Genomic DNA, 144179 nt, shown 5'->3' with positions numbered 1-144179 from the left:
CATCCCATAATTCCATTATCCCTCAAAATCCATTTATCACTCTTAATCCATCTCATGATTCTCTTCCTAATCAAGATCAAGACATTTGATGTACTATGCACATTATTGATTCCCCTCCATCTCATGAGTTAGCAACCATTGATCATCCACTATGATTCCTCCATGTCAAGATCAAATCATTCCAGCTCATGGTTCCATTCCCTCTACTCCATTCTATGATTCTATTCCATCTCATGATCCAATCATTCCTTCCATTCCACCACATGATCCTCTTATAAGTCAAGATCAAAGCACCCCTTCATTTTCATTTCATGATTCCAATCCATCTCAAGATCCTATTATCCCTCATGATCCTAATCCTCCACATGACCCTATTACACCCATCTAATCCACTCATGAACTCCATATACATGGACTCACATCTTGCATTGAAAATGATAAGTATCCCATTAAAGCAATATTGTCTCAAGATGTTGGTACACCTTCCACTCCTTCCAAATCCAAAATTCTTGCATCCAAGTGTAAATGTTCCCATCATCCATATTCCAAGTCCATTTTGGGACCTTATATCCATAATCTAGTTCTTTTCTCATTTCCATCTATTTTGGATCCTTATGTTCCAAAGCCAAACCCTTCATCCGTTCCATACATTTTGTGTCCTTACATACATCCATCTACCATATCAAAATTTTCCACTCAATCTCCTCATGCTCCTAGTAAAGATCAACAAAGGCACACATCCTCGAATTCCTTCCAATGTTCACCCTCCATAATTTCATCCATAAGCTCTCCATCCCATTTTCCCTCATGTTGTCATACCATGGCCAATGGAAGAAAATTGGATGCCAAAGATAAAGTGAATAAAGCCAAAAATATGCAAAAATCCAAGGATCAACATGTCTCCTCTAAAAGACATGTTCAAGAAAGAAAAAATGTGATCCAAAAGAAAGAAAAAATCAGAAGGCCACAAGGGATGAAAATAAAAAGTGAAAAAATTATGTGGATTCCAAATCTAATTAATGAAGCCATGAATCTCAAAGAAAGATTCAAAATGGCATCCAATTTCAATAATCCAAAGGCTTCCTTCATCCATAAATCCTTAAAACTTCCATTTACCAACTCTATTTTGGGTTCTTATGTCCCAAAATGCACCATCCTAAATCCATCATCTCCTTCATCCATTATGGGTCCCTATATCCCAAAATTTAAACTTTCTCCTACATATCCTCTGAAGTTTCCTCTTGTCCATCACCCTTTAAGGTGTATGCCAATGACGATCTTTCCACCTCCTTCATCCACTCATTCATATGTCTTCCAACCTAGTATCCATCAACCATGTCTTCCTCACAACCACTCCAACCCCTTAGTCCAATTTTTTTGTAAGTCCTTGACCTTCATTTACCAATCCACTTCATCATTCTTTTCACTATCCTACCAACATCTATGAGAAAATAGTAAAAAAATTCCTTGAAAATAACAAAGAACAAGAAATAAATATCAAGGGATACCATCCATGTATCTAGGTGCTTGAGTCCTCCCTTTATATCTAGTGTTTTCCAATTCCACTTATCTATCTATTCAATTTTCCTCTTTCACTTGCACTCTACATTGGGGGCAATCTCCATCCATACCACACTACATTATATATCTGCTATATTCCTATCTACTATTCATCATCCTTGTCCATATTTGATCTTTACTATCATTTTCCTTACATCCATCCATGCTCACTTTCCATATCCCTTTCTCATTATCCACACACTATCCTACACACTCCCACTATCCATTCACATATTTGATCTTGACATCCTATCAATATCTTGCATCCCATAGTCCTTGGCATTTTCCTTTCCTCTATTCTCCATCCATACTCCTAGATACTTCCATCCTTCTTTCATGTGTCCTTGGTCTTGGTTATCCCATCCATTTTATCCATTTCATGTATTGCATTTCATCTATACTCTCCATATCATTATCCCTATTTCATACCCTCTCTCCCATATCCCTTGTTCATTCCACTTTTAGGCCTATGCTCATGATCCATACTAGAGACACACCAAAAAAATGTTCATACATGATTTGGAAATACACATACCTCCATTTCTACCATGAGTATCTTGTACACACCATCTATCCATTTCCATGCATCCTTTCCCACCATATTTCCTTCCATTTTCCTATCCTTGGTATGGGCCATTTTAACTCCTTTGAAACATGGTCCTTGGCTCCCCATTTTCCAATACCATATCCTTTGGTCCCCCATATTCTTTCACCATTCTATCCCCACCCTTCTCATCCATTTACCATTCCTTGGATCTCCCTTGTTAGTGGTCCCAATCTAGTCCTTTTCATCAATTCATTTATACTTTAATCATATTCCCTTCTTCCAATCATTTCCTACAAATCAATTTCCATCCTATCTAAGTATCTTTTTTTCTTCTAACTCAATCCTATCAACATCATTCATCTCATTCAATAACGTTCTTCCTTCATCCATCATCTTGTCCAAATTCTTCTATTCATCATCTAATCTCATGCCGCTATGCTTCAACCCGTCAAACTGAGCTTATTAGAACAATGATTGCAAACAAACTTACACAAATTCACACAAATACTAAATGATTTGAGAACCTTGTTCCTTTCACACAATTGTGAGTGAACAATCACAAACATTTCAATTAAATTCAATCAAACAATATATTTTCCCCTTACAGGATGCATCCTTCCTATACAGGCTTTATAGATTCACCATTTGAATAACATTCATGGCAAGAACTATGAACTGAATGACTACTTGGTCATAAGGTATTTTTGTTGATTTTATCTTTGTGTTAGTGATAGCCTCCCCAAGTGTACCTCGATCTTCAATATCTTGGTATCATTTGAACAACTTAACTTGGTTACATGAATCATTTTGTGATATAATATGTTTTTATGATTCTTTAGTATATCTATGTCAGTTTCTAAGTTATGGTTCTGCATTGCTCACTGGGGGAAATAGGTTAGCACACTTTCCACCAAGATCCCTAATAAGACTTTGGGTATGCTCAAACCTCTCTAGTGCATATATGTTATTTGTTCTCTCATGACTATGAAACCTATATCTATGTTCCTAAAGTCTCTATCGTGTTTGAGTCTAGTCAAGGCAAAGGAACCTTGTCATCTATGATACTATAGTATTTGGTGCATAACTCCTCTTGCAATATCAAACTAGGGTGTACTCTCCCATATGAACACAATTGAATCCCATGCATTCATGTAGTTAGGATGCATTTAGATTAATCATTATCCAATTCACCCTGCTTCATTTTGATCTTACCAACAAGTCATGCAAGGCCTTCTTTTAAGCCTTTTTCCTTCCCTTTTCCTTTCTATGTTTATTTTCGAGAAAATGGGGCAAAAAATATTCCTCTTTCATGCCATTTCCTCAACAGGGCACCATCCTCCCTTGTCGTCTCTACAACACGACTCTTGTGACTCCTCTCATTGCTTGGACAGCTTGTATTTTCTTTTTTTTGATGCAACATCATCCCGACACTACATCAAAGGGGCAAAATGTAGACACTTAAAATTGTCCTAAACACTATATTAATTAATTTAATATTTCCCTTGGTAGTATAATTGATTATTTATTAATTAATTATATTTTTCATAGTCTTCTACTTATTTAATTGAATTTATTTAATGCATAATACTCCATTAATCCCCTTTTAAATAAATTCTAATTTATTTAATTTCTTCCACTTTATTAAAATTCTACAATCCTATTATTAAGTTAAATCTTATTTAATTTAATTCTAATCCCACCCAAAATCTTGTCTAGCACCCATCACTCTCATCCTTCTAAGCCTATCCAGTAGTTAATCCTACTTAATTATCCTAAACATACTCCTAAGCATCTTTTAGTCCCTAAGTATTTGCTCACACATGTGTGAGCAACTCAAAATCCAAGAAAGCCTCCCTTTTATTATTTTATCCAAAAAATCTCTTACACTCTTACACACTTGTCCCCCTTTTCTTTCTCCAAGGTTGCTCACACATGTGTGAGCAAACCTTGAGCCATCTCTATCACAAAAAGGCTTTTGTTGACCTTTGCATGACTTGTCCCCTTAGCCCATGTTTCTCCCTTGTGGCACCTATGTGGATGCCACATCAATCCCACCTCCCCAAGGCCTCTCTCAAGCCTATAAATAGAGCCCTTGTCTCAAGATTTTAAATCTCTTCCATTTGCATTGTTATCATGCTAGTTTAAGTTTAGAGATTTCTAGAGATTATTGCTAACCCTTTAGTAGATGTTAGATTTCTTGCATTTATTCTTTCATTTTCATTTAGTCTTGCATCATTAGATTTGTTTGTTGCATTCACCTTCACATCCTTCAATACTTTTAAGCATGGTTGCTTCCATAGTCATTGTTTGAAGTGTTTTCCACTCATTTTTAGCATAGGTTCATTACTTCATCTTTATATTGCCATTATCATGGGATTCATCTATAGTTGTGTTTAAGGAGAGCACATCCACATCCCTCACTATTAAGCACACGAACAAGGACTCTTGTGGATGCCCTTATTGAGTTGCTTTGAGGTTCCATGAGGACTTTTCTTTTTGGTTGCACTTAGTTTTAAAACTCAAGTAGAATTAGTGGTTTTCCAATCTCATTTGAATCTTTGATATGCACATGCTACTAATGTTTTCTTGTTTATGCAAACATTAACTCATCTAAGTCAATCAAGTTTAGCATACACACTTGTCTACACACATATTATATATTTAAGTATATACATCTATGTAGTGTATGCTATGTTTATAGACATATTTATATTTCTTCAAAATGTGTTATGGCTTTTGTAGAACTAAAAGCATATGATTTTAGTTCTACATAACCCAAATGAGTTATGAAGAATTAGGAAAGCTATTATTTCTCTTATTGAGCATGGTCAAGTTTTTTAAAAGTCAGGAAGCTGATTTTACTATGGTTGAGTAAGAGGTTTGGACAATGACCCAAGCTAGGAGCCTTTTTCCTCTCCATTTTTCTCCCTTTACATGTCTTTTGTTCTTTGAAGTTGATATCGCAACTTCCTTGTCATCAATTTTACACATCATCAAGTTTGTAACCATAAAATTACCACCATAATCCCACACATATTCTCATATTTCTAACCATATAAGTTTTTTTACTATTTTTGGACAATATTCACATAGTATACTTAATTTTCTTTACCAATGTCTTCACATTTGTAAGATACATATGTCTACAATTTTATTAATAAGTTTTGATTTAGTTGAGAAAATTCAAATAAAATCACATGGTATTGTTCTATACTTGATTCTATGCACTTTTAAAAAAAGTTTGTATTTTCAATTATTTTGATGCAAATTATGCCTAGCGCTCAAACAAACACCTAATTTTCAAGATGTGTCTACTTCAAAAAATATAATATAAAATAATCGACAAAAAAATATTAAAAGTTACACAACTTATAGTTCTCACTTTTACTTGTCATTCTACCAAAGGGTTTCAAAAAATATTAAATATAACCACATCTTTTGTAAAATGCATTGAAGACACTATGTTGTATTTTTTTTTTTTCAAAAAATGAAGAACATGTTTCCATGCATAGCGAAACCTCTTAATCTTATCCTTAAAAAAAACATTAATGGTTTAGAAATTAGACTCAAAGTACTACAATTTTTTTTTTGTACTACTCTTAATTTTGAGTGCATGACCCTTAGATTTCTCTTCGAAGTTCAGGTTTAATTGATTTTGAGAAAAAGGTTGCCACTTATACCTCCCATTTTGAGCACCATCTTGGTGCAGTTACCCCATACACATTAAAATAATCCAATCTACCTTGATTATCCCTCCAAAATAAAATTAATTTAATGTTATTTATTATTTGATTGATTTTTTAAAAATTGATAATTTACTAACCAAATATTTAAATAAAAGTTTCACAAATATTAAAAATTTCAAAAATTTCATTTCATTTTAAACTTAATTAAAAATATGATTTAGACTCAATTTAGCTAACCAATTAATTAGTTTAGTTGATTGTTAATCAATTTAATTAACTTATCAATTAAGTTAGTTAACTAGCTAATCAATCTAGCTAACTAATCAATAAATGTATCCAAATTATTAATCAACATGAGCCAACTAGCTAATGATTTCCACCTTTATGCATCTACTCCACTATTAGTGAGAGTTGAAAATTCATTTAAGATCAATTCTCAATCCTCCATCCCTCTCAACAAGGCAAATTACAAAATAAATTTTTGAGGTATAACCCTCAAAATGCAAAGTCATATTGTCAAAAGATGAAGCCTTCATGAATGAAAATCCATAATGATGTTGTGAGAACTTACATTCCACATCTTTTATCACTAAATTTCGAGTGCAACCATACATAATTGGGGGCACCAAGGAGTTTCAATGAGAGATTCTTGTTTAAGTCTTTTATTATTTATTTTTTCTCATATGCTCTAACTAAGGTAGTAATTAGATATAAGAATTAAAAATTTGGATCTTTTGTTCTATTTCTCACTTATTAAACATTATATCTCTTGCTTATCGATTGACAAGCTTAAGGAGCTCTATAATGAATGGTTCATAAGGTACACCACTTACTGAAGGTTTCATGAATGGGTTTACAATCTAAATGAGTTTAACCTTGGAGGAAACTTTGTGGTTAAGTGTGCTTGACTTGGAGTAGTATTGAGATGGGTGTATTGAGATGAGTGACATCCTAAAAAGTCCAGGTGCTTCATCTCTATGAGCATCACCTAGATGCAATGAGTACTAAGTGTTTCATTCATTCTCATGAGAGAAGGGTACTTGTGAACCACTTCTCATGAAACATGGTTCAATGAGTTTGACTAAAGAATTACAGAGTTGAATCTCAATAGCGATATCAATCTTAACTTATTTTTTCTTATTCTCCTACTTATAGGTAGTGGTATTGATTTTGACATTATGCATTTCCTCTGACATAGTAAGTGCACACACACTCTTTGAATGAGGATTTGAGAGATTTATGGAGATGCACATCACTTTTTATTCCTTGCAAATGCTATTTTTGATAGTCTTGTGCTCCTTGGTGATTGTGATAACCTATCATGCAATTATGATAGAAAGTAGTAGATTATTTATTTGGCAAGTCTTAATAGTTATGATGTCATTGGGGCTTCTCTTAATATTCCTCCTAAAGAGAAATCCATTGATTCATAGGTTTATAAAAATTTTAATCCGAGATTAAAGAGTTCATCTAAACTTTATCTTCAAATCACTATCTTGAGGTCGAAGACTTTTATATTCTAACATTGGTAGAATCATCGCAGGGTGTTCACATTTGACTATTTTGTGTGAATACATTACCATGGGGTGAATAATAAAGTTGGATGACATATATGATCATACAATGTGCATCACCTATTGCTTCGAGGGAATCTTTGTAGAAAACACATCATAATAGTCATGATTTGGTATACTGGGATGTGTATTTGATAAATATTGTAGGTTTGTTTTATAAGACCCATCTTGTAGACTTGAATAATGCACTTGATATATTGATCTCCATCGGATGCCAACTTGGTCATTGCTATTGTTACACTATATTTTTCTTTAGTTCTTTTTATTCATTCATCCCCACCGAGTTGTAGCTTGTCACCTTCTTCAAGTTTAGGCTTGCACCTAATTTGATTATGGCATCTTTTCATATGAACATGACAACTTATGAACAAAGTTGAAAGATAATGTCATACATCATGATATGTCTTCTCAAAGACTCTTATTTGGAATGGAAAGACATCCTACATCTATACTGACTTTGTTTCTCCCCAAAGGAAGGAATATTGTTTGGTGTTCACTAGGTCTTCATCGTTGTCCTCTGTTAAGCATCTACCATTATTATAGGAGGTTGTACATTATGGGTGAGAATATTAATTGTATTTTGTTGATAGTTGTATTTGGGGGTTCATCTAATGCCCTTTTACTTCTACATGCTTGTTTGCATCTTTTCTCTCTTTTGGAGAGGTTTTCTTTCTACGGGTTTTCTCTCCTTTATTACATTTTGTAAGAGATTTGTTTGGGGTAGCTGACATAATAACCTAACTAATTCCACGTTAGGTCTTATTTATACTTACATATTTAAGCTTAGTTTAAACATTTTTGTTTTTGTTTAATGTGATAGGATTAATATACTTGTTGAAAAAATTAGCTTGTCATAGGGTTTCACATTTTATAATATATATCAATGGGTTCCATCATTGTACATCACTAATGTATCGTATCATTTGTATGCATCTAATTAGTCCTTTGGGTTCATAACATTTACATTGCTTCTCTCTTGTGTGGAAGTTGTTTTATCTAGAGATAATCTTTCGCTTCTTTGGCTTTATCATCAACTCTTACAAGCTACTTCCTACTTGACCCTAAATGAGACCTTTCCAAGGATCTAAAGAAGATTACATACAAATTGGTCAAATGAAGCACACTCAACATGTTCTCAATCTGATCTTTTCCAATACATGTTATTATTGCCAACTCTTTTGAGTATAAAACTTGAACTTGGCTCCTCCCTATTTGAAGCCCACCACTTGACCAAGTATTGACAATCCACCACCTCAAAAAAAGAGAGGATCAACTCTACTATGTTTTGTTGCAATGCAAAGCAAAGTTAGTGCACACAAATAACATGTCAATATGCTAATAAACATAAACCCTAGACCATTTAACATTTTGAAGTTGTGTAAGTTGTTACACCTTCAAACTATGGTTTTGCAAGAAAAACTCTCTTGTTTAATTGCTAGTTTAACACAAATCAACTTTCAAACTTATTTGAATTTCTTAAAAAAAATAAAAAACTATTAAAATTACTAATTTGATTATTAAGTCAAAATGTTTTCTGCCATTAGCTTGGTCAAAGTTGATTTCTATGTAAATTCCAGGGAATTATATTACATAAGAAGAGTGACACCGATGCTGAGCTAATTTTACTTTAACTTAAGCCAACATTGTTTGATCTCTTGCGATCGTATGCTAACAAAAACATCAGTTCAATATATAAGCCAACATTGTTTTATCTCTTGCGATCGCATTCTTACAAAAACATCAGTTCAATATATAAGCCAACATTGGTCGTGGCATCATTCATTCGTACAAAATCATCAGTTTAATAGACTGCTCACGACGAAAACTATGAACCAAACTATACAATTGATCACGTTTAACTCGTCCACCCGAAATTACTAACTACATTTGATGTGACCACTCAATGGGAGGACTAAGCACTTACATAGTTTCTTCCATTGTGTCATCGTCTTCTACTTCCTCAATTCTCAATTGCTCGAGAGCCTGAGACACACCAGATTCGACTGCATTACTTGAAGTTAATTCAGGGATTGGATTTATTAGTCCCCCATTCCTCTCCACATGAAAGGATAAACTTGGATGCCCAGGCATTTCATCTATGAATACAGTACAGTTTTCATCAATTTCTCCACTGATGAGCATTCGAGACAATTGGGTCACAACTTCCTTTTCCAGCCAGCGTCTTAAGGATCTAGCACCATAAACCTACAAAATGTAAAATAGAGATTCAGTAAACAGAAACTAAATCTCAAGAGACATCATTGTACAGTCATATCATAGATATCATAGGTATTCGTATTGTAGAAAAAATTAAAATTCCTGAAATTTGCAACTGATTTGCTTCTTGCTTATATTTTGTTTTGTTATATCGTTAATTAATTCAACTTGAAAGTGTAACCGATCACCGCTCCAATAACATAAATAGCTGCTGCATATCGTGAGCAAAATATTATACAAATGTAGTCTCATAGGTACCCGAATTGTATAAATATAAATCCAGCAATTTGCAACTGATTTCCTTCTTTCTTATATTTTGCTATATCGTTAATTAATAATACTTGAAAGTGTAACGGATCACCGGTCTATCTATGCTGAGCAAAATATAATAGGGCGAATTCTATAATAAATGGTTCATAAGAAATATTAAAACACAGTTTATTTCAGAAGAAATTTTATGATTAAGCATGTCTTTCAAAAAGGTCTAATGTTTCACCTATGTGAATGGAGTGTTTCATTCATTATCATAAAAAAAGTCCCTAAACCACTATTCATGGAACATAGGTCAATGATTTTGAATCAAAACTACATAATTAGATCTTGATAGCAATATCACAATTTAAGTTACTGAGAAAAATATCTCCTAGATATCAATCAAGAGGTAAAAGAGTTTTATTATAAATGGTTTGTAGAGCACAATGCTTGCTGAAGGCTTTACAAATGGGATTTCAAGTAAAGTGGGCTTAGTCTCAGAAGAAAGTCTATGATTAAACATGCTTGAATTATAGTACTAGGATGGATGACCTCACAGATCACCTAGATGCAATAAGTATCAAGTGCCTCATTCATTCTCATAAGAAATAAGTTCTTATGAATCATTACTTATAAAGTATGAGTCAATGAGTTTGACTTAAAAACTACTGAATGCAATCTCACAGTGACATTAAGAGTTAAATCAGCCAAGAAAACACTGACAATCTATATTGATATCAATTCTTGTGTTTGTTTAGATTAATAAAAGGAAGCATTTTGAAAAGGCCCTGCCCCTTAAATAAAACGTATTTTCATGTTTGTTGTTTGAAAGTTGAAACAAAATCGATTAGTTTACTTTTTTTCGTAAAAGAGAAAAATTGATTGTAATTTTAAATATTTTTAGATCTTCTTATTTCAGCTATATTTTAGGTTCTCTTAGCATTCCATCACTTATCTTCCAATATTTGTGCAAGCAAGTTAATATGTTTGAATCAGTATTCTTCTAGTGTGATGTCCATATATACTTTAGGACCAGAAACCTTCTAATACAGAGCTCAGATTTCTTACCCACTAAACACTTTGTAGCATAATTCTCAGTATTGATATGGAAGGGTCAATGGAGGCTACCGTTGATAAAAGGTATTTAGATAATTATACTTTTGGACCAGAACCCTTCTAATATAAGGCTCAAATTTCAGTCTGATGTTAAAATCCTTCTTACCATTGAACGGTAGATTTTGACAAGCAACGAGGCATGTAATACAAATGTATAGAAACAAGAAAAAGACTCTGAAAGTAGACATACAGGATCGTAGGCCTTCTCAAGGACAAGGTCTAAAGCTGCATCATTGACTGCCAGAGCAATTCCCCTCTCTGCAAGGCGTACAGCTACATCTTTCATCTGCAATCTAGTGACTTTCCTAAACTCCTCTTTTGTAAGAGGATCAAAAATAATTATCTCATCCAGTCTGTTTAATATCTCTGGCCTGAAGTGTTTTCTGACCTGCAATAAAGGTAAAAGATAATTCAACACCGCAACTCCTTTTTTTAGGATCACAGATATCTCCATGATAACTAGATCAGGATGACTGAGTAGAAGAAACCATAAAAAGCCATAACTCAACTACACTTACTTGTTGCATTACTCTCTTTTCAGCAACTTGCATGGATAGGCGTCCAGAGAGTCCTGCAAGCAAGTACTCTGCTCCGAGGTTTGATGTCAAGATAATGACTGTGTTAGAGAAGTTAACTGTCCAACCATGCCCATCTGTCAATCGACCATCATCAAGCATCTGAAGCAAGGTGTTGAATATAGATACATGCGCCTTCTCAACCTCATCAAATAGAACAACACTATATGGCCGTCTTCTAACTGCTTCAGTTAGTTGTCCACCTTCTTCATAACCAACATATCTGGAATCCGAATTAATGATTAAAATTCAGCTGAAATATTAGCTACTTTTAGTCAGTATATTAATATAAATAAAGAAAAATACTTGGAATAAGATCAATTTGAAAGAAGCGTGCTCCGTGATACACTATAGATACCCAGGTGGAGCCCCAATGAGCCTGGAAACTGAATGCTGCTCCGTGTATTCAGACATATCAATCCGGACTAGGAGGTTTTCATCATCAAATAGTTGTTCTGCAAGAGCCTTTGCAAGCTCTGTTTTTCCAACTCCAGTGGGTCCCAAGAATAGAAAAGATCCAGTTGGTTGCTGTGGTCTCCCGAGTCCTGCCCTTGATCTCAGCACAGCATCTGCAACTGCCTTAATCGCTTTCTCTTGCCCAACAACTCTTTTATGCAAACTCTTGGCAAGGTCTAATAGCCGCTCCTTATCATTTTGGCCAAGTCTGGTAACAGGAATGCCAGTCCATCGACTCACCACCTGCATGCATCAGTAATTTATATTAATAGCCCTGCAATTGTGCAGTAAAGGTACTGTCACTAAAATTTACTTTCAGTTTTCTTCATAGCCTACATTTACAAGTGCTAAAAGTATCAATAGAATAAGTATAAAGAATAATTCAGAACATCCACATTAGACACACCTCTGCAATTTGATCAGGTCCTACAACTTCTGTTAACATTAAATTTCCTTGAACATTAGTTTCATGTCGAGCAATTGCTATATCTATCTCTTGAAGAATCCCATATCTTAGATCGGCAACTCTTGCCAGATCCATCCTAAGCTGTGCCTCCTGGAGAGTATACAGCAATTCTTCACGCTTCTGCTTCAACCGACGAATTCCATCTACTCTCTCTTTTTCTTTCTGGTATTTCATTTTAAGAGGGTGCAGCTTATCTCTCAAATCATTAAGTTCATTTTGAACCTGTGGAATTGGAAAAATAAGAACAGTACGTTATCCTACAGAAATCCCCTTGCATAACACAGTAATCTTCTCTTTCTATGTGTGTATACAATGCTCATGCAAGATAGCAAAACAATCTTTTTGAAAGAAAGGTAGATCTCCATACTAACCTCCACGAGCCAAGCCTTGCTTGCTGTGTCTTTCTCCTTTTCAAGAGCATGGAGCTCAATTTCTAATTGAATTCGTTTCCTTTCAAGTGCATCAATTTCTTCAGGTTGACTATCCAATTGTACTCTCACATTTGCACATGCCTCATCAATCAGATCAATTGCTTTGTCAGGAAGATTCCGGTCTGTCCAGAGTCCAAACAGGCAAACAATAATTAATCAATTTCACAAAGCCCACAAAATGCTTGCATTCTACTCAATGAAAAATTAGTGTCTCAAGCTTCATCAAACTTCTTATACTTTAAAATCAAGCAATTAATTATACACAATCATTCGATTAAAATCAAAATTCTGTCCATTTATGATCAAATCTCGTATCTAAAGAGTTGCCACACAATGCCATCTTTAACTATCACCACTTAAATCATATGAATATCTATTTGAAGAACTTACCAGTTATATAACGACTGGATAACTGGGCAGCAACCACTAACGCTCTGTCCATGATCCTCACACCATGGTGACCTTCGTATTTTTCTTTCAGACCACGCAAAATGCTTATTGTATCGGCCACACTTGGTTCAGCCACGTACACCTGCCAAAGACAGTTGATGAGATAATCTACTCACAAGGTGATCTGTGATCCTACAGTGATGCAGACCTGAAAATAAAATGCACCAATAAAATTAATCAAGGGCCAACTTTCTGAAATCGGCGCTCGAATGCAGCATCTTTCTCTACGTATTTTCGATACTCTTCTAGTGTAGTTGCTCCCACACACCTCAGATGGCCGCGGGCAAGCATTGGTTTCAATAAATTAGCAGCATCCATTGAACCCTCGGCACATCCTGGGAAAAAACCCCTTTGTCAAATTGAAGACAACCAATTATAATGATACCTATTTAGATTTAATCAAATGGAGAAAGAAAACAATAAAAAAAAACACTCACCAGCACCAAGAACCAAATGTATTTCATCAATAAACAGAATGACTCTTCCTTGGGATTCATCCACCTCCTTCAAAACAGATTTAAGTCTTTCTTCAAACTCACCCCTGTACTTTGTTCCAGCAACTAGGGCTCCCATATCCAATTCTATCAATCTGAATTCCAGCAAATTACTGCAACATTCCAAAGAAATTTTATGAATGTCAAAGTGCAAATTCATGAAGTCCCAAAACAACTGCAAAAACTGCAATTTAATGCCAGTCCCTGCCCTAATACTTCTTAAATAGTCCCAAGTCCATCAAAATTTTATTATATGTTAGCTTACAAAGGCAAAACTAATTTACAAGGACACGTGTCATCTTTAACCAGAATGCACAAGAAATCATGCTGACCAGATATCTAGAGCTTAGAATAGTTTGTGCAAGTTGCTTCAGTGTTATTAATTTCTGCTTGTAGTAATATATAAGGGGGCACAGTGTTGCATCATTTGAACTGTCAATTGCTAATTTAGAAAGAGGTGTGCCATGTAGAACAAGGTAACGTATAGATTGCAACCAAAGGAAAAATCGAATGTAAAGTTTGAACAATAATATGACTGACATAAAAAGGATTACAAAAGCGTTCTGCAAGTACTAACCTATGCTTACTACTATCTATCCTACAGGGAGCCCTAGGGTATATATAATTTTTTTCAAAAAGACTGGCATAAACTTCAAATGTTCCTCTCTTAGCAAGCTTTTTCTTTACTTTAGAATTGCTAAGAATAAGAACCTGTTTAGCAGAAAACAACTTGCCTTGGCACATCTCCTCTAACAATCCTTTGAGCCAGTCCCTCCACCACAGCAGTCTTTCCAACACCAGCCTCTCCAATTAGCACTGGATTGTTCTTCGTCCTCCGACACAGAATTCTGATGATTCTCTTGGTCTCTTCATCTCTGCCAATAACTGGGTCAAGCTTACCAGCTAGTTCCACCAGGTCGCGCCCATAGATCTTCAGAGCCTGGAAGTCTGTATGACCAAAGGTAGTCTCCAACTTCTTTCCCTCTACCCTCAGCTTCTCAATTTCAGATTTAACACCCGAAGCACTCACGCCCGCTTCTTCAAAGCTGTCTACAATCTGTGAATCCTCCAATAATCCTAGTATAAGATGATCTACAGCCAAATGAGAATCTCCTTTCTTCTTTTGTCTCGATTGTGCGCGCCTGATGCATTTGATTAAAGCAGTGCTGGGGGGATTTTCTTGTGGAGCAGGGTTTTGAGATGGCAATTTTTTCAGAAACCTGCGCATGACGCTGCCAACGATTTCCACTGATTGATCTCCGATAGCAGCGCACAAAATCGCTTGTTTAAGTAGCCCAGAAGCATCCTCTATAAGAGCAACGGCCAAGTGAATGGGATTGAATTGTGCATGACCAGATTCTCGCGCAAGCTGTAAACCTAATGCTAGAGCTTCGTTAGTCTTTTTTGTAAACTTTTCCTGATTCATTTTCGCTTTAGACACTACTCCTCTGTTCTTTGTTCTCCTACAAACAGCAATTGTTAAACTCAGAATTCAGGACACCTTTATTTCTTGCAATCCATAATTATCTCAGAATACTTTAAGATAGAGAACTAGAACATAATGCCGGCAGATGTGAAATATTTTTACAAAATGCAAGCTGAAAACTGCTAGACATTCTACATGCATCTGAGGGATTTGAAGTTTCCACCATGATTGTAACAGGAATGCCGAGAAGATTTACACATTTGTTTTACAAAAGTACCCAGAATTTGTTTGGGATGTAAACACTTTGCTTCAACAAAATTTTCTCAGACAAACTCTCCGGTTTCTATTTTCTTCAACAATTCATACAATGTGCTGAAATAAATCGAAAACGAAGAGAAGGGTAAATATTCCATAGAAGAATGAGGGAAGAAAAGAAGAATAAAGTGAAAGGCAACAAACGTTCCTTCCTCTGTAATACTTCGCTTGCTATCGAAGACAGAATTGCCGCGAAAACAGAAATTCGGTAGATGTTATATATATATATTTTTTTCCGAAAATAGAGGGATAAAAATTTATTAAAATGGAAAGGATTACAACAAGGAGCTCTGTTCTAAGTAACAAGTTCATCAAATTCTTTTAACAATTTAAGGAGAAGCTCTGCCTATCCATAATATTCCAGCGTGATGAAACATGACCAGAAGCTTATTTGGCCAAACAATCAGCAGCTCCGTTCCATTCGCGAGGAATGTAAGTAAACCTAATGAACTCAAGAGAGGTACAAAAGAGAAGAGTCCGATTAACAATAGTAGCCAGCTGCCAACGAACATCGTCACACTCTTGCAAGGCAAGCAAGTTCACCACCACTAGGTAGTCAGATTCACATATAATCTTGCACCATCCCCGCAAATAGCATTGTTCCACATCATATAAACAAATAATATAAGTGGAGAATTTTAAAAGTTGTGTTAAGTGCTGACATAAAGATAAAGGGAAGTTGTATAGTGGGATAATTTTAAAGATCAACGAAATGGAAGTTGAATTACGGGACATATAAGATGGAGGATAAAAAGAAGTGCAATATTTCATTAAATTGTTTAGTCGATATTTTTTCCAAAATATTTATATTTTTTCCAAAATGTTGAGGGGTTGAATTGAGTAGGATGATTTAATCATATTTATGGTATAGGACAATTTTAAAAGTTAGTTTAGCAATTTTTTTTTCCCAATATGGTGAAGTTCTAATTTTGATGGATATTGCAACATTGAAAAGCATTGCATAGTTGTTTAGGAAACACCTTTATTATCAAAGCTAATGTTCATTTTTTAAAAATATAGTCTAATGCCAATAGTAATAAGTAGGGTGTTTTGGGTGTGGTATGATGATGATTTATTCACATAAATATAGAAAGTTGTTCAGGCGAATATCTTTTTCAAATATAGTGAAAGTTTCAATTTTGATGGATAGTCCAACATCAAGGGTAATAATGATAATATTTTGGGTGTGACATGGTACATGTCTATTGGACACACTTTAAATATGTTTGCATCATTTTTAAATATCTACATTTTACCAAAAATCTATTTGTTGGGGAGGTGGGTGTTCATTTGAAAGCTGAAGAGAACAAGGATGTATATCATTTGAAATGGTGAATTGTGTATTGATGCTAAAGAAGTCAAAATGAGGACATAATAATGTTAATTAGTTTTTGATAGTATTTGGAATCTATAACTTGTTAGAAGCACACAAAAATGTAGGACACGATAGGTTTTCATGTAGACACTACTACACTGAGGCCATTTCTCGACCATTATTGGTCGAAATTTTGACCTACATTTCGACCAAACTTCGACCAACGCATTGGTCGAAATTTTTTTGGTCGAAAGTTTGACCAACATTTTGGTTGGTCAAAATTTTGACCAATACGTTGGTCGAAAAACCTCTATAACCACAGTGCAAGTTTTGCCTAGGATTGGTCAAAATTTTGACCATTGAAGATTTCCATTTTGACCAATATAAGTAGAAATTTCGACCAACGATGGTAGAAAGTTGAAATGTCCCTTTCTCTGATTTTATATGTTATTTCACGCCTCTAATCAGATTTTCAAGATCAAACAACTAATATCACAAAGATCCACCAAATTTCTCAAGAAACCCCAAATCGGGTATGCTAGAAATAGTGCCAAAAGCTTCACAGCTTCACCTATTATTAATAAATCTGAAAGTAGACATTTTTACAGAAATTTGAGCAGCATAATACCCTATAAAATGACATTTCCAGATCTGTATAACATGCACACAATAGCTCCCAAACGGAGGACAAAAATAATGCTCATCGGGCTCCTGAAAATAGCACAATATAGCCCAAAATCACCACAAAAACTTAATAATCTATCACAGAATTATAATCATATCCAAATACATATATTTAGCTGTATTTTAATATTTAAAAATTTGATATACAACAACAACCCAAACTGATATGAAATACTCAACTGGAAACACCAAACTCTTACAAAATATACACCCGAAAACCCACAAATCTACACTGTTCAGCACAAAGGCAAACTCTGCATGAGCATGCACATGGAATGGCTTCAAACTCCCGTCCTTAGCCTTCCTGGAAACCTGCAAACTCTCGTTCTTGGGTCTCCCTAGAAACCTGCAAACTCCCGTTCTTAGGTCTCCTTCTCCACAGGTTTGGCAGCCTCTGAAGAATAACAAAGAAATGAGCAAAAATCAAGTTCTGGAATCAGCCCAAAATGCCTCCAAACCCCTTAAAAGAGGGCATAACCCTAACTCATGTCCAAGAGGGGTTAATAAAACATATTTTAATAATAATTTTCATTTATTAGCCCATTAGCTTCCAAAGATTATCCCCTTTTTCCGAAACTTCACCTTTTTGGGCCTGCCTGCCTTAGAAAAGATTATTAATTATTTGAAAAGGGGACATGACAAGTCCTCCCCATCCAAATATTGCTTGTCCTCAAGCAATGGCTGAATAATAAACCAATCAATCCACCTGGATCCCAAATGTAGTCATGAACTATACTATTGTCAATTAACACAAGCTCCTGCAATATCCTCTGCAATATAACCAAGAGGAATCCATAATCAAACTGACAATTACTGCTCAACCAAACTCCAAAGTCACAACTTCCATAGTCAGAAACCCATGAGACACAAACTCTTAGAACATCAAAACCCAAGTAAAGTGGAAAAATCAAACTACCAACACAGTAAATACCATCAACGCATTCCACTGGCCTATACAGAATGTACAATCCAACTCTGCAACAATGGTGAATGCTCCCGAATGAAACTGTACCAAGTATGGAGAATCCACACACTATACAACTCTTGCAGTCAACACAACTCTGTAGATCACCGATCACTATCTCATAACCATAACTCTCATGCACCCCTGATGGTGAAAAGCCATCACAAGATAAACAACAAGAATTGGAACCCAAACCAAATTTTCCTGCCATCAACTCCTCGACACAAGGATCAAATGCTAACTGATGTACATACCTTGCAATATAATGTTGATAAAAAAAACCAACCTCAGACAACAGCTCACCATGAACAAGTGATACAACCCACTATGACTGATCACCAGCTAAGTCAGGAGATGTCATAGCCAAAGGAGTAGAATCAATAACAACACCCACTGAAGCATCAGTTCGAAACACCTACTCTAAGTCATGTATTATCAAGCTGTCAACTGCAAAACCTATCGCCATGTCATGCCCATCACAACTCTCATCCCGAGGCGTTAAACTATCCCATAACTGATGATAAGAACTAGGAACCAAAGTACATCTCTGTATCATCATCTCATCAACATGGTCATCAAAGGTAAATTGATGAGCATACCTCACAATGTAATGCTGATAGAATGCGCCAATCTCAGTCAGTGGCTCAGACTGCAATCTAGATGTAACTAACTGCAATCGATTACTAACCAAGTTGGAACTGACTACTACCTCTAAAGACATCGCCAAGGGAGTAGTATTACTAGCAGGAACCATGCCAACTATTAGCTCACCAACATCACACATGATCTTTGATACAACATCTCTAATCTTCGTACCATTAGTGCTAGAGGTCACCACCATGTCAGGCATACCACAACAATCTGCTGCAGCACCCAACTCAACTAAACCTGACTCTAGTGGGGATGAACCCGATATGCCAATGTTAGTATCAAGGATGGATGCATCCCCATCTCCACTATCTTTGACAATCTCAACCATGGACATCCTCGGATCATCAGACACCACAGCTTGTGACTGTATAGAATCTAGTAAAGACTATAGTTGCTCTAACTCCATGGTCACCTTAGCCAAATGAAACTGTGACTCCTTGAAAGCCAGCTGTGTACTCTCAAGAATCTCAGAAGTCACCTCAAGCTGCTTAGTAAGCTCACTCACCTCATCTTCCTTGGCCAACAATGCACCATATGATGTACTGCCCCACTCCATAAGATAATGTCTGTCGGCTACCAACTGTATATAATCCTATCTCAAAATCTGGATAGCCTCCCATAAAGAGTGGAACTCTGTCAAGGAAAGATAACTGCCTCCCTTCTCATCACTAGTAGGAGAACTCCATCCATAAACTGCTAACAATTGACGAGTAGCATCAAAATGTTGGCAAGCGATAGTAATGTCTCGCTCACTAACTCTCAACTGATTAGATACATGATGGCACTAGCTTGACTGTCTCCTACAAACCTCCTCTGATGCACTATCTAAAGCAGTATCCTCAAACTTACTAGTCTCTAGATTATTACCATCCATATCCTGTGAATCAACTCTAAAGCTCATATCAACAAATGGAGTATCAAAAACTGTAGCACTACTGTCCAACTCCTTTGTACCCAAAGAAACTAAGTCTTCAAAACTGCCCACTGCATCCTCCTGGATGTCATCAATGCCAATATGATCCTAGGACTCATCTGTACACACTGCCAAATATGAAAGATCATCAACACATTCCAGCAAGTATGGTCGACTGGATATATGAACAAATCCCAACACTGGTGTATAAAAACTAATACCAACATCGGACAAGCTGCTAGCACAAGAAAAGACAACACCGTGCAATCTACTAATCAAATCCATGATAGCACCCAAACAAACACTACTACCAAAAAGTGTTAAAGATCTCCTGTCAACTGAATCCCAAATGCCAATATAACAATCTCGAGTCCATATCTGTAAACTAGAATCAGCTGGTAACTCAAGAAAAATCCTCACTTGAGTTATATGACCAATACCAACTAACTCCACATACCTGTCATGATGATATAATGAAGTCACAATACTGTCTTCACTCACCTTCAGCTGGCGGGATAAATCATGTGAAGTACTACTAGCCTCAACCTCATGTGACAAAGCATGTAACTGTGCTTGGTACTCTCTCTCAGAAAAGTCATGAATGCTCAATGTCTGCTCATCTCTACCAGGTATCTCACCATCATGCACAACAACATCCTCATAATCATCATCCTTGAGGTCAAATCTATCTATCACTCTTTGACTAAAATCATCAAATGTAGTTACTTTATCATGACCTTGAGTAGTCATTCCATGATACCACCAATCATACGCTGCATCTTCCAAGTGTAGACTTGCAATTTGAACAGCATCACTCTCCTTCATGGGGTTAAGTGTGAAGAAGGTCTGTAATTTTTGTAGCCATGCTCTAGCTGAAATTTTATTTGTTCGATCAAAAGTAGGTGCTATAAACTTGCTTATTTTATTTTTGAGCTCTCTTCCACTTATGTCATGCTCCCTTCTGTACTCTTTCTTGGGCATCAAAGTGTCCATCATATCCACATATTCTCTAAAAGGAACTAAACTACAAAAGTCATCATCTAAACCATTGTAAGTAGCTCTTAATGCAATCAAGTTACCTGTAACCTCTTCCATGGGATTAAGGGCTGGATTTGGCACTGGTGGCTCATCTGCATGCAGAAAAATAGTTTTTGTTGATTGAGAGGGTGTGAGTTTCAGATTTCTTGACTCCTCTGAAGTGCTCCCTTTCTCATTAATAGATGCAACTCCTTGCAATTTTTCTGTCAATATTCGCAAAGCCTCTCTAGTTTCTGCCAAACTATCCACTCTTTGCTTCTGAGTATTTTGGATGTCTTGGAAGAATTTCTTTGCCATCTCATCTAGATTAGCCATACTTTTTCCTTCCTTGGATTTTATACTCTTACTTTCAACTGGAGGTTTGCTCAAAATTTCTTTATTCTTTTCTCGCTGTAAATATCTCTTTTCTCTTTCACTTAGTTGCATGCAACCATAAATTTTGACATGCAGCTAATTAGAAGCAACATGCAACCACCAAATTCACCAAGAACTACATGCAAATGATTAGAAATAGAATGCAATCATAAATTTTGACATCCAACTGATTGGAAGCAACATGCAACCATAAATTTTGACATGCAAGATTTGGGTAGTTATTAGAATTGACATGCAAGATCTGGGTAGTTGTCAAAACTAACATGCAAGATCTGGGTAGTTGTCAAAACTGACATGCAAGATCTGGGTAGTTGTCCAAACTGACATGCAAGATTTGGGTAGTTGTCAAAACTGACATGCAAGATTTGGGTAGTTGTCAAAACTAACATGCAAACTTCTACAAACCCTTAGGCTGGCAAGATCATGGCTTTGATACCACTGAAATGTCCCTTTCTCTGATTTTATATGTTATTTCATGCCTCTAATTAGATTTTCAAGATCAAACAATTAATATCACAAAGATCCACCAAATTTCTCAAGAAACCCCAAATTGGGTATGCCAGAAATAGTGCCAAAAGCTTCATAGCTTCACCTATTATTAATAAATCTGAAAGTAGACCTTTTTACAGAAATTTGAGCAGCATAACAACCTATAAAATAACATTTCCATATCTGTATAACATGCACACAATAGCTCCCAAACGAAGGACAAAAATAATGCTCATCAAGCTTCCGAAAATAGCACAATATAGCCCAAAATCACCACAAAAACTTTATAATCTATCACAGAAGTATAATCATATCCAAATACATATATTTAGCTGTATTTTAATATTTAAAAGTCTAATATATAGCATCAACCCAAACTGATATGAAATACTCAACTGAAAACACCAAACTCTTACAAAATATATACCCGAAAACCCACAAATCTGCACTGTTTAGCACAGAGGCAAACTCTACATGAGCATGCACATGGAATGGCTTCAAACCTCCATCCTTAGCCTTCTTGGAAACCTACAAACTTCCATTCTTGGGTCGTTCTTGGGTCTCTTCCACAGGTTTGGTAGCCTCTGAAGAATAACAAAGAAATGAGCAAAAATCAAGTTCTAGAATCAGCCCAAAATGCCTCCAAACCCCTTAAAAGAGGGCATAACCCTAACTCACATCCAAGAGGGGTTAATAAAACATATTTTAATAATAATTTTCATTTATTAGCCCATTAGCTTCCAAAGATTATCCCCTTTTTCTGAAACTTCACCTTTATGGGCCTGCCTGCCTTAGAAAAGATTATTAATTATTTGAAAAGGGGACATGACAAAAATTTTGGCCATGAAAGCTGGAAAGTTTGACCAATGAAGGTAGAAATTTGACCAATATAGGTAGAAATTTTGACCAATAAAGGTCAAAAATTTTGACCAACAAAGATGGAAATGTTGACCAAGAAAGGTAGAAATTTTGACCAATGATGGTCAAAAAGTTTGACCAATGAAGGTGGATAATGTTGACCAATAAAGGTAGAAATTTTGACCAATGATGGTCGAAAAGTTTGACCATTGAAGGTAGGAAATATTGACCAAGAAGGTAGAACTTTCAACCAATGAAGGTCGACAATTTTGACAGCTGAAGGTAGAAATTTTGACCAATAAAGGTAGAAATTTCTACGAACGCTTGGGTGTAAATTTTTTTTCAAGCATTCTATAAAACAGTTCACATGCTTTCCCTATGATATGACATTTTGCATGCATCCTGCAGTGTCTCATCCGGCTGATGATGGATTACGGAGAGTGATCTGAAACGATGACGCTAAAAAACATCACAATCAAATCCAAAATGAACTTGCATTACAAATGGATTGTGGAAATCTGATATTGTTGATTTTGCATGCATGTCTACCAGGACAATCACAATATCAGCCGGATGAGACATTGCAGGATTTGATTGTGATGTTTTTTAGCGTCATCGTTTCAGATCACTCTCTGTAATCCATCATCAGCCGGATGAGACACTGCAGGATGCATGCAAAATGTCATATCATACAAAAGGCATGTGAACTATTTTATAGAATGCTTGAAAAATATCAACAATAACTAATCAAATTGTCGTAATCACTGACAGTAACTAATATGCTTCTTCATTAATATGCTCGATACAATAACCAAACTTGGCAACTATGCACAACAACTTATACGCTAAAAGGAAATCATTTAGGAGATACAAAATTTGAACAACCATATGTTAAGATTCTAAAATAAAACATCACTTGCCTGAGTCTAATAGTTGAGATTAAGTTCGTCATCCTCCCTGCAGTATGTTTTGATGGCCTGCACATCCACAAAAGTTCCAACATCTCGAATTTGTAGAATAAGAATTGTTTCATAGCGAATGGACATGATTGACAATAAATCATCATATAAAAAGACTCCTGTGTGAAGCATGAATAGAAAAGGAAATGAATATGGGTGATAGGGAAGAGAATTCAATAATAGAGGCTTTTAACTTTAGTTATATATAGTCATGATATGGGTAATGCACAACTGCCTCCTGGATTCACATTCCATCCCATAGATGAAGAGCTCATAACACATTATCTCATTAGAAAATTTTTAGACAGAAATTTCACAGGAAGGGCCATTACTGAAGTGGACCTCAACAAGTGCGAGCGTCAGGGAGGGTTCAATTCCCTCCTTTATTATTTACTGTGCGTATAATCCCACACACCCATTTGATCTTGAATGATATGTAATGAATGCTAAGTGTTTGTGCTGAGTGCTGAGTAAGGCTTATCTATTTGGCACAAAAGAAAACTTTAAGTCTTGTACCAAGGAAGCAACTGAGCTAATCTCTTTGTCAATAAGGGTGCAGTTTTGCTAGTGTATCCTTCACAATTGTTGTATCTACAAATTTTGAGGAATGATCCTTGATCTTCCTCTTACAATAAGACATACATTTGAGATCTACCATAAGAGTGGGGACCAATGTGAAAATCTGAGTCTAAGTTGATGATAATTTCCTATAAATGTTGTTCTATCCAATTTTTGTTACAGGATATCAAACAATCAACCCTTATTCAAGATTGGATGTGTTTCTTGTTATAATGGAATTTCAAGGCCTTCGCCTACTTTGATGTTTTTGATGTATGATTTTGAATAAATATATTAAATACAACATTAAAATATACCACCTTAAATGTATGTTTTCCATGGGTGTTTAAATAGTGAAATAATATTCACTTTATATGTTGTATGGGAGGAATTTTTGTTTTTTGTTATTTCAAAGCCTTTCATATGAAATGGTGGTTCCTTGAGTGTTTTGCTCACTATCAAGATATTTGCCAAATGGTAAAATTAAACTACCATCTTTGGAACTTATCAATGAACAATTCTTGGAAAGTAAAATGCATAGTAAATATCACTATAAATCCACAATTTACAAAGGTGTTGAAGCTTCCATTGTGTACCCATGAAGCAAGCTAAACATACTTATAGTAATAGAGATCAAATACTGCATAACTGCCTTTTGTTGTTCAGTCATCTTGGTGTAGCACTTCATTTCTATGGATATTTAGTGCTAAGGCTTTTGGTACCTCTTCTGCATCTCCTGCTTGTAGTTGCTTCCAGTCTTTTTGATCTTAATAATTTTAGTCGTCTAGCTTGTCTTTTTGCTAGTTTTTTGATGGCATGTTTTTCTTGCAACCTTTGGGTTATAATTTCAATTACCTTGAGCTTCTTTATTACTTATAATTTCTACAAACTACAATGTTGGATGTTATTGTTTACCAGTTAAGTCTGCTTAGCAGTAATAACAGTATCATGACAAAGTTGATTAAAAGGTACAGTATGATGATGTGTGGCACAGTATGTTCATGTTTGTTCATGTATGTTCATTTCTTGACATCTCTGTTTCTCAGGCTTCTCTAAGATTCTCATCTTACTCCAACAATCAATGTAGTTGGCCTTCTTAAAATGATGCTTGCCCTCATGAATAACCATAAAGTGACTGTGTGCTTTAGTTAAATTAAACAATGGACAGACATCTGTTTCTAAAAATTACCCATGCATGGGTAAACTCCAAATCGACAAAGAACGATACAACTTTGAGAAGAAACATTGATTAAAGCTCACACTAATGGTTCCTTAAATTACAATATGATGAGGTCCATGCAAAGAACTAAATAATGTTGTGGATCTTTAGTAGACAATTGTGAAACATGAATGATGTTTTCTCTTCCTAAGTATTTCTACGGCAACACCTTAACCAAATCATAATGATTGTAGCTATCAGATCTCAATGACTGATCTATATCACCAATTCTAATGGATCTCATTGGTAGGAGTTACTTTGTGATGGCCTAAAAAGAAGAGTCAAATCAAGGGAGAATCTTCTCGTGATTTTCATAAAAATAAGCTGATTTATGTTGGACTGCAATTATAGAAGGAAGAAAAAGAGAAACTAGATAGATAGAAATAGAAGAGTTGACAATGCAATCCAATAGAGCAATAGAGAAGAAGAGCTCAATCAAATTCATACACGTTGCAAGTAAGAGAAGAAAAATAGTAGAGCCAGAGAAAAAATTTAAAAGAGCCTATCTATAAGTTTGAAGAAAAAGACACCTATTGTAAAAGAAATTCTGAAATCTGGCCTCTTCTTCCTTTCTTTTCTTGACACCTATTGTATATCTAGTCTAATACATCTTGACACTTTCCTCAACAGAGTTTACACTGTTGTTTGCTATACATATATTAGATTACAATAGTAACATCATAGAAAAAACTGTGTATAATAAGACACTAGATACTTAAATAGTCCACACAAGAAGGCATCAAAAGCAATAAAAGACAATTTAGAGAGGTTCATAATGATGAGTTAACGTGCATGGTTTTCCTATACACAATATTGCACTAATTGTTCATAGTAGACAAAATATATGTGCATTGTTAGGTAGCTTCTACCTAACAAAGCCTACTCTTAAGTTCCCATAATCAAAAACTGTATGGTATGCACTCATGAAAATATCTCCAAGAATCCTAAAAAAAAATCAATGTTTACAAAAAATTACTCTAAATCTATGTTTGCAAATAGAAAAGGAAAAATTACATGGCACAACATACCATGTCGGACCCAATTGGTGGAGGAACATCCACGCCCACAAATTCGCTTAGGCACCTAGCAGCAACACCTTCACCAACTTTCAAAATATATGCTTCCTGCAACACCCACATGGAATGGATTAAAATATTTCTTAAAATAGTGAAAATTAAATATGATACAATACATCCATTTAGAAAAATGAAACATATACTATGAAAATTAAATAGAGATCCTAGTGCACTTTTTAGTTGTCTTAGCATTGAGACATCTATTGACAATAAGTATGTGACCAGGTCATATAATTTCAATCTTATTTCTAAGAGTAAAAATGCAAGGGAATGTTAACTTCCAATTTATGAATAGAAGGACAACCTGTTAATAGAGTTCTAGGATATATTTGGAGAACAGTATACAAATATGATTTATGGATAGTAAAAAGGATTTGTAAATGGAGTTTAAGGTTATATTTGGATCATAATATATAAGCACGAAGTATTAACCATTGATCTATTGACACATAATCTTTATGATAATCATTGACTTGTACATAAGGATGTTATTCAAAGGTGTGCATCTATGTATTCATAACAATCTTGGGAGTTCTTGCATGTGTGGCTGGCAGGATCTATGCTGCCCATTTGTTAAGTGCAAACACAAAATATGACTGTGTTGGGTGGATGGAAAAAACTTGTGCTACTTGTCTCGATGGAGATCTCCACATAGTTGAAGAAAACCCAGTTGCCAAGCCTGCTTGAGATTATCATATTTGTTGCACAATGTAAAAGTAGAGAAATTGTTTGGGAGATTTGGAGAATGGGATTTTATGATTGTACTTTATTTTTATCATGGGTTTGAAGGATTTTTTGTTCCAAATTGAGTACTTGGATTAAAGAATTTCTTTTCTTTGAGTTACTATGTTCCCATGAAAACATGACACTGTGCTAAATAACTCCAAGTGCTGAATTGCTCTATGGAAATGTTGGACCTGTCTCTTGGCAGCAAAAGATTTCCTCTCAAATTTTAAGAGGAGACTTTTATGTTGGAATCTGGAATTAAAAATCTGCCTATTACAAGTTCATAGAATATAGAGAAGATCGAATGCTAAGCTTTTTAAAGAGATATAAAAAACACAAAACACTATTATATGCTGCTATGTACAAGATTACTTTCTATAATTATATGTTTTTGTAGATCTATACTTTTATAAACTTTGTTTTATTATATAAAGCCTTAGTTATGCTTTCAAATCAAACATCTATCGGCGTCTCCTTGCACCTCCTTTTGGTGCAAGTGCTAGTTATATATGAATTGTAATGAGAACCTTTTGAAATCACACACTGATTATTCTTTTGTAATGATAAGTCACTCTATGCTATTAAAAACTTTCAATAATAATAATAATTCATAAGCAGTTATATCCAAAAGCTATCACTATGAAAAAATCTTACCCTCTTATCCTTACTTTCTTAATCTCAAGTCACCATTTATTATTTGTGGTGGAGAGTACACAAAAGTTTCCTAAATGCCCAATTGGGAAATATGGTCTGATGAAAAGTCATTATCAAGAATGAAGAATGAATATAATGTGGCAAAAAAACAAGACTGCAAGGCGATAGTTAATGGCTGGTTGTAATGCTAAGTGTTTCTTTCTCTTCTCTGCAATTGCTACTCGAGTAGATTTTGATTTATCCCATGCGATGAACTCATACATTCAATATTCATCAACTTCTTATTATGTGATTAGTGAGGTTTATCTATTGATCCATCTAATATTTCTTCTTCCTTTACCTCCTGCACATTGAATCTACCTTGAAGTTTCCAAAGCCCTTCTGAAAACTCCATTTTGTGCATATCCCATGGTTTATAGCTTTCAATAAGACCACATTTCGGTTAGCTCCCATTTTGCCACTGGCATAGAAATTACTGGCAAAGGGTACAGAATTTGGCTTTGCCTCTGCCATTGCTACTGGTATGAAAAGTTCTAAACCTATTTCAGTGAATCTATAAATGTATCTATTAGACGAATCTACCCTTGTCTCTGACAAAAGTTTTCCCATCTAAAAAATTTTCTACATGTCTAAAATAAATGAGAATGATGAAGGTGAAGAGGGAACAAAGGATCCATAGTATTGGTATGTTAGCTGTTTGGCTTCCTTTGCTGTTGGATTTTGGGGATTGTTTTCCCTTGTTTGTGCAAGGAAAGCATGACGAAGAAGATATGTCAACATGGTGGATGAAGCTGCTATTAGCTTTTGTGATTTGGTTTCAAGGAGTTAAAAGGTTACCCAAAGCCAAATCATAGATTTCAGCTCAAGATAGTGCTTCTACTTCATGAACAATAAAACAAGAGATGCATTTCTAAATCTAGATTTTGTAGTAGTAGGAAGACCTTGCAAAACTAGTGGCAAATCACATTCAATATTGTAGAAGAAGAGTATTGTAGCAGCATCATTTGCATCTTCAAACTATGTATGCAGAAACTATCTATATAGAAGATTAGAATTTTGAGAAAGAAAATACATATTTTAATTACAGATATTTCTCACCACTTACTTCTAATTGTTAATTGTTAGTATAACGCATTACCTTGTTAATAAATTTATTATACTAATTAGACTAAACAATTAGAAAAGCAGTTGCCTAGTAAAGGGGAAAATGAATCTACCCTTGTCTCTGACAAAAGTTTTCCCATCTAACAAAAGTGTCAACATGGTGCTCAAGAATGTTAGATTTGTTAAAGTTGATAAAAATGCTTGGGTAGAGGAAAGCAAAGAGATGCCACTATTTATCATTATGAATGATGAACTTGTCAATATCATCAAATTGATCGAATATGGACTTCATCATCAAAAGAGATAGAAGAATCAACAAGTGTGTGATCATGATAGAACATGATCATCAAAAGAGATAGAACACGAGCATGATCAGAACCATTGATGTAAAAAATTGTACAATTAATTTAGAAGTATTTGTACTATACCTATGGATTGTGGAAAGTTGATAGATCAATATTGGTATCTATTTTGTTAAAATCTTTAAGATACTAAAAATATATCATCCTCCTTACTAGTTGTAGTGAATCATACTTCTTTGATACTTCTTCCAAGTTTCTATACTTATATTCCTTGTGACACTATCTTGAAATGTTCTTTTTCAACTAAGTAATATACTATGTATGAGATAGATTAGATTTCCACTGTCTATTACAATTATTGTTTTGCGTCTGAATTTCACTATGAGTTTTTTGTTTGCATCAATGTTTCTGATCACTCTCATCTTGATGATGGTTCATGGAGTGTAATCTGAAATGTTCTTACAAAAAAAATCATCCAATAAAATATAGAAGCAAAATAATAAAATATGTCATATTTTGAACAACAGTAGAAAGAATTGACTTATATCATCCTTGTTTTCTCTTTTGTCATCCTGATGATAGATCATAGAACATGATCTAAAATATTAATAGAGAAAAACCCAAAAGCTCAGATACAATATAAACCATTTTGACACTTTTCCCCTTTACTACGCTATTCTCTTCTTTGGATCAACAGACCTTTTTTTCTTGATTTTTCTCTTAAACTTTCCAAAACACCAAGAAAATAAAAAAGCTTTTTAGATACCCTTTTGGGAGTTCTATAACATACTCAAAACTTAATATGGACTCCTTTGGAAAAATATGCCAAAAATCATGGTTGTCACTATTTTTCAAGGGTAAAACATGAGGTTTTACAAAGAAACTATGCAATATACTTATCCCAACTCCACCAAATTCATAGATTCATCATATTTTGTGCCTAATTAGACAAATCCATCAATTTCATCCTACGAGGACTTTTGATATGAAACCCCCAAATTCAAGCCTTAAAACCCTCAAAATCAAGGGTATCACCAATCTAGGTCAAGCACACACTTCCAAGATCTAAAACTTAGGATTCACCATCCACTCATCATTTATTCAAAGAATATCAAATAAAAAGTATACCTTGTTAAGCTAGATGTACGGCTGCATAACACCTAGCACTCATTTGGGTACCCAAATTAGTCCTTCCAACACTCAACTTTGCATTTCTTTAACAATAACTTGCAAATCTTCACTTTTATTGCATATTAGAGGTTAGTTGGGTATGTTAGTGCTATGGGTTCCATCCCAAGAAGTAGTTAAGAGTACACATTGGATGGAACCCTCATTTCTTCATGTTAAACTAGGCAAAACTGTGACTTTCAGCGTGATAGCAGTAATAAAGATTTAAACCTATTAATAAATGTATTAAATCTGATTCAAAGTCTCTTAATAATACTTTCCAAACATGAATGAAAGATTAAACCACCAAAATATTCTTCAAATGTGCAAGAAAACTCAAAATTTTTATTCAATTCTTGGTTGTCCGTACAATTTCTATACTATTCCGTACATACCAATATAGACACTAGTCATATTAAAAGTTAATTTACTTCAGGATTGAAGATGTTTGGTGATAAAATGTGTATGGGGGGATCAGTTATGAAGTGTTTATGCAATTATTTTGTTATGGTGATATGGTTAGAGGTCCTATTGAACAGGCCCTAGATTAGTTACCCCAAAACCAAGGGTTTGGTGGAAAATGTGTTGTGTAAAGGGTAGAACCTTAAAATCTTGAAAATCTATTATTTCTCAACCCATAGAAGGACTATTTCACCCTTTGGAATCGTAGGGTTTAGTGGAGTTGTGGGTTGCTATGTAAAATTGGAGAATTAAGCCTAGTGTGGATAGGCTAGGGGTATCAGATCTTGGGTATGGTCCAAAAGGATTGATATTGAAACTTAGGGAGGATGTATAGATCCCAAAAGGGTATCTTAATCAGGTTTTAGTTTCCATAGTTTTTTGGGAACTATTGGAGAGAAATCCAAATTAGTGACTGGTGAGGGCTACTAGCTTTAAGGCTAGATATGAATGTTGGGTAAGAGATTAGTTGTCCAAAATGAATGGATGGATGGAACATGGTGGAAAGGCCATGAGGAGATGATTCACAAAGGAAGAATGAAGGTTGAAGCCTTGGAAGCAGTTATGGTGTTTGGGAAACTCTAAGTGCACTTGGGGTAGCTTGGAAGGTAAGTCCTTGAGAGGACATTGGAGTAAAGAGTTGTTGCTAAATGAATGGATTTTCTATCTCATATGAAGAAGATGGATACCACACACCACCTTTGGATCATAGACTAAGAGTGCATTGCGCTTGTTATGGTGCTTGGGAATGTAGTTTCTTCATGTGATGCATTGGTCTTTGGGATCAATCTCGATTGGGTGTCAATGTTGGGATTTCTCAACAAGAAGTAACAGAACTGGTTGGGATTCACTAGAGTGACCTTCAAAGATATGAGGATGAAAGTTTCAGACATTTAGGTGTTATTCACCATTTGACTAGTCACTTTGTGTCCCTGTTACATTTGGAGATTGATTGGGACAAGATTCTCAATAAGGATTGGAGCATTGATCAAATTGGTACACTTGAGATTGTTTCTTGGAAATCATTGGTGAAGGAAGGCTCATTCCTTTAATTGTGAACTTATTGGTTGGTTGCAGACCAGCCACACCACTCTGTAGTTTGCCATAATAGTAGAGATTTGACAAGTTCTTCTTGGCCAAGGCAGGGAGAGTTCATAGTCTCAGACTCGTGCAAGCTTCTTCCAGCCACTTCTGAGGCAGTCTGGACTAAGGCATTACTCAAAATTCATGCTAAGACTATGGGCCACTCCTATGCTTTGAATATGAGTGTTGAAATTGGTGATATCAAAATGTATTTCACAAATTCATGTTATGGGTAGTAGTAGTTGTGGATCATTTTAGACCTACCACATGTGAAGTGTCCATTTTATGTTAGTTTGAGCTTCACTTGGTTTCAAGAATACTATAATATTCTCTACTTAACAAGGCCAACCATGTGAAGGTGGAAGCTTGTCTAACCTCACCCCCCTCCCCATAACATCAATCTAAAGTACCCATTATCATCTAATTACATACTTCATTGATTCATTCATCCATTTATGAACCATAACATTCAATCAATACAATCACATAACATTCATTAATATGATATAAAATTCATTAATACACAATACTAATCAAGACTTCATTAAGACATAACAATATTCATTAACATAAGATAAAAATCAGTATTAGTATGCATCATTCATACATAATTACTTAAAACAAAGTTCTTTCATTATCCAACAAGGTTTATGAAAGAAGATTTTTAAAACATCATTTCTTCTTTTTGTTTTTATGAGATCTCTTAAGAAAAGTGCTCATAGGAGCATCCATATCTGCATCATTCTCCTCCTCTTCTAGCACGTGTAATGTCAAATTACGATGGCTCCTTCTCTTTGCAGGAGCAGAAGCCTGCTGCACTAAAGGGGGCTCTATTGCAAGAACAAGTGAATGGGATAAATTGGCATACTCTTTTTCTTTTTTTAACTGTTATCAGTCTATAATTAAGTACTAGTACAACATAACATGCATTTTTCTTACCTGACAATGCCACATCATGTACATTAACATTTTGATTTGCCGCCATGTCAACATGTTGAACACTTGGAACATGTTCCACTCCTTCGACATGATGTTCAACATGCTTTGAAATATTCAAAAAAATATTATCATGAGTGATGGATTCATTTTGAGCACTGCACATGAAATATGAGTCAATAAATTTGACTCAAATACTACACAGTTAAATCATGATAGCAATATCACAATATTTACTCTATGAAATTTGTTAGAACAAATGATTTATCAAAGTACAGAGTTGGAAATCATTATCAACTATTGATCAAAAGCTGAAAGATCCCTATTTTAAAATAATGAATATGTTTCAGCAACCAGAGATAATCTTTAAAGTAGTGTTAGAGAAATAAGAACAAAACTATGTGAATGTTCCAAACCATATAATAAATTGCCTTGCTAATTTATAAACCTGGTTCTCATTGCTCAAGAATACCCTAAATACATAATACAAGAAATGCAAACTACTATGATTTAATAAACAACAAATAGCCAAGAGAAAAGTCTCAGCTCAAACGAACAAAATCTCATGTACACTGCAATGGAATTGAGCAGCAACACAGAGACACCTTCTAGTGATGAAAACTATAGTTATGGATTTTCAAATCATACATTAAAATAGCCTCAACGATATGAAGACTTGGTGGTAATGGCTCACAAACTAATATCAATACTTTGTGTTTGATATGTAGTAATTTAATCTACAACCACAATCAATCAAAATATTTTTGACCTTCTCCTGGCAGGGTATTATCATATAATGTACAGGACCATAACTCTTGCAATCGAAAAAGTTACACTTAATGCACCTGTTCATCATCAAAACCCAATTTTTCTAATTGAAAACTACTAACAAAAGCTCTTCATTTAGCTTAGATTGCAGAAGAATCTTCCTACCTAAAATAATTCAAACAATCTTCCTCTGTGAAGGTGCTCTTAGGGTAAATTCAACAAGGTCTTGCAACCAAACCAATTATGTCATTTTGTTCACATCTGTACTGTAAACTTGGGAGAATCCTTTGCTAAAATAGCACATAATCTTGAGTATGATCATTGCTTCTTTCCAATATTACTTAACCCACATCAGAAAAATAGTAGATAGTAAGGAGAGATAACAGTTTTCCTGAAATCATGTTATATTTTTGTTACCATTTGCTTCATAGTGATTACAATCTGTAATCCTCTTTCAACTATGACCAATATTTGAACTTAGATGGTGTATATTCAAAAAGACTCTCGACAACTATAAAGTATAAAGATACACACATCTTAAAGACTGGGAAGTCAAGTCTCTCATGTCATTTGAGATGCATATTCTTGAGGATGCTAATAAGTGGTCTTTTATTATATTTTTATTAGCATGGAACCCTCACTTGGAGAAAAGTTTGAAGAGGTTGTAGTCTTTAAACAATACATTTTCTAAAAGATTTGCATAATGAGCATAGAATATATGTTTGGATAAGACCATGCTTGGACAATAAATGGAAGGAGAACATTTCATATTTCTGATTGCATAATTAATTTCCAATAGAAAATTAATACCTCCACTACCATAATGCACTTTATGGCCTTCGTCATGAGTAGGTTTTGTGGTAGGATATGAAGGCTGCAATAAAATGTTATGCACATTGTTATGTAGTCAATTTACGTTCAAAATTAATACCAAAAAAGAAAAGGATCAACTATTCAATTTCATTTACTTTTCATCTAACCAATTTGCCTGTGAGATATCATTTGGTGAACTAGATTCTTGAGCAAGGCTTATAGATTCTTCATGTAGGCGTGCAACCACGAATTTATAGCCTTCCTTCAAGGAAAGTTTTATATCTTCATTTGTGACCTCCACATTGAATTCTATGCCCTATATTTTTTGCTTAATATCATCAATATTGTATGTATGGTTTCACGAAACAAAATTGTTTGCAACATTATAGTAAAATTTTTTATTTCATATCATTGCTCCTACTTACAACTCGAGACTGGAGATTCATATAGCCACCAGAGCCAAGTTTGTCTTGGCCAAACTTTTCTAGTCTCGCTTTTGTAGCCACGGATGTGTCCTACAATCTATGAACAATTTCAAACATCTTAGATTATATATTTACAAATATGAATAATTAGTGCATGATTACAATGTACTTAATACTATCATGGCATACCTCTTTTTGCCTTGTGCTACTTCATTACCTCTATCTTCACATAGCCTTTTCTCCTTTGCATCTTCTACTATTTCATTCCACTCCATTGGTGGAATCATAGTTGGACAGTCGTACTTTGGGTTATCCTTAAGAGCCCTTCTATATTGATCCCTCACAGTCTTTATATGCTTTGCTGCTCTTTTGAGAAGTAGGCCATTGTCAAACATGTCTTTTCCAAATTTCTCATCAAAAGATGCAATGAGCTGATTTTTTAATTCCATGGTTTGTAAATTCCACCTTTTTAAAAACAAATAGATTGTTAGATCAATAGCTTTAATATATTACAGTAAATGAAAGAAAAGAAAAATTATGTACAAATGATATGAAACTAAGTACCTTTTACGTATGGTGGGTCCGAATAGTCTCAATTTCATATGAAAAAGATGTTCAAAGAAAACATTATTACGTACAAAAACATAAAGGATTTATCAGTCCAAAACGAGTAATATAAAAATAAATTAAATTTACACTTTAAATAAAAACAAATTTAAAGCACCTGGAAGCTTTCGTTCTTTTAATGGAAACATAGTTTTCTTATTCAGCAATAATGTCCCTTCATATGAACCAGTACTAATCACATGAACTGCTCGAGGAAATGGGTCAACTTCAGCAGTACTGCTCTCTGCTGGTCTATCAACTGAAACATCGTGACAATTAAAGTAGACACCAAATGAATTAAAGCATACCTATGGATATAATCAAATTGAAGAAATTGACTGGCAAAATTTTTTTTTCCTCGCATTCCATTAAGGATTTAATTCAGGATAATCAAATAGTGTATTAACAAGATAATCAAATAGTGTATTAAAGATACCATATTTTTAGAATTCATGATATATTGTTGTTTATGTTTATGATAAGATAATGTGTGATTTTTAATCATCTATGTTTAGGATAGCTTTCAATGGTCCATGGTCTGTTATCATAGTGAGAGTTCAAGAATATAAAAGTATCTATGCACATACATTGTAGAGAAACATAAAAGAAAAAATTAAAATATATTTTTTAAATGATGTTTCAGTTTACTTTTGGATTCAAATGTTAGAATGTTTTTTCCATGTGAATCTGAAATATAAATTCAAAAAGTAGCACAAAATCTTGCCTATGTAGTACAATATATGTATGTATGCGTGGTGTGTGTATGCATGTGTTTGTGTGTATGCAGGCTTCTGTAGACATCATTTAAGCATTGATATGCTACTTTGTTGTTCATCAACTTGTACAAATACATTACAAAATATAGCAAAACAAGGTTTTACCAGTTCTAATGGGCATAGATGAGGATGTTTGCATGGCCCTTGTTGCCGACAATGCACTAGGCAATAGTGGACCAACAACCAAAGGAGGAGTCCGCATGTCATCATGAGCTGAGGAATACAATATTGTTAGCAAAGACATTTGCAATGGATAAAGATCAAATGGGATACTAGCTAGAAATGTCCACAAAAAAAAAGTAAGTGTTATAATGTTGATGAAAACAAACAAAGTGCTACTTACACGAAGGTTGTGCGCAATGACCATCACCATGTTCACCATGTGATGTCACAATTGGCACAAATGTCTATACAAGTACACATAAAATTAGAGATCAAGATCCATAAGATAGTATAAAATATTCATATCTATTGAACTTCTATTATTGCTTTAGTCGAATTACTGCTTACTTGCAAAGATTGGATTCTACGGCCCAATTCTGTTCTCAGTGCCTCTTTCTCCTCACTTTTCTCACCCTCGATGATAATGTTAACAAGTTCATCAGTGTATCTTTGCTTGATTTTCTGAGTGATGAACATAGGGTCAGTACTAAGGGCGATGTTATGTAGATATGAAGCCTGTATTTTAGATCGCATTTGATCAGCGATCATTCTAGCTTTTTCCTATCATTTGTGACATTAAATATTAGTAAAATTTCATCAAAACAACTCCAAAGACATAAAGAAAAGAACTTAATAATATGACATTTGTTTCTATATTAACATTAAAATTTACAATATTTAATGTTTACCTCTACTGAAGGTGTCTGAGATGGTGCATCCATATCGCCCTGTGAAAAAAATTAGTAAGTCTTAGAAATCAACAACAAAATTAAAGTAATAGACTTATCAAAAAAAATATTAATAATAAAGTAGATTGTATATGTAAATCATTTGTCTTAAGTTAAAAATTTAGTGTAACTAATATGTATATCTAAAAAAAAATTGACATGTTCTACTTAATGTTTATATGTGTACATATGGTTTAGAAAGAAAAGTTTGGTCGTACAAGACCCCATCATAGTTGACATTGATCTTAGTTGGACATTTAATTGATCATCATGATCTTCATCCATGTCATCATCATCATCATCATCACCATCATCGTACTTGTCACTTTGATCGTTGTCATCACCACCACCATCTTCTTCGCCATCATCAGCATCTTCATCGCCATCATTATCATCTTACTCACCATCATCATCATGACCATCATCGCCATGATCATGATCATCATCAACATCATCATCATCATTATCACCATTATCATCAGCATGACCAAAATCATCACCATCTTCTTCATCTTCACCACCGGGTAACTATTGCTCCTGATAATCATTTACTTCCTCTTCTACTTCTTCAATTTTGTCTTCTTCGATCGCATTATACTTTACCGGCCTTCCTCTTGGGTCATGTCTAACAAAAAATGACCAACTTGGTTTCTGTGGTACACCAAAATAAAACACTTGCTCACATTGGCTTGGAAGAACATAGGGCTCATCTCCGATTGGCTCAAATGACCTTGTATTAATCATAGTAAATCCACTATCATGTTCAATAATAGTCCTATTAGGATCATTTCGATTCAGTCATAACCTAAACCATTTGATGACAAATAGAACTATTTTGAATGAATTAAAGTTGCACTCAAGTATATCATCCAAAATTCCATAGTATTGATTTTCAGATCATTAAGGATGTATGTCAGTTCTAGATGAAATATTGGTGACCGCAAAGACAACACTTATCCCAAAATCACATGTTTTCTTCGTTTCATTTGACTTTTTTGTGCAAAATTTATAGCCATGTTAGTACATAGCTTTGTGGTGTTTGACCTGCAATTATTCAAACATGTCAAGATTATTTGCATCGATCTGTGAGTTGATATTAAACTTATGTCTCATGATTAGTAATCTTATGCGTACCTTTGTATCTCTTAAGCCATATATTAGATCAAGTACCATTTGTGTAATAGTGGGATCTCCATTACGATGAGCTTCTTTAACCAACGATACAACACCATCCCATGTTAATTAGCGACCATTTTCTTGAGACTGCTCAATCCATACCATCATCCAATCAAGATTGTTTGCAATATAAAAGTGTAGTGCATCCCACTCACGACCAACTATAAAGAAGACAATTACACTAGTTAGAAACAACTTATATATATTGATGATGAATAATAATTATTGAACTACAAAAAAAAAAAAAAACTTATAATTACCTCTCACCCTCCTCAATCTACCTTTCCCCCTCAGGTACTCCCCTTCGAATTTGTTATTAGAGTTGGGATCCCAAATGCAATCTACATAGATATTTGCTACAAACTTTGGAAGATATTTAGTAATGTACACCATGGTCTAGTATATCATATATCCCTCTATCATAGAACCCTCAGGACGTGCTCTTTGTCGAACCAAGCCCTTCATAAATTTAAAGTGCCTCTAAACCATCCACATTGATCTAGCTTGTACAGGTCCACACAATTCAATCTCCTCAACTTGATGTATGAGGTAGTGTTCTTGAGCATTGAAAAAGGTTGGAGGTAAACAATTTTGCATTTCACACATAAGCTATAGATTTTTTCTCTTCCAATATTTTATATCTTTTTTGTCAATTTATTTAGATGATAACCACCTAAAAGAGATTCAACACACAAAACCACATAAACGAGATTTTAAATAAAATTATACAATAGATTTAAGAGAAAGCTACAAATCTACAAAAAAACACTTCTAACCTCATGTATTTTCTAAGATCATATATAACTTGTTTAATACTGTTGTCAAACTATTGTGGAAGGGATAGAGGTAGGACAAACTGCAATCATTAAAAATGATCATTTCAATATATTATTAAATAATGCAATAGGTAGTACATTCAATCTTACAAATATACTATAAATGGAGAACATGACTTACCTTGACGAAGGTATGCCAATCATGTGTTTTCAACCCAGGCCCAAAATCACCTTTCTTTGATAGAAGAGTGCTTATATTTGCAGCAAATCCTGTTGGAATTTTTTTTTTTTTTTTTTATGACTTCTTTTAATGCATCACTCTGTTGCTCCGTTAATAACCAAGGAAGGGTGCTTGTGTTTATGTAGTCTCCATTGCTATTTGATTCAATGGAATCTTTTAGTGCATGATTGGATTCATGAATGTCCGTACAAATTTTGGCAATTTGTTCTCTATCATGCCTTCCATCCAACATTTTCCATAGTGTCTCTGTTACATTCTTTCCAATATGCATAGCATCAAACAAATCTATAATTGGGAGATCATTGTAGTACGGTAACCTACTAAATTGAGTAGGATAAATTTTCATTCCTCTAGGAAGTTGGTCATTGATGCCTTGACGACCTTCACAAGCATCAATTAAAACGTTAGTAAATATAAGACAATATCAAAATACAAATTTTAAACTTCAGACGACAAATTGGATATTACCTCGACAATTTAGTCGATCATATTCCAACTTCCATAAATGAGGTGTCATTCTTCGTGGCCTTGATGATGTCTCTTCTTTCCCATTGAAAAGATGTTTTTTGGCAATTCAATACCTATGATTATTGTAAAGAAAGTGTCTAAACTCATCAACCACCTGCTTTCTTAAAGTTCTCGAATGACGAGATTTCATCTTCGGACAACAAATTGGACATGCGAATTTTTCCTTTGTCTGAAGACCTACAAGATCATGTAGAAGTGGATTATATACAATTATTGTGTGCAACTTAAACATTTGATAGTAATGTGTAAACACTATAATAGACCAAAAATATGTGATATTAACAATATAACATAACACAAAAATGAGTTAACCCAGGGGCACCATGTATTTTCCATACAAGCATTGCATGGAATTGAAATTTTCGATGTCCTATCGATCTAGAGATGTCATACATAGTGATGCCATTCCATAACTTCAACAACTTGTCAATCAGGGGCTCAATATACATGTTCATATCTTTCACTTGGTATTTACCTAGCAATTGAATGAACATAAACATTACATTATTATTATGGCCATTTTCATGCACTATTTATAAATTAATTTAGATAACTATAAAATGATAAAAATACCAGGAACAATCATTGACAACATTATGTGCTCCCTCTTTATGGACATCCAAGGAGGAATGTTATTATTAATAACAAAAATAGGCCACACTGAGTAAACATATCTCATATCTCCATATGGATTGACACCGTCCGCTGCCAATGAAAGCTTCAAATTACGAGGTTCTTCTTTAAAGTGTGACCATGTTTCTTCTATCTCTTTAAATGCAAAACCATTGGCATGCATTCACATAATGTCATCCTAACTTCTATTGCATGCATGGTAATCCATAAATTGTGCCAAGGTAGTGCACCTGAATAACCGTTGAAGATGTGGAATAATGTGAATGTACCAAAGAACCTTGTGAGGCACTTTTTTTGTTATTTGATCTGACCGATATCTACTACTATGACAATTAGGGCATTCCGCTGCAAATTCATATTGTTTATGATATAGAATGTGATCATTGGGACATGCATGTATTGTTTGATACTTCATTCCAATCTGATCCATAATGTTAGACAATTCTCAGTACGAACGAGGCAAAATGTTTGATGGTGGTAACAAAAACTCACTAATCAACCTACAAAAACAAATATGCATTGTTAATATAACGAATAGTAATTGTATGCTAACATTGAAGATGACAAAAATGACATACCTTAGCATAAGTGACATTGCTACATTAGATATACCATTCATAACCTTTAAGTTCACCAAAAACACTATAGCTGAGAGTAGAGTTGTTTGGGAGCCTTCATATAAGGGCTCGTGTGCCTTCTCAAGTAAAGGTATATCAATACCATCTTCATCATCATTATCAAATTTGCTAGTACCATCATTGTGAGCCTCTTCATCACCTGCCTCAATACCATCTTCTTGAATCATGTCCTCTGGCACATTATCATCTTCTTCCATGAGAGTGTTATCCTCAGCTTGGATATTCACACCTCCATGTTCCTCCAGTAGGAAATCCACATTCAGCAATGGACAAAAATCGTGGCCCCCTTCAACATGACCATGTTGCCTACAATGACTCTGGGCTGTTGTGATTAGAATTCTTCGAGTCTTTAAGCCTTTACACTTCTTGCAAGGACAATAACATTTATTAGGTTTTATTCGAAACTAAGCCACAATACAGCCATTATCTCATTTTTTTCAGCGTTCATATTGTCAGGCATGGTCTTTCTTGATAGGAAAATATATCTGCAAATAAATTAGACATGTTGTGATTAATGTTTATATCTGCACATATGGTTTTTCTTGATTAATGTTTTCAAATGTAACTAAAATGATCCTATAATTTCTAGAAGGCGTAGATGTTTGCAAAATGTGCAGTACCACCCTTCTACCAAAAAAACACACCTAGTATAGAATAATGGATAAGATCAAGACAACAATAATACTGGTCCTTCTATTGATATGCCTTTTGAAAGTTGAATAAGGTCCTAATTTTGCTAACCCACTATGTTTTATCTGCTATACTTTCTACTTTCAGCACAATTACACTATGTGCTAGAATAGAAATCCATGAAACAAAGATTAGCAACCATTTGAGCATAGAAGGTGCCAATTTAATATACAAATATGTGCACTTGCAGTTTGAAACTTGAACCCCAAAAAGACACACACCTTTTAGTACTATTCTGTATGAAACCTTGTTGTTGATTTTGAATGTAAGACTTATAGCTACAACATCAGGACCATTTGCCTTTTCTGAGTTTTTAGAACTTGATTTAGCTAGAGCTGGAGAATTAGAAGTACCATCATTAATTCATTTATTCAAAGAAATTAATTCATTAAAAAGTTTTGTGGTGCTTGCTAGATAATCAAGAAAACCAAATACTCCATATAAAATTACACAATGGATAAACAGACAGAAACAATCAATCTCATTTTTTCATTACTTGATTTAGAAGTTTAAAGGTTCCAATTACAAAACAATTTTTGTATCCTTCGGGGAACTTTTGAAAAAGACAAAAAGCCTTTACAATAAAAAGAGATCAACTTATAGTATACTTAAATGTTAGTAAAGATCTACATTGTAAAGTTTCCTGGAAGTGACTGGCGCACATTACAATAACTATGCCACTTAGGCACCACGATATTGCCACATAAGCACTACGATAAAATTAACCATTTCTATTGGTTGGAGAGGCTATGGTGAATTCAAGTAGTATCTGGAGTATCTAGGAATCAAGACCTTTATTGACATGCAAAAAAGTAGAGTTCTTTGCTAAAGTAAAACTATGTATTCGCATGCTTCTCGATAGTTGTAGAGGCATGTTTGTTACCATCCTCCTAAGGCATGGATGGAGATAACATTTACTCTTCCCAAAAAATTGAACATAAAGCATTTCAAAATAGAAATCATAAAGAATTTCTATCTTCATTGGATTCTTATTTCAAGTGAATTCTCAATACAACTAGACACTCCATTATGGCATAATGATTCAAGTTAGCAATCCTTTGCAGTAGCTTTACAATCCTATCTGGAAATACTAGTTCTTTACACTTTTCTGAAAATGATTCTTTACACAATGATATTGGCAATATATTGTTGGCTAACAAATTTTCCCTCTTAAAAGATATTGGAATAAGGTTGATACTCTTGCTCAAGGTTGTTATCACCTTTTATTACTTCCAAGTTACAGCCCCCTACATAACAACCAACTTGGCAAAAGGGTCAGACTCTAGGGGAAAGTTATCCACCCTCTAACTTCACCATCCAACCTAATGTTTTACATTAAATAGTGGAAAGCAAGGGAAGGAAGCCCTTCAAACGTGCTCTCGCATCTTTGGATTCCAAAAGTATAATTTTTTATCATTCATAAGGATGCCAAGGCAAGGGATCAACAAAAAGGTTGAACAAGAAGCTTAAAATGACACCAGAAGACAAAAAGTGAAAATTTCCATAAGCTGCACAATACTAATCTCCTCTCAAACCCAGAATAAGTTTGTTCAGAAAAAATGACAAGAACTGCCTCCTTGGCAAAAGGATCCTCAGACTCTAGGAAAAAATTTATCCACCCTCTAACTTCACCACCCAACCTAATGTTTTGCATTAAATAGTGAATAGCAAGGGAAGGAACCCCTTCAAATGAGGTCCCTCATCTCTTTTGGATTCCAAAAGCAGATATTTTTATCATTCATAAGGATACCAAGGCAAGGGATCAACAAAAAGTTTGAACAAGAAGCTCAAATAACCTCACATGACAAAAAAATGAAAACTTCCATATGTTGCACAATACTAATCTTCTCTCAAACCCAGAATAATTTTGTTCAGAAAAGATGGCAAGAACAGATCTGAAAGAAGCAGGGAAGACATCAGCATTGTGTAAAAATGAGGACGAAATTGTCCCTAACTCTGCTAGGGAATCTTATTTAAGTAAATAAAAATGATTATTATGAAAGAAAAAATTGCATCTTCCATTTATATTATTTGAAAGACAGGCATGCAAGGTTGTGTGTCATGATTATTGCTGAAAATTATAGTAAAATGTGTCTCAGTGATAGCAATCAATCACTACCTGTGCAGTATTCTACATTAATGCAAACTTGGACCGAACACCACCAAATGGAAGGAAATAGAGCTGAATTTGCATAGTCTACTCACATCACCCACCTGTAGACACTTGGACTATTCTTGGATCAATTTGTAAATCTCATTAAGAATGGTTCCAATTTTTGCCATCGCTAGATAACAAAGAGGGATGTCAGAGTCATTGCCAATTTTTTCACCATTCTTTATGTTGAAACAGAGATTTAGAAATGCCTGTAATAAAATCTATCGGATTGCACGTGTAAAATTCAAAATAATATACATCCACTATTCATGTCACGTCATCCCCAAACTTCATCAATAATCTGGATCCCAAGATATTTCCATGGGACAACCCTCTAGACTGAGAGAATCTAAACAAGCTATATAGGGATGAATTGTTTACAATTAAACAGATAGTGTCAAAGAGAAAAGACATTAGAATGAACATGAAAGCTCAAAATTTGGTGTTTTGTACATGGCACTCTTGAGAAAGACATGAATATCTTTGGCCATATCAACTCTGGGATAGCTATCATACATACATACATACATACATACGTACGTACGTACGCACGTATGTACGTACGTACTTACATACATACATACATACATACATACATACATACATACATACATACATACATACATACATACATACATACATACATACATACATACATACATACATATATATATATATATATATATATATATATATACATAGAGAGAGAGAGATCTCAAAAATTGTGAATTTTGTATGTAGCAATCTTAAGAAAGACATGAATATATTTCTTCTAGTCACATTAATTCTCAGATAGCTTACACAAACACACACTAGATAGAGGCTAGAAAACTATTATGAAAGTTGAAACAGTTGAGCTTAGTTGTGACTTCACATGTCAATCTTTTGAATGAATAGCGTCAAATATAATAGTCAATTTTGACTCGATCTCCAAAAGAACAAAGGTAACAACTATATCCCTTGGTGATATATTTTGTGAGACAACTTTCACAATTTGGTTGGTAGATGTTCGGAGCCCTGAGAAAGCTAATGATGAAGATCATGCATATTTTTGTTGAATGCTTGGGTAAGATCATATTTGATTTATGAGGATGGCTTGTACCACTACAAAAGAGTACATGGCATTTAATAATTATGGGTTGCTAAACTTGGAAATAATATATAATTGGACAAAACTATGATTCGTTTGATAGGATAGTTTTAATTTTTATGTTTACTAACAATTCATTTAAGAGACTTAAATGTAGATCAATCATTTGTCATTCGTAATGGCTACTTGCACAAGTGCTGAGATTAATGAAGATGCATAAAATAAATGCAACAATACTAATAAAAAGAGGATGAGGATAAACTAAACGTAGAAAAATGCTTCTAAATTGGACATGTTGTGATGAATGTTTATATCTGCACATATGGTTTTTCTTGATTAATGTTTTCAAATGTAACTAAAATGATCCTATAATTTCTAGAAGGCGTAGATGTTTGCAAAATGTGTAGTACCACCCTTCTACCAAAAAAACACACCTAGTATAGAATAATGGATAAGATCAAGACAACAATAATACTGGTCCTTCTATTGATACGCCTTTTGAAGGTTGAATAAGGTCCTAATTTTGCTAACCCACTATGTTTTATCTGCTATACTTTCTGCTTTCAGCACTCTAGGACATGTCAAGGTCCTATTGAAATTATTTTGTGTTTGGCTCTTTGATGGGACATGGTATCTAATAATAGATAAATGAAATCTCAAAGTGATATCCAAGTGCATCTTGGCATGTTTTCTAAGTCAAAATTCAAAAGTTGTGGAAAAAGATGTAAAGTTGCATTCCCTAGGTAAAAAGTTGTGAATGGGTCCAATTGTCTCTAGGAGTATAGTATATGATCCAAGGCCTAGAATGGCTTGGAATAGAGTCTAGACTCATGTGAGATTGGGGAACCATTTGGTAAGGTTCTACACACCTAGGCTGAAAGGAACCAAACATTTCCAAAAGTTGTCAAGTTGCAAGTTTGACAACTTTATATGAAACTTTTGTAACTTGGTTCAATATTTTACCAATTAGTCACCCACTCCTAGAATTCAGTTTGGGGAAGGTTTAGGAAGGCTATTTAAACCCATCCAAACTAGTTTGTATGGTTGGATGTTGTGTTTTTCAACTAGAAGCAATTGAATGCTAACCAATTTTGACTGTATAGCCATGCAATGGTGAACATCCACAATCATATTGATTGAAATTTGAGTTATTTTACATTTAGTAGTTAGAGTATGTGGTCTTGATATTCTGTACATAATTGTGTGTATTCTTGATTAGTTTTGTTGGGTTAATACTTATTATTTTGTACTTTGTTGGTCACTGGACAAACCCAAGTAGTTTCAAAAGAATGGAGTCTAGATTCATTTCTTGTGGTTAAAAGTGCATGGAATTATGGGAAATGAAAGTAGACTCTATATACATTATGTCATTTTTTATTGGAATGGAGGAGTTGCAGTTTGCTATTGTTACCAGCCATGCATAGGCATGAGAATATATTTTGTATTTCCAAACACCAACTTTAGCTGTAGGCTCCATTCATTGCTTATCTTTTGAACAATTGAAGATAAAATAGGGCTACACCACAAGGACATTGATGTAGTACATATCATATGCCAGATTGTATAGAGCAGCAAAATTCTATCCTCCATTACAATGGCATGCCACAAATCCTATTTATCTTAAGTGTGTCTCTATGGACTATTAACCAAACCTTCAACGTGCTCATCTATTGATCAAATCTAGAAATAATTAACATATGCTCAAATATTTGATAATTGTAATTAATATGTTTATAAGCTATACAACTATCAAGAAGACAAATTATAATTAAAATTCTTAAATTTGATCAAAACACTGAGTTAAACATGTTGCAATGATCTCGTGGGAATACATAGGCATTCCAGTGCTATAAGGATAGATTAACATAATTTCAAAGCATGTTCTACTAAATGTGGTTTAATATTGGTTCACTTCAATTATCAGGTTATCTGATCACCTAAGGGACACTAGTGCCCCATATGCATGTAATGCTGAAACATATAAATATTCCTTCACAAGTATCCACCTTAATGGATTTAGAAGAGATGAAGAATTATTTTTTTAAACTCGCTTTTGTGCATTGCTCAACTTATGGTTCCAGAGGAAACAAGAGTGTTCTTGTTTTAGGAAAAAATTTACCAACAACTTATTGTTTAAGAATGGATACTTTCTTCTTGACCTTAACACATTTTGACATTATTTAATTTGGTATATCTTTGTCATAAATTTTTGTATAGAATAGTGCGCTAAAATAAGAATAAAATTGTGGAGCTGAAATTAGAACTTTGTTAAAGAAAGACAAGGTTTTTTCTGGACTCTGAAATTTAACTTTTGACCAACAGACTGAGAGGACTTACCCATAATTTTGGCACTATGCTTCATCATCTATTCAAGATTATATCTGTGTCTTCAATCTGTGAGCAAAGAGCAAGTTTGATCATTAATTTAAATTATTTCATGGGGCTCTAATGTTTTCTATTTTACAGCTGACCAACTATTGAAGAATTCATCTACCTCTGATTTTGCTTTGGAAAAGAGACCACTTCTATAGCTTACCATCAGCCTGTTACAAGTTGAATCATCCCAGTCATCACTCTTTAAAACATGTTGATGCCCCTTATCATCTATCTTGTATAGCCTTAGAATAAATATCAGTTATGCTTATTACACTATCCAAATTCTCATTAAGACTTACAAATGGCATTTGAGTGCCTTCTTGCCTCTTTGATCTATTACTCATTGACTACAATACACAATGCAAAAGATATCCTTCTCTAGTGATATTTTTTGGATTATTGGTAGACCATTTCCCCCCAAAGTGAACATTGTCCAATATCTCATATGTAATAGCATTGTGAATAAAAAATATTTTCTGTGATGAACCTCCTTATAGAAATATCGTGAGAATGCTCGAAATAACAGAATACAAAGTGATAGCAGAACTCAGAATGAATCTACTGATCGCAGGCCACTTCGAGGGGGTAACCTCCTTTGAGCAAGCTCAATACAATAAATTCGTCCGTGCCCATCAAGGGCCTCAACCTATTCTTATATACTGAGTACGATCTAGAAAAGTAATACTACCTATGCATGTGGGATAATAAAATATACTCACGGGATGACTTACAAAGCATATGCGTCCAACAACACTACTCTAACAAAATAAACAGAAGGAACACACAAGTTCCTAACATCCCCTCTCCCTTAGAAAAAAGCTTTGTCCTCAAAGCTTAAGGTGTGGAAATTGTTGTTGAATCTGAAGAAGGGGTTCCCAGGTAGCATCCTCTGGTTGCATGCCATGCCACTGAATCAAGACCTCAGAGATGGAGCGAGAGCAAAGCTGGCGAGTGCGCTGGTCAATGATTGCCACCGGCTCCAGGATAATGGATCCTTCCGTATCCATTTCAGGGAGAGTAGTTTGTGCTCTGACAGTGGTACCCAGAACTTTCTTTAGACAAGAAACATGAAAGACTAGATGAATGCGGGAAGAAGGAGGAAGTTCTAGTTTATAAGCAACTGAACCAATCTTCTGCAGAACCTTATAAGGCCCATAAAATTTTGGGGCCAGCTTATGACGCCCTTTCAGCTTTAGGGAGGATTGTTTGTATGGCTGTAGACGAAGAAAAACCATATCCCCAACTTGAAATGAGTGCTCAGAACGGTGTTGATCTGCTTGCTGTTTCATCCGATTACGGGCCATGTGAAGATTATCCTGTAAGGTACGAAGAATCTGATCCCTGCTGCGGAGAACTATGTCAACTGCCTGGACTGGTGAGCTGTTGGGAGTGTAGGGAAGGAGCACTGGAGGTGCCTGACCATAGACTGCTTCATATGGAGTCATTTTAGAGGCAGTGTGGTAAGAGGTATTGTACCACCATTCAGCTAAAGGGAGCCACTTGGCCCACTGATGTTGCTGTTCGGAAGTGAAGCAACGAAGATAAGTTTCCAAGCATTTATTGACAATTTCAGTTTGACCATCAGTTTGTGGGTGATAGCCCGAACTCATCTTCAGTTTGGTGCCAGTTTTCTGAAACAGTTCAGTCCAAAAATGACTGGTAAAAGTTGCATCACGATCAGAGACAATGGAAGAAGGGAGTCCATGAAGACGAAATATCTAGTCCATGAAGATTTGTGCAACAGAGGAGGCAGTATAGGGGTGGCTGAGGGCACAAAAATGACTATATTTTGAGAGACGATCAACCACAACCAAGATCACTGTCTTGCCACCGGATTTAGGAAGCCCTTCAATGAAATCCATAGAAATATCAGTCCAAATCCGTGTAGGGATGGGCAATGGTTCGAGCAAGCCAGGAAGGAGGGTCATTTCACCCTTGTGGCATTGGCAAGTATCACATTCAGCCACCATCTGTTGAATCGTCTGTTTCATCCCTTTCCAAAAGAAGTTTCTCCTTGCTCGCTCATAAGTTTTGAGGAAGCCTGAGTGCCCTGCTGAAGGAGAAGCATGGAGTTCATAAAAAATAGCCTGATGTAGAGCTGGGTTCTGAGGAAGCACTAGCCGACCCTTGTATCAAAGAGAAGCACCATCCCAAGAGTAATGTGGTATAGCAGAAGGATTATTGGCTAGCTGGTGAATGATTTGAGATAAAGAAGAGTCACTGTCATAGCCCTGCTGAACAGATGCTAACCAATTGGGAATGGGCATAGAAATAGCGGAAAGGGAAGCTTGATTATCAAATGTGCGAGAAAGAGCATCTGCCACAATATTCTCCTTACCCTTCTTGTAGGTGATCTCATAATCATACCCCATGAGTTTGCTGACCCATTTCTATTGTGTAGGAGAGGATACCCGTTGTTCCAGGAAGTATTTCAGACTTTGGTGATCGGTTCTGATGCAAAAATGACTCCCTAAGAGGTATGGCCGCTACTTCTGTACAGCATGCAAAATAGCCATCATTTCTTTTTCATAAGTAGAGAGGGCTAGATTCTTACCAGAGAGGGCTTTGCTAGTGAACGCAATAGGATGGTCATCTTGCAGGAGAACAGAACCCAATCCATTGCCGCAAGCATCACTCTCAATAGTGAAGGGTTTGGAAAAATCTGGCATCGCGAGAACAGGTGTACTGCACATAGCCTGTTTCAGTTGTTCAAATGCAGTCTCAGCAACAGGGGTCCAGGAGAAGGCATCCTTTTTTAACAGAGCTGTCAATGGTGCTGCAATTTTCCCGTAATCTTTGAAAAACTTGCGGTAGTAGCCAGTCAACCCCAAAAAACCCCGAAGGCTCTTTAGAGTTTTAGGATGCGGCCAAGTTTTCATGGCATCTATTTTTGTAGGATCCACCCGCACTCCATGGTGTGCAACAATATGCCCGAGATACTCCACTTCCTCCTGGCCAAACACACATTTAGATAGTTTTGCACAGAGTTGATGATCAGAGAGAAGTTGCAAGACAAGCTCCAGATGATGGAGATGCTCAGCCCAAGTTTTGCTATATATGAGGATATCATCAAAGAAGACCAGAATGAATTTCTGGAGGTATGGTCGAAATATGTTATTCATCACTGCCTGAAATGTTGAAGGAGCATTCGTGAGGCCAAAGGGCATGACTAAAAATTCATAGTGACCATCATGTGTGCGGAAGGCAGTTTTAGGTATATCCTCCTCATTAACCCGAATTTGATGATACCCAGAACGAAGATCTAACTTGGAGAAAAAATGAGCCCCATGAAGTTCATCAAGAAGTTCATCAACAACTGGAATGGGAAACTTGTCCTTTATAGTGAGATGATTAAGTGCTCGGAAATCAATGCAGAGTCGCCATGACCCATCTTTTTTGTGAACAAGCAGAACTGGAGAAGAAAAGGAACTAGTACTAGGGCGAATAATACCTTGCTTCAGTAAGTCACGGACAAGTATCTCAATTTCGGTCTTCTGATGAAATGGGTAGCGGTAGGGCCTGATGTTGGGCGGAACACTGCCAGGAAGGAGCTGAATACGGTGGTCCTCTGGACGAGAAGGAGGTAATCCCACAGGTTCAGCAAATACACCAGAATACTTGTCCAAAATGTGTTGGAGATCGGCAGGAGTGCTAGAGACTACTGATGGCTGCATCTGAATGGAATGGAGCTGAGCGATGACACCATGTGAATTCTTCTTAAGAAGTTTTTCCATACGGTGTGAACTGATGATGCTGAGAGACCCTAGTTGTAAGCCTTTCAAAGTGTGTTGGTGCCCCTCGGCTGAAAACTGCATCCAAAGTTCAGCAAAATCCCAGAGAATGGGGCCAAGAGTGCGTAACCATTGGGCACCCAAAACCACATCACAGCCACCTAAGGGTAAGGCAAACATGTCAGAGCGCATGTTATAATCTCCAATAGAGAGACGCACATTGCAACATTTCCCTTTACAAGGTAAAGTGCCCCCATTGGCAATCATGACTTCAAAGCTAGAGCAGGGATGGATAAAGCAATCAGCCTGTTTGGCTATTCGTGGATCAATGAAGTTATGAGTGCTACCAGAATCAATGAGTATAGTAAGAGGGATCTTCTTGAAGAAACCCTGGACCCGCATGGTTTGTGGAGTAGTGACTCCTGCCAAAGCATGGACAGATATCTCTGGTGGAGCGTCTGGTGAAGGAGGTTCAGGCTGGTGAGGCTCAACCTCATCATCCATTGTTTCCTGAGCATCTACATATTCTTCCAGTTCCGGTGGAGAATCCACATCCAAGAGATAGAGCTTTTGCTGAACACATCTATGGCCCCGAGACCATTTCTCATCACAATTATAACAAAGCCCTTTGTCTCGCCTGACTCGCATCTCTGTTTCAGACAAGTGCTTGATCGGAGTAGTTCTGGGAGCTGGTATGACTAGAGGGTTGTGAGAACCTATATTTCTGAATGGAACAAAATTAGATCTGGAGCGTTGTAGAGCACTAATCTTGTCTTCCGCTAACTTAGCCAACCCAAGGGCTTCCATCATTGTAGTAGGTCGAAACATTTTGACTTCTGAGCGAAGTGCATCCTTCAGACCACTGACAAAACAACTACGGAAGAATTCATCAGACAAGCCCTCTGTGTAATTAGCTAATTTTTCAAACTCTGTCTGGTATTCTCTTACAGTGCCTGTTTGATGCAGTTTAGTGAGTGCTCCTGTGAAATCATCAAAGGAACTAGGGCCAAAGCGCTCCAAAATGAGGGTGCACAATTCTCTCCACGTTGGGCCTACATTAGCCTTGATGTACCAACGGAACCATTGAAGAGCTTCATGTTCCAAATGAAAAGATGCAAGGGGGACTTTGTGGTTATCCAAAGTATTATGCAAGCTGAAATACTGCTCTGCCCTATAGATCCATCCAGTCAGATCAGAACCATCGAAGCGTGGAAAATCAAGCTTTGGTCCACGGAAATTGCCAGAAGAGGACCCAGTATCTCCTGAATGGTTTCGGCTCATGGCTGACTGCTGAAAGTTAAGACCCAGAATTTTGTCATCCAGATCTTGAAGTTTGGTTTTGAGGGATGCCATTTCCTCTTCCATGATTTTTGCTCCTGTACGCGTAACAACCATAAAGCAAGGTTTTTTTTTTTTTTTTTTTTTGAATAGTCGACTTAGAAAAATTCACTCACAGACAGAACAACTGAAAAGAGTTATTGCAATAACAAGAGATATTAGAAGTGAGAGGAACCTGAAGGCCATGACAAAAATTTTTTTTTTATGTAATTTCCACCCAGCGAGCCCAAGAGAGTGCTCTGATACCAGATGTGATGAACCTCCTTATAGCAATATCGTGAGAATGCTCGAAATAATAGAATACAAAGTGATAGCAGAACTCAGAATGAATCTACTGATCGCAGGCCACTTCGAGGGGGTAACCTCCTTTGAGCAAGCTCAATACAATAAATTCGTCTGTGCCCATCAAGGGCCTCAACCTATTCTTATATACTGAGTACGATCTAGAAAAGTAATACTACCTATGCATGTGGGATAATAAAATATACTCACGGGACGACTTACAAAGCATATGCGTCCAACAACACTACTCTAACAAAATAAACAAAAGGAACACACAGGTTCCTAACATTTTCATAAGTTTACCCAACCACATCATAGCCTGATTCAACATTCCAAGGCTATAAAAATGATTAAACAGTGTACTATAGGACACCGTATCTGGGACAAAACCCATTAAAAAAAGTTTTTCTAACAAAGTAACAACTAGACCAAGGGAATCCTTGCAGAGCCCATCCAAAATTGTATTGAAAGTGAATGTGTCTGGAGAAAATCCTATGGAAACAATGCTCTCAAGGAGATTAAAAGCTAGCTGAGTCATTTTTGTAATATAAAGACTATTTATCAAAGTATTGTAGGTAATAACATCAGGAGCACAACCACTACATGATATCATGTTCATGATCTCCAAAGCTTGCTTCATATTAGTTGCCTTACAGTGAGCATTAATTAAAATATTGTAGGTAAAAATATTAGGGGACAAGCCATTGCTTGGCATGAGGGTACAAAGCTGATTTGTTGTACTTATCATTTCTTGTTTACAAAATCCATTAATGAGAGTATTAAAAATAACGACATTAGGCACAAGCGCAATTTTTAATCATTTCCTTTTCTAGCCCAATGTCCATCAATCAATGAGCTATAAGTGAAATTGTCAAGAAAAATGTGTCAATTTACCATTTTCGTAACGAATCTATGTGCTTGCTTTATGTAGCTTATCTTGCAAAGCTCGTTCATAAAAGGAGTGTAAGCAATAACATCAGGTGGAATTTATTTCTTGTCCATTTGTGCCCATAGTTTAAAAGCTTGTTCTACATTACCATTCTTGAGATGTTCATCAATCAATACACTGTGTACAGTTTTGTCATGAATCAAACCTTCTCCAAACATTTCCCTCAAAAGAAAATGTGCCTCTTGTATATTACTTTCCTTGCATAACCCCATTGTAAGAGTAGTATAAGTAATCACATGAGGCAAAAGACCACTCTTTACCATATTATCAAATAGTTTGAATACAACACTTGTCCAGGCAACCCTGCAATGTCCAGCAATAATGATATTATACGAAAAGTTTTTTGGAGCTAGACCATTTAGAATTAGTTGGTTTAAGAGTCTGACTGCTTCTTCTAGCCTGCCAGCTCTACAATGACCTAAAATGAGCTGTAAGTGCACATATCAGGAGGTATGTTCCTTTCAAGTATGTAATGTAATATTTGATTGCCTCACTTTTCTCTGCCAAACTTGAAATAACAAGCAATGAGTGTGTTGATCCCTAGAGCAACCTGGCTAATGTTGACAGAGAAATGTGCTTGGACATTGCAGGAGTGGATTGAACTTCAAGAAATTAATTTGGATTGTGTTAGGGATTGAACTGCAGGAGTCCATTGATTAGATTTTGATAGTTTTGTGTTCTATTTTTTGACTCATCAAATTTGTTTGCCTTGCTTTTGGACTATTGGTATTTATGAATATCTTAGGAGGTTGTTATAAGAACTAGTTTGAAAACTCTAGTTAGGGAACAAAGAAAATGAGAAATGTCTAGTCCAAAAAAAGGCAAACATTGTATAGGGTGCATATAAATATATTCAAAACAAGGCAAGAAATGTCAATCTATAAAACAAAACTTCAACTCACCTTTGTAATGCTGGGAAGGAGACTCTTCAAAGTTTCCAGCTGTTATTTGATCCTTTCACGCCGCCTTCTTTCTGAAATCTCTTTCAATGGATCAACTTGGAAGCATTCACAAGCTCTCCTTTGCTACAATCAACCACCAAAGAACTCAAGATGTCAAACCCTACTAGTGTTGACACTGTTAAACCCTTTTGCTGCATACTCCTAGCCACAAATCGCAATGGTAGAAAATGGTTCAGTGCACGAGTCTTCTGGGTCACGTAACAATAAGATTAGGGCGGCAAACATAACTTTTTTCAATTTTTGGTTAAAGATGAGCCCGTGTTGGTCAAAATTTTGACCAACACGGGGTCATCTTTAATAAAACTCATCACAATTTGACCAAATTGACCCCAAATTATCAGATGGTCAAAAGTTTTGGTCGAAAATTTGAGTCAAATGTACTAGTGAGATGATTATGATGAGATTTGGTAGGTTTTTGTAGAGTCATTTTTGGTGAAATTAGTAAGGTATGTGTGTTGTAAATTATTTTTTTGTCTTTCAATTGCAATAGTAAAGGAGGGTGTAGAAATATGAAATATAAGAATTTCGAGTGTGATCATCTCAATGGTTTAGAATGCATAGGCATAGGTGACAAAATAGGCGATACAAAATTGATTGATGTGTATTTCAATCAATTTTGGAGAAGGGTAGAACATCCTAACCAACATAGTGTCATATTAAAAATTGGTAGAGAGTTGTTTTACTTAAGTGATATGATTCTTGCTAGTTGTATAATATTTGGAGTTGGCAATGCAATGCATAAATAGATATGATCCCAACACACTTGGACAATCAAAATACATGATGGTTGAGTCTTAGTCAATCTAGATTGAGGAAATATTAAAGCTTGTTCCATCTCTCTAAGAGGAGTTGATATGCCCAATATAATTTTCTATTATCACAATGAAAATTTAACAACAAAAAGAGAATGTATAGGAATATAATCCCACATAATGGTTTGCACCCCCAAGGATATGGCAAGGCAAATTAACTCATACAATATATAAGAGTTTTATTAAATAAAAAATTGTCGATATTGTTGTTTTGCTAAATAAACTTAAAGATGTGATGAAGATGTCCAAAACCTAGATGAGTGGATGTTTTTCTTTCTTCAAGCAATTTGTGGGTGGTTGAATTACTTGTATTCAACTTGTTTAATTAGCGATTGTTTACATGAGAGTGTCACTCAGTTCCTATTGAATAAGCATTTATTACACATATTTTCATATTTGGTGTATTCTCTAACATCTACACAATATTGGGTGGGTCTTGATTATGTTAAGTAATTTGAATAAGATATGCAAATATATGTATTATATCCAAACCTTTAGTTGCAAATAACTTTTCAAATTACAAGGAAGTGAATGACACATTAACAACTAAGTTGGTAAGGTAAATATAGAGTCTTCTAAAATGAAGAACTTCTAGTGAGGTTGTTGTTTTGATACAAATTTATAGTTTCCCTTGGAAATTTCTCATCGACATACATTTATGTATCTTCAAATTAGAGGTTTTGATTATTTCCCTTAGGAATTACTCAAGTTCATCAATGAAAAGACTATTTTTATTGAATTATGTATACAAATATATCAAGTGAATAAAAGGTGCAATGAAAAAGGAGAGATAGATATCAAATTTCCAATTCTTTTGGGAATATATAGGTATGAATCATACTCGAATTCTCTGAATATGCTTAAAGACACAAATAAATATAAAATGTATACTTAGAACGTTACATTTTGATCCAAAAGACTTATTGTAAATAATTTCTTCTTAGGATCTTCTTGTTATCATGTCCACAATTAGAAGACTTTTTAGGAAGATTGTGAGGATGAGCTTGAAGTTATAAAGATGAGCTAGTCAAGAATGTCAATAAAGCAAGTAGTTGATTACTACCTCCCAATTGATGCAAGGGAAATTATAAATTGTTTATGGGGGTAATGGAAGTGCTTGATAGGATATATAAATATAAGATAACCACTTTCCACTAACATTCAATACAAGAGAAAGAGGGGCTTCCAAACATAACTCTCAACATAATCCAAGTAAGATTAGCACAAATCCAAAGGGATAAAGGGATGCCAATACTAAACTCAAATTATATCAAGGAAGTATGCAAGAAAGTCCTCTTTCATGCAATGTAAGTTTGATTAGAGATGTGCAATGTAAATGTGAAGTTGAACTGATTGATTAAATGAGAAGCATAAGATAGATCTAGGTGCTAAATATATGCAATTAACCTAATTAATATATGGAAATAGTTCTAGATTAAAAAAGTGAAATGAATGATAAAGTACTTAGCTCAAAATGTACAAGGTAATATACCTTTTTTCTCCAAAAATTGTGGATCTAAACTTGTGACTAAAATTTTGACCACGTATTCATAATTACAACAAAAATTCTAGAAAATGTTATTTTTCTCAGACCTCCAAGAAGATGTCGACCTGGTGGTAAAGTGTTTGGACACTTTACAGGAAGATGGACATTTTCTCAGGACACAGTAGCAAATTTGACCCAACTTCTTTGAAAATGTTTTGGTGAGTAGTTTTTGGATCTATAGTTGCAATTCAAATATCTTGCTACTACACATAGTAAAACCTAGTTTTTGTTTGGGTTTGATGAGGGTTTGCCTTGGTAATGCCCTAGATTGAGGAATCAACCTTGAAATTACAATGTAAAACATGAAAGGAAGCAAGAAAAATGTGAATATTTACCTTGCTTGAAGAAATCCTTGATAATAAGGATTTTGCAATGCTTGTGTGTTGTCAATGTTGAATTTGCAATAAAGGTTTTAGGAAATCTCCACAAATACAATGGATATACCAAAACCACATCATGGATCCATGAATGTAAATGTGAATCAATGAATGAGGTGATGAATGTCTCAATGTAGATCTACTCCCTTTATTTCCAATAAAACACTAAAACTGAGGTTCCTAGGATTCCTTTTATGTTATATTTTTTAGGCTAAGAAACAAAGTAAGAAAATAGGGTCTCCCAATTTCAAATATTAACTCCCCGAGACAAAACTAGTGCCAAGACTCAAAATCCTTGGGACTAGGTTGACCTAGACCAAAATGGTCCAAAGTCAACCTATTCCTCCCAAGATGACCCATTCCAGGCTTATCTCAAAAAAATATAGCCTCGAGGGTCTCAAAAATTGCACTATTAGAACTGGTTCAAAAGAGGAAACTAAATAAGATAAAGAGTTGATTGAGCACAAGTCCATCCATGGTCCATAAGGTTATTAAAGGAAGGAAGCTAAATTATCTTCAAAGATGAGTGTTTCCATTTTAAGAAGGTACACAAATGATGAATTTGATATAGTCAATCCTTTACTATAGTATAGAAATACAAAGGCAACCACTAGAAATAATTGATTAGAATGCACTAGAAGAAGATGATTTGGATAAGAATGCACTATAAGAAGATAATTTGGATAGGAGAACACTAATAGAAACTAGGAGAACTAAAAAGTGAATGGTAAGGAAGAAAGGAAATAGTGAAAAAATTCTATATCAAAAAATGAGCAAACACCTACAAGACAACAACCTTGTACATAGAATCAAATTTGTCTATTGAAGTTCATAATTTGGAGATCCCTATTTCAAGCAATGCAAAATCTTCACAGAAGACTAATTACATCCTTTGAGTAAAGAGGAGATAATTTTTAAATTTTGATGTAGGGAAAAGTTCTATTAGAATGGCAACACTTCGAGATGGAGGTAATATTTTGAATACATATTTTAATTCTTTGCATTTATTCATGGTTGAGGATTATATTACTTCCCCCTATGGTTAAAAAGGTTCTAGACAAGGAAAACAGGTGCATGACAATAGTGATTGCAAATGAGGATATAACAGCTAGGTTGTTATAGGAAATACCTGAACCAAGAAAGGCCAAGAGGATGTTTAGATTGATGATAGGCCTAACCTTTGGACATGCACTACTGAAAATTATTGATCCTATTAGAGATGGGGATGAAAGACAACTCACATATTTGGGAATTAGGTTACATAGGGAAAATATGGTTCCACCTCTTGATGATTGTGATATCTATCAATAAATGTTTTGTGTGAGAGTATTATCAAAAAGACTTGAAATGGATGTTAAGAAAAATTAGTGTTAAAAAAAGAGTTAAAACTCATTAACCTTTTTTATTTAGTCTATGGTGGACATGAGTGATGAGGTGCCAATGCAAATTATTAGTCTTCCTATTGAAAGGTTGGATACTAATAAAATCAAAGAAGTAAAAATGTTTCAAGTTGTGACTGTGGCAGTGGATGATTAGATTGGAAAACTTATAACTGACATAATGGGGTGTATCTACGATTGCATAAAATCATACAATCTAATTGCAAATAAAAGAAAAATATGGAATCACACTATACACAATGTGAAAAAGGTTAGAAATAATTTTATGATTATTTTACATGAATTATGAGAATTATCAAAGCTTCCTTTTGGCCTTTTGGTTTCAATGAAAAAATAATGAGCCATAAGGATGACAAAAAATGTAATACATGTATCCAAATATGGTGTAATGGAAGAAAAGTATAATAGATGCACTCAAAAATGGGACAATAAAGGCTCTAGAATGAGGTGAATAAGGCAACCAAGACCTAAAGATTATGATGTCTACTTTGCAAGTAGGGATATTTGAAGAAGATGGGACTATGGAACATATGAGCATTGATATTAAACATAGTTTGAAGATATCAGTATAAAGGGAATTGTCTTTCAAGAATATGGTAATATACATTGGAGAAGTTCAAGAAGCTAGAATTAAACATTGTGATCTTGAGAAAAGAAATCAATGACATGTGAGACAATCCTAGTAGTTAAAAAGTGGTAAGAGCTTGGTTATAGGTTTGAATCCATGTAGGTCATGGCGAGTGATGTTGGGAGGGGGGTTTTTGGTAGTGACTCAACATCCCTCACTAAGTTTGCTACATGGCTTAACCACCTCCTATGGATTCTAGAAGTCTAGTGGTTGTATCAAACATTGATTGTTATATCTTTAGGTGCAACAAAAATCCTGATAGTTAACAAGAATAAATAAATTAAATAATTTATTTAGTTTCAAAAGAATTAGTTTGTATTAGAGAAATGTAAAATTAAATAAATTGATGACTTATTTAATTATAAAAGATGTAGTTAAGTAATCAAAATTAATACTTAATGATAGTGATAATAATAATGATGAATATTTTAATAAAATAATATGATTATTTAATTACATTCTAAGAAAGAGATTAATTAAATAATAATAACTATTTAATTAAAATTTTAAAAAATAATTAAAGAATCTTAATGAAATATTTATCAGAAACTAAATAATTAAATAATGAATTACAAATAATTCAATTATAGAATTGGAAGGAATCTATGATTTCAATGTTTGAATTAAGAAGAAAGACATAAATTAATTTAATAATAATAAAGATTTAGATCAAGGTGAAAATTAGTAAAGTTTTTGTGCATAGACAATAGGACAATATTTAGTATTTTAAAGGCAAAATGAACTTTAAAACATTTTAATAAGAAGTAAGTTACTTTAGTTAGTAGAGTTTATGATTTCTTTTCTATAATAAAGAAAAATGAAGTATGCAAATTTACTTTCATAAAGATGACAAGATTGATGTATTGGTAGATCAATTGAAATCATTTGAAGATACTTTCAAAATGTTAGTAGGATTGAGGTATTGGTAGATTAATTGAAATGCAAGTCATAATCACGTACAAATGTTAAGTTAAATATAATATAAACACAACCAAAAAAAAATGTGAAAAAATATTTTAAATATAGAAAAATGTGAAAAAATAATTGAAATATAGAAAAGAGTCTAGAACTTATTGTGTAATTTATTTTTACAGACTCACCCAAAAGAATTATGATGGAAAAATCAAGCCACTTACAAAAAATCCATGTATTTTAGGAATGAGTGTAAGTAAAAATGAAAATGCAAAGAAAATTTGACATTTTATCTTAATTTGTTTACAAACAAATATGTTTTTGTAGAGAGGTACTTCAAGTGTCCATAAAAGGATGACTTTAGCTTATGTTAATGTGATCATAAGAAGACATGGTGGGGTAAGTGCATGGGAATGAGGAAACTAAAAGGGGGCTTTAGTGAACACCTTTCTTCCAAAATAAAAAAAATTATTCATTTTGAATGAGAAATAAAGTATGTGCTCAAAATTTGAAAATTCTTCAAGGAAAAAGGTCATGATTATTTTGATCTATTTTATGTACTATTATGTCTTACTATTTTTTAATGAATGTATGATTAACTAGTAGGCCATTTTTGGTGGGAATGACACTAGAAATGTCAAGTCTTAGTTGGCTTTTCCATTTTGTTATCATTAAACTTTGTCTTGCATATCTTCCAAGATTTTTTTGCAACTAGAGAAGAATTTAGTTTTAATATAGGTTTCATTTATTGTTGCAACTTTTGAGACATGAAAAAATATTACCTCTGAACAACCCATCACACTCTTGATCAACAATTTCACATTTTTTTAATCAAAAGCTCTTAAAAAGTAAAAAAAAATCTACATCCAAGAGAAAAAGGTGCCAAGTTCAATTTTTATAGAGGTAGAGGTTGCTTCTACTCTATTGGAGCTCTTTTCATAACAATTAAAGTACTGATAAGGAGGCTCTCCAATGAGCTACAATGAGTTCTTCACAAGTCCAACACTAGGACCTATTAGGGTTTATACTATCCTCAAAACTAACACCCTTAAGAGGTTTTAATTCACCCCCCCACTCAACTAGAGCTTAATTATCAATTCAAAGTGTACTTCTCCTTTGAACTCACAAGGGTAAGTCCAAATAAAAATTGCTTAGCCCTCTCACAATCACCTTGCATGATCTTTGGGCCTCTAAAAACATCCATTCTATAACCAAACATATCATCTTGGTCACTCTTTGCATCATTTTCTTATCAATCTCAAGGTTCCATGTTTATAGGCCTACTAGCTATATTAGGTCTCAATTAGGCCTGCAATTTAGGTTTTTTCTTCTAATTCAAAATACCTAAAAATGACCCTATGGCTAAACTCTCATTCAGGACACCCTAACAAACTTAAGTATTTTTGTATTTTTGGATTCCAACTCCATCTATATAATATCAAACCCTAGCTAAGTCAATTTACAAAGAAAACAAGCTCATCTATTAATTTGCACTTGAAAATCCATTCAAATGGATTCAAATCCTTATCCACTCTTTAGTAAGGCCCTATAGGAACCCATTTTACCCCTCCAAGTCATTAGATTGATCAAATCAATTTGCTCCTAGAAGTTACAATCTACTGATACTCTTTTCTCCTAGTCAGTCTATGGAAGAACTTGCCTAGGGAAAGAGTTTAAAAATAGAAAACCATAGTTTTTGACCTTCTACAAAAGGTAAGACAAAGCAATTTGGCTCTACTTTCTTTCCCCCAATGTTTATGAAATTCCCATGTTGGGGTTTTTTTAGAAACAATAGTCCACCAAGATAACTAGGGTGTGGGTGGGTGAATCAGTTATCCAATAATTAAAACATTTATCTTCCTTAAATAAACTTAACCATTCAACCAAAGTAAACAACAACCATACAAAGATGCACATAGACAATTACACTAGATATGTTGACTAGGGAAACCCCTGATCAAAGGGAAAACCCTGATGGGAATGATGCCCACAAGATGATGTACTAATATAAATATTCCTTGTTAGAGGATGGACCCTATTAGGAGTCTATTACAACAGTTAGTACATATGAGTCCCTATTAAGAGAATTTGAATTCCTATTAGGAGATTCCAACCCTGTTAAGAGTTGTGCTAACCCTGTTAGGAGTTGTAGTACAATGTATGCAAGAAGAGCCCACTGCACAAAAATGCAATTTCAACTACAAGAAGAGCTCACTACTCAAACATGCAATTTACTATTATGATCTTCTTTCCTTTGTTCTTGTCAATTGAACCAATCACTGTCAGACCTTGTAGACTAGGTCATAAACCTTGGATCCAAATATCAAACCTTAGATCACTTAGCAAAACCTTAGTAATGAAGTTCCCTTCACTTCCACATTGCTCTTCTCAACTTCACATTCCGCTCTTACTGCTACTTGTTATTAATCATCAAAACCATACCATGATAAAGGAATATGTCCTTCCTTTATACCGAGTCCATAAAATAATTTCTTGAGTCAACTATTAGACCTTCTCAATTAATTATAGGACCATATTAGTAACATGTTACACTTAGCAATAACATTAATCTTTCACCTTAAAACTTGAATAAATTTTTGTACACATGTCATTATGATGAGTAAACTTAACCAAATAACCATCAACATGTCATCTTCATATCCTCAACCTCGATTCTCATAATAACAACTTTGCTAAGAGATATAACAAGTTTACCAAAACATGCCTTTGTAAACTCTATCTCAAAAAAAACATCACCAAAACTTACATAACTTCTTCTAGACTTATCATTTCTTCATCCAACATTGCCTGCATAGACTAGATAGTTAGAAGTATGTCTCATAACCTTGGATAGTTAGAATACTCAGCTAGCCATTTGTACCAATTTGATCTTTCCGTTGTTCTTCTATCAGATACCATAGAAAATTGCTATGTTGACATCAATGACAAACTCGGTCATGAATGTAACATACCATCATAGTAACATATCTACAATACTCACCCATAGGAATATCATCAAAATTCATTCTTTCAACAATCTTGCAACAAGTTTCAAGATAGAGCCATTTTAAGTGTTCAAACCGTGCTAAGTTAAGAAACTATATACAAGAGTTTGATTTTTATTTTAACAAATAAAAATTTACAAGATAAAACACCAAAATGTATAATGAAATAAAAAATCTAATCTAACTAATTATAGAGAAATTTTTTTTGATTCAACCCATGACAAGAAATGCTATATATGCAATCTAATTGTGATAAGATTATTAGAACCTGTGATGATTGTTATGTTATTCAATCTTAAAACTACCATCCAACCTCCATATATTTCCATGGGAGGGCTTAAATATGTCCCCTCATCATGATTTAATATTTGGTTTGGTTCCCTAACTAATTTTGAGCATGATGCAATTTCTTGTAAATTGTTGTCATGCAACTTTGCAAAGTTGCAAATGTTCTCATGACAACATTTTTGCAACTTTGAGAATTTTTTAATTTATCCTTACAACCTTGACTCATATTGGTGAAAAATAATAGGAAATCACTCCATAAACATTTTTTACACCTAAATACAAAATTTTGAGCACTTTTGGTGCCACATTCCATCCTATATCAAATTTGGCCTATATGGCAACTTTTGGCCAATACATTGATAAACTTTTCCCAAATTTGGTATTGTAATACAAACACGTTCAAACCATCTTAAACCCACATATTGGACTCTTGGAAGGTCCTTATTCTCCAATTGACCCTTATAAGATCTCACAACCAAAATTTGAGTGTCCACCACATAGAACCCCTTGGTGATCTTACGCCAAATACCCACAAACTTGGGATAAGCATGATTTATATGTGGAGGGCTATGTAGTTTGATTCAAACAATAATTATATTCAATTTCATGTTTGGATATTTTTTAATTTCTCAAAAAAATCACCTTTTTTTGTTTGGATATAATTTGTCTAGTTTGCTCGTATGATTTTCATTAGTATGTTTTTGCAACTTGATTTTTTGATTAGTGTAGAGAGATAAACTAAATACATATAATTTTTACACTCCTACATCATATGGAAAGGGATATTTTTTATCTTTTTATTTAGTGGAGTTAATACCCCTAGGTTCTTGAGATCTTAGTTATAAAAAGTTTTCGTTACGAGTTATTCACTCATAGTGGGAAAAACAAGTTAAGGACATCATACATGACACACCATCCTAGCTTCCATATTTATCCATTTTAGAGAAAACCATTCAAATTGATACCATGGAAAATTTGTAGCCTTGAATATCTCAAATTATAATATAAAATAAAATAAAAACCTTTTAAATATTATTATAGATTTCCAAAAAATACAAAGTATTTCAAAAAAAAAATTGCGAACCATGGTCATTGTGTGTAAAGTTACCATCTTAATGAGTAGAGGCATAGTGTACACTTGATCACTTGTTCATTAAATCTCCCAACATATTCCAATTAACATCACATCATGGATAAATTTTTTAAGAGCTTGTGACCCTTGGATAATAATAGATACCACTCATCCAAGAATACAAATGCTCATCTTATTTTTCTAATATTATATTTTTTTTAGGATTTGTGGGAATTAAAAATTCTTCCATTTTGTTTATGAGGATTATTTGGAGCTCATTCTCTTTTATGGATGTATTATTGTGGGAAGCCTTGCCCAATGGTTCACATATGGGATTTGAATCCCCATGTTTATTGTGACAATTTATTTACATTTCCTCTTGGTCACATTTGTAGGGTATCTTGGTTCATAAACATTGGATGAGCTCATAATAGTGGGTTACACTTTTTTGTCTGAATGAACATTGAATGTACATTCTGACAAAACAATTCACTTTTAGATGCATATTGCTGCTAAACCATTAGAAATTGGAAGATGAAGTAAATTAGTGTCTTTCATAACCTTATGTCTAGATTCTATATATATATATATATATATATATATATATATATATATATAATTTTGGAATTGATCTGAATCAATTCTTCTTTCTCCTATGAAAACTAGTATATTAAAAATAACATTTTGAAAGAGTGACACTCACTTCATAAAGTATATATTTAAAAAAAAAAAGATATAAAGTTGATTCTTTCTAATTTAGTTTTATAACATCCATATATAGTGACTACAATTGGTTTCATGGTTTGTCCTTGGTATTTAATATTTTATTAATGTTTAAAGTTAAGTTAACCATAATTTTGACATACATTCACTTCATAGCTTGTAATTTGTTGTATATTTATCAAATTTCATTTTTTATAATAGAAAAAAGACTTTAAAATCTACTGCATAGATATTTTTCATATTTGTTTTCTCTCATTTACTATTTTTCCATGAACGTCAAACATAGAGGTTGATATGTGGTGAATATCTATGTTTAGTAAAACTAAAAATATGACGTCATAATAAACTTGTTTATATTAACATTATAATCATTGGAATTATTTTTTTGATTAGTATCATATTAAATAGATCATTTGTGATATGAGTCCATCTGATCCTCTAAAAGACAATTTTAAAGTGATTTTTTGTGGGTATGATTGAGGAGTAAAGATGTTATATCAATTTATTTATTTTTGTCTAAGAGGCTTTGCACTATAATCATTTTAAACTAATTCCTTCAAATGGGACCTATTGAGGTGTAAATCATCATATTGTCTTAATAATGTGTTATTTCAACACAAATCAGCAAGTCCAAAAAAAGCGTAACCTACTGTTGTAGGGTCACCCCATTAATATGAGTATATTTCTGTTAAGAAGTAAAATCCACACACAACTAAGAGGGAGGAGGGGGGTGAATTGGTGATAGGGAGATCTTCCTTGACAAACTAAATCCTTATACACTTGGACTCACAACTAGGCCCTCTTTGTATCCTTTCTAGGGTTCTCTCTTCAACCCTCAACCCTAAGGAGAAACTTATTAACTCCTCTCTTCCTCAAGACCTCTCTAACTCTCCACTATGTCTCCTTGAACTCACACAAGTTAGCTCACCTAAAACTCACCATGACTGTGACCAACTACACATTGGATGAATGGACTATAAATGCTTTTATTTCAATCATTTTTTCCCTCAATTTGATCAATCTTGTACTAGTTCTCGTACTAATCTCATGATACCCTATATTTTAGGGCTACTAGGTTTATAGGTCTAATTAGGCCTCAAAATGGATTTTTTTCCCTATAACTCTGAAAGTTGCCAAAGGAGCTCAAAAAAACTTATGATCTAGATACCATTTTGTGAGGACTAAAATATTTTCAAGGTTGTAGGACCCCAAGGTGTCGGTAGAATAGTATTCCCAAACTAACCTAATTACTTAAAGGGTTTGAACTATTTCAAGTTTTCATACTCACACTTAATCCAGATGGATTCACTAGCACTTGTATTTTATTCTATAGTGCCCTAAGATCCCAACCAATATTATCACACCATTTTTTCACACTTACCAATCCATCCATTCATCTTTTCTTCAACTGTGATTGTGTTTGCTCCTAGTTGGTTACTTGTTGTCCCGCCTAGGGAAAGCAACAAAAAATAGAAACATTCATTTTTTCATTCCCAAAATTGTTATATACAGTATGCATAGAGTTATTTTACATTTGTCAAAATTCCATGATGGGATTTTATGGAAGATGAATTTGTAACCCTCAAGCTCTGACAAAACCAATAAACTAAGAACATAGATGAATTTTAGTTAACCAAGTAAATCTACTAAAATAATGATACCAATGCACAAAAATCAATATGACAATGTAATATATCTATCTACAATCAATAAAATATCCATTGAATCAATTAATGGTGAGTTGATCAAGTTGCAAGCTCAACTATTGTAAAAATGATGAGGAAATCACTTCATTTTGCTATTAAAACTCAACCAAATCATCAAACAACCCTTTCCTTAGGCCTTGGATGATCTTAAATATATGCATACGTAATGTTACAACTTTTGGAATTGACCCATAGCCAGTTCTTTTCATTTTGCAGATTTTTCCAAGGATAACTTTAGTGGCTAATATTCACCAATTGGCTAATCTCAATCATGGGGGACCCCAAATTTGGCTAGTTTTTTTGTACTTTTGTGGTGGTCATACTGCCTACACTTTATGAAAATTGGGTCGCATGGTTAGGCCTATCACCGATAATAAAATAGAAGTATTTTAATTTTAGTGATGAGTTCACCAATGGATTCTAATTTTTCCATCTGGTAAATTAGATATTTTTGCCTATAATTTCCAAAGCTATCCTTGATCGATGGCCATATTCGTCAATATTTGCTAACAATTTATGTTAGGTTACATGTTAAGTATGTATATTTTTTTTGGAAATATTCAAGATAAGATAGGTTACTAAGAGGGGAGGGGTGAATTAGTAACCTTAAAACTTTTCTTTAATTTACCACACATCCATCTATGCTACTGCATACATTAGTTCTGAAACATAAAATATTCATTACACAAAAGAACACAATATTTTGGGGACCCAAAAACCTTTGAAATAGAAAGTAAAACCGAGGTGGGAATGATACCCACAAAACTTTAATACTGTAGCATAAAGTTGGCCTGTTAAGGCTTATATTGATCGCTTCTGGTGATCTTCCTTGTTAGGAGCACAAAGGACTGCCAGGTCCACCTTGTTAGAGGATTTAAAAACATACAATGAAGTATGTACTCGATTAGGATATTTATACAAAGACTGTTAAGTGTACCTTGTTAGAGGATTTAGAAAACTGATTCACCTGTTAGGATGAAGCAATGGATCTACTTACAACTAAGTGCTGATAAGATCCTTTATGCATTAATCACCTTATGTGATGAATATAACTTTTTTTCCTCTGTATTGACCTTGTTGTATTCCTTGAACTGTTGTTGAAAGTCCTTCACAGATACTTTTCAAAATTACTTCACATTACTTCACTATTCCTTTCATATATTTGATATCTTAGAATACATCTTACATATATACCTTTCAAATTTACAAAATTGCAAGGTCGGCCAAGATACAAGTGAACAAATACATTACAAAGTTGTCCCAATAGTATATAACTCAGGTTCACTAAACTGACTCAGTGACCTTCTGATACATGACATCCACTGAATTACTCAGCATTGTCATGCACTTGATAGAAGTGAAGGGCTCAGTCCATATTAATCACTCGATGCAGTTCTGAACTCGATAACCATTGGTGACTCAGTAGATGTAGTATCACTTAGTAGATACTGCACATTGAGTTTACCTTGCTGTACTTAGTAAACACTACTTCTTCCAACACTTAGTTTACATTGAATCTCCATGACACAAACTTACTACTTGGTAGACACTTTGAAGCATGGTAGACATTGAAAGCATGGTAGACATTGAGAAACTAGATAGACATTGCTGGTCTTCACATTGCCTATATTTACTCAGTAGCTTCAAGAATGCTCAGTGTAAACTGTATAACTGCTAAGCTTAAAAGGTAACCATTGGATGCTTGGTAAGCATTCAGAATTGAGTAAGTATTGTCACTAATGACAAACATAATCATAATGCCACCAATCTCCCCCTTTGGCATTAGTGAAAAAAAAACTTATGAATCAAAACTTATGTTAACTGACATTCTGATTTTGATTTACCAAAATTGATCTTTGTAAATTTACTATATACATATCATACATATCTCTCCCATACATATGGCATGCATAGCTTTTATCTATACATATACCAATTTATTTTTATTTCTTCACAAGTCTCTTTTACTCCCCTTGCTCTCTTCTCTTGTTCATCTCATACTCCCCCTTTTTGACAATAATGCCCAAGAATATTTACAATAAATTGAAATAGAGACACTAAAATGTGAGAGAAATTTAGAGTGTACCTTGAGAATAAGATACAATGTCATATCCCAATTATCTTGCAAAATTTTGCAGGTGGAGAGAGCCACTTGAACTTCTGTAGAAAGTTCAATCATATGATCTACTATAGAAAAATTGTTGTCTTGAATCAATCTTTTTGAATAGGCAATATGTTTCTGCATTTGGTCCATGACTGGAAGGATCATATTCTGGATGTCAATCAGTGTAGATCTAATCTTGGCTTCTTCTCTAAGTAATTCTGCCTACATTTTTGACAAAAAATTCACCTTCATGTGATGTGAAGAGCTTGAACTATGGTCAAGCTATAACTTTTGAGCACTAGCCTTCATTTCCACATCTATTTGATTTAATTTTTCTTTAACATCCTTGGTGTACTCGGTAACATCACAAAGCTTGCCAAAAAGTAATGTTACATTTGTAGAAGATTGCTCAAGGTTGCTCAACATTGTAGATAATTCTACCTGCTTTATTGCAATGTGCTCAAGCACCTTATTATCAAATTTCTTCTTTTCCTTTTCAATGAGCTTCTCTTGCCCATAGGTGTCCTCATTGAACTTATTTATAGCCTCTTCTAATTGTAAGAAAATGTGTTCAGATGGATCAACATCAACATCAATAGCTTCAGTAATTCTATTTTTGGCATTCTCAATTATTGTGTATTCTCTGTCCCTCTCTTCTCTTAGTTGCTTCTGCCTTGCCTTTAGCTCTAAAAGTTGACTAACCATTCTCATTTCATTGGCTGAGGCAATGTCTAAATCTATCTTGGGAATAATAATTTCTTTATCCAAGTCTAAATCTTCATCAATTTCCTTTCCAATAAGTAGAAGTTTTAGAAGAGTCTTAGTTTTTATTTCAGTGCTTACTTCCTTGGATTTAGAAACATAAACAATAGTTGATATAGATGGACTAGCAGAAAAAACTTGAATTGGTCCAACTGGAGGAAAACTAAGAGAAGTACCAACTATATCCAAAATTGATGTGCTTCCCAAAAATGATGTACCAATAGTTAATGTATAGGTTGGAATATTTATAATTGAAGTACAAATAAAGATTGGTGTAGCAAGAGCTGTGGTAGACAAAATTGTAGAAGGGGTTGTCAAACTTACTATACATGGAGCAAAATAAGTTGGTATAGTTGATGATGCCGTGATTGATTACTTAGGTGTTGATGAAGAGGGTTGTATCTTGGTAGATGAAGTAACTGATACTTCCATAGAAGATGTTTGGAGTTGTGGGGTGGCAGGAGCAAATGATATTTTTAATGTAGATGCAACCAATCATGCTGAAGTTGTCTCCAACCCTGATGATGTTGCTGACTTAGGTGGAGAGTGAGGAAGGGAAGCAATGACTTCTACTGCAATCTTCATTGGGTCATCTTCTTCATCCTCTTCCTCCTTGTCTTCCTCTTTAGCTTCTTCCCCTTTCTCTTCATCATCAGCCCTTAGTGCTTGATAATCTCCAATATCAATAGTAGCACATGGAGTGCTATCATCTTCTTCATCATCACTATCAACATCATCATCCTTGATCACAACTAGATCATCACTAGGCTTATGCAGATGATAGATATTCTTCCACATGTTTGTTGAATCTCTTACAACATGCTCAATGTCCTTAATTAGGATCAAACATGTGTGAAATCTAATTATCATTTTACCTTCATTATTCTTCATGGCTTCCTTTACTTCTAGCTTAGTGAGATTTGGTAATAGATTCTTCAAGGATTGTTCATAGATGTCTTTTGCTGTTTGTGTGACTGATTCCCACCTCAACTTTAGTCTACTAATAATTCTTTTGAGATCTAAGGAGCAATTTGGTCTAGGGAATACTTACACTTTCCCATTTTGGTGAGTACCAACTCCTCAATCTGCATCTTCTCTGCATCAGTTTTGGTTTCAAACTTTAAAGCTTTGAAGCTTGTGATGCCAACTTCTTCTTCCATCTGTTTCAACCTTTCTTGGAAGGTAAGTCTGGGCTTGTTAAATACTACTTCATCTTTATTTTTTCCTTTGCCTCTCTTGGTGAAAACAACTGTGGAGGCCTTTGGAGGTTTAGTAATGATGACCCTCCCTTTCTTCTTTGTTGGATCTACCTCTTTTTCTGATTCTTGCTCTTCATTGTCTTGTTCTTGATCCTCTTCTTGATCCTCTCCTTTTCCCTTGGTAAACATTAAGGGATTAGTGAAAATTTTCATCTTAGCAATCTTTCTCTTACCTTTGCTGATTGCTTAAGGTAGCTTAGTTTCTAATTCAATCCTGGCTTTTGCCTCATCATAAGTACCAAAAATTGGTTGCTTGGGATCTACAGGCTCATTTACTAGTGCTTCAACGATGTCCCTAGTTTCATCAAGATTGACCTCATAAGGGAGAGGTTTCACCCATGTAACTCGAGGCCTGACTACCTGAATGTATACTCTATTGTAGTCTACCATGAAACATACATCATCTTTGTAGTCCTCAACAAGTTTAGGAGGAATCTTGAACCTGTTGTTCATTATTTATTTGAAGTCTTCAAAATAATTATCTATTATATTGCCAAAGTTTACACCCATTTCTGCTATAAACTCATTTATCTGATACAAAATGGGAACATCCTTTCTCCATACGATAGAACCTTTGGATGGAAATAATTTTTGTACATAAAGAAGGGACATGTTAACAAAGAACTAAATTTTTAGGGATTGTTCTTTGATGACCTGATGCTATCCACATTCTTGTTTATTTGCCTTAGTAGTAGCTCTAATAGGTCATATTCCAATTTTTTCTTCACAACTTTGAATGCTAAGTCTACTGGCTCACATGGTACACTGTTCAAATGACTAGAACTATAAATCTTGTGAGCAATTACATGAATTCTAAACCTTAGCTCTATGTTGGTAACGATGCTAATTTTTAAGCCTCTACTGTCCCACTCAGCTAGGGTTTTCTTTTGGAGTTCATCCTGACTTATGGTTTTGGTGGATTTAGATTTTCTTCGAATGGAAAAGCCAATAATCTTGTGAATCATCTTTCTGGCGATCAATATAGGCTACTCCAACCATAACTGACCATTGTGAACATGGCTAAGAATATACCTAATCCATTTTATCTAAAAGCTTCTTGGAAAGTGTGATATGTGAGTCAACCCTTTTGTTTCCAAATGCTTGTGCTCAAGTTTCAATGAGCCATCAACACACATTTCTTCTAAAGCACTATCCATTTCTAGGGTTCCTATCTCTTGAATTGAACATTTAAAATGAGTGAAAATATCATTAATCAGAAGTACCTTTGGTGGAATTTGTGATTGTGTGCCATTAGGGTCAAGTGCCTCCGCCACTGTAGGAACTAACTTGAAATTTGGTGCTTTCCATTCTACACCCTTAACCAACATCTCTGATTCTCTTTTCACCTTGCTAGTGCTGGTGCTTTCGGATGCCATTGCTACTCGGTAAGTGATGGAAATCTTCAAAAAAATTCCCTAACTGCAAATTCACTCAAAATTGCTTGAAATTGCTTGAATGCACCTAGAGATCTCTTTGCTTTGAGGATATGATGAAAAATGAAGTTGAATTTCACCCATTTTAATGAAAAGTTCACCATTAATGCTAGGTACCATACTATCATAGTGCGTGATAGACTATCATCCACTAACCTAACTTGGCAAGAGTATTAACTCGATAGATGAACCAAATTCCTTTTACTCCTGACCTTGCTCGGTAAGATCTCTAACCACTTTCCTCGGTGGAGTCTGATGCAATCAGTGAAAGATAACCTTTCTGTGATCCTAATGTATCTAGAGTACTCATTGGATCATTTGGATTCCTCATATTTCTTGGAACTACTTATGATTTTCTTTGCTAAGTATAGCTCCAACACATTCTTAAAAATTTAGTTTGAGGGGATGGAGTCACCCACTTCTTGAGTGACTTCACTTTCATGGTTTGAGCTTGTATCTTTAGTGGATTTAGGAATCCATTGCTACTTCATTTGTTTCCTTATGTTGTCAGCCCTTGCTTTCTTTTCATCTTCAATTTTGCCTATATTCATGCAATTTTTGGCTATGTGACTAAGTTTAGTGCATGTATAACACCTTATAGTAGTGTCCTTCTTCCTTAGGTGATGCCTTGCACAATTTATACTAGTGTGTCCATATTCTCCACAATAATGACATTTGCACTAGGTATTGTAGTCCCACCCAAATATTTCTTTACAAGTTGTTTAGCTAGATTGAATGATTTGGATCTGCATTGAGATGTCTTGTGACCATGCTTTTTGCATTTTTGATAATTACCTTCAAATTTTGGTTTCTCCTTGCATTCATTGGCTTTGTGACCATGATGATTACAATTATAGAACTTTCCATTGACTTTTCCTTTTTCATTGCTCCAACATTTATTTGATGTATGACCAATTTTCCCACAATGATTGCGCGAGGGTTTTAGATTCCTTTCTGCACCTTGCTTAGAAGATTCACCTTGTTCTTCATTGTATCCAAGTCCTACTTTAGCTTTTTACTTATGAAGATTCTATTCATTTTGCTGGATCAGTTGATTCATATCTTCTTGTGATTTCAACATTCTTTCATTGATTTATTTTTTTAGTATTTAGGTCATTTTTTAATTTTTCAACAATTTTCTTTTCACATCTCAGTTCTCTCAATATTCTTTCATTAATTTCCCTTTCATAATTTAGATCACTTCTTATTCTTTCATTTTGTTCTTTGAGAATCCTAATTTCTTCATTTGCTCCAGAGATTTGATCAATGAGGTCTTCATGCTGATTGGATTGATTCTATCTTTCATTATTTCTTTCCTTCAAGTCTTCATTTTCCTTATTCCTCTGTTCCAAAATTTCACATAGCTTGATTGATTAGATTTCTTGTTCTCTTTTGAGTTTTCTTACTTCTTCCTACAGAGAGCCATTCTTTGCTAGGAGTTCCTTGATTGCCTCATTAGCTTCATCTGAGCTTCTTGATGGTAAAAGGTCTTCAATCTTTTCTTCAACATACTGATAGTCATCCATTTGTCTTGTGAGTTCCTTCCTTCTTTTCAAGGATTGGGAAAGATGCTCCTTTGCTTCTTTGAGTTGAGCTATGGACATCTCTAGATGTAGCTTTTCATTTTCAATTGCCTTGTCAAATTTGAATATCTCCATTTGTCTTTTAGATCTTTGCTCAAGCTGCCAAACTTTTATCTTGAGAACCACAAAGCTCTAATACCAATTGTTGGAAATATTCAAGATATGATAGGTTACTAAGAGGGGAGGGGTGAATCAGTAACCTTAAAACTTTTCTTTAATTTACCACACATCCATCTATGCTACTACATACATTAGTTTTAAAACATAAAACATTCATTACACAAAAGAACACAATATTTTGGTGACCCAGAAACCTTCCAAGTAGAAAGTAAAACTGGGGTGGGAATGATACCCACAAAAATTTAATACTGTAGCATAAAGTTTGCCTATTAAGGCTTACATTGACCACTTTTGGTGATCTGCTTTGTTAGGAGCACAAAGGACTGCTAGGTCCACCTTGTTAGAGGATTTACAAATACACAATGAAGTATGTACTCAATTAGGAGATTTATACAAAGACTATTAAGCCTACCTTGTTAGAGGATTTACAAAACTAATTCACCTGTTAAGATGAAGCAACTTACAACTAATTGCTAATAAGATCATTTATGCACTGATCACCTTATGTGATGAATATCACTTTTCTGCCTCTGTATTGACCTTGTTGTATTCCTTGAGCTACTGTTGAAAATCCTTCACAGATACTTTTCAAAATTACTTCACATTACTTCGCTATTCCTTTCATATATTTGATATCTTAGAATACATCTTACATATATACCTTTCAAATTTACAAAATTGCAAGGTTGGCCAAGATACAAGTGAATAAATACATTACAAAGTTGACCCAATAGTAAATAACTTGAGTTCACTGAATTGACTTGGTGACCTTCTAATACATGATGTCCATTGCATTACTCAAAATTGTCATGCACTCAGTAGAAGTGAAGGCTCAATCCATACTAATCACTCAATGCATTTTTGAACTCGGTAACCACTGGTGACTCGGTAGATATTGCACACTGAGTTTAGCTTGCTTTACTTGGTAAACACTACTTCTTCCAATGCTTAGTTTACATTGAATCTCCATGACACAAACTTACTGCTCGGTAGACACTATGAAGCATGGTAGACACTGCTGGTCTTTACATTGCCTGTATTTACTCGGTAGCTTTAGGAATGCTCGGTGTAAACCGCATAACTACTATGCTTACAAGGTAACCACTCGATGCTCAGTAAGCATTTAGAATTGAGTAAGTGTTGTCACTAATGACAAAAATAATCATAATGCCAACATATTTTTGTATCTATTGAGAAGAATTTTCATGAAACTTTTTATCCTTTCTTACTTTAGCCCAAATGGATTTAGGCCATTGATTTAGGATCATCCAATGGTTATAAATAATAGTGGTGTTGTCTCCAAGCCACCATTCAATAATTTAGAGAGAATTTGTAAATGATTAAAGTGGGCTATATTTGACATTCAAGTTTGATAATTAATTAGGCTCCATATAATAATAAATATAAAATATACTTTCTAGGAATGTATGCTTATGTCCACAATTTTCATCAATAATGAAAGATTCACTAGAAGTTTATATAATTTTCATACAATTGGAAAAAAAATTTCCAATAAAATTAAATATTTTTCCTACTAAATTGCCAATGGAAATTAATTTTTTCCACCTAAATGAATGTTTGATTTGCAAAAATTTAATACCTTTTTCCAAATGGTGGTTTCTTAAAGTTAACCCTAATTTTGTCCAAAATGTTGTCATGACAACCTTGCAAACTTACAATGTTGTCAATGACAACTTTACAACATTTTTGCATTTTGAATTTTCTCAATTCATGGATCCTCCTAATTGATGTGTAATTATTAATAATACACTCTCAAGCCTACCTAGCATCATTCATATGCTTCTTAGGTGATTTAGGGTCATATTGCATGTTTAGTCAAAATTAGACAATTTAGGCAATTTCTTGGCAACATTGATAGTTTTGTTCTAACTTTTGGCATTCTTTTCCAAAACTTCCTAATTAGAACTCCAACTACACTAACAAACCTATGGGACCTCGTTAAGAACCTTATTCATCAATGGCTTAGCTAGGGCCACTTAGAAGGCAAAATGTCTTTAGGGTTCTAGCCTAAACCCAAGGTGCTCTTACACCAATTAGTGTGGACAAATATAATTAAATCAAAACTTGTAAAAATGATCACCAGTAATTAAAACAATGATGAAAATAATGAGAAACAATACATCATAATGCAATGATTTAGTTGACTACATAAACCCTTGATCAAAGGGAAAATCCTAGTGGGCTTAGTACCCACAAGATAATCTACTAGAATATAAGTTCCCCATGAAAGGATGTGATCCTATTAAGAGTCAAATACAGTTCATTAAGTGAAACTATCCTTGTTAGAGGAAAAATATCTATTAGGATAGCTTGAATACTTGTTAGAAGGTTATACCCCTGTTAAATGTTGACAAGAACAAGTGGAGCCATTATCTAAGTGCTCCAAGAAAAGTGAAAAACAAATATTTCAAGATAGCATATCCAATAACCATAAACTAACTGATTTGCAACTTACTTACCAAAATAGTTCCTTTGAAGTTCACTCAATCATTAAATAATATATTTTCTCTACTATGATAACCCAACATTAATCCTATCATCACATACATTCTGTGCATATATACCATACAATACTAAACAAGGAAAACATCTTTCTTTTATACCCTTATGAATAACTAATCAGGTCGGCCTAGTAGAGCTTCTCCAATATAAAAAAACTTATATAGGACCATGCAAAGGAATACAAACCTTCATAAGAATCAATATAATTATTACAATAAATTTCTCACATGTTACAATGAGAATATAACATGTTCTACTGATATTACACACCCTATAATAACATACTCAGTTGTCAGTAAATGCATTGCATGTTACAGACAAGCTACCTTTCTAGAATTAGTTAGATGACTCAAAAATCTAGAAATTCACACATGATCAAGTCTTCTACCATATTTAATGCTTCCTATAATTAATTATTTTTCACCATTAAGATATAGCAAAAACCCTTCAACTGTCTCTATCATATTTTCCTACACATTGGTCTGTTGCCAATCTTTACAAAACATTTTGTAACTGATCCAAAATATCACATAAAGTAAAATAAACATGAACATGGTATCTACATGTTGGAAACTACAATTATAAAAATTATTATGTTGTCATTGGTGTCAAACTTTAATGGTGAGACAATTTCTACCTAAGTAGAGTGCCATATCATTTGATTGATGAAGATGAGATAACAAGAAGACATAGTGGAAAGCTTGAGTTATGTGGAACTACAATAAACTTGATTAGTAGGTACATTGAAAAGATAATGTGTTGTTTAATTACTACACTAAGTGTTGAAGCCTAGTTGAGATGATCAATGAAGGACCAAATGCACAAGCTGAATAAAAAAGCAAAGCATAAGATTAAGGAACTAATAATTGAAGTTGAGTTGTACTAGTGTTGATTGAGTGAACAATAGAAGCCCAAAAAATACAACATTTATTGAGCATCAATAAAAGTATGAGTGAAGATAGTGTGAGCTAAGTGAAAGAGTTTAGTAGTGATCAAGTTATCTAGTGATGATCAAGGCCAAGGAACATAGTATTGGTTGAGTGTCAACATTTGATAATTTGTGAAGGAATTGAGATTCCTAGCCTACATAGTTGAATTTTTGGATTGGTCAAAGTGCATGATGGATAAGTATTGATGAGCTAGAGAATTTAATTCATGATAAACCATGTTTGGGAGTTCCTATACATGGATTCAAAGATAAGTTTTGAGAAGTATCTTGAAGGAGAAGGAGGAAATGAAATAATGGAAGGATTTGATGAATTTTACTTGACCCTAATATCAACATTGATGTTTAAGCATAAAATATAAAAGCTACATATTTAAGGAGGCATAAGGATAACCTAGAGAGGTTGGAGTAGTTGTTGACTCTATTGATTGGCTAAATTGAGCAAAAGCCTTGAAGAGATGAGTAGAGGTAAAGTCTGATTGCTTGAAGGGTTTCCAATCAAATTAGTGATTGAGATATTAATGGAGGCTGGTTAGCAGATCAATAGATGAGCTACATTGTGATATATATTTTTAAAGTGAGTAGTATTTATTAGATCAACCTGTTGTTACTTTCTGACAATTATATAAATTAAAATCCTTTAATCAAGGTTGACCTAAGAATCATTTGTAAATCCTTTAATCAAGGTGACATTATAATGTGATGTTCTTAAGTCCTCTAACAAGGCCACTCCTAATAGGGTGATTAAATAATTAAATAGGATCACACCTAACTATGTGTATTGTAACCTTTAATAGGGTTGGCTCTTATCCGAGCTCACTTCATAAGAGTGAGAAATTGGTACCATTTTATAGGTGGTTTTTCCCAAATTGGGTTGCTACAGTAAATGCTAGTGTCATACTTGTGTGAATTTTATTTGAGATCTTTTGTTGGTTAATGTTTTATATTCTGCAAGTAGTTTACTATTGGGATAGATAACTAGAAGTTTATTTACTAATAAGTTTTTATAGAGACTGAGTGGACTAATGAATAGATCTAAGTTATTGAAAGTGGTTAAAAATTTGTTTTGAACATCTGGACCCAAGGATAACTAATTCAACCCCCCAATTATCCTAATCATTCTAACACTACACTCATTATACTACACAAATTTAAGATCACATATCCAAATATGTTAATCACTTTCTACGTTGATCTATTAAGTAGCCTGCGATATATATACTCTAAGTTTGTCATGAACCAATCGAAATATATTATCATTACTGAAAAAACCTTCACAAATACAACATCTCTACAATACATGTATAAGTTCCAATAATATCCTCAATTCCTACAATATCCCCTTTGGCATTGATGTCAACATAAGGTGAAAAACCATCAATCCAAAAGTAAACAAATAAACACAATTTTATGAATACCGTCAACATATACAGTCTTCAAACATATTATGTGTATACCTTTCTTTATCATCTCTTATCTTCACCTAGATGAAAGTTTTTCACTTATTTTCTCCCCCTAATTTGACATTAATGGAAAAGGAGCCAATATGCCAAATCTCTAAAAATCTTCATAGAGGTTATCATTCTAAGAAAATACTCCTCATCTTTGATTCTAAACTCTTCAAATTACTTGCATTGGATCAAGCCAATATGTAACCAAAAATAATATTAAGTACAAATAAAAATTGTTAAACAAAAGTCATTACATAAGACCTCTAGGACTAACTCTACACCATGCAACCACTACCCCTAAGGAGTAGTACCAAACACCACATCCAAGTGATTATGTGTTTTTAATACAAAGGATTGATGTATACCTACATCAACTACTCCTCATAAGGTGGGGCCATTACCCCAAGCATACATTTGAGGTACTCAAAGGTGTCCTTAGCCAATGGTTTAGTAAATATATTTGCTACCTACTCTTTTGTACTAACATATTCCAATCTAATTTCCTTCTCAATGACTTTCTCTCTTAGAAAATGATACTTGATAGCAATATGTTTAGTCCTTGAATATAATACTATAATATTTGACATGTTAATTGTACTTATATTATCAAAATGCATGATGATAGGTTTAGAGAATGTTATACCAATATTTTCAACATTTGTTTTATCCACATTAACTAATTACAATTATTTTTTGTTGATACATATTCTACTTCTATTGTAGGTTGTGATATGCAATCTTGCTTCTTACTCAACCATGAAACTAATCTTCCTTCGAGGAAAAATGCTACACTAGTGCTCTTCCTACCATCAATATTAATGACCAATTTGCACTAGTATAAACATATAATGTGAAATCATTTGATTTATCATACCATAAACCAAATTTCAAAGTTCCCTTTAAATATCTGAAAAAAATATTTTTACCACTTCTAGATGTGAGTATTTAAGATCTACCTAATATCTTATCAAATATCAACTGTACTTCCCATATCATACCTAATTTGAGCCAAATATTGTAAACAACCAATCATAGACCTATATCTTGTGTGAATAGTGTCAGGGAAATCATCATTAGTAGTCAACTTACAACTTGAAACCATAGGTGTTCTAGGTGGTTTACAATTTTTCATACCGAATCTCACTACTAACTCCCTAATATACTTAGTTTGTGATATAAAGATACCACAAATATAAAGATAAGTCTAAATGTTTTGGAGCTAATTAAAAGAAAAAAATCAATAATAATAATTAGTTCCTGCTTATGGTAGGTAACTATTATTTTAATTTGATCCAATAAGTCTAAATATTTTTGAACTCATTAATAAAAATTAAAGAAAAAAATTATTATTAGTTGCTTCTTATGGCAAAAAACTATTGATTTGATTTGATCCAATTTCCTATTAAATTTACCAATCAAATTTAAATATTTTTAAAGTCTATTTATATTTGTTAATGTTTGACAATTTCATTATATTTTCAAAATCTAAATATTATTTTTTATTTAAAATTGTATTGACTGTCAACAAAAAAGCACTGAGAAAATTAATTTTTGTATAAAAAATCAATAACTCATTATGGAAAATTTTATTTAATTCTCTATCAAAGTTTCCTTCTCCATTATTTTCTTTGCCTCTCACACATTTGTCTAAATTCTTGTATGGTAGGTATTAAGTGCAAGCTTATTGATCTAGCATTGGGTTTGGTTTGTTTGAGGAATATCTAACATTGTGGGTATACTTAGTGCCTTTGAATGGAAAAATAAGGTAATTATTCTTAGGATTTTTTTCTTTGATGATTTCTGCACTTTCTTTTAGAAGCCAAAGATCTCAAAATTTTCTTGTTTTAGTTCTTTATCTATTTGGGTTTTCAAATTATTGTAGTATTTTCTATTGTTTGAAGTATACCTACCTAAAATATGAAATTACGTCAAATCCACCAAAGTTAAGAGCACTCATCCCATGTTTCAGGCATGATATGACTATTGAGATTATGAATGTTGCACATATTGCATAATATTGTTATATTGTATTATTTTATTTTATTATGTAACATTGCACCTAGATGGACATGCAACATGTAAAGATTCCAATGGGATATACTTGATGAGTTGTATTGTAATATTGTGATAATATTTCATGTAGTTTTTTAATATTGGGGAAAAAAATTAAAATTCCAATATTAAATGTGGGGGCCTAGGTAGCAAATGGTTTTAGCACATGGTTTATGTAATACCACTTGGTGGTTTTGTGGGATTTGCTACTATATAAGTAGCCAAAAGGGTAGTTGTTGGTGAGAGAAAATGAGAAGATAGAAGGCAAAAAGGAAAGAATCGAGTGGAAAAAGGCTTGACATGTTAGCCAAGGGAGCATTTGTAAAAGTTGGAAGCATGACATGGGATGTGTGGTTTCATGCTTATTCACATGGATTGCTTGATTATGACTATGGCTTTGAAGGCTTCCATGGTTGTATTGCAATTGTGTTTTTGCTAAATAATACATGGTGATGGATGCTTTTGAAGGCTGGTTTTTTCCCTTAATGAGTGTGGATTTTAATTCTATAATTATTTAAGATCTATTATGGGTTATGTGGAAATGATTATATTCATTATTGTAAGTTTCCTTACAAGTGGTATCATAGCTATGGTTTTATTATTGTAAACCTAGATTGAATCCATGAGAATGCATGAGAGGATAAAAGAAAGGGCAAGATATATGAGTTTTTAGTGCAGATATAAGGCTTTTGGATTTGCTATTATGATGTGATGTTGGTAGATTTTGGGCATGTGAAATTGTTGGACAAAAAGGTTTTTTCAAATGTTTCATTTAAATGAGAGTTTTAGGGGGAGCTTGCAGAAATGACCTCCTGGGTAAAAAAAGACCTCACCATTGGATCAGAGTCACAGTTTTCATTAATTTTGATATATAATATGCCCTAGTTTGGCCATGTTCAAAGGAAATGAAAGAGTTTTTTGGTTTCAACCTGTGATGGCCGCCAAATTTAATCTCGTCAGAATTTTTATGACAAAAAAAAATCACAGTGAAAATGGTACAAATACTATCTTAGTAAGATGACCATAACTTTCTCTTAGGATATTGGATTTTAGACTTCTTATAGGCATTGGAAAGCTAATTTAGAGAACTAAAACTTGGTGTAGGTTTGGTTCTATGATTTTAACATTTTGTTAGGTTTGAAGAGCCCTACCTTTAGATGTTATTAATTTTGAGTATAGATTAAGACATAACTTGGGCATACAGAGTCAGATTTTGGACTTTGAGTAGTCAACGAAAAGCTCTTAGAGAACTCAACACATTCGTTCAGATTTAGTGCAGGTTTGACATGGTTTATTTAGTGATATATTGATCTAAATAGTTTATGGTATATATTGACTATGGTAGCATTGTGAGTTTATGACATTGTATGTTTGGAGATTTAAGATTTGATGTCATTGTATACTTAGTTAATATTTTAGATTGGTCTCATGATGATATGGTTACCAATATTTGATTTGGATATGCATGATGATTGTTGGGTCTACAAGTAATACAGTGTTGTGAGTAGTCTATACTTACAGGTTGCATTTATTACTTGAATATGGGTTTTCTTTTCCCATTGATCTTTCATTATTGGTGCATATTTAGCTTGATGGCTTGGATTTGGGTTGTCTATGCCCTAAGTCATATGATTTGCTAATTTTTCTTCATGTAGAAGGGATGAAATATTGTTAGTAGGAGAGGTCATGGTGGAGGATTGTGCTTGACTATTTTATATTGACAGGTTGAACATGCTAAGGGTTTAGTTATGTGGTTCATGGATATGATCATGGTACCATGAATTTTGGCATGACATGATCTTGATGTTCATAGGTTTGGATTCCTAATTTGGTTATGGTGGTATATCTTCTTGGTTGAGGATCATAGTTATTTGGTTTCTTTTAAGGAGCTCATGATGTGAACTTTGAGTTCTTTGATGGTTTGATGCCTTGGTTGATTCTCATGGTTAGAGGAAGGTTTTTCATCATGATGTCATGGATAGCTTGGATACAAAGTTTAGTAGGATCTTGTGATAGTGATGGGGTGATAGTGCACGATTAGTTCTTGGTTTGGTTTGTATCTTCATAGTTTGGAGATCTTGGTTTCACTTGGTACTAACACTTTGGTTGTGTGAGTGTGGACCTAAATGATATTCATGTAGAAGATGGATCTTATGATGCCCTGGGTACCACTATTAAGTGGGAGTTTTTTTGGTTTTGATATATTTATTGAGTGTTTGTAGATGTTGGAGGTTTTTCTTAGATTTAGTTACTACATAAGCGTCTTTGACATTTGCATGGTGCACTTGTTATCTTCATGGTGTGTGAAGATGGTTAGATCTTGAGGACTCATGTAGTTTTTGGTTATCTTCATGGTGTGTGGAGATGGTTCTTGATGGTATATGGAGGTGATTTTTCTTCATGGTATGTGGAGATGGTTGCATCTTGAGCACTAATGGGGTTCTTGATAAAGGTGTTGTTTATGCTTTCATTTGACATGTTATCCTTAGTGTGAGGATGGTTTCATTATTATTTCATGGTATACTCTTGATCCATGTTTAGAGTTTTGGCATGTTATAGTATGTTCATAAGGAGCATGTTATCTCTTTGGTTAAGATAGTTAGATCATGTTATCATGTTTATGTTCCTGAGGCCATGGATAGAATTTTGACATTGATCTTGGTTTAGTTTCTTGGTATTGAGTACATTGATCATAAGCTGGATACTTCATGATATTGCTATGTTTCATTTGGAGTTGGCATGGATTGATTGGTTATAGGTGCTCATAGATACTTAGAGATAATAGTGATGCTGATTTCTCTTGGATTAGATAAGTATTTGTTGGGATAGTTGTTTGGTTTTAGGAGGAAGTATGAGGGGCATTCAATTGATATGGACTTGAGAGGAGATTGTTCTTAGTTGAGTCTTGGTTGGAGACTTGGATATCTTGATAAGAATTCTTAGTCCCCACTCTTGGTCTACTTGGTGGATTGCTAATTGAGAGGTATAGCCCATTATTTCTCTTAGGTGCATTATGCTTATGCTTTTCTTTCATGGATATGGATCTTGAGCTATGGTTTATGAGTTAGTTTTGGAGGGTTCATTTGAGAGATGGTTTAGCATTGGTTATCTTCATTTGCATATGTTTTTATGTTGGTTGAGTTTGAGAGATGGTTTTATATTGGGCATATTCCTTGAATTAGGAATGGTTTATGAGTTTGATCTTCTTGTGAGAGGCTTACATCCATGATTAGTTATATGGTATGGGTTGGGTTTTGTTGAGGCTTCTTGTTGGGGTTTTATGGAGGAGATCATACTTGCATAGTTTACATCTAGAGGTGTGTGTGTAGAAGGACATGATATAGGTTATGATTTGCATGGTTTCTCTTTGGCTTTGGTTATCTTCCTAGATGTTTAGTTTTGCTTATTGGATTTGATATTGGTTACATATTGTGATCACTGGTTAGTGGTCATGTTTTTCATATGAGAGATGACATGGTTATTCCTTTACTTCTTTCCTCTATTGATTGTGGAGAGCTTGGGAGAGTGTTGTAGATTTTTTATGAGAGATGTTCTTGTAAGTTATTGGTTTATATATTTTGGATATCCTTGATACTACATGGATTCAATTCTTTGAGATGTTGTGAGTGGATTGGTTATAGATTTGACATTATCTTTTATAGTGGAGCTTCTTGGTATGTATGTGGTAGGTATTGCTCTTGAGGCTTGCGATTACGGGTTACAGATTGGATATGTTGATAATGTGAGATTCACTTGGTATACTTTGGAGGTATTGATAGTTGGATGGGTTTAGCACTTGCTATAGGTGTAATTTTAGCTAGGGATATTTTGGCAACTATGAATACATGTGATTACCTTTGGATTAGGTTTTTGTGCTTGGCATTACAGTTGGTAAAGGATTTTATGACTTCTAATTGTACAGGTTGGGTGGCTTTCTCTTTGGATGGCTTCTATGTATGTTTGGTTTTAGTGGCATAATAGGAGGTGAGATCATTCATGTTTGAGATGTTGGATACTTTGATTTTGTTGTAGGTACTAGGATGGAGCACATGGTTTACTTTGGTCCAAGATGGTGGATGTGCTAGGAGGGATTGTTCCATTATCATTTTATGTGGCTATGGATTGACCCTATGCAATGTATCCAACAAGTGAGAGATTGTTAAGATTATGGGTGTTGCACACGTTGCATAATATTTTTATATTGTATTATTTTATTTTGTTATGTAATGTTGCACCTAGATGGATGTGCAACATGTAAAGATTCCCATGGGATATACTTGATGAGTTGTATTATAACATTGTGATAATATTTCATGTAATTATTTAATATTGGGGAAAATAATTAAAATTCCAATATTAAATGTGGGGTCAATGGGTTAGGTAGCACATGGTTTATGTAATACCACTTAGTAGTTTTGTGGGACTTGCTACTATATAAGCAACTACAAGGGTAGTTGTTGGTGAGAGAAAATGAGAAGATAGAAGGAAAAAAGAAAGAGTTGAGCTGGAAAAGACTTGACAGGTTAGCCAAGGGAGCATTTGTGAAGGTTGGTGTTGTGGTTTCACAAGACATGCCCCATTTCTCTTAGAAATGGGGACCCCTTCATTTATTTTTTAGCTTTTTGGATCCCTAGTCTGAGGTATGAGTCTTTTTAGGGTTTTGCACATTATTTTTACCTAAGTCATGATTTCTACCCAAAAACTTAGATTCCCAAAAATCATGTTCTAAAGGAGAAAAGTCATTCTTTTTACATATAAATATGCACACTAGCACACCTAGAGCACCTCACTAGGTGCACTAGTATACTAAGTTACCTAAGGTACATAGGGGAAAACACTTCCCTCTTAGAAGTGTGCAACTGCATAGTTGTGTACCTCCAAGAGGTGTGCTAAGCTTGGGACACAACTATTCTTCCCCCACTTCTTCCCTCATCACTTTTCTCCTTTTTCTCCATCTCTCCCATTGCCACACCTCTTGAGGTGCACTTCTCCACTCCACCTGCACATAACAAATTAAACAACACCTAAGTGATAGGTGCGTAACTACACACCTTTTTTTGCATCAAATCTTTAAAAAAATTTAAAAAACTTTAAAAACCACACCTAGTTAAAGGTGTGCAATTGTACACCTATCTAGGGTGCACAACTGTGCACCTTCACTAATGATACATTGCTATTGAAAAAAGGTGCACAATTAGCACACCTCATGAGGTGTGCTAAGTGCACACTTTCATTTTTTATAGTTTTATACAAGGGAAAAAATGCACCTTGCACACCTCTGAGGTGCACTAGGTGCACTCTTTTTTGTCTATCTAGGTTATAAATATGATTTTTTGGTGTTTTTTTAGCACTTTTAAGGTTTTACATTCTGGGTTATTTTTTTGGTCATAACTAGGGTTTGTTTAGGATTTTATTTTTTATCCTTCTAGACTAATGTTTGCTTCTTTGTGTAGGTAAAAAGGCATCCTCAACTTGTTAGGGTCATAACTTTTGACCTAGAGCTCACAATTTAGAACCTTTTACACTATTGGAAAGAAGAACTAAAAATCTAATTTTTGTCTCGAAAATAGAGAGCCTTCAGCTGCCCAATTTTAGGGACTAACAAAGGTTTCAACTTGAAATTTTGAGTAGAAGACCTCCAAAAAAGCCAGTTAAAAAGACCTAGGAAAAACTTGTAAAAAAAATATGAAAAAGTTTCAAACATTTGATCATTTTGGATAAATCTAGAGCTCTTGGTCTCTAACTAGGAAGGATTGGGTAGTCAGAGAAAAGAAAAAGATCAAAGATATAGAGGTTGGACACATGAAATAGAATAGGTTCCTCATCTTATGCAACTATTAATGACAAGATTCAATATGGGTGCCTTAGAATTTTAGATAGAAGCAGGAGTTCAAATATATGAAAGTGTTTGGTTATAAATAGGGTATAAATCACCAAAAGAGGAAAAATAAGTGCACTAGAGTGCTCCTATACCTTGTCTAAGAAAAATGCAGAAACTATTTTCAAAATTGAGAACTTTGATTTTTTGGTGAATTGAGCTTCTGAGCTTCCCAGGTGTGCAGGTGCACAGGTGCACTATTTAGAGAAAGTGTGTTTCTTTTGAGGTGCACAAGGTGTACTTCTTTCAAGGTGCACCAATTTTTTTTTGAAGAATTTATAGGTGCACCAACATTTAACTACCAGTTCCAAATATAGAGCTTTCCATGCACCAAAAATGCATTCTGACAATAGTTTAACACTACAAACATCTAGTGAATGTGGAACTTCTATTTTTGGCACTTCCAAACACTCCTACATCATCTACTGAATTTATTCTTCTTGTTTTATCATGCTTTCTTTGTTTTAAGGAATGTAAAGGCTCATGCATCCATTTAATGATATAAAAAAGGACAGAGTCCTACTTAACACTAGTTAGAGAGTCAATTTGTACATAAATGGATTTGTTTATTACTTTATAAGCATATGTTTTCAAAAAGAGATCTCTCTCTCTCTAAACACAAATTGAGGAGAAGATTTCTTATAAATTTAGGAATGTAACATGTATTCTGGGCTGCCATTATTTTGATGCAATAATATATGCTATTGGTGTTCACTTTTGGAGTGTTGTGATTCTTTCCTATGTGTGTTATATTTTGTGAATATATGCTCATGAAGTGTAATTGAGCCAATAGTTTTATTTCATTGTTCTTATTGTGTGATATTTTAATTTTGGTGTTTGCTATGGGTCTAAATTTTTTGTTAATGTACTTAGTTCGAGAAGAGATCACCATATTGTTCCTGCATAGCTTCTCATCTCACATGAGTGCATTTTATGTGTCCTTGTGATTTTATGAAAAGTGAAACATCTTATAGTTATTAAATTCCCATTGATAATTGCATTAGTGGAATTAAGGAAGCATAGCTCATATTTTCAATGGTTACCTACCAATATTTTCAAAGGCTTAACTTGTAGACGTGTTGTTTCTGCAACTTATGTCTGTTAGAATTTTACTTTACAAAGTTATTTTATTAAACTTCTTGTTAACTTATCTTTGTTATTTTCTTTTCTAATCCCTAGTTAAATTAGGAATTCATATAGTTTCATTGTTATATTTCATTCATTAAAAAAATAGAAAATACCAAAAAATATATCTCTTTTGTGGTTAGTTTTGAAACAATAGGGAGATTGATAATTTGATCCAAAATTGGTTCAAACCAACAAAGGCCTCCTTGTGAACAAACACATTTATCTTCAAATGAGAAAATTTTAGTAGGTCACAAGATCACCCAAAACCTTGGAGTTAATCCCAGATTAGCTTTTCAAGAGAGGAGCTTGAAAGGATTCTTGCCGCTAAGTATTCTACAAAATGATAGCTCAATAGTTGGAAGCATGGCATGTGATGTGTGGATTCATGCTTGTTCATATGGATTTCTCAGTTGTGGCTATGGCTTTGAAGGCTTCCATGGTTGTATTTCAATGATATTTTTGCTAAATAATATATGTTTATGGATACTTTTGGAGGATGGTTTTTTTTCCCTTAATGAGAGTTTCCTAGGGTATATCTTGTGTCACATTTTTGTGGGTATGTTGTCCTTTCTCTTGCATGTGGATTTTAATTCCATATTTATTTTAGATCTATTATGGGTTATGTGGAAACAATTATATTCTTTATTGCAAGTTTCCTTACAATGACTACAACTAGAGATAGTCATGCATTTTCTATTTTTTAAAATGACATCTTCTATTTAAAATTTAATAGGAAATTTCTTTGTTTAGATTCCCTTAACCTGGTTAAGCATTAAGTATGTTTGTAATTTATTTTTTGCCTTGGAATTCTCTTTTGCATTATTTTCCTAGATGATGTTGGAGCATCCTAGGTTGCCTTACTATCTTAATAATCTTTGTTCATTCTTCCTATTGATGTCGAGTTGTAGTGGTTGTTGAGATGCAGTTATTTCCAAGTTCTAGTGGTTGTCAAGCTGCAGTCATTGTCAAGTTCCTGTATGTGCCAAGTTGTTTAGTGTTAGTTGAGCATTCTTGTATGTGCTGAGTTGTCCAATGTTGGTTGAGAATTCCTTTGTGCATAAAGTGAACCTGATGTTTGTTGATTCTCTATTCCTTCTTTGATCAAATTTTTCTATATTTGGTTCCTAGTGTGAGCTGACTTGTATATCTAATTTAGATCATGAATTTAATGTAGGGATCTTTGCTTGGGAAAAGTGCAGACCATTTCAAGGTTAGCCTTCTATTATGTAATGATCTAGAAAATTCTATAAGTCATTTTGGAAAGCATAAATAAAAATGTTTAGGTTTAGGTTAGGTATCACTTAGAGGGTTCAGAGAAGATGTTCTAGGAAGAGAAAATTGAGAGTTGGATTGTGGATCCTGAAGTTGTATCTTTGTATTGGTCGTAACCCAAAAGGCCTTGCATTTGGACATGTTTGTTGTTAACTTGATGAATCAATAGAGTATTTGATATTCCTTCTCACCTTGATGTTGTTCTCTATATTGTTTACTTCCTCTATGTTTACTTAGCAAGGTGATTCGATAGTTAGGTGTGCATTTGGCCTTGATTATTCATCCTCCTCACATTAGTAGATCAATTTCTTAGTTGTTATTCATGGTTTCAATGGATTTATAGTACTCACATTTTGCATCGAAGTGAGGTAATATTTAAGAATATGCATGAGAACAATAGATTGAAATAAAACTTACGGGTATAAAAACACTAAGTGGACTTCTTTAGATCTAAGAAATTCTTCTTTTGGCTCTTATAGGCCATAATGGAACCCTGCTACAAGGTAAAAGATATCCAAATGTAACCATTAAGTCAAACACCTACCAATGCATCTTCTTTAAAGACTCTAAACCTTTTTCAAAAAAATATTTATTGTACATGTCCTACAAACATTGCAAGCCATAAAAACATATTTTGTTTTCTTGCAAATAAAACATAAGCCTTTTAAAATTAATCTATTGCAACTGAAGAAACAATGGGCTTTCCACAACTTAAAAATGCAACCTATTATTTTCTAATCTCTATTACTGTACACAATTAACGACTACTATCAATAGGATTTAGTGTTTATTGCTACTCATTTAAATTATATAATTTCTTTATCATCTAAAGCTTGATCAACTCACTAGTCCAAAACCTTGACTATTATAGCGCATGTAGGAAATAATCTCAATAGTATAAAATTTAATAAGCAATAACTTAGAAATTAAGTATTTTAGATTGACATAGAGATCTTATCTTTTCCATATAAGTACAAAGGTTCTTGGAAACTTGTTTAATTAAGAAGAAGCATATACATCTCCAATCTATACATTTTATTTTTCTATTTCTCACATGTGTTTTTCATGGTTAAAAAAACCTAGTTTTTTTTTTTTTTTGGGAACTCATATGCTTGGTATTGTACAAAGATGTTTACCAATATAGAATTCTCTAATTATTCAAATAGTTGATGGAGTTTGGTTTCAATCATTTATATGATAGAGACTATGTTGTGATCTTATGTTCAAAAGGGATAACCCATCATTTTCTACCTTTGTTTTTTCATGGGTTTGCTGCACTCTATTACCTACACCACTTGAAACCTCTATATGATCTTTGTATGCCAATCCATCTTTGTCACATTTATAGCTTGAACTCTCTATTGTGGAATTAATTAATTTAATATTGTGATCCAAATTTCTAGTATTTAAATTCATAGAAATATACTTTGTCTATTTTTTTTGCTTTTGATTATATAAGATGTAAAGAGTTTTTATGTCATGTTTTATGTTTTGTTCTCTTTTCTTTTGGTATTTAGAAAAGGTTTGATTGACATTAATTTAGTTAACCTCTCATTTTTCTTTATGTTAGTCTTACTACATTTTGGCCATTTATTCCATCTTAAGTGAACTATTAATCATGTTATTTGAAGTTGTTCTCTAGCTGCATGTTATGCACTAGATAAAAACTTTGTTTTTGCATTTATTTCACTGATTTATGGCTTTGAGATATGCATAATTTCATTTGCATTGATATGCAATTTTTATATTATGATCTAATGATTATAGATTATTAAACCATAATAATCATGCTTATTTTGAAACTATTATATTAATTATCCTATTTCTAACAATGTTGATTAGGGTTTTTGGTTGTAAACAAAGACATCATCAAAATCTATAATATTGCCTTGAAAACTTCCAAGAGAAATATTGTCCCACATACAAAATCTTCGGTGTTGTTTCCCTTGAAATATAGTATTCTACTCAATCTAACAAAAAATGTATTGACTGTTGTATTCAATAAGTTTTTCTTTCACAAATTTTATAGCGTCATTGCATAATTTGTGATATAGGCTAGTAAAAAAAAAAAAACTCTTCTAGAAAAAAAATAGCACTACAAGAAAGAGTAGTACAATCTTATCTACCAATAACAATATTTTTCTTCATCTATGGATAAGGTTGAAAATTGTAAATTTGTCAAAAAAATGCAACACAACAAACCAACTTGGGAAAAAATACCACAAATTGTAGATGTAGAGAAATATGATAATATAATACAATTTACAAATTTTGACTTTAATAACACAATAAAGAAATGACTACATATATTAAAAAAATTTAAATACAATGTTGGAGATTGCTTATTTGACTCATAATTATTAATTAACAACAATAATGAATCAACTCAATTGCACAAAGGAAGTATTGGTTACTTCTTGACCTACCAAGAAAGACATGAAAAATAAGCAATTAACTTGTCTAACCATGAATCAAACTCCCAAACTCTATGTTGTTGACCCTAAAGGTAAATTATCTATCAATGCATGACACTTAGTCATTTACGAGGCAATGTTGGTCAATCATCATTGTGACCAAGCCACCACATAGGCCAAGCTACAAAGTGAAGAAATAAATAATTTCAGTATTTTGGGGCAAATATAGTTGTCAAGTGTACATAAGTGTCACCGAGAAATCCATTTTTTGATGAGCAGTTCAGAGGGCAACACACAAGATGAGTTATCTAGAAGGAAGAATAGTAAATATCAAATGCTATAGTAGCTAAGAAAAGAATGGATAATCAATATATATCGAGTGAAGTTCATGTCGAGGGACAACATGAAGGATCAAGTAGAGCCAAGAATTAGAAGCTATATATGCCAAGTTACATAGTTTATATATTTGAGTTTAAAATGACACAAACTCATATGCAAACCATTTTTTCCAAGTTGCAAATGTGTTTCTATATTCAAAGAGAGAATCAAGGAGGTAATTATGCCCATAATTGTAGATCATTAATCCTTGTGTTGTATGATCAACCAATCAAAAAATAGGAATGACTAAGTAGCAAAAAGGATGAATCTTAATCATTGATCAAGATCTATAAGATTATTTAGATGGCTATAAAAGAAGGTTTTAAGATAGAACTTTTTGTTGTTGATTTTATTAGGGAGAGGATTCTACAATTGAAGGGAAATCAGAGGTTGAAGGAGTAAGGTGACTAAGTAGTACAGAGAGGAGATATTGCATATCAATCACATTGAGGTGATTACATATTGGAAAGAGAAGATCAGTCATCATCAATCAAGTACAAACCAAAGGATCATGGTATTGATCTCTTAATAGAGTGTTCCTAGTAGTCCTATTGTGAATCTCCTAATAGAGTGATCACTTTATTGTGATGTATAAATATTTTAATAAAGGTAGACTTAATAGCCTTATGATATTTTAATAGAGAAGAACCCACACAGGGTTGAAAATCATATTAAGTGATCAAAATTGTAGGCCTAATAGGAAGACTTTATTTTTGTAGTAGTGAAGATATTGTGGGTGTCATCCCCATTGTAGTTTTACCTTCTCATTAGAGGGTTTATGTGTTACCACATCTTGTCTTATGTGTTGATTATTTATGTGTATTATTCATTTTACTAGATGCTAGATATGATATTAAATGTTATTATATGATGATGCATGCTTAAGGTTATGGTTCAAATATGTGGTGAATATGGTTCATGTTTGAAGTGGTAAAATTTTTAGAGATCCTAATCACCCCCCTCTCAACATCTTACTTTCCCATTAGATTTCCAATAATTAGTATCAAAGAAAGGTTATCTAAGCAAGTCATTTAGCCTTTTGAGAGTCAAAGATCTTGGAGATAGAAGCCTCTAAGCTAGAAAAGGTGATTGAGAATCAAAAGCTTGATTTGAAGCTTACATATGAGCAAATTAAGAATGTAAAGGAGGAAATAAAGACATCCTTGAAAAGAGGGAAGGAGATGGATATCCAAAAAAATGACACACAATATAAGGAAGAAATAATTGAGGACTTATGTGATGAAGGTAGATGGAGTAATACTAATGCATCAATAGTAGATCTATTAGAGAAGAACAAATTCCTAAATGAAGAAGTAAGAATACTAAAAAGAGAACTTGAAATATAATTAGTGAGACTGTGAAGTTACTAAACAAAATAAAAAGGCTAAATAAGGCAAGGTAATGGTTGATGAAGACAAATGGAAAATGGCTACAAGTCTTGATGAGAGGATCAATGATGTAAAAATGTTGACTTTCTATCATTTTGACATAGTCAATCTGTTATTAAGTGCTAATCATGAGATTTATAGTAAGGTGGAAGAGATTGCAAATATGTGATTATACAATAATTAATTGAAAAATAAGTTGAGAGATGGAGAGGAAATAATTGAAAGAATGAAAATATCTAGAGAGGCTATGAGAGAACTTGATGAACAATTAAAAGAACAAGTAAGACCTCATGATACTCCTAGATTAGACTGTACCAAGTTCATATCATCTAGGAATCAAGGAGAAGACCATCAAGGAATGCAAAACCAAAGAACAAGTAGACTACATGCTATTACTATGGAAAACTAGGTCATATAACAAATGTTTGCAGGAGAAAATTTGATAAGTCTAATTCTAAGCCTAAATTCAATGTAATTACTTTAATTGCAATAAGCATGGACACCAAGAATATAAATGTAGATCATAGACCAATAAGAAACCAGTTGCATCTACATTCGAAGGTTATTGCTACACATGTCAGAAGTGGTCATAAGGCACAAGATTGTAGATCTAATTCAAAATATAGTTGGACACCTAAAGGTCAAGGCTATGCAACTAGGAAAGGCAATCCTATAAATTGGAATTGCAATACTTGGGTCAATTTTCACTTATGTGGAAAGTATGGATATATTGCAAAAAATTGTGCAAGGATACATCCAGAAGGAAAGTAACTAGAGAAACTTTGGTCCAGTATGTTTTAACTAACATAAGGTCGATCACCTAAGAGAATACTATATGAACCAAACATCAACATCCAATAATGAAGAGAACAAAGGAAAAGAAAAAGTCAATACTCAAGAAGTGAGAATTTAGATGAATCAAACCTGAAAGAAGAAATTTGATGGAGGAAGTAGAGCAAATGATGAAGTTGTGATCACCCAACCCAATGGATTAGGTGATAGAGGTATGTATGGAACTATATTTGGAATCATTGAATCATACATCATTTCTTAAGATTAAATTCATAAGAGTCCAAATTAGCATATGATTAGATACATAAGAACATATTTGAATTTTGAACTGAGAAATGTGTATGGATGCCAGGTTAAAAGGTCAGTAGTGACCAAATATCAGTATTGGAGGATGAAAGTGTTAAGTGGTCAAGTAAAATTATTAGTATAGACCAAGTTGTGGTACTATTTGAGTTGAAAAAGTTTGAATTTTTACTAAAAAGTGTCATAGTAGTGGCTGAGATAGCTATTACACACTCACTATATGTACAAAATATTTATGAGGCCCTAAAATTAAATTTTTGAACTATATAGAGAATTTCCCTATTTATTTTGATCGCCTTGCATTTGAGTTTTCAAGAGTTAATAGAGTTTGAGTGATTCCTAAGCATAGTTGAGAAAATTTTTGAATATCTAAGTGTTTGTTGTTGGTATTGAGAGTGATTTGGAGTAGTTGAGTTAATATTGAGTAAAGAAGAGTTACGAAGATCAACCTTTAGTTGAAGAAAATGGCATCGAGTTTGACTACTGAGAAATGTGAAGCATCAAAGGTTAGTAGCATGTAATTAATTTTAAATGAAGTTGCTATTTCACAAAAAATAAAGATATATTGAGAGATTGCAATTGAAGGAGATGTTTCTAGTGTCCTTTCTCCATCCCATCAAGGGTAATTATGATCCATGATGTGAGATCTTATTATACATGTAAGATTGGTAAAGTTAGTGATTTTGAGATAAGGAATGCATATGAGAGCTTATGCATTGATGAGAAATCTAAGGAGGAGCATAAGCATATTGCCAAGGCTGGACTCATATGTGCCCTCTATTTTCTAAGGGTTTCCAAAATAGAATGGATTAAGACCATTCCAAGTTGAGTACATGAGATAAAATTGTGGCTAGAAGGTGGAGTAGTTGAGTTCACTAAATATATTTTTTTACTGAGTGATTGGATACCCTGTTATATATTAAGTGAAGACTATTCATTGTCAAAGTAGGGAAGTAATTGAAGTAAACACATTGGTAGTGTGGAACAAGCATAGAATGACAATTTCCACTATCAAAGGCACTGAGAGAAACTTTTTAATGAGGGTTATTGCTCAGAAGTTCTATCAGTCATGTCGATTATATAGTGTCTAGTACATGGTTGTTGATATCACATGGAAGATTGTGAAGAATGGTCATACCTATGACCTTTCCAACTTGCAATTACAATAATTGGATGAGAATTTCTAAAGCATCAGAAAAACAAAGAATACAATGCGTAAGTTTGGTTCACTACTAGTTTGCATATTCTTTTATGTGAATTTTTTTCTTGCCATGGGTATATCACATTGGATAAGAAGAAGATAGTAACATAAAAAATTAATGCATTTATTGGCTAGTTGGGAGATGATTTTGACATGGCAATGAATTTATTTTGAGGAGTTCAAATAGAAGATGAAAAGTAGGTCAAGGATCCCTAAGTCTTTGGTTGATAAGTTATATGGGCTTTTTTTTTCTAGTGGATACAGATAGGACCTACATTTAGGTAGTCATCCCTAGAATTGCATGGCTAAAGCCATTGAGATATAAAACTAATATTGATGAAGCCATAGAAACTATCACAATATTGCTAGATGAACCCATTGACAAGGATGTCAAGCCATTCAACACATATGAACCTACTAGAGTGAAAATTATGATGGAGAAGAAAGTTTGAAAGTTGCAAAGAAAAAGAAAAGAGACAATAATGAATTTATAGAGAGTTCTGGGAGAAGGTGTCGAGCATAAGCTATCACTACAAATCACAGAAGGTAAATGTGAAGATTTATAAAGCAATGATGATGAAGAAAAAGAAGGAAATGAAGAAGAGGAAGCCAAGGGAAAAGGCAAAGAAATAATTGTGGACAAGGCACAAATTAGAAAGGGGAAGAAGAAATATACTAAGCCTACCCCTAATACACAAAGTGTAACTAGATAGAGAACACAAGAAACTACTACTACAATTTTTGAGCCACAAAAGAGGAGTGGTTAAAGTTACCAAAAAAACACAAGGTGGGAGTGAAACAAAGAGACAAAATCCCTAGATGATGTGGTGCTGAGAAAACCTATGAAGAAGTAGAGGAGAAGGATGGTAATTTTAAAGGAAGATGAAGAAGAAAGAACTGAATAAGAGGACACAAGTTAGTTTAGGGTTTTTGTGCATGGAAAACCCTAGATAATTGATGAGGCATGTGAAAACATTAGGGGGAGTGCAAGCTTATCTGGATTTTATTTTATAAAGTTTGACAAATTGAGTAAGGTTGACAAGAATAAAGTAAAAGAAGTATTACTAGACATGATGGAAAACTTCAGATATACTCCATTAGAGCTAGGAAATATGATACCTATTAATTTATTTGGAAGAATAGGTGAGAAATGGAAGTTTGCATTAATGACTAAAAGAAAAATAAGGGAAGACACACTTGCCCAAGTGATGCTAGAATTGAATAATTTTTTTTTTCCAAAGCTACAAAGAACCACAATGATAGATTTATTCCTAAGATGGGAGCTTTCCTAATTTTGAAGAGAAAAATAGGAAATGTTATAGAGGAAAGAAAAATAATATGGAAGAAGGTATTTATATTAATGTCTAATAATGAATAGAAAGATAAGGAAGGAAAAGATAAGTAGGAACAAGTTAAATTGGATAAAAAAGATGATATTTATGATGATACTAAAAATCTTGTTGACACTATTCACAATATGGTACACTAGAGTGAAGGGAAAATATAAACATTAGTAATAGATGATGAACCAAAAATGAGCCTAGATAGAAATATGTTGAATGAGGAGAATGTAACAACTAAGCAAGAGAAATAGAGGGAAAATATGTTAGCATGAATGTTGATGATACTACACTGAGGGAAGATCCTAAGCATTGGAAAGTATTGATATGTTTCATTCATGATTGTGTTTGTCATTAATGTCAACATAGCATTGTATTTGTAAAGACTGGCAGTGTAGAAGACATAGATCTTGATGGTATGAAAAATGGTTTGATTTTTGTATCATGCATAGTTATCGACATTTATAACATAGTGTCCTAATGATGTGGTTAAGTGCTCATAGTCTAAGTCGATAGTGTACAAAAGTTGTACCTAATTCACAGAGTAGTTCAAAGACAAAGTATTGGGAAATTTGTTCCTAATGATTGTTGTTTATCTTAAATCTAAGATGTAATGAAGTGATGCATAGTTAAGAAATGATAGAGGATAGTCAGTTGATGATGTCAGCAAGTGTACAAGTCTTAGTATTGCACGTACGAAGTTTTCTATAGACTGTGAGACAAAAGTGCTATTGGAATTATAATTTAATTAATTATCCTATTTTAATCAATTGGGAAAGCCTCAAGGTTGAATCAAAGAGTTATGATGAGGATATTATTTAAAGAAAAGATTTTTTCCTTGTTGTAATGAGTGTTCAAGTGTTGTAATGAGTGTTCAAGTGAAAAGTGTGAAAAGGAGAAGAGTGCTTACTAAAAGCATGAAAGTGATCCAAGGGATTATTAGATGCACAATTCAAGATATGATTACAATATTTGAAGGCACAAAGGTCTAGTTGATGGGAAAAAGATAGAGGAAGGAAATACAATTCAGTTCTATTATTCTATCAAGAATAATACAAAGATCATTTGGATAGTGGATTCATTTGTCTTGCCCTAGAAGCTATTTGAGTAGTGGGTCTAGCTATCTTCCACAACTCCTAACAAGTTTAGAATCTCCTAATAGGTATTCAAAGTCTCCTAATAGGGACTCATATGTATTGACTATTGTAACACACTCCTAATAGGGTCTATCCTCTAGCAAGGAATATTTATATTATTACATCATCTTGTGGGTACCATCCCCATTGGGGTTTCCCTTTGATCAAGGGTTTCCATAGTTAACATATTTGGTGTTATTGTGTATCAGTATCTTGTTGTGGTTTCAATTTACATTATTCACATGATTAATATTGTTTAAAGTTATTATTTGTGATATTAGTTGGATAACTGATCCACACTATCTCCCCCCCAAGTTATATTAGTGAACTATATATTCTAACAATTGGTATCAGAGCTTCAGGTCCTTGAAGGAAAAAAATAGTTTTGGGAGATCAATGATGAATATGTTATGGAAGGAAAGTCTAAGATTCAATGGGGCCAACTATGATAGTTGAAAGGAGAAGATGAAGATTCATCTATTGTGTATGGGTCTAGGATATTGGATCTTGACAAAAAGTTAGAAGACAATCATTAAAGAAGAAAATATTGGTAGTTGCAATGAAGAAGAGAGAGATCTATTCATGTGTAACATGAGAGTGAGAGAAGCCCTATAGAAAACACTTCCAGAGAATGAGTACAGTCAAGTAAAATCACTTGTAACATCTCATGAAATTTGGAAAGATTTAGAGTCTACTTTTGAATGTAATGATCATGCAAAAAGAATGAGATTACAAAATTGGATATGCACATTTCAAGATGCTAGAATGATGGAAGATGAATAGGTAAGAAGTTATATTGGCAGAATATCATAAATGGTTGTAGATATTTAGTCTCATGGGGGAACCAAGGAGGTTGATGAAGTCATTTGGAAGATCTTGAAAAGTTTGACACCATCATTCAATCCAATAACATAGATGATTCAACTAGTGATGCCTTACACTAAGGATTTCACTAAGGAACAATACTTGGAAGATTAGAATCAATAGAAGCATATATGAGATAGTCTAGTGAACTTGCAAGAGTTGAAACATCCTTTAGTGCCCTTAACATTTGACCAAATTTAACAAGGAGTGCAAGCACTCATGGAGATTTTTTTTGTTAGTTAAGCATCTGTGAAGATTTTGCTAGTAGTAGCAAAGTTGATGAAGACAAGAAGATAGAGGAAGGAATATCCATTTTGGTGAGAAGAAAAAAAATGGTAAGAAAATATTTAAATATTAGACTTGTAATGAATTTGGTCATTATGCATCTAAATGTCCTAAAAGAGAGAAAAAGTACAAGGGAAGATTTAACCCTAGAAGAGATAGAGATAGAAATTTATTATAGGCAAATGAAGATGAGGAATTTGATGAGAAAGGTCAAAGTGAGATTGATGATGAATTAGGATTTGTGGCTATCAAGGAAGATGATATTGATAGAGAAATTAGAGAAGAAAGAGCTCTAGTTACCCTCGTGGAAAAGAAGTCTGATTGGATAATTGACATTAGTTTTTCACATCACATGATTAGTGATATGAATAAGTTTGTCAAGTTTAAGAAGCATTATGGAGGTATTGTTAGAGTTGGTAACAATGTATCCTATCATATAATAGGAACTGGACCCATTACTCTTGATGGTAAAACTAACATTGGTGATGTCTATTTTTTTGATGGATTGAAGCATAACTTGTTGAGTGTTGGACAGTTGGTGGACAAAGGTTATCAGTTACAATTTATTGAGAAGACCTACACTATCAAAGACAATGATGGTAAGATGATTGGAACTAGCACTAGATCCTAAGGTGATGTATTTCAGTTGAATCCTATTGAGATGACATGTTGAGTAGCTAAAGTGGATAACAATTGGTTGTGGCATAGAAGATTTTGTTACATAAACTTTGATAACATTATGAAGGTTAGTAGCATTTTTAAAATCAGAGACTTACCTAAGATTGTTAAGCCTACTAATGTTGTGTGTAAGGAATGTATTTTGGCTAAGAAAAAGAAAGTATCATTCCATAGAAAGAAGTTCAGTACCATAGAGAAGTTGGAGATCATTCACACAAATCTAAGTTGTCCCTCTAGAACAAAAGGATTCTATGGTGAAAGGTGTTTTATGATTTTGTTGATGATTTCAATAGAATGAAGTAGGTAGAACTTCTTAAAGAGAAATATGAAGCTTTTGAGAAGTTTAAGATATTTAAGAATACAATTGAGAATGAATCTGGTGTTAATATTAAGTGTTTGATATCTGATAGAGGATAATTTACCTCTAGAGAATTTAACATGTTTTGTAAAGAAAATGGAATCAAAAGATAACTATCTACATCTAGAATACCCAAAAAAAATGGGATTGCTGAGAGAATAAAAAAGTCTTTAGCAGAAGCAACTAGAGTGATGCTATTTGAGAATGATGTTTCTAAGAAATTTTGGATAGAAGTAATGAATACAACAGTGTATACTCTAAACATAGTATAGATTAGAAAAGGTATGGACAAGACATCTTATGAACTATGGTTTGGACATTCACCATCAGTCAAATATTTGAGAATATTTGGGAGAAAATGTTATATTAAAAGAGATGATGACATTGGTAAATTTAATCCAAGAAGTTGTGAAGGTATGTTTCTTGGCTACTCTTTGAAAAGTAACACTTATAGATGTTTCAACTATAGAACTAATACAATAGTTGAATACACAAATATAAGGATTGATGAGAAGTTTGGAACTAAAGAAAAGATGGTAGATTATAATTCATATGAAGAAGAAAACAACTATGGAATTGTTAGACAAAATGCTAAATTTTTGTTGAAGATTAACAATGACTTGCAGAATGATGTGCTAACTTTTGAGCATAGAGGAGAACAAAGTTTTGAACCTAAAAAAGAGATAAGAGTTGAAATGTTAACTCCTAACCCAAAGAGAAATCTAACAAGGAATCACCCTCTTGAGTAGATAATTGGAAGTCAAGAAAAATGCATTATGACAAGGAGCAAAGTAAATGAGGAGATATGCATGATATCTCAAGTTGAACCCAAGTACACAAATGAAGGATTCAAAGATAGTCATTTGATCCAAGAAATGAAGGAAGAATTGGATCAAATAGTAAAGAATGATACATGGGAGTTAGTTCCTAGACCAGAAGACAAGAATGTGATAGGAACAAAATGGGATTTTGGGAATAAGATGAATGGGCAAGGAGAAGTTGTGAGAAACAAGGCCAAACTTGTTTGTAAAGGTTATTCACAACAAGAAGGCATTGACTATGAGGAAACATATGCACCTATAGCAATAATGGAAGTTGTAAAGATGTTCCTAGCTTATGCAGTGAACAAGAAATTTAAGATTTATTAGATGGATGTTAAATTTTCCTTTTTGAGTGAAGACTTAGAAAATGTTTATATTGAGCTGCCTGAAGGGTTTCCTTTATCAAAAGATAAAGATATGGTATGCAAACTTTGAAGAAATCTCTTTATGGTCTAAAGCAAGCACCAAGAAACTGGTATGCTAGATTGGATAGTTACTAGGAAAATCTTGGATTTGCTAAAGGTATAGCAGACAATAACCTATATCTAAAATAAATTGAAGATGGTTTGTTGATTATTGTAATATTTTTTTATGACATCATTTTTAGAGCTAATGATGAAGATATTGATAATGAGGAGATGAAGAATGAATTTGAAATGAGCATGATAGGAGAAATAAAGTTCTTTCTAGGCTTATAGATTATGCAGAATAATGGTGGTATATTAATTTCACAAGCTAAGTATCTAAAAGATTTGTTGAAAAGGTTTGGTTTGAAAAGTTGTTCACCTATTGGCACACCTATGATAATTGCTCACAAGTTATCCAAAAAAGATGAGACGCCTGCAATAGAGAAGAAGAAGTATAGATCAATGATTGGAGGTTTGCAATATTTGACTCACACCAGACCAAATATAGCAACTATAGTTGGGATTGTATCTAGATTTCAAGCTGATCATAAGGAATATCATTTTGTAGTAGAAGAGAATATTTAGATATCTAAAAGGGACATTTGATTATGGAATTTGGTATGACAGATCAAGTGATTTCACACTTTGTGGATATACTAGTACTGATTGGGTAGGTAATATGGATGATAGAAAGAACACTAGTGGTGGAACATTCTTTCTTGGAGGAATATTGGTTTCCTTGAAAGCATTACTGAGGAAGACTATGCTGCAATAGAAAATAACTATAATCAGGTTATGTGGATGAAGAAGATGTTGAAATATATTAGAATTGATTTCAAAGAACCTTTTATCATTTACTATGATAACACAAGTACAATGAGTATGTCTAAGAATCCTATATTGCATTCTAAGACAACATATATATCTATTAAGTATTATCTGCTGAGAGAGAAAGCATCAGAAAGGGAGATCAGAGTGGAGTTTGTAAGTACTAAGGATCAAATTGTAGATATCTTTACAAGGCCATTTCCTAAAGATACATTTGAGTAATTGAGAGGTATGCTTGGCGTTATGCCCCTACCTAATTCTAAATAGTTGATGTAGAAAGTGCATTAGTCTAGTGGCACATAACACTATTATTTGATTGAACTGAATGATGATGCTTCCTATGTGGGGAGAATTTGGTATGTACTAAGTCATTGAGGACTCTTTGTATTTGATATTTGGTATTGAACAATTTCTTTGGACACTTGAGTTGGTTAATTATTTGGAACATCACATTAACAATTGGTATTGAGATTGACACCTTTGACATTAATGTCAATGGGGGAGAGAATATGCATGAAAAGCACTTTCTAAGGCATGGGGGAGAGTATGTAGAGAAGAAATCCTAAGAAATGGGGGAGAGATATCTCTTTACAGAGATTTATAAAAATTCATGAAAGGAAGTAGGAAGATTTCAAACTTTCTTGATGAAGAGGATTTGAGTTGATGAGGACAAAAGCAACAATAGAGTTCTACTTGGTATTCTTGGAACTTAGATGTTTTTCATCTCTATTTCCATCAAGGCCAAGGGGGGAGGATGTTAGCATGAATGCTGATGATACTAAATTGGGGGAGTATCATCAACACTGGAGAGTATTGATATGTTGTATTCATGACTATATTTTTCATTGATGGCAACATAGCATTACTTTTGTAAAGATTGACAGCATAGCAGACAGAGACCTTGATGGCACAAAAAATGGTTTGGTTGTCTAGTCATGTATAGTTATAGACATTACAATGCAATTTCTTGATGATTTGGTTAAGTGCACATAGTCTAAGTCGATGACATACATAAGTTGTTCCTGATTTATAGAGAGCAGTTCAAAGATAGAGTATTGGAAAAATAGTTCCTAATGATTATTGTCTATCTTACGTCTAAGATCTAATGAAGTGATATGCAATCAAGTAGTGATAGAGGACAATTAGTTGATGATGTAAACAAGTGTACAAGTCTTAGTATCACACTTATCGATTTTTTAATAGTTTATGAGCCGACAGTGCTATTGGAATTATAATTTAATTAATTATCTTATTTTAATTAATTGGGAAACCCTCAAGGCTAACTCAAGGAATTATTATGAAGATATGGTATAAAGAAAATACGTTTTCCTTGATTTTAATGTGTGTTCAAGTAAGAATTACAAAAAGGAGTAGAGTGCTTACTGAATGCATATAAGTGATCCAAGGGATTATTGGATGTGTATTTTGAGATCTAGTTACAAGATCTAAAGGAGAAGAAGTCCAGTTGATAGGATAGAGACAAAGGAAGGAAGTAAAATTTAGTTCTATTATTTTGTAAGGAATAATATAGAAATCATTTGGATAGTGGGTTCATTGGTCTTTCCCTCAAAGCTATTTGGCTAGTGGGTCTAACTATCTTCTACAGCTCCTAAAAGGCTTGGAATCTCCTAACAGTTATTCAAAGTCTCTTAACAAAGACTTATATTTACTAAATGTTGTAACAGACTCCTAATAGGGTCTATCCTCTAACAAGGAATATTTATATTAGTACATCATCTTGTGGGTACCATCCCCACCGAGGTTTTCCCTTTGATCACTTAACATAGCTGGTGTTATTGTGTATGAGTATCTTGTTATAGTGTTAGTTTATATTACTTATATGGTTAAAAAAATTTTAAGTTATTATTTGTGATATTAATTGGATAGTTGATTCACCCACCCCCCCACCCTGTTGTACCAGTGGACTATATATTCTAACATAATCATATACATATCAAGTTAGTATAAATGCTAGCTCATGAAGCATTTGTTGATCTCCATGTTGTGTTAACTGTTAGTGTCAAATACTTAGTCATTTCCTAGGTAGATTTGGTTGGTCATCACTTTGACTGAGCCACCCAATGAAGGCCAAGAGATATAAGTATTTCTCACATTTTAGTCCACGTCAAGAAATTCTTAGGTTGTTGAGCACCTCAATGTGGACCGAGTGAAAATTTATGTTGAGTAAAGATAAAAAAATGTTGAGAAAAGTGAAGTTAGTTTATGGCAAGTAAGATAGTTACTTGTGAGCATATAGAAGTTGAGGGAAAACATGAATATCAATTGTGACCAAGTGTTAGGGTGTTCAAGTGTCGAGTAAACCAATTTTGACATATGTATTTGTGATGGCATAAACACTTATGTGAATCATTTTGGCTAGCTTCTACACTTAATTTATAGATTGTAAAGAAAACTAAGAAGGTAATTACACATTTTTCAGAGGATATTAATGTGTAGGAAGGTAACCAATTAGAAATTTGAAAGGACTAAGTGACAAAAGGGAGAGCTCTAGATCATTGATCATGACCTACAACCTTGTCCAATTATTTATTTGAGAAGGATAGTAACCTTAAATCTATAGATAATGATTGTGTGTTTGCTAAAAGGATTATGAGAGAGCTAAGAGATAAGTGTATGAGAAAAGGAATGTTATATTTGATGAACAAAAGAAGAGATCATAAAGAGCAACCTAGAAATGAAGGGTAGAACAAAATATATCAAATAAGGAGATCAAATAAGATAAGAAAAGAGAAGATCCATAACCTAGAATCATAGTGATAACTGAAGGATTAGGTATTGAGACATTCTAAAAAATGAATCAAGGTAAATCTCTTAATAGAGTGGTTTTAACAGGCTTATTCAAATCTCCTAATAGAGTTCTTACTTATTGCAAGTTTTATATCCTTTAATCAAGGTAGAATAAATAAGTCTTTTAAGATCCTAATAGGGTAGACCCCTTGTAAGATAGATCACCAAAAGTGGTCAAACATTGTATCCTTAGCAGTCATACTTTATTGCTGCGGTAGTGAAGATTTGTGGGTGTCATCCCAATGCTAGTTTTACCTTCACCTTGGAGAGTTTCTAGGTAATCAAATCTTGTGTGTTATGTGTTTTCATTTACTTTCATGTTTATGGATGTGATGGACACTTAGACTTATTTTAGAATTATAGTTTATGGTTATATGATTCATGATCTAAGATATGAGATGGATTAGAGGTGAATACATTTTATTTTTTATTTGTTTAAAGAAGTGAAAACTTTTTGTAGATCCTAATTCACCCCCCTCTTAGTATCTTATCTTACCATTAACACTTTCAAAAATTAGTATCAAAGATTTTTTCTCTTAGAATAAGTCTAACAACTAAAGAAATAAGATCTTGGTGGTGAAGGCTTATAAGTTGGGAAAGATCATTGATAATTATAAGCTTGATATCTAGATCATATTAAAACAGCTTGAAGGAGCAAGAGAGAAGTTGAAAATCCTTAAAGAAGAGAAAGACTTGGTTATCAAACATAATGATGCTCTATATCTAGAAGGAATTGAAGGAATACTTGAAGAAGGAAACTTCAATAAAAGTGATGCAAAAATACAAGACCTATTGGAAAGGAAAAATACGTTGAATGAAGAAGTAAGAGCACTCAAGAGAGATAATGAAAACCAATCAGTACAACTATGTAAAGTAGCTAAACATAAAAATAAAGTTGAAGAATACAAAGCTCATATGTCTACAAGGATTTATAAAAATAACAATGAAGTGCAAAGGCTCACTCAAATCATTTTGATATGACCAACAAACTACTCCTTACAACTCAAGAATTTAGTAGAAAAAAATGAAATCAGAGAACGAGAATCTGAAGAATGAATTGAAACATGAAAAGGAACTCATTGAAAGGTTGAAAAATCTAAATAAACTATGAGATATTATGAAGAGATGATGAGATCACTAAGAATACCTACTGATACATCTAGTCTAGGCTATACTGAACACCTATGTGAGGAAGGAGAATCATAAAAGAGTGGAGAGAAAAGAATTGCAAAGCCAAAGAAAAAACCTACATACTATCATTGTGGCAAGATGGAACACACAAAAAACATATGCAAAAGAAAGATTGGTAAGAAAAATCCTAAACTAAAATTCAATAGAATTTTTTTTAATTTGCAAGAAGCAAGGACACCAAGCACATGAATGTAGGTTAAAGGCAAGTAATATACCTATGTACCTAGATTTGAAGGTCATTGTTACAATTGTTAGAAGTATGGAAATAGAGCTCAAGAATGTAGATCCAAGGAAAAATATAATTGGACATCCACAAAGAGAGGACATGAACCTAAGAAAGGTAACTCTCATAACTGGCATTACAAAACATGGTATAGTTTTCATTATTGTTGTGAATATGGTCATACTCTAGATAACTATATCACCACACATTTTAGAGATAAATCTAAAAGTGAGATGAATGGAAGTTTATTTTACTATAGTTGTCACAAGATTGGACAAGTAAGCAAGGAATGGAAGACCTAAGCACCAATACCAAGCAATTAACACACCAAAGGAAAATGCAAGGTTGATGTAGAACAAACAAGGAGTGAGATGAATCAAACCTAGAAAAAGAAGGTAGAAATTGGTAGTAGTGGAACAAGTGAAGCTAAGGTCACTCAATCTAATGGATTAGGTGATCACACTACCTCTAACTAAGCAAAGAAGGTATGATAAGGAACTGTACATTTGAATGTTACATTAAATACCAATTCCTAACATAAGACATATTAAAGTCCATATTCTTGCATAAATCAAGATGCACTAGGATATACTTGAGGTAAATTCTAAGAAAAAGAGATCATATGGATAATATATGTTGAGTATCACTATATAGATTAAGCTCCCATACAAAATGAGTTGATATGTTGACCAGAATAATCATGAAAATAGTAATGAAGACCTAGTCGTGGTGATGATTGAGTGATGAAAAAAAGGTACAATGAATAAAGTTTATGTGAAAGCTAAGACAACTGTAATACACCTACTAGAATATAAAGCATTTATTAAAGGCCTAATTCAACCATTCAAAGGTATATATCAAATTTTGAAGATAATTTTCATTTACCAAGAAAATTTGAACTTACAGAGAAATTTATGATGATCAAAGAGATATTTGTGTGAAAAATTTTGTGATGCTATAGTGTGTCATCGGAAAATTGCAAAGTGAAGTAAGGACTATGAACTGAGTTCAATTGTTTAAGTGAGGTTGTTGAATTTTTTTTTGAAACCCTATTTTTGAAAAATGTCATCATTTGCATCTAGCACTGGCAAGGAAATGTTGAAGGATAGTAATGCATATAGATTATTAGAAATAATTAATGCCCCCCACAAAAATTGACGGCATACCCAGATATCGTGATGACTTGAGATGCATCAAACACTCTATCATAAATTTCTCCTAGAGTCATTATGTTACATGATGTTCATTAATGCTTCATGTAAAAGGTAGGGGAGATTGGAAATTTGAACTAAAAAATGCTTATGACAAGTTATGTGCAAATGGAGTTTTGAAGGATGATAATAAGGTTGTTGTAGAGAAAAGGCTTACTCATGCCCTAGCCATTCTAAAGCTTTTCAAATTAAATGGATTCAAATTATTTTAAGCATGGTTCATGACATGAAACTATGGCTGGAGAGTGGGCCAATAAAAATAAACAAGGAAATAATTCATCGAGTGACAGGGTATCCTACCCTAGATCAAGTGAAGACTATGCATTGCTCAACAAGAAATGTTATTGAAGCAAAAAAAAAGCCAAGTGAAATGATTGAGGAATGTCAATAGATGGCATTGAAGATCCTATTATTGAATTTGAAGTACATGAGATTTCATAAAAAATCTATTAGTCAAGCCAACTGAATAGTGTGCCATGCATTGCATTTGACTCATGGCACAAGATTTTGAAGAAATATCATAGCTATGATCTTGCAGAGATGAAAATAACACAATTAGCTAAAAAACATAGAGCTATTATGAAAGAGAAGAACACATCATGTAAGTTTGGATTGCTCCTAATTTGCATTTTTTATATGTGTGAAATTCATTTCCAACTATTGGAACTATAGTGTGGCATAAAACATGACGAGTAATAAAGAAAATTAATTATTTCTTTAAAAACCAGGAGAAAATTATGATACTGGATGGGTATTTTGAGGGCTTTAAAGGGAAAATGAAGAATAGATTAAAGATTATCTAGTTAGTTGTTGATCACTACTATGTTGACATTTTCTTCATGGTGGACACTAACTATACATATACATAGGTTGCATTGCCAAGGGTTGCATGGCTAAGACCTATGTAATATGAGGTAAATGCAAATGTGAATATTGCAGTTATGACACCTTTGTTGTTAGAAGAGATTGAAGATAATGCTAAGCCATTCGACATATATGAGACAACAAAGATGAAAATGATGATGCAAACATAAGTGCCCAAGATGGACCAAAAGATAAAGAAAATGATTACTAATCTTGAGGGATATCTTGGTGAAGGACCCTTGTAGATAATGGAAGACAAAGGGGAGGAAGAAGAAGAAGAAGAAGAATCAAAGGGTAAAAAAATAGTGGTTTTTGAGCTCGAGGAAACAAATCAAAAGAAGATAGTGATAGTGGATCCTAAGCTCAAGAGGGATTTGAAGAATAATGTTACACCTCCTACCTTTGCACCTTAAAGAAGAGTAACACGAAAAGGATCCAAAGAAACATTACCTATAGCTTCTGAATCAAAGAAAGGTACAACAAAGATAACCAAGATAATTAAGAGAAAAGACACACCAAATTGGAAGTAAGCAACTAATGGGGCCAAGTAGGGTCAGCAAAAGAAGCCAAGGAGGAAGCAAGTTGTCATTCCTGATGATGAACAGGATGAAGGAGAGAAGACTGAGTCTGATGATTTGAGAAAGCTCCAAACTATTCCCATACAACCTCCTATGACTATTGATCAAGTATGTGAGAATATCATAATTTTAGTAGGAATTCCAGGCTTTAAGTACATTAATTATGATTCTTTAGATAAATTTAATAAAGAAAATATTGAAAACAAAATGATAGATATGATGAGAAAATTCAAGTATACACCTATAGAGTTAAGCAAGGGAGTACTAGAAGAGCCATATAATAAATTGGATTCAAAATAGAAATGGGCATTGCCTACAAAAAGATAAATTAGAGAAACAACTTTAGCTCAGACCATGCCAAATTTGGGGAAGACATAGATTTCTAGAGCCCTTAGAGATTTTGAAAACAAATCTGTGCCCAAGACAAGGGCCTACAAAATTTTGAGAAATAATACATGGAAGAGGTTGAGAAAGAGAGCACATTAATATGGAAAAGGCATTTGGGCTGATAATTCCTAAAGTAATAGAAGAGAAAGAGGAAGAAGAGATATAAATTGAGTTACAAAGTCAAGAAGATTTTGATGAACCGGATAATCTGGAAGAGAATATTAAAAGAAAGGTAGAGGAAAGTGAAAAAAAAGATGTCAGAATTGAAGACATTCCTGATGATGGAACGCAAAAAAATCTTAATGTATTAACTAAGGAAGAAATTAAAAATGTAGCATTCATGAGTACAACCTAAAATACTCCTCTACCATGCACCAATCCAATATTAATACAAGTTTAGGATTATCCAAGGATTGAAAGTGCACCAACTATGACTGCTACAACTGATAATTTTCAAATAAATTTAGTCACAATTGAGAAGAAGAGTGAGAAAGATGTAACTACCAAGGAACAAGGTAAAGCTATAATTGTGATACAATATCCACCTTGTCATTGACAAGGAAGAAGCAAAAAATCAAGTGCAATTAGTTCACTTTTCACAAGATGCCTTAGGACCTTGCATTAAGGGAACAAAGGAGGCCAAACAACAAGAGATTGAGGAGTCTTAGTTTCCAAAAGAGTAAGAGGAAATACAAGCATTAGTGAAATTATTGAGTGTTGTGATAGCACCTACTAAAACATCAATTTCCTCACTTATCAAGTAGGTAGTACCTACTCAAAAGGAGATTGCTACACTAGGACAACAGATATAGGGAATAAGAGTTGAGGGAAAACAATTGTAGATTACATTGTTGAGTGTCAACACACCTAAGTCTAAGAAGATGAAGAAAAAGGTTAGGTCACCTGGTAAGCCTGGAAAGCTAGTGACATTAGATAAGGTCATTATTATTCCAAAATATGACCCTAAGAGAAATTTTTTTTGAGAAAATGAATATTTTTCAAGAACTCTTACAAAGGAAGACCAGACAAGAGGAACTAAGAAGAGAGAGGCAACATAAAGAAGTCTTACATAAAATAAAAGACATTTTTGTAGATACATTTTTTGGAAATAATAATGGGAATGTAAACTCTACGAGGAGGGATAGGTGGTGAATTAGCATTTCAAAACTTTAACCATAAAACATTCACCACACATCCATCTCACAATTTAGCATATAAACTGAAATAGATAACTACACATGTTCATCCATAACATGAAACAAATAATACATACCATAATACATTTTTTACCTAGAAACCCTCCAATGAGAAGGTAAAATTGGGGTGGCGATGACACCCACAAATCTTCACTACTATAGCTATGAAGTGTAGCCAATTAAGGTTACAAGAAGTTTGAATATAAACTATGATCTACCTTATGTAAGGCCTTCCTTATTGAAGGCTTACAAAGACTATTAGTTCTCAACCTATTAAAGGATTTAAACACCCTGCTAAAAGTGTGCCTTGTTAGAGGACTTTAACTTGCAATAAAACAATCACCCAGTTAAGAGATTTATGCAAGCTTGTTAAGAATACTCTATTAGGATATTTTCTTTGTATCACCTATTAGAATAATTCAACAACATGATCCTTTAGTTAGCACTCTATTGCTAGATGTTATATCATCTCTTTCCTGATGTGTATGTGATCCTTTTGATCATATATGTCTCCTTTGTCCTCTCTCTACTTTCCTCTATTCTCTCTAGCTGATTATACAATTCATAACATTATCAAAAACTTCATAGCCACCAAGAATTCTCTCTACACTTACCATTTATCTCTCTTTCATCTAATTCTCTTCTTTCATGCATAAAAACTATTTAGGATTTGTCTCCTTAAGTAAACAACAGTGGGCTAGGGTTAGATAGGAATCAATGACTGAGGTTGATCTATTTTTCTACTTAGAGCATCTCTCAATTTGATTGGTTCCATTACTTCATAGGAATTCATAATATAAATTTTTATACATCTTCTAGAATCATAAAACAATCATTAAGTTAGCCCAAAAATGGTTTACATAGAAGTTTGTTCCATTATAAACAACTATGTCCAAAACTATTCACTCAACAATTTAAGTCTTTGATGATCAACATTTGCTATATCTTTAATATTGTAACTCATCTTTTGAATGAATTAACATACTCTTTTTACTTGTCTCATGAGTGATTCAACACTAATTATTTTCTCAACACATAGTGGTGCTCAACACTAACTAAGTATATTACTCAACATGTATTGTCTAGCAACTGATGCTTGGCATGCTTTGATCACTCAGCTCATACTAATTGCTCAACTTTCTCTGATCACTTAGCTTGCACTTTAATTTTGATAGATAATGACTAAATATTTTGTCACTTCCTTATCTAAACCAATATGAGATTAACAACGTTTGACATTCATACTGTAAAATAGAAAACACTATAATAGATCAACTAGTTCATATTGTTGAGAAGGTCAACAATAAGGATATGTCGAAGGCCAATGAAAAGTTGATGAAATGGTCTGAAAATAAATTTGACCAAAACTTTTTGGAGAAATTTTCAAAAGAAATTGCAATAAAATAGGTTGAACTTTCAAATCTTGTAAATACTTTAGATGGAGTTTTGCATAATGCTTATTCTTTGTATATAAAGATTTGTGATGTTGAGTTCTTCACATTGGAGAATCAACAATCTATTGATAAACTACAAGCATATTTGAAGTCATCTAGACATTATTTGAGTATGGGCACATGTTCAAACTCTATTCATTTCAATAGATTATATTTTCATCAAGGAAGGTTAGTTGAGTTAATGGCTAAGGATTGCAACATTAGAAAAAATTTGATCACTATTCAATCCATGTTGCTACCTCATTTACAGGTGATGTAGAAAGAAATTTCAGCTACAAACGATTTAGTTTAGAGAGATCCACATCTATCTACAACATATAGTTTAGTGGATCTAGTTGTGCAGCTAGAGATCAAGATCCAAGTTTTGGAATTCGTCAGATCTAGTTGGGATCATGCATTGGATATGATTTTCCCGATACATAAAACATTTTTGGATAATTACAATTTATCCCATCAATCTCACCAAGCCATGAGTGAAAAAAATAAGGGAGAAAATATAGAAAAGATATACAAGGGGGAAATAGTATTCATGTCATATATTCGATGTAGCTAGAAGAAGTTTGGAAATAAAATCAAATCAAAGGTATGAAACTAAAACATTTACTCACTTTTTGATATATGTATATATGTTGTATATAGACCGAGTCATAGTCTAAGGGGGAGTGCTATATTTTGAAATTTTGAATTGAATGATTAGTCATGAAAAACTATTTTTTCTACTAATGTCAAAGGGGGCAATTGTTTATCTCCATGTTGTGTTGACTATCAATGTCAAACACTTAGTCATTTCCTAGGTAGAGTTGGTTGATTATCACTACAACCAAGCCACCTAGTGAAGGCCAAGAGATATAAGAATTTTTCACACTTCAATCTATACTGAGAAATTCTTAGGTTGTCAAGCACCCCATTGTAGACTAAGTGAGACAATTATTTCCAAGCACACAGAATTCAATGGACAATGTGAATATCACTTGTGACCGAGTGTTAGGGTATTCACGTGCTGAGTAAACTAGTTTTGGTATATGTGTTTGTGATGGCACAAACACTTATGTAAACAATTTTGGCTGAATTATACACTCAATTTATGGATTTTAAAGACAACTAAGAAGGTATTTACACATTTTCTTAGAGAGCATCAATCCCTTGGAAGGCAGAGTAACCAATCAAAAAATTAGAAGGACTAAGTGACAAAAGGGAGAGCTTTGGATCATTGATTATGATCTAGAACCTTCTATAATTGTTTATTTAATAAGGTCACTAACCCTAAATCTATAGAGAATTATCATGTGTTTACAAAAAGTATTAGGAGAGATGAAGAGACAAGTGTGTGAGCAAAGGAAGGCTATGTTTTAGGATTAGAAGTAGCGATCAAATAGAGAACCTAGTAGTAAAGGGCGTAACATAGTATATCAAATAACGAGCTTAAAATAGATAAGGAAAGAGAAGATCTATAACCTAGAATCATATTGATAATTAAATAATCAAGTAGCAAGACATTCTAACAAGTGAATCAAGGTGAATCTCTTAACAATTTAACAGGACTATTCAAATCTCCTAATAGAGTGCTTACTTAGTTGTGAGTTTTAAATCCTTTAATCAAGATAGAATGAATAAGTCCTATAAGCTCCTAATAGGGTAGCCCTATCATAGGGTAGATCAATAGAAGTGGTCAAACATTGTAGCCTTAATAGGGACACTTTATTGTAGCAATAGTGAAGATTAGTGGGTTTCAACCCCTCCCAATTTTTACCTTCATTTTGGAGGGTTTATATGTAAAAAAATCTTGTGTGTTATGTATTTTCATTTAATTTCATGTTTGTGAATGTGATTAAAAATTATATTTATTTATATATTATATTTTATGGTTATATGATTCATGATCCATGGAATGAGATGGATTATAAGTGAATACATTTGATTTATTATTTGTTTCAAGAAGTGAAATGTTTTTGTAGATCCCAATTCATTGGTGTAGGAGCACCTAGGGTAAGGTAAAACCCCATTCTAAATTTTGGTTTTTAGATGATTTAACCAAACATTGGGTAGTAAGGACCAAATATTAAGTCCCAATGTGATTTTAGGTGGAGTGAATAGGTAGGATGTTGTGTGTGAGTCAAATCTTGTCAATTAGGTCTTGACAGACAAGATTGCTTAAAAGTTGTTCTAGGTGGAAAATGTGGTAAATTGATTTAAGAAGGGGAAAGGAGTGTGTTAGAGGTATAATTAGGTTTAATAAGGCCATTATAGGAGTTTTAGATCAAGTTGGCCAATTTTGGAGGCCTAATGAGCAAAATTTAAAAAGTTGTCGAAAAGTTGCATTGACAACTTTTTAATTTTGCAAAATTGCTTGACAATGCTTTGAATAATTTTGGAAAATAAAATGAATTTGGTATTTATGGTTCAAAATAAATTTTAGAGTGGAGGATGAAGTCTATTCAAGACTTTTCCAACTAATTTCCAAGGGTTGGATAGTTGGTTGTACAGAAAACACCTGTAGAAAGCAATTTTGTGGTTTGTTACAAGGTTTTCGAGTATTGGAAAGAAAAATTTGATTGAACAAGTAACTATTTTTGATGATATAGTATCTTGTGGTAATTTTTTGAATTTTTTCATAGATATTTTGGTTTTAAGTTTTCATCTGTTAAGGTTTATAAAATTATTTACTTTTGGTGACCTTGTTGTCTAGTTTTTAGTGCAAGCATGAAAACGACTATGGCTTGAGTATCCTTGGTCAAAACACCATCCCTCTTGGAGACCAAGAAATAGACTTTTTATATATGTATATAATTTTTTTGGAGTTTGTGGAAGGCCAAATGTTATTTTTACAAGAGAGCCCTAGGCAAGCAAGCAAGCTTGGCAATGTGCAAGGAAATGTTTGTAATGGAGTTTTTTGGTGAATCGAAGATTGGTATGGGTCAATCTTGAGTTGGAAATGTAGGAGTAGTGAATGAAGGGATAAAAACTCAAAGGAGTAGGTTGGAGATGGATTTTGACACCTATGGTGAAGAATACATAAACATTTCCTTTGAAACCCTTCAAAAGGGGGTTTCTAAAGTCGTATTGTATAGTTAATCTTGGTACAAAGATCTGAAAAATATTCAAGGTCAGGTCATAGGGAAAAAAATTCATAAAAACATCAAGGGGAATTATTAAGGGTTTTTGTGAGTTATTACACTTTCCTTATTTCTAGGAGGGCTAATAGGGGCTCTTAGGGCTACAAGGAATAAATAGGCAATCTGGTGATTTGTGAGTGGGAAACTTAAAAGAATGATGTAGAATGAGGGGAAATGGGTCAAAAATCTCAATAAGAGGATTCAATCTTAATTTTGGGCCTTGGTGCATTTAGTGAAGTTTTGGTGATCTAGGTCAAAGAATACATATTTGGTGAATTGGGGGAATAGTACTAAACCTTGAATTCTTGGGAGAGTTTCTTGGGGAAGGGGATTGTAGAGAGATCATCTAGGTTAGGGTTGGGAGAGAAAAACCTAAGTAGGCTAGGAGTAGCCTAGGAAGAGAAAGAAAGCTCTTAATTGAAGAAGTTCCCCATCAAAGTGGTATTAAAGCCATAAGATTAGACTTCAAATGGGCCTACAAAGATGGTTACCAATGTAGAGTTGGAAAAGGAGGTAGATAAGTAGAAGAAACTCCTAGAAGAGAAGACTAGGGTTCTTGATGAGTCCCTAGAAGAGGTGAAATATAAGATGAAAGAGATAGAGGATGCAACCGAAGCTAAGGAAGATGACTACTTTGGCAAAGGTAAAGAAAAGGTGATTTTGGAGGATGAGATACATGAACCAGATCCTCCACTTGGTGAGTAGGAACCATTCATCAAATCCCTCAAGGAATTTTGAGGAAATAGCCTAGAGAATGTTTACTATCCCATGAAAAGATGGATGCAAAGGTAGTCCTAGAATGGCTTGAAATAATTGAGAACTAATTTGATTGTGAAGGGACAATAGAGGCCCAAAAGGTGAGGTTTGCAAAATCCAAGTTGAAAGGTCAAGCTTTGACATGGTGAAATTTTGTGCAAGAGGAAAGAGCGAGTGAAGGGAAGAAACCTATAGCTAATTGGAGGGTTATGGTGACAAAGATAAAAGAAACATATCTACCAAAAGATTATAAGATTTAGATTCAAAAGAAGAGGTAGAATCTCATGTAGAAGGATCTTGATGTGGCTACTTATAATGAGGAGTTTTAGAAGTTGGCCTTAAGATCAAGGGTGAAAGAAGTAGAGAGCATCAAGATGGCTAGATACTTAAATGACCTTAAATGGTCTACCCAAGATGAGTTGAGCTTGTTCAGCCTCATCACTTTACAAAGTTGTTTTTAGATGGCTAGGAAGGTGGAAGACAAACTAAGGAAGAAAGGGGACTCACTAGTAAATTTGAACTCAATTTTTGTCGGATTTTGGTTGAAATTTTGATGCAACTTGGTCAAAATTTTGACCAAGTAGTTCATGGTAAATTCTCTCATCAAAATTTTGATGAACTTGCATGTTGGTCAAATTTTTGACTAATACATTCATCAAAAAATTTTCAATTTTTGCTAGCTCTAATTTGTCATTGTTGGTTGAAATTTCCACCAATGTTTGGTCAAATTTTTTTAGAATTGGTGGAAATTTCTACCAATTCTTGGTAGAAAATTATCAAGAATTGGTCAAAATTTCCACCAATGTTTGGTCAAAGTTTTTGTATAATTAGTGGAAATTTCGACGAAGTCTTGGAAGAAAACTATCAAGAATTGGTCAAAATTTCCACCAATTTTTGGTCAATTTTTTTAGTATAATTGGTGGAAATTTTGACCAACTATCAAGAATTGGTCAAAATTTCCATCAATGTTTGTTCAATTCTTTTTTTTTAATGTTGCATCAAGAAATTGTTTCTTATCCAAGCCATTTAATTTTCAACCTTTTAAATCTCTGTAAAGATAAAGTTGGAATAGGAGAATTTTTATTCTCAAAGGTTTCCTCTGATTGTAAAATGTATGAAATGGAGAAAACCAAGTTTGAGATCAAATTGTAATTTTTTTTGAAATGACAGTTTATTCACAAAGGAGTAGATATGACAATGCACCTTTTTAGGTATAATGGACGAGATAAGATTTGCAAGGGTAATATCAAAAGACAGGTTCCAAACAAAAATCCCAGACGGAGCTACTTGTTGACCTTGGCCACTAAGAGCATTAGTTAGTTCTTTTGGTGACCTCTATTCAATTATTATATACTCAGAGCAGAAATTGAGAGATCCACTAAGGTTAGAGGAGCAGCTACATAAAATGGGATATGATGGTGGAAAGTTGAGAGTGCCAGATTATATGTCCCTATTTTATTTGTTGTGTCACCTATGAAAATATAATACCAACTTAGCAAGTCTTAACATACAAGAACAAATGTTGTTGGCAAAATTCCTATTGGCCAATCATCTAATGAGATTTAATTTGATGAGCATCAATTTCAAATATCATAGCAAAGAAATTGTAGGATATTAATAGTAATTCTACATACCAATATGTTTATTACTAACTACTTATGGAATTGAATCAAATATTCGATTCATCTCTTCTTGAAAACCTAGTTTGTCTCTATTACTCTTTCCTCCAACTACAATAGATGTTCCATCTTGCAAAGCCCATACCTACACATCTATTGTTTATTTTGTAAATCAGCACATTAGACATAATTTTCATGCCATTATCCAAATGGTGATAACTTGAAAAATACATTAACCAAAACTTGAAATGAATTTTGTGAAGGTAGAAATTTGCTGAATCTAGGCTTACCCGTGAATGACAAAAAAAGATGACAATAGTTGTAAACATGAGTGCTCCAAATCAAACATATACCACAAGAACCCCTAGATCCAACTAAGATTAGGCAAAACAATTAGTTGGAAGTAGGAAAATATGGTTAAAACAAGAATTCATATCTCAGTTATACTTTGTGATCTTCTTTTCATAACAACTATAAAAGGAAGGGAAGTCATAACTGATAATCAATGAGTTTGGCATACTCATTGTGATTAACATCAATCTCCTTTTCATTGAATTTTGTACACATGATTATTCAATCTAATTCCACTCAAAATAGAGTTATCTCCATTATATTCTTTAAAGGTTCACATGACAAACTGTCAAATAGAAACAAACAATGGAGGAAAAGCATGGACCTTTAGTTCTAAGCCAATGCTGCCAATCACATCATCCACAATAATTTCTATGCCATCAATGGTTATTGGATGATTTGACCCAGGTTTCCTAACTCACACACACTTCCCTTCTTGATCATACATCACAATAGACTGCAAACCTCAAGCCAAAATTGATCTATGGTGTCAAAGAAATAATTGCCAGATATAATAAATTAAATATATGAGTTTTGCACAATCCATAGTTGATTCAGTTACAAATTTTTGGAATAGATTGTGTATAAGTATTTGAATCAACATTTTGGATTGCACACTCAAATGTGTTCTTAGCTCTCTTGTATCCTAATGATAAACATACAACATGATCTTAAATGTTGATTCAAATATTTATACACAATATTTTCTAGAAATCTATAAATGAATCAGATATAATGGTTTAGAAGCTCCAAAATTTAGGAAATGACAAAAATATCCTTCAAGATGATTTCTTTTTTTGACTCTTTGAAAGAGAGATTTAAAGATTTTAGAAATAAGTATTTCCCATGTACACTTACATTCCTTTAGGATTGGTAGAACTATTATCATCTTCTAGTAGCAAGAATGTACCAAAAAGTTTATTATCTCCACTTTATAATGTAGCCATTGCAAGATTGAATGGTCCAACACCATTCTTGTGTATCTAAAGAGCTGAGATACTCCAATTTTTTTGATAGATTGTGATGCCCCCAAATCATAAAGGGCTATTTGTAATACCCCAAAATTGGCTCATTGCCATGATCACCAATTTTGGTCTATTTCAATCAATCCTAAGTCCTATGTCAATAGGCAATTCTAGTTCTAGTTATTGCTACTTGACCTAAGTGTCAAATGCAAAAAACCCTAAATCTACATTAATTAGATTATATATTTAATTTGTAAGTATTGATTCATATTAGTCACATTAAAACTATTGATTAAGATTTAACTAATTTAAATTATTTATACTTTAATTAAATGAAATTATCTCTTAAGGCTAATGTATTAAAGAATTAAAAATATTTAATTTAATAACTATGCTTATTTTAATTAATTGGATGTAATTATTCAATTAAATAGAAAAGGCATTTATGAGATAATATCTCATTTTATTAAATTGAATATCTTTCGCATAATTTATTTCTTAGTTCAAAATGGAAATTCTTAGTTAACTACTTCTTGAATTAGAAGTGACTTAATTCACTTACTCTCACACTAAAGTGAATTTGAGTTAACTATTTCTTGCACTCAAGATCTTAATAGGTTAACTGCATCTATATTGGGAATCTTCCTAATGAAATGAGGAAATAGAAGTCTTATTGGCCCTTTTTGTGAACATTTGTCTATAACATACTGAACTTTATCATCTTTTAGTATAAATGTTTTGAACTTTTGATGTATAAAGTATGGAAATAGGGCATAAAAATAATAATCAAAATTATATCTAAAAAGGGGTTCATTTTGTAGTAAAAATATTTCTTCATGGATGTTTAATATGGGTAGATCTTCCTGCAGCTGAAGAGATTACAAAAAATGTTAGTTGAATAATTAATGCCTTTTCTTTATAAACTAATAAATGAAAATAAATGTTTTTGGGAAGTCTTGTGTGTATTAAATGTTGATCAAAGGAATACAGGCTAAGTGGGAGTTAATAAAAAACAAACTATGAAGGAATAGCGCTAAGGCATTGATGGTATTAAAGAGAAGCATTATGACACCATTAGAACTGGAAGACTTGTTGGCAAAGTTAGAAGGGACCTGTTTTAATGAATAACAAAGTGGGACCTGATAAAGCAGCTAAGCAAGGAAGTAAGCATCAAAGCAATCAGTTAAACATGCAACACATGATACTTGGATTCCTGGAAGTTGTTTAATGTCAAATAAAAGAGCAGATCTAGCATTTGCTATGATCTATATTTGTGGGGAATTTAAGGGATAATTAATGTCTTTACAATTATATACTTGCAGTCTTAAGTTGTAACTGACTTTCCTTCATGAGGAAGTCATAATTATAAGAGTTTGTTGTTTTTCCTTCCTTTTAAATAAGACCTCATCTGTATCTATGAGATTAGGTAGTAAGTAGACAGACATAGTCGATAGACATCTTGTTATTTTTCCCATGTTATTGTAATACTGCATATTTGAATGAATACATGATTTTGCTGAGTTTCTACACTTTTATTTGAGCTTATCTTTCCTTCATTCTTCCATGGGGGCCCATGCGGAAGGTGGATTTTACTTTAGTAAGTAGGAGTTAGACTCAGTTTTCTAATAGCCACTAGAAATAGAACTAGTCATTGTTCCTGTAGCAGTAGGTGCATAGATGTATGGTTAAATAATTAGAATTTCCTTCCAAGTATTTGATAGTTGTCTTTCCTTTAGATAAACTAGATTTCCTTAATGGTTATTGCATTCAAGGTAGTAGTGACCTTTAGCAAAAATTAGAGTATATACTTTGTAGACATCATCTCAAGTTCATACTCTCAGATTGACATTTAATGAAAATCAGCATAGTACTTTGATAGTAAGGGATGTCCAATCCTACAACTAAAAAGATGTTATATTGATTAGACACTTCCACTTTGATTGGATCCTGGCTTCAGTCCTAACCGTTGATCTAAGTTGATCTCAACCATTGATGGATTCCAAGAATTCTATTTAAAAGACTCCTAATTCCTCAATATAGAGGTGGAAATTTTATGCTATTGAATTTTTTTTGGATTGAATGCTCACTTTCATAGCTTTATAAATGCTTTTTCTTAATATCTTAGTACCATTTAGATTAAACAATGCATACATTTACTTTAGTTTTATTTTATTCTTCAATAGAATAGATTGCATTTCATATAGATTATTTGCACATCCATCTTTTAGCATAAATCCTTCATTCTAGAAAGGTTTGGTTGCCTGCATCTTGTTCTGAGAGCTCAAAGGCAAAATCCTTCTAGATAGAAGGCAACAGGTCGCACTATCGAGTGTCTTAGATAAATGACTCCATATTTATCCCCAGATGATTCCATAGGTAATGGCCATGTTGAAGTGTGTGTAAGGTTCAGAGGCCCACAAATTCATGCTTACATTTATGGCATGCACTGTGGGGCTGAGAAAAACAAATTTTCTGGCCTTATTTGCATTATTTTTTGTTATTTTCATCATTTTACCGTACTAACCTATACAGTCTTCTAGATTTTCATGAAAGAAATTCAAATTTTTACTGAAGATTTGAAGGGTATTGCATGTTTCTGTAAGCTTTCTCATGCAAAAAGTGCCATATTGCTCAAGTCTTTGCATGCCACCTCATTTTCTCACATGAGTTGGTGAAAGATCTTATGTGGGCCTTCACAAGATTTTGTGCAAAGTTTTAAAGAAACATAGTTAATTTGTCATTTTTCAACATGTTGTTCATTAATTTTTATTGACGTGTTTTTTTTTTGAAGCATCATTATTTTATTTTTCTAGTTCTCTATAGTTTAACAGTTGTATGTAGGACATTTGATGAATATTTCTTATACAAACTCTCCAAACATAAATTGATTATTTGTTTGTAGGGCGATTGTCAAAGATACGTTTATTGAAGAATAATATTAAAACCCAATAAACAATGTTGCTTCTTTCCTTCTTTCTAAATATAGTCTAATTAGGGGTTGTGAACTTCTTAGGGTGCAAGATAGAAGAATAGGGGATTATGCTTTTCACCACTTGGAGGTCATGACCAAGGGTGAATCAAAAACCTAGACGCTTCTGAAAGATGGTATTCTGAGGGAGGCAAGTAGCTTAGTGGTTCTCTAGTGCTAATCCTTTTCTATGATGAGATGATGGTTTCCTTTCAAGGGGATCAAAATCTTTAGGAAGGATGAGTCTAGATTGATTAAGCTAAGTTAGTAATTAACATGTTTTGCATGTTTGGGTGAGAAACTAAGTTAGAGGAGTATGCTCTTTCCCCTTGAGGGAAATCAAAAACTTTGACCCTTATGTTCAAGTTGCTAGTCCAAGTCAATCCTTTAGAGGGCTTGTCGAAATGATCCAACCTTTGGGAATGACCCAATTGAACACACTCCTTTGGCCAAAGATTTCAACTCACTATAATTAAGATGCTTTATAGAATAAAAGAATCCAAAGCTAGATTAATTTCTTTCCCTTGATTCTTTATATCACTTATCAAGGGGAAGCTTTGCCTATTGCATTGGCCAACCTTGGCCCCATTCTTGCTAAGCAAGTGTGTGCACTCTTAGATGCTAGTGTGAGCTGCTGGTCTCAACTCTACTTGCAGAGCCATTGGGGATTGATATAAATGAAAGCCAACTAAAAACCTTTTAGTTAGAAGCTACCTGGTTCACCTCTGAAAGGAGGCATAATCTTTGTGCAAGGAGGGGGAAGAATCTCTCCTATAGAGCTCACCATAGGCATGGTACTAGGTGTTGGAAGGTGGTATACACACTTGACCCCTACCATAATGGTGTGCACTTAGTGTATATGTTATTGAGCCCTTTGAATACACCAAAAATATTGGTGCCTTGAGGGGGTGACATGATTGTGTGAGGTGCAGGCATGTGCATAAGTTGTGGGACAAAGGTTTTGCCATCTCTACCATTTTCTATTTCTAGGCATAAAGTGTATTTCTTATTTAGTTTTAAACATGTCAAAACCTTCTTAAACAAACTAAAAGTCAAGACTCCACTTGTCCCTCTGAGTTAGTTGGATTGTATTCAACTACAGTTTGCTTCCTGTGTCGTGTTGAAAACACTTTGTCTTGATCGAAACCCAAAGTCACTTTCACAAATTTGGAAATCAATCCTACAAAATATCTATTATCAGTTAAAAAAACCTATAATCTATCTAGAAATGTCCAAAACTATTGAAAATCTCTTTGAAATCCAACTTTGTTGTCAGTCTTGTCCTAAATTTTTTGCACAATCTTGCAACATTTTGCTCGAGCAGTCACATCTTTGTGTGGGCCTGTCTAGATCTTTGCACAAAAAATTGAATATGCTCATGTGAGATCTTTCTAGGTGTCTTTTATTGAACTTGTCATTTCTTTGCGTGACCTAGAGCACATCCTCATGCAAGTTTACATTGCTATTTTGAGATTTTGCATCCCTAATGTACTTTCTTGCATGCCTCACAGAGGATCTTTGCATGAGACCTTGTGTTAAAACTGTCAAATTAGCTTATTCATGCAATCTATGATCTGCATCTAGTTTATTTCCTATATTAATTTACTACTTCTCTATCCAAAAATAGTCCCCAACAGTGGCTTTTTTCTTAACTGAAGATTTGTGATTCATACTTTGACTAGTCTCATATTTTAATTATCTTGATTCTAATTCTTTAGTGCTTTTCATACTCCATGTTATGATAGTCATAATCTTTGGCTACTCTAGCCTTCAAATTAGAATATTTGTACCTTAGTATACAACACTCTTATCTTGTCCTATTGAGACTAAGTTCTAGTACAGTCCTTGTCCAAATTCTTGCTTCATGTCCTTTTCTATGACTATTGCAACAAGAAGTAGCAACGTGTTTTATCCTCTTAGACTTAGGTGAGGTCATGCTAGGGGTTGTAATCATGGCAAAGGTTGCTTTCCTTTTGTTACACTATTTACATCTAGTTTGTCTAGTGATCCATCTTCATGATCTCCCTCACTCATCAGGTCACCTCGAGTCCAGTGAACATTCTCCATAAACTTGCAAAAAACCAAGAACCCCCTGTATCAAGAGGATCTTGAGATTAATAAAGGTCCTATATCTCCAAAAAAAATGTCTGAATTCTTTTTCAAAGGACCTTTCTAATTTCAACATACTAAAACTTAACACATTCCTACAATGACTGGTCACAAACTTGAGCATGGTAGTCACAACAAACATCAATAAACACCTAGGAATGATAAAGAGAAAGACCATGACACAGATGAGGAATAGGAAGAGGTGGCAATATTTCCTAAACACATAGAAAAGTGCCAAAAAGAGAAAAACTTTCAAAAGTTCATGGAAATCTTACTCAATGAAGAGAAAGAAAAATACTTTCTCAAACTTCCCCAAAAGGGAGCTAAGCTACCCTCTAATTTCAATGTGGAAACCATCATCATGCCTAAAGAGGAAATTGAGACTTCCAAACTCCAAAAAGAATTGAAAATCATGCAAGACCAACTAGGTTAGATGATGTGTAAGAAAGAAAAATCTGCAAAAACATACACCTTAGATGCTCTTTGTCCATTTCCATTTGACAAGAGCATAGACATGCCTCCTTTCCCATGAGTAGTAGAACTACCTAAGTATGAAAAATACTTTGGAACCACTGATCCCCAAGATCAATTCTAAGAATTTGGTGCCTTGTATATGGAGTTTATGCATAACTTGACATATCTCATGCATTTATTCCCTAGAAGTCTAGGTGGTCAAGCTTTGGAGTGGTTCTCACACTTGCCTCCTAGTATCAAAATGTTTAATGAAATCACTAACTTTTTTGTCTAGTAGTATTCTCATAAAATTCAACACCTTTCCAAAATTCAAGATTTATGTAACCTTAAGCAGAAGGTTGGGGATCCCTTCCTCACATTCCTCCAGAGGTGGAGACAACTATACACTAAATATTCATGCAAGATTCTAGAAATAGAAAAGCTTGATGTCTTCACTAACAATCTCCTACTTGATTTTGGGTATAGAGTGCAACTTGAAGGTCCATGTACCTTTGAAGATATGATCACACAAGCCATCCACATAGAGGAATTTATGGTCAAGAAAGGTAAACTCACTCTTCAGAAGGACACAAAACAAGGCTCCACCTCCAACAAGGACAAAATCAAGTATGTCAACAAGAACTAAGAATTTGTGGATGATGGGGTTGTTGAAAATGTCACTCCTAAACCTACTAAGGTAGCCTTTAATCTCATAGATGTTCTCAATGTAGCCAAAAATTCTAAGAAACCTCCTCCTGACAACAAGACATCTAGAAACAAACCATGAAACTCATGGGCTACACAACCTAAGAAAGAGTATACACCCCTGGGTGAACCTTTGGATGTGGCTTACAAAACCTTGTTACAAAACAAGCTTATTTCACCATTGGCCAACTCTCACCCCTATGATCCACAACCACATCCGCCATGGTGGAATGAAACCACATTTTGTGAGTACCACCAAAATAAGGGACACAAAACTAGCAACTGCATAAATTTGCATCACAAAGATTAGGACATGATTGATGCTGGTGACATTATGGTAGATGGACATAATAAGAACTCAGATCACAAGGCCTTCAAAGAGCCCTTCCCAGCCTATGAAAAGGGAGAAACTTCAAAACAAAAATCTAACAAAAATGTCAACTATACATACTCCAATGATGACAATGTGATTAACATGGTTGAACCTACAAAATTTGAATATTGTGATGTCATTACTGCTAAGGGCAAGCAAGATAATGATAAACCTAAGACACCATTTGTCTTGAGGGGCCCCACTTCTAGCACAATAAACAACACACCTTTGCAACAATATGCTAATGCTATTACACACTCTTGTGCCAAGTTTGTGCTCAAAGGCCTTGCACCTTCTACTCTCAATCCCAAACAACATAAAGACAAAACCCTTACTGGTCCATTTGGAAAAGGTGAAAAACTCACAAAAAATTCAATAGAAACTAGTTATAGTATTCTCAATAAATTGAAATGAACTAATACTCAAATCTCCATCTTTGAGTTGCTTAAAATCTTGCCTGCTCATAGGTAGATTTTGGACAAAGCCCTCACTAAGGAAAATGTTCCTCAAGATCTTGATCTTGAACAATTTCAATCTATGGTAGGTCACCTAACCTTGCCTTACTTTATCTCTTTCTCTGAAGAGGATGATAATTCATTGAGTCATCCACACAATCAACCCCTATAGATCGTGGTCATGATACATTAGACATGTGTTCTTCGGGTACTCATCGATAATAGCACTGGGTTGAATAGTCTCTGCTTCTTTGCTTAGAAAATTGAATTATTTTGAGGACTCTATTAATCCTCACTACAAGATCACTATCAAAGCATATGATTAAGTTGAACAAAATTCTCTAGGTCTTGTGGTCTTACCCATTTGCATTAGTCCTTTAGAAAGGGATGTCACTTGTCCAGTGCTTGACATTCCCTTGGCCTATAACATCCTACTCGGACATCCATGGATACATGAGATGCATGTTGTGCCATCCACATATCACCAATGCATCAAATTCCCATTTCATGGCTCTGAAGTTACTATTCTTTCCACTACTAGCTATACCTACAACATGCTTAAAGCTGATGAAAATTTCATCCTCACTAATAGGGAATCCATAGATTATCATGACAACAAGATAAAACAAATTGAGCAGTCATTCAAACTGAAAGAAGCTAGCATGGGGAGTACCATATTGAACCAATACTATTAGTAACATCTCTTCTAGAGTCTCCTCGTCATTATGGGGGACCCTCAGAGGAAAAGAAGCTATTTGTGCTAATGCCTCAAACCAAATATAATGGTACTTTTGTCAAGGCTATAGTTCCCCTAGAGGATGAAAGTGAAAATAGAGCCATTGTTGCATGGCTTTATAGAGAAGAGACTCCATTAGATCTAATAGAGCAAGCTTGAGAGATCACTCCTAAGAAATATGGGCATGGTCTTAGACTCATGAAGCATTTTGGCTACAAGGGAACTCGTCCTATTGGGTGTAATAAAAATGGCCTAGTTGATCCTATCAAGGAAATAGCTCAAAGAAATAGAGATACATCTGGTCTAGGCTTTAAGAAGGTTCCCTTCCATTTGGGAGCTAACAAAATCATACTGAAGCTTGACAGTTCATTTAGAAATGGTCACAAGCTGAGTCAGATACTCAAGATTACCAATCAGATGATGAGGATCCTTAACTTTATCCTATTCCTCATGATCTTGCTAGATTTTTTGCTGAGTTCAATGACTTTGTGCCATGTGTCAGCACTATGGATGACACTAGTGATTCTTCTATAGAAAATACTGATCCACATAGTACTCATTTAGAAAAGGGATAGTCTAGTCAGTCATTACATATTGAGTACTTGTGTAAGAACCCAGATGATGAAGGCGAGTATGTCCCTATCACTATTGAGGAATTCTACAGCCTCTCACTAGTGCAAGAGCACATTAAATACAAGAAAATGAGAAAGTTAAGATTCATTATTTGTGATATTAAATACATTTGAGTCATTTATATTTTATTTGGGTCAAGTTGTAAAGGCTATGAAGCCATTTTTGTCAAAAATGTAAAAGTTGCATAAAAAGTTGTAAAATGCAACATTGAGAAAGTTGCTAATAATAGAAAAATGATGTAAAAAGGTATATGGTTGGTCTTGGGGGTAGTTAGGAAGGTTTATAACTATAAAATGGATATAAAAACCATTGTATGGTCAAACCAAATCAATTTGGAGAAGAGGAAATACTTTGATACATTTTTGGTGCATTTTATTGTTGTGGTTTTGATTGGTTTTTTTAGTTTTAGAGTAGTTTTCAGGCCTTGTACGGCCATGTACAGCCTGGAAACCATGTAATATAGTAATGGATATATATTATGATTAATCCTTCTTCTCATTCTTTTGGTTTGGTTTAATTTTATGAAGAAATGAATAAGTTATGGGTATTTTGGTGAAAGTGGATGTTTGTAGATATGAGATTCACTAAATATAGTCATGTTGCAGCATGTGGTACGGACATATTTTGGAGACTCAGGATCTCTAATGATATTAATTGGAAAGATATGTGAACTATCTTTCATTTACAACTGGTTTGAATCATTTTCATTTAGATTTGGGAAAGTTATGAAGATTTGAGTGAAAACTGATTTTTAAATGCCCTCAATGGTGTTGCAGAAAAAGATTTGATATTATACAATGATTTATGAATGAGAAAAGAAAATAACTTATATATTTGGAAACTAGACTTAAAAATTGATACTGAAATTTTTTTTTGGTATTATTTAAATTTATTTTGAGAAATTTATTTGATTCCCTAGGAAGGGTTAATGGTTTGGCTCCTGATTTATGACAGAAAACATGGGTCTTGGTTCAGAGTACATAATTTATAATTTTATTTTTGGATTGGTCTCATCTTTGGGTATGTTTTAGAATTACTAATTTGGAACAATTTTTCCAAATTTTTTTTCAAGAAGATATCTATAACTAAAGTTATGAACAATGCAATCAGACATAGCAATCTGATTGTGTGAGTGAAGATGTTGTCTTTATTGGTGTATAATGTCAGGGTTTTTTGTTGTAATCTTTAAGATGTTCTTGGTTCCTTGAGGACCAGCCTATTGTGAATCCCTTGAGTTGAACTAAGATTCCTTGAAGATAAATACAGAGGTTTCTGCATCAGATTGGTATCAGAGCTTGAAGATCTTGAGTGTGTGGGTAGAGCGTCGAGGGAGGCAATCCACACCAGGACCTTGAAGAATTGGTATTTGTTTTGTTGATGGGTTTTGGTTGTAGGTACTTATCCATCTTGCTGAATATGAAGGTTGGGATATATGGGTAGACAAGAGAAGGTCTATCATAACCATTCTCCAATGGAGACAAAGCTGGGTAGAAGGTGCATGGCACAAAGAAGGTGAGGCATCTTTTAGGATCTACTATTGGGTAAGATGAATGGTCAAGGGCCAAGGATTGGTCTAGTTGATATCCAAGAGACTAGGGAGTGAGGGAAAGAGGAGGACTCCTAGGTGAGGCATAGGGGAGATTTTTTTATGGTGAGTTTGAAGTAGCAATGGTAAAGATATATCTCTTACTAATAAGGCACCGTGGAAGTTGCAGCCATTAATGCTCCACTAACAGGAGTATTTGAGAAGATAATTTTGAGGATAGTCATGTGTCCTTAAGGGAAAAGATGATGGTATTAAAGGCATGAAGAGGAAAAGTCAAATGAAGGTGAAGATGAAGATTTTTTTCATTATTGTTATTTTTTTTTGCAGGTTATGGCACACCATTCCAAGAGACTTGGAAACTTTTCAAGTTTGGGAGTATGGTGCAAGAGCACATTAAATACAAGAACATCAGAAAGTTAAGATTCATTATTTGTGATATTAAATACATTTTAGTCATTCATATTGTATTTTGGTGAAGTTGTAAAGGCTATGAAGCCATTTTTGTCAAAAATGTAAAATTTGCATAAAAAGTTGTAAAATGCAACATTGAGAAAGTTGCTAATAATAGAAAAATGATGTAAAAAGGTATATGGTTGGTCTTGGGGGTAGTTATAAAGGTTTATAACTGTAAAATGGATATAAAAACCATTTTATGGTTGAACTAAATCAATTTGGAGAAGAGGAAATACTTTGATACATTTTTGGTGCATTTTATTGTTGTGGTTTTGATTGGTTTTTTTAGTTTTAGAGTAGTTTCCAGGACTTGTAAAGCCATTTATAGCCTGGAAACCAGGTAATTTAGTAATAGATATATATTATGATGAATCCTTCTTCTCATGCTTTTGGTTTGGTTCAATTTTATGAAGAAATGAATAAGTTATGGGTATTTTGGTGAAAGTGGATGTTTGCAGATATGAGATTCGCTGAATATAGTCATGTTGCAGCATGTGGTGCGGACATATTTTGGAGAATAATGATCTATAATTATATTAATTGGAAATATATGTGAACTACCTTTCATTTACAACTGGTTTGAATCATTTTCATTTAGATTTGGGAAAGTTATGAAGATTTGAGTGAAAACTGGTTTTTAAATGCCTTCAATGGTGTTGCAGAAAAAGATTTGATATTATACAATGATTTATGAATGAGAAAAGAAAATAACTTATATATTTGGAAACTATACTTAGAAATGGATACTGAAGAATTGGTTTGGTATTATTTAAATTTATTTTGAGAAAGTTATTTGATTCCCTAGGAAGGGTTAATGGTTTGGCTCCTGATTTATGACAGAAAATATGGGTATTGGTTCAGAGTACATAATTTATAATCTGCTTCTTGGATTATTCTCAGATTTGGGTATGTTTTAGAATTACTAGTTTGGAACAATTCCTCCAAAGGGTTTTTCAAGAAGATATTTAGAACTAAAGTTATGAACAATGCAATCAGACATAGCAATCTGATTGTGTGAGTGAAGATGTTGTCTTTATTGGTGTATAATGTCAAGGTTCTTTGTTGTAATCTTTGAGATGTTCTTGGTTCCTTGAGGGTGTACCGGCCTATTGTGAATCCCTTGAGTTGAACTATGATTCCTTGAAGATAAATATAGAGGGCTCTGCATCACTCACCATGTAGCATTAATTCTAAGAAATATGAGTTTGACTCTCTTTCATAAGTGACTACTGATAAAGACATTGACCAAGTTCATATCTATGAAAACCAACTCGAAGTGGGTGAAACATGTAGTGTTAAGTTGGATAGGTCTGATCCAACTAGTGTCCTCAAGTCATCAGTTGCTAATGTTAGTACTCAAAGGCATTTGAACACACTTGTGGAAAAAGTCATCATAGGTCTAGAATTGTTGGTCTAAGCACTTAATGACTATATGTGAATGCAATCAAACTTGCCACTACTCTTTCACTCACACATCCTGAGTTTATAGACTAGAACCTTGATGCATCTAGTGAAATCCCCATGTTTCAAAATGACTATGCTCTCGCCTGCTACCTAAACACTGTCAAACCTATAATGTCTTCCACTAGTGAGTAGAGTGTGTACATGACTGAAGCTGACATCAAATATCTTATTCATACAATTAAAAACAAAAAATGCAAAAGGTCTGATGGTGAAAACCACATTGTGGTAGTATTGGAACCCAAAAAAGTCAAAACAAAAGATGTATCAAAAGGCAAAAACCTCTTTGAGGTGCCTGTAGATGAGATATTTGATGCACTTTCAAGTCACTTTCAATAGAGATAATTGGTGTTGATAGAGCTGACACAACCAATAAACCTAAGTATAGAAGAACATCCTCATATGATACATCTAGAATATTCACTATCTCCTAAAGAAAGGGAGGAATTCATCACCTTCTTCTGAGAGAAGAAGATCAATTTTGCTTGGACATATTCTGACACGCTAGGACTAGATGCTGATCTCATCATGAATCATTTGTCTATTGCACTACGCATTAAACCAGTTAAATAAAAACTTTAGAAAATGCATCCTAATGTTGTATTTCTTGTTAAAGTAGAATTGGAGAAACTTCAAAAAGTAGGATTCATTTGTGCAATTGATTATGTTGAGTGGATATCCTACATTGTCCCAGTCTCCAAGAATGATAAATCTATCAGAGTTTGTACTAACTTCTGTGATCTCAACTTAGCATGTGCTAAGGATAATTTTCCACTTCGTAACATTGATATGATAGTGGATATGATAGCAAGCTATGAGACGTACTCACTCATGGATGGGTTTTCTAGTTATAATTGGATCAAAATTGTGCTAGAAGAATAGGAGAAGACTACTTTTACATGTGCATGGGGAATCTTCTATTGGAATGTAATGCCATTTGACCTAAAAAATGTTGGTGCAACCTATCAAAGAGCGGTAACTACCATTTTCCATGAAATGTTCATTTGGTGTCACATTAGGAAAGTTTTTGGGATACATCATGTCTATGAAAGGAATTAAGGTGGACCCAGAGAAAGTTCAAGTAATTATGGACATGCCTCCATCTTGAAACATTAGCTAGATGAGAGGTCTATAAGGTAGACTCCAGTCTATTCATAGGTTCATCTCACAATTGGCAGATAGATCACAACCTTTTACAAAGACTTTACATAAGGAAGTGAAATTCAACTGGAGTCAGGATTGTGAGAAAAGGTTAACACAGATCAAACAATATCTTGCAAACCCACCAATCTTGATGCCTCCTATCTATGGGAAGCCTTTGATTTTGTACATTTCAGCAACTAAATCATCTTTGGGAATCTTGGTAGCTCAAGAGGACAATGATAACAAAGAGAGAGCTATTTACTACTTGAGTCACACACTAATCTCTTATGAGAGGAATTACAACATCATTGAGAAAGCTTGCCTCGTAGTTGTCTTTTCTTCCAAAAAGTTGAGACACTACATGCTTGCTCACACCACGTAGCTGGTGGCTAAGATAGATCCACTAAGGTGCTTTCTCAGTAAGGTGGCTCTCATAGGAAGATTGGCTAAATGGGTTACGATACTTAGTGAGTTTGACATTCAATATGTTGAACAAAAGGCTATGAAGGGATAGGTAATTATAGATCAACTAGCAGATGCACCTATGCAGACTCTCCTACCAATGAACATCAATTTCCTTGATGAGTACATTCTGACACTCACACACCAAATGTGGGTCATGTTCTTCGATAGGTCCTTCACACAACATGGATTTGGCACTAGATTACTTTTCATAATGCCAAAAAGATATTCATTACCCAAAGCATACAAGATTCTATTTCCTTGTACAAGCAACATTGCTGAAAATGAGGCTTTGATTAATGGCATGAAGATTGTGGCTAAATGGAGAGTGGATTAGTTAGATGTCTTTGGGGACTCTCAACTCATTATCAACTAGGTTAATCATGTGTATCAAAAAAAGGATGAGAAATTAATTCCTTACAATGACATGGTTGATGACTTGAAGAAGTATTTTTCACACATCACCTTCCAACAAATTCCTTGTGCAGATAAAAAAGTGGCTAATGCTATGGCTACTTTGGCCTCCTTGATATAGAAGCATGAAAATGATCTCTGACATGAGTTCTTGGTGGAAGCATTACCCTACCCAGCCTATGAAACCCCTAATTCCAAGATGATATGTTCTATTGTGGGACAAGAATCATCTTGCTACCATCACATCTATTCCTATCTCTGTAACCAAACTATTTTGAAAGGTCTAACAAAGAATGAGAAATGTTACCTTATCCATAATGCTTTGTGGTATGTCATTATTGTTGATGACCTATATAGGAGAGGTCTTGATGGAACACTCCTTAGGTTTTTAGAACTCAAAGAGTCCAAATGTGCACTAATTGATGTTCATGAGGGAATTTGTGGATGCCACTCAAATGGCTTGACACTAGCTTGTAAACTCATTAGAGCTGGTTACTATTGGCTTAAAATGGAGCAAGAGGCAATCAAGTATGCTAAGTCCTACAAGTAGTGCTAGCTCCATGGGAATCTAATTCACACTCTAGCTAGGGAGCTGATTCCATCTACTACAATGTGGCCATTTCAACAATGGGCCTTTGACTTGGTGTTTCAAATTCACCCAACCTCTTCTAATGGACATAAGTTCATTATCACAGCTATAGAGTACTTCATGAAGTTGGTAGATGTAGTACCTCTCACAATAGAAAATGGAAAATTTTTAGCTCTTTTTATCACAAACTACATCATTTGTAAGTATGGTGCACCATCCTCCATAATTACTAACAATGGAGGACAATTCAAAAACAAAGACCTCAAGAAACTATGTAAGAGATTCAAAATCACACAACATTGGTGTTCTATCTATTATCCCCAGGGTAATGGTTAGGCTAAGGCATCCAATAAGGTGATCCTCAAGATCCTCCATCACACAGTAAAAAGATCTGGGATGGACTGGCACCTCTAGATTAATCCAACCTTATGGGCATACAAGATAAGCATCAGGACTCCAATGGGTACAATTCCCTTTGCTTTGGTTTATGGAGTGGATGTTGTCCTTCCAATAGAGGTCGAGATTCCTACCTTCAAAATCTCTATGAAAGACCTTATTACTGATGAAGATTATAGGATAGCTCAGCTTCAAGAGCTAGTGCTACTAGATGAATGTCAACAAGTGGTGTTTGATCATCTATGAGCTTATCAGAAGTGAATGTCAAGAAGCTACAATTGGAAAGTTAGTCCATGTGACCTTGAATTGGGTGATATCCTCTTGAGAGAGAACCCTAAGAATCAACAAGAATGATTCCAAAAAGGAAAGTTTGAACCAAACTAGCTTGGTCCTTACATCATTACTATAGTGTATGGATCTGGTGCTTACCAAATTTCTATAGCTAAGGGAGAAGTACTTAAGGAATCTATCAACACTCTCCACCTAAAGTGGTTTTACAATTGATTTTATTATAGAAGCTCTTTGTACATACCTATATGTCTTGAAAAAAATCCTAAAAATTAGAAAATTTCACAAAAAAATTGTTACCCTAGTGAAAACCTAGCAATAGGTGCCTTGGTAACACCAAAAAAATTGAAAATTCCAAAAACTACAAAAAAATAAAAAAGGGAAAAATACAAAAAAATTGAAAAACAAGAAAAGTGCCATTGGTGAAAACTTGGAAACAGGCATCATGGTAGCAAAAAAAAAAAATTCGCCAAGAAGGTGAAAAGCTGGTAAACAGGCACCTCTTGTTACCAATGCTCCATCTTGCAGGACATCTTCTTTCTTCCTATATAGTTTCTTTCCTACATTTCCCACTTTTCGCTCATGTATCCATGGATTGAGTCTTGTCACAACTTAGTGGCATTGCCCTTTAGTGTCATAGAATCTCTTTCATGATAGTCACTTGTCATTTTGGCTGTGTCTACCTACTATCACTAGTGTCATTATTTTTGAGATTCTCCTCATAGAATCTCTTTCGTGACAGTCACTATTTGTTCTAACTATGTCTGCCTACTATTTCCAGTGTTAATCTTTTTAAGATTCTCCTCATAGAATCTCTTTCATGACAGTCACCAATTATTCTAGCTGTGTTTGCCTACTGTCACTAGGGTCACTCTTTTCAAGATTCTCCTCATAGAATCTCTTTCATAGTAGTCACTAGTCATTCTGGCTGTGTCTGCCTACTATCATCAATATCACTCTTTTTGAGATTCTCCTCATAGAATCTCTTTCATGATAGTCACCAGTCATTCTAGCTATGTTTTCCTATTGTTGCCAGTGTCACTCCTTTCAAGATTCTCTTGATAATATCTCTCTCACAATAGTCATCGGTTGTTTCAGCTGTGCTTGCATACTGTTGCTTAGGTCATGTTTCAAGATTCCTTGATGGAAGTTCTCTCTTGCATCAATCACTAGTCATTTTGGCTGTGTCTGTCTACTATCACTTGGTCCTCTTAGGTTCTTCACCTTGAAGATTCCTCCTTGACCTTAGTCACTAGTCATTCTAACTGTGTCTGCCTACTGTTGTCACCCTACTGAAGAGACTTCTGTCAAACATGTTCTGGACACTAACACTTGACATCAATCCCATGACAAACATTAAACTCAAAATGACATACTTGTTTGGATATGCTAAGCATTTTATTTGTTTGTTTTTCTTTTTGCTTTCATCATGTCTCCCTGAGAAACTTGATGATATCATTTTTGACTAGAGAAGTGATGATTGGGGGTATGGTCTTTTCTTTGTTTTCTATTTGTGGTTTAGTTTCAATAAGTTGACATATTCCTATAAGAGGGGTGTCCACTATAAGAACCTCCATCTTGTATTGGATGGTCAGGTGTACCTCGACTCTTTTTATACAAATATGTCAATAACATTGGCTCTTCTCCTTGTCTATTGGAGAGAACTCTTCATGCTGTAGTATATATTGATACTTCTCCTTGTCTATTGGAGTCAACTCTTCATGATATAGTATATATTGATACTTAGCATAAGATGAATCTCTTGTGTGTTTGGTGTGTCTATTATGCAAGCAACATTTTGGTCATCCTAACATTTATGTTTTGATGCTTATGTTAACTTACTACATCAAAAGTGATGAAAGTTTTGGTCATTTTGGCTTCTTATGACTTGAATAATTACATTTCATCTCGACAAACCTATAACAATATGTCATATTGATATTTCCATGGTTGCAATGTTAGTGGGAGTTGTATGATATATGGGATTTTATCCTATGCTCAGTGATGATAAATTGTAGAGACTTGGTAACCAGACCTAGGGTTGCATCTAGTTTAGGGTTGCATATCGCATAGGATTGCATTACTAGATTCAACATATGATTCAATGGAAAATCTACTTTTGTCTTTTGTGATGAGGCATTCTTGGTTTCCTCAATGAATCATGATTCTTCGTAGCTGCACAACATTTGATCCTTTGGTTCTTCCCCTCATGCTCCTCACTGAGATACCCGTCATTGTCAAACAAAAAACATGAAACACTACATGAGATATTAGTCCATTTACCTATACATTTCATTCATAAATCCATACATCCATCTCATATACATGAACAACTTGAAACAAACATGCATTCATACATCAACATGACATTTGCATCTCATAATCACAAGCATAAAACATCTCATGTACATCAAAGTAAAAACATAGACAATGACCATGACATGTACAAAATGATACTTAGCTCCAAGATTTCATATATATTGAAGAATGTGTCAGTACAAAAAATGAGCACTACTCAAGTGTTATTGATAAAAAATGATACAAAATGATCCTAGCACACCAATCAATACATAGCCAGAATCAAAATTAGACGTAAGAGCATCATATATCTAACTTTTTCCACTGCCCTGACCTCCTGGAGGAGGAGGAGGAGGAGGTGACATGTCTAGTCTCACTAGTGGGCATGCACCTCTAGAGTCTCTAGCATACTATGAAAAGTGAGGCACTTGCTCAGCCTCATTGAGCACCACTATCAAATAAGCTATGAAGTAATAGGCCACTTGGGCTAACTGTAGTCTTAGCTCATCCTATAGCATCTTTTCCCTCCACTCGGCTACTTGTACATGCTCCCACAACCTCTAGATCTCATGATCCCTCTCTGTAATCCACACATCCCTAACCACCACCTAAATCTATAGCTCTCCCAAATTTTAGAAGGCCTACCTAATCCTCTCCTTCACCTTCCTTAAGGAATCCGGAGGCCCTATAGTAGGTTGCTCCTCCATCTCATCATTAAGCATCTCAGGCTACTACTTAAGTGATTGCTCCTCCACCCGTGGCCTCTTTCATCGGCTCTACTCCCCACCACTACCACTAGCACCTAGATCAAATCCCATCTAACTTGGGGGAATTTGTACCTATCTAACCCTTTATCACACCTATGGTGGTGGACCTTGATGTGCCTATTGCTAGGATGCCTACTACTGTGGTACTTGTGCAACCATCCCAAAAGGATCTGTGAAATGTGGGAAGGGGTGGCTAATGAAATACGCTTGATATGATGATGTCATCCTTGCATCTAATACATCAGGGAGGTAATCCCACTGTGTTACAACTAGGTTGTGCACATCAATCATAGATTGCCTAGGATTTAACCTCACCGACTGACCCTGCTCCAAGTCAAAAGCACTATTGTGTTTCTGCCTGAATATCTCAAACACCATTGCTATGTCCAGTGGTCATTTTAGAACTTAGAGTGTTCAGTGCTATTGCAGAGTGGCTATTTATTTCAATCTAGCATATGTGAAGTACTCCTATGATATATCCTATTGTAAGCCACACTGTCTCCACACTTATGTGATGGGAATCTCTCAATGATATGTGTGTCATGGCCTAATAGTGGCCATGAGGAGAACATCCATCTCAACTCCCTCAGAGCATCATCTCAATCCTCGATCTCTCTCTAGGGCCACCATACGATGCAGATAAGGTCATCGAGATGGGTCCTCCAATACTCTGTCTTACCCAGACCTACCTAGGTAAGGTGCTCTCTATATTGACATATATAGGGCTCCATGGGCTCTTGGCTATCCTAAAAAATTGGTCTACAAATAGGAAGATGCTCCCAGGCCCAAATCTGTAGAACATATACTCTGACAGCCATACTCTTTAGCCCATGGTAAACAATCTCATGCATCTCATACAAAATATAGGTGAGCATGCACTGACCCCATCCAAATCACTCAGGTGAGTTGAGCATCGTCTACAACATAAACCACCACCCATACTCTAGTCTGTGATGTCCCCTGTCTGGTACTAGTAAGCAACTAATAAAAATAGCCAACACTAAAGCCAACCTATATGTCAGGCTGTATGTATGGACTATCTCATCCAAAGTGATGGCTTGCCTTATCACTAATTCTCTTTGGGATATGGCCCTCAATGCCTCTATGCCTACTCAGGGCACTGTATCATAAACCACTTGTGGTCTTTAGAATGGCATGCAGAGTATCTTATAGATATCCTCTGGGGTAATTGTCATGTCTCCCTATGGCATATGGAATGTGTTCATTTCTAAATGGAAACACTCCACCAGTGCTATTAAGAGGCCATGATTCACTAGCACTATTGGGAATTGACATAGAGAGATAAGACCCAATCTATCTATATGGGCCATATCTACATCATCGAGGCTCTACAATAGAGCTTTGTATGGTAGATAGTGGGACCTAAATGTGACATCATCGAAGACATCCTACACACATGAACAACAAAAACATGCAAATGGTCAGTACTCACTTGGAAATTCAAAATGACAACAAAATGAATGTAAATTCAAAGCTAAAACATCAAAACAGTCAGTTTAAATTTGCATATGATTCTAGATTTTTGTGTTAGAATGCATTTCATCGCACAAGAATTCATTTCTTCATGCGAGATTATGAATCTTCGCATGAGAAATCAAGTCCTTGTGTGAAGAAACATGATCTCGCACGAGAAACAAAAAGATCATGAGAAAAGTTTGCCCAAAATCTCACACTTCTCATGCAAGATTTCCCACCGATGCATGTGAAGAAACACCAGGATGGTGTATCTTTGTGCAAGAAAAGATTGGCTTTGTGTGAGGAAGGACAATCCCATGCGAGAACCGATTGACCAACTCCTAGAACATGCTAAAAATGTGCTGAAACTACCTCAAAATGCATGAAAAATGAAATGCAAGGCAAGATTATTGATCACTCACCGAAGGTTCATAGTCCATTGGTTGGCTGTGTCATTGGGAGCACTCAAAATGATGAAATCTCATAGAAACTGCCATCTTCCTCTCAGAGCTCTCCTATTCACTAAAGACAAAATGTACAAATGATTTTAAAATGACCCCTTGGGCCCTTATATAGGTTTTGACCTAATTTTCCAAAGTGCTCCGATTTGTACAAAAATTGCCCCTTAGTTAATTTGACCATCTTGAATCCCTTTTTGGGATCAAATTCAAAATCTAACACACCTAAATAGCCCAAAAACATGTTTTAAAATTTTGGGATTGACACGATCGAATGCTTATGAAATCCAATTTTTTTTTGATAATTTATGATTCTCAAAATCTTTTCAAATCAAAATTCATCATGTTTTCAAAAAAAGTCAATTGTAGTCAACTTTTGGTCAAACTTGGTCTTCTAGACCTTCAAATCATGCTGAATTGACTCTAAATTTTATTTTGATCATCCTGACCTCTTCTAAATTTTTCTAAATCTTGTATTTCTTCTATATCTCTCCACATACTGCTTACATCATATTTTTGGTATGTCATCTTTTGATTTCGCTCCCAAGGGGGTAGGATGAGTATATCATTGAACTAGAATTTTAAATCAATCTGAATCTTCATTGCTCAGGGAATTTTGTTCCCATCTTATGTCCTCACCATTTAGGGCATCTCATCACTAGGGGCATCTTGTTCCCATCTATCTAACATCTTTGTCATCTATTTCATCTTGTCATCAGTTGATCACACTTTATAGCAATTCTTATTAGAGTTTGATGGACAAATATCAGAATAATCAAAGTCCTGAATCTTGATGATCAAGCCCCATTTTGAGGATGGTTCTATGACTCATGATTGAATCTTTTTATTTATTGATCTAGGTATCTAGGTGTTCTATCTAGATCCCTTAAGGTTAATCTTCATTTTGGGGATAATCTTTAAAAGCTTATTTATCAATTCAGTATCTAGATGTTTTGTCTAGATCCTTAAAGGTTAAACTTCATTATGAAGAAAACCTTTAAAATGCTATCAATCTTGGGTATCTAGATGTTCTATCTGGATCCTTAAAGGTTAAACTTTTTTTTGAAGAAAACCTTTAAAATGCTTATCAATTTAGGTATCTAGGTGTTCTACTTGGATTCCTTAGGATTAAGCTCCATTTTGGAGATGGTGCTTAAAAGCTTATCAATTGGTCTCTATAACATCAACTTTAGAACCAATCTTATTTCCTAATCTACACATTACACTTTCTAATTTTCTTTGAATCAAACATGCTGCTCACACATTCATTCAAAGAGGGGTAAAATATAATACCCCAAAATTGGCTCATTGCCATGATCACCAATTCTGGTCTATTTCAATCAATCCTAAGTCCTATGTCAATAGGCAATTCTAGTTTTGATTCTCACTACTTGACCTAAGTGTCAAATGTAGAAAACCCTAAATCTACATTAATCAGATTATCTTTTTAATTCCTAAGTATTGATTCATATTAGTCACATTAAACCTATTGATTAAGATTTAATTTAATTTAAAGTATTTATAATTAAATTAAATTAAATTATCTCCTAAGGTTAATCTATTAAGGAATTAAAAATATTTAATTTAATAACTATGCTTATTTTAATTAATTGGATGTAATTATTCAATTAAATAGAAAAGGCATTTATGAGATCATATCTCATTTTATTAACCAATCTTATTTCCTGATATGTGTATTACACTTTCTGATTTTCTTTGAATTGAATGTATTGCTCGCACATTTTTTCAATGAGGGGAAAAATGTAATACTCTAAAATTGGGGTATTACCAAAAAATTTATTATCTCCACTCTATAATGTAGCCATTGTAAGATTGAATGGTCTTGCACCATTCTTGTGTATCTAAAGAGTTGAGATACTCCAATCTGTTTGATAGATTGTGATGCCCCCAGATCGTAAAGGAATATTCACACTAATAGTCTTCCTTAGAACTTCCTTTCCATTTGTATCACATAAAGAAAGGTTAGTGTGAAATTGTGATACCTAAATAAAGATGGGCGAGAAAAATGAATAACAGTAAGATACCTTCTGTTAACATCTCAATGTAGTTTTCAAAAGAGACTTAATTATTTTGAGATTATCAAATTGAAAAATGTAGCCAGGAGAACAAAAAAAAAGAACAAAGAGTTGTAACATGGTGGCTAGAATACAATTTCTTCTTTTATGTGAGTGGTTGTGTGAAGGAGAACAAAAGCTCCAAATTATGATTCCAAATATATATATCTTTCCATTCTCATAGTAATCAATGTAAAACTTCTCAACATGAACTTCAATTTAAAAACTAGCAATTGGTTTAGATAGAATCCCATTTGGAGTAAGTACATCCCCCATGATAAAATTCAAGCCTTAAGGAACTATAAATAAACTAGGGTAGCCCCCCATAGAGCTTAGAATTGACCCTACCATTATGAGCAAAAGAGCTGTATTTACACCAATACGTGCAAGCCTACCAACAAGCCCTTTGAATCCATACAGACTTGATTCACTGAAGAAGACCTGCAAGCCTCAAATTTTGAAAAAAAAAGATCATATTATCCATGGAATAAGAGCAAAAGAATTGGATGAATGCTATGAGATCATTTCTTCCAAATAATCAAAATCAGCTTACCTCATATCTTGAACCCATTAGAAGAACACCAAGGTCTTGAATATGAGCTTTGGAAAGTGATTCTGAAACTTCTAGTTTTAGGATATTGGATCTAGACTTCATGAATGCTGATAAGAAGGCTATAAATGTCCTAGGGAATCCTAATGCAAGTGCTGGTAAATGCCATTGTATGGCTATAGTACAGATCAATAGACTGTGCCTAGAATTGCAGTGACAGTTACTAGTTTTTATTAAGTTTTGAAGTAAATAGAGAAGTGTTTGTGGATTTTGTTGGATGGAATAGTGTGTATAGTGTTAATTCTTCCTTGTGCAAGCATTAAATTAGGTCTTTTCAAGTTTTTCAAGTGCTTTGTTTAATTCTTTCTAAGTAGACTGTGCTCTCCATCTAGTATCTATGATGTTATTATCATGAGACTGTAATTTGGAAGCATGTAATGTTAAAGTAATTCTAGAGAAGGTAGAATGGAAATTTTAAAGAAAGACAACATGTAAGCATCCCCTCATAATAAATAAAATGGCTTGAAAGCTTTTGGATATAATGATACAACTTTTTTTAGCGTTAACAATTTGGATCACACTCACATTTTTTCTCAAATACTAATGCTAGAAAACACTACATAGTTATATCCAAAAGCATTTGCCAATACTAGAAAACTATCCTTGCTTCCTCTATAGGTTGTATTGTGGATGTGCTATATTAAATCTCTCTCTTGAAGCACATGGGGGAAAAATTAGCTATAATTCATAAATTAAGTATGGCATGGAGTCCCTCTAGCATTGAACTTCTCAAAGATTTTCCTAATTGATGTCTTTGAGGATGTGAAAATTTTAAAAATAGACCATGACTAGAATAGCCCATTGCCAATCACAACAGATAAAGAATGTAAGTAAATCAAAATTTTCAAACCAACACCAAGTCTTTCAACCATTCAACCTTTGAGCTGAGATCTTTCAATGCCAAACATTAACACTTAACTCATTTAAACACATAATGAAACCAACATCATATGAGGAGTACATTACAACATCACTAGACTAATTTCTATTGCCTAATGATCTACATGTTGCCAGACATTGAAGCTATTGGTACAAAGCAATGAGATATTAAAATTTTTATCTAGGAGAGAAAATCAAATAAAAATAGCAAATGATTATCTTAACTTACCATCTACGACTATGCAATGAACTTGTGCCAAGCATTTTCTAGCCTTAATTTTGACATAAATTCCCACCAAACATAATGCAAATACAACTCCACCAACTACTTCGCATGCTATGGTTATTGTCAATTTTTTTACCTTGCCTATAGAATAGAACACTTGCCTTTAATAATAATCCCAATAATAGGTTAATTTGTAAAATTATGGGTATCTTAATTTGACATAAAGACAACCTAATTAAAAATGCACCTCTATTTCATGTTAGGAAACTTACTTCCATTTTTATTAAATGCTTATTTAATAGTAAAGTGATTGAATCATATACAAATGATAAATGGGCATTCATTGGTGGAAATAAAGTAAAGCATTATATTACTCTTT

General features: G+C 34.0%; 1 protein-coding gene and 1 pseudogene across 2 annotated transcripts; both read right to left on the bottom strand.

Annotated features, from left to right (window-relative positions):
* Positions 1–9033: 9033 nt before the first annotated feature.
* Positions 9034–15744, bottom strand: LOC149570472 (chaperone protein ClpB1-like). Of its 2 annotated transcripts, XM_089823109.1 has the most exons (11): positions 15474–15744; positions 14559–15287; positions 13768–13937; positions 13520–13665; positions 13271–13412; positions 12821–13002; positions 12390–12671; positions 11886–12226; positions 11471–11750; positions 11143–11340; positions 9034–9572 (listed from the first exon to the last, which is right to left on the bottom strand). In XM_089823109.1, exons 2-11 carry the CDS (start codon positions 15248–15250, stop codon positions 9288–9290), a joined length of 2718 nt encoding a protein of 905 aa, XP_089679235.1. In that variant the 5' UTR covers positions 15251–15287; positions 15474–15744; the 3' UTR covers positions 9034–9287. The 2 variants fall into 2 exon arrangements, with proteins under 2 accessions (XP_089679235.1, XP_089679234.1); XM_089823108.1 differs by having other exon boundaries at positions 14559–15744.
* An 8034-nt stretch (positions 15745–23778) lies between these two features.
* Positions 23779–142740, bottom strand: LOC149570471 (cytochrome c biogenesis protein CCS1, chloroplastic-like; annotated as a pseudogene).
* Between the last annotated feature and the right edge of the window lie 1439 nt (positions 142741–144179).

This window comes from Cupressus sempervirens, chromosome 3, assembly GCF_028749045.1.
Source record: "Cupressus sempervirens isolate cs-2001-9-10 chromosome 3, ASM2874904v1, whole genome shotgun sequence".
Classification (NCBI taxonomy): Eukaryota; Viridiplantae; Streptophyta; class Pinopsida; order Cupressales; family Cupressaceae; genus Cupressus; species Cupressus sempervirens.
This window is presented reverse-complemented; position numbering and strand designations above follow the sequence as displayed.

What these genes read in the sequence shown, in the direction of transcription:
- LOC149570472 (XM_089823108.1), bottom strand. Translation starts at nt 15,250, where the DNA reads ATGAATCAGGAAAAGTTTACAAAAAAGACTAACGAAGCTCTAGCATTA. An exon ending in GTTAGAGGAGATGTGCCAAG is followed by an intron (nt 13,938 to 14,558) that starts GCAAGTTGTTTT and finishes GGAATGTTGCAG; the next exon opens with TAATTTGCTGGAATTCAGAT. An exon ending in CTCATTGGGGCTCCACCTGG is followed by an intron (nt 11,751 to 11,885) that starts GTATCTATAGTG and finishes TTCGGATTCCAG; the next exon opens with ATATGTTGGTTATGAAGAAG.